The sequence below is a fragment of the Rhinopithecus roxellana genome, chromosome 6 (assembly GCF_007565055.1).
Source record: "Rhinopithecus roxellana isolate Shanxi Qingling chromosome 6, ASM756505v1, whole genome shotgun sequence".
In the NCBI taxonomy this organism is placed as follows: domain Eukaryota; kingdom Metazoa; phylum Chordata; class Mammalia; order Primates; family Cercopithecidae; genus Rhinopithecus; species Rhinopithecus roxellana.
The window spans coordinates 69,927,564-70,071,742 of NC_044554.1; the positions used below are offsets into that span (position 1 = coordinate 69,927,564).

At 37.3% G+C, this 144,179-nt stretch overlaps 2 protein-coding genes and 1 non-coding gene across 3 annotated transcripts; all 3 read left to right on the forward strand.

Moving 5' to 3' along the window:
• The first annotated feature begins 9,610 nt into the window (after window positions 1–9,610).
• Window positions 9,611–27,343, forward strand: NDUFA5 (NADH:ubiquinone oxidoreductase subunit A5). Its single transcript, XM_010367981.2, has 5 exons — window positions 9,611–9,688; window positions 10,015–10,059; window positions 16,700–16,816; window positions 22,717–22,782; window positions 26,158–27,343. The coding sequence occupies exons 1-5, from the start codon at window positions 9,668–9,670 to the stop codon at window positions 26,257–26,259; spliced, it is 351 nt and encodes a 116-aa protein (XP_010366283.1). The 5' UTR covers window positions 9,611–9,667; the 3' UTR covers window positions 26,260–27,343.
• A 5,917-nt stretch (window positions 27,344–33,260) lies between these two features.
• Window positions 33,261–115,028, forward strand: IQUB (IQ motif and ubiquitin domain containing). The gene is made up of 13 exons (XM_010367980.2): window positions 33,261–33,845; window positions 53,126–53,523; window positions 55,466–55,600; window positions 65,484–65,645; window positions 65,731–65,903; window positions 66,096–66,251; window positions 71,908–72,118; window positions 87,746–87,921; window positions 98,132–98,302; window positions 102,671–102,847; window positions 106,071–106,319; window positions 110,093–110,278; window positions 114,709–115,028. The coding sequence occupies exons 2-13, from the start codon at window positions 53,130–53,132 to the stop codon at window positions 114,889–114,891; spliced, it is 2,373 nt and encodes a 790-aa protein (XP_010366282.1). The 5' UTR covers window positions 33,261–33,845; window positions 53,126–53,129; the 3' UTR covers window positions 114,892–115,028.
• Window positions 109,572–109,676, forward strand: LOC115898404. The gene has a single exon (XR_004058143.1). It is a non-coding gene; the product is annotated as a U6 spliceosomal RNA (small nuclear RNA).
• Window positions 115,029–144,179: the final 29,151 nt, after the last annotated feature.

The following is a 144,179-nucleotide window of genomic DNA, read 5'->3' on the forward strand; positions in this document are numbered from 1 at the left end:
TCCCGTCTCTATCCATCTCCTCTAGCCTTCCTATTCCCTGAGGTACAACAATGTTGAAATTAGGCCAATTAATAATGCTGCAATGGCCTTTAAGTGTTCATGTGAAAGGAGGAGTCACAAATCTTTCACTTTAAAACAAAAGTTAGAAACAATTAAGTTTAGTGAGGAAGGCATGTTGAAAGCTAAGATGGGCCAAAAACTAGGCCTCTTGCACCGGTTAGCCAAGCTGTGAATACAAATAAAAAGTTCTTGAAGAAAATTGAAAGTGCTGCTTCTGTCAACACACGAATGATAAGAAAGCAAAACAGGCCAGGCGCGGTGGCTCACATCTGTAATCTCAGCACTTTCAGAGGCTGAGGTGGGTGGATCACCTGAGGTCAGGAGTTCTAGACCAGCCTGACCAACATGGTGAAACCCTGTCTCTACCAAAAATACAAAAAAATTAGCTGGGAGTGGTGGTGCCTGCCTGTAATCCCAGTTACTCAGGAGGCTGAGGCAGGAGAAATGCTTGAACACGGTATGTAAAGGTGGCAGTGAGGCGAGATTGTGCTGCTACACTCCAGCCTGGGTAAAGGAGAGAAAACTCTGTCTCCAAAACAAAAAATAAATAAATAGATAAATAAATAAATTAATTAATTAATTTTAAAAAAAAGAAAGAAAGAAAAGAAAAAGAAAAACAGTCTTAGTGCTGATATGGAGAAAGTTTTAGTGACCTGGATAGACTAGGCCATCCACAACATTCCCTTAAGCCAAAACCTAATCCAGAGCAAGGCCCTGACTCTCTTCAGCAGTATGAAGGCTAAGAGAGGTAAGAAAGCTGCAGAAGAAAAGTCTGAAACTGTTAGAGGTTGGTTCATGAGGTTTAAGAAAAGAAGCCATCTCCCTAACATAAAAGTGCAAGGTGAAGTGAAGCAGCAAGTGCTGATGTAGAAGCTGTAGCAAGATCCAAAAGATCTAGGTAAGATCACTAATGGAAATAACAACAGGAAACAACAGATTTTTTAAAATGTAGGTGAAACAGCCTTGTATGGGAAAAAGATGCTATCTAAGACTTTCATAGCTAGAGAGGACAAGTCAACACCTGGCTTCAAAGCTTCAAAAGACAGGCTAACTCCCTTGTTAAGGGCTTATGCAGCTATTGAAGCCAATGCTCACTTACCATCCTGAAAATCCTAGGACGATGAAGAATGATGCTAAATCTAGTCTACCTGTGTTCTATAAACGGAACGACAAAGTCTAGGCTAAGAAAAAAAAAGATTTCTTTCAAAATATTACTGCTCATTGGAAATGTGCCTGGTCACTCAAGATCTCTCTGAGGATGAAGATGTACAAAGAGATTAACATTATTTTCACACACAACATACTGCAGTCATCATTCTGCAGTCCATGAGTCAAGGAGTAATGTCCACTTTCAAGTCTTATTTAAAAAAAAAACACATTTTATAAGGCTATAGTTACCATAACTAGTGATTCCTCTGACAGATCTGGGTAACATAAATTGAAAATCTTCTTGAGAGAACTGACCACACTAGATGCTATTAAAAAGATCTGGTGAAAAAAAAAAAAAAAAAAAAAAAAAAAAAAAAAAAAAAAAAAAAAAAGATCTGGTGATTCATGGGCCAGGTGCTGTGTCTCACGCCCATAATCCCAGCACTTTGGGAGGCTGAGGTGGGTGGATCATGAGGTCAGGAGTTCAAGACCAGCCTGGCCAAGATGGTGAAACCCCCTCTCTACTAAAAATACAAAAGTCAGCCGGGTACAGTGGCAGGCGCCCTAATCCCAGCTACTTGGGAGGCTGAGACAGGAGAATTGCTTGAACCGGGGCGGAAGAAGTTGCAGTGAGCTGAGATCGCACCACTGCACTCCAGCTTGGGCAACAGACTGAGACTCTGTCTCAAAAAAAAAAAAAAAAAAAAAAAGGAAAAAAGAAAAAAGAAAAAAAAGGTGATTCATGCAAGGAGATCAAAATATCAACATTAACAGGAGTTTCGAGGAAGCTGATTCCAGCTCATATGGATGACTTTGAGGGGTTAAAGACCAGTGGAAAAAGCCATTGCAAATGTGAGGAAAACAGCAAGAGAACTAGAATTAGAAGTAGAGCTTGAGTTAGGGAGGATTCCCTCTTTTTCTATTGATTGGAATAGTTTCAGAAGGAATGGTACCAGCTCCTCCTTGTACCTCTGGTAGAATTCAGCTGTGAATCCATCTGGTCCTGGACCTTTTTTGGTTGGTAGGCTATTAATTGTTGCCTCAATTTCAGAGCCTGCTATTGGTCTATTCAGGGATTCAACTTCTTCCTGGTTTAGTCTTGGGAGAGTGTAAGTGTCCAGGAAATTATCCATTTCTTCTAGATTTTCTAGTTGATTTGCATAGAGGTGTTTATAGTATTCTCTGATGGTAGTTTGTATTTCATCATCCTGATACCAAAGCCTGGCAGAGACACAACAAAAAAGAGAATTTTAGACCAATATCCCTGATGAACATCGATGCAAAAATCCTCAATAAAATACTGGCAAACCGGATTCAGCAGCACATCAAAAAGCTTATCCACCATGATCAAGTGGGCTTCATCCCTGGGATGCAAGGCTGGTTCAACATTCGCAAATCAATAAACGTAATCCAGCATATAAACAGAACCAAAGACAAGAACCACATGATTATCTCAATAGATGCAGAAAAGGCCTTTGACAAAATTCAGCAGCCCTTCATGTTAAAAACGCTCAATAAATTTGGTATTGATGGAACGTACCTCAAAATAATAAGAGCTATTTATGACAAACCCACAGCTAATATCATACTGAATGGGCAAAAACTGGAAAAATTCCCTTTGAAAACTGGCACAAGACAGGGATGCCCTCTCTCACCACTCCTATTCAACATAGTGGTGGAAGTTCTGGCTAGGGCAATCAGGCAAGAGAAAGAAATCAAGGGTATTCAGTTAGGAAAAGAAGAAGTCAAATTGTCCCTGTTTGCAGATGACATGATTGTATATTTAGAAAACCCCATTGTCTCAGCCCAAAATCTCCTTAAGCTGATAAGCAACTTCAGCAAAGTCTCAGGATACAAAATTAATGTGCAAAAATCACAAGCATTCTTATACACCAGTAACAGACAAACAGAGAGCCAAATCATGAATGAACTTCCATTCACAATTGCTTCAAAGAGAATAAAATACCTAGGAATCCAACTTACAAGGGATGTAAAGTACCACTTCAAGGAGAACTACAAACCACTGCTCAGTGAAATAAAAGAGGACACAAACAAATGGAAGAACATACCATGCTCATGGATAGGAAGAATCAATATCATGAAAATGGCCATACTGCCCAAGGTTATTTATAGATTCAATGCCATCCCCATCCAGCTACCAATGAGTTTCTTCACAGAATTGGAAAAAACTGCTTTAAAGTTCATATGGAACCAAAAAAGAGCCCGCATTGCCAAGACAATCCTAAGTCAAAAGGACAAAGCTGGAGGCGTCACGCTACCTGACTTCAAACTGTACTACAAGGCTACAGTAACCAAAACAGCATGGCACTGGTACCAAAACAGAGCTATAGACCAATGGAACAGAACAGAGTCCTCAGAAATAATACCACACATCTACAGCCATCTGATCTTTGACAAACCTGAGAGAAACAAGAAATGGGGAAAGGATTCTCTAATAAATGGTGCTGGGAAAACTGGCTAGCCATAAGTAGAAAGCTGAAACTGGATCCTTTCCTTACTCCTTATACGAAGATTAATTCAAGATGGATTAGAGACTTAAATGTTAGACCTAATACCATAAAAACCCTAGAAGAAAACCTAGGTAGTACCATTCAGGACATAGGCATGGGCAAGGACTTCATGTCTAAAACACCAAAAGCAACGGCAGCAAAAGCCAAAATTGACAAATGGGATCTAATTAAACTAAAGAGCTTCTGCACAGCAAAAGAAACTACCATCAGAGTGAACAGGCAACCTACAGAATGGGAGAAAATTTTTGCAATCTACTCATCTGACAAAGGGCTAATATCCAGAATCTACAGAGAACTCAAACAAATATACAAGAAAAAAAAAAAACAACCCCATCAAAAATTGGGCAAAGGATATGAACAGACATTTCTCAAAAGAAGACATTCATACAGCCAACAGACACATGAAAAAATGCTCGTCATCACTGGCCATCAGAGAAATGCAAATCAAAACCACAATGAGATACCATCTCACACCAGTTAGAATGGCAATCATTAAAAAGTCAGGAAACAACAGGTGTTGGAGAGGATGTGGAGAAATAGGAACACTTTTACACTGTTGGTGGGACTGTAAACTAGTTCAACCATTATGGAAAACAGTATGGCAATTCCTCAAGGATCTAGAACTAGATGTACCATATGACCCAACCATCCCACTACTGGGTATATACCCAAAGGATTATAAATCATGCTGCTATAAAGACACATGCACACATATGTTTATTGTGGCACTATTCACAATAGCAAAGACTTGGAATCAACCCAAATGTCCATCTGTGACAGACTGGATTAAGAAAATGTGGCACATATACACCATGGAATACTATGCAGCCATAAAAAAGGATGAGTTTGCATCCTTTGTAGGGACATGGATGCAGCTGGAAACCATCATTCTTAGCAAACTATCACAAGAACAGAAAACCAAACACCGCATGTTCTCACTCATAGGTGGGAACTGAACAATGAGATCACTTGGACTCGGGAAGGGAAACATCACACATCGGGGCCTATCATGGGGAGGGGGGACGGGGGAGGGATTGCATTGGGAGTTATACCTGATATAAATGATGAATTGATGGGTGCTGACGAGTTGATGGGTGCAGCACACCAACATGGCACAAGTATACATATGTAACAAACCTGCACGTTATGCACATGTACCCTAGAACTTAAAGCATAATAAAAAAAAATGAAACAAAATATACCCCCCCCCCCCAAAAAAAGAAGTAGAGCTTTAAGGTGTGACTGAATTGCTGCAATCTCATGATAAAACTTGATCAGATGATGAGTTGCTGCTTGAATGAGAAAAGAAAGTGGTTTCTTCAGATGGAATCTACTCCTGGTGAAGATGCTGTGAACATTGTTTAAATGACAACAGAGGCTTTATAATGTTTTATAAATTTGGTTGACAAAGCAGCAGCAGAATTGAGAGGACTGATTCCGGTTTTGAGAGTTCTTCTGTGAGACAAATTCTATCAAACAGTGTCTTCTGCTACTGAGAAATCACTTGTGAAAGAAAGAGTCAATTAATGTGGCAAACTTTATGGTTATCTTATTTTAAGAAATTGCCACAACCACCCGAACATCTAGCAACTGTCACCCTGATCAGCCGTCAACATCAAAGCAAGACAAAGATTACAACTTTCTGAAGGCTCAGATAATTGTTAGCATTTTAGGAGTATTTTTAAATTATTTACATCATTTAGACAGATTGCACACTGAACAGATGATAGTATAGTGTAAACATAACTTTTATAGGCACTGGGTAACCAAAAAATTTGTTTGACTCACTTTATGGTGACACACATTTTATTGAACTGATCTGGAACTAAACCTGCAATCTCTTTGAGGTATGCCTGCATGCACAGATAAATTTTACATACCATTTTAACAGCTGGCTTATTTATGGAGGCCAAGGATTAAAGGCTCCAGGTTAATCATCCTGTTGAATTTTCAGCTTATCACTCTGGGCTCCTCTTCTGGCACTTTTCCTACTCCCAAAGCACAAAACTCCAGGAATATTGAACTATCTTACAAAACATACACCACTGTTTATACCACAGGGTCTAAACTCATTATTGATGTAACTTTAACTCAATCTTGATGAAGTCTAATTTATCTATTTCTTTTTCTTTTGTTGCTTATGTCTTTAGTATTATGTCTAAGAAACCACAGCCTAGCCCAAGATCATAAAGATTACTCTTCAGTAAATCTTTCCTAGAACTTTTATTCTAAGAGTTTTACTGTTTTAGCTCTTACATTTAGACTTGTGCTGCATTTTGAGTTACATTTCTTATGGTGTGAGGTAGTGGGCCCAGGTTCATTTTTTGCATATGGCTATCCAGTTGTCCCGGAACTAACTGTTGAAAAGACTGCTTCCCACTGAATTATCTTCACACTTTATTGAAAATCAATTGACCATAAATGTTGAGGTTTATTTTGAGACTGTAAATTTTATTGTATTAAGCTGAATGTCTATCACTATTGCCACATTATGTTGATAAACATAGCTTTGTGGTATGTTTTGAGATAGGGAAGTATGAGTCTTTCAACTTTGTTCTTTTTCGAGTTCGTTTTGGCAATTTTGGATCCTGCACATTTCCATATGAATTTTAAGACCAACTTATAAATTTCTGCAAAAAGGAAGCTGGGATTTTGATAGGAATTGTGATGAAATGCTACATCAACTTGAGTATTGCCATCTGAGCAATATTGACTTCAAATCAATAAATAAGAAATGTCTATTTATTTAGATCTTTAATATTTCCAACAATATTTAATACTTTTCAGTGTACAAGTGTTACATTTATTTTGTTAGTTTATTTCTTTTTGATGCCATGGTAAATAGAATTGTTTTCTCTATTTTCAGATTATTCATTGCTATAATAGACTAGAATATATTTTTGTATATTGATTGCTATGGACTATGTCCTCCAAATTTCATATATTACAGCTCCAACCCTCAATAAAATGGTATTTGGAGATGGAGTCTTTGGGAGATAATTAGGTTTAGATGAAGTCATGATGGTAACAGTGGCCTTATAAAAAGGGACACCAGAGATCTCCACCCTGACCCAACCCCAAGCACACACAAAAAGAGGTAAATATGAGCATACCGTGAGAGGGTAACCAGCATAAGACAAGAGAAAAGGCCTCAGAATGAAATCTGTCTTGTTGGCTTTGATCTTAAACTTATCAGTCTTTAGAACTGTGAGAAATAAATTTCCGTTGTTTAAGCCACCTCATCCATAGTACTTTGTTATGGCAGCCTGAGCTGACCCTGATGGATTATGTATAATGTAACCTTGTTGAAGTTGTTTTAATTGTATGTATGTGTGTATTCCTTAATAATCCTATATAAAAGATTAGCAACTGTGAAGAGAGATAGTTTTACTTTTTCCTATCTATTCTGGATGACTTTTATTCACTTTATTTTCTTGCCTAATTCCCTTGGCTAACATTTCCAATATATTGTTGAATAGAAGTGGTGAGAGTGGAAAAATCTTTGTCTTGTGAATGATCTTAGAAGAAAAGAATTGTCTTTCACTCTTAAGTATGATGTTAGCTGTGGGCTTTTTCTAAGCATCTTTATCAGGTTGAATAATTTCTCTTCTTTTCACAGCTTGTTTATCATGAAAGCATGTTGAAATTTGTCAAATGCTTTTTCTGCATCTATTAAAATTATCATATAATTTTTGTCCTGTATTCAATGGTACATTAGATTAATTGATTTGGGGATGTTAAACCAACTTTGTATTCTTGAAATAAATATCATTTATTCATGGTGTATAATTTTTTTTCATATGCTACTGAATTTGTTTTGCTAGTACTTTTCTGAGTATTTTGTGTTTATTAACAAGGGATATTGGCCTGAAGTTTTCTTTTATTTTTTCTTTTTTTTTTTTGTGAGACAGAGTCTTGCTCTGTCACCCAGGCTGGAGTGCAATGGCCCAATCTCGGCTCACTGCCACCTCTGCCTCCTGAGTTTGAGTGATTCTCCTGTCTCAGCCTCCTGAGTAGCTGGGATTACAGGCATGCACCACCAGGCCTGGTTAATTTTTGTACTTTTACTAGAGACAGGGTTTCACCATGTTGGCCTGGCTGGTCTCAAACCCTTGACCTCAGGAGATCCTCTCACCTCAGCTTCTCAAAGTGCTGGGATTACAGGCATGAGCCACCGTGCCTGGCCGAAGTTTTCTTTTCTTGCTAATTTCTTTGGTTGGAATCAGAGTAATACTTGCCTTATATAATTATTTGTAAATTGTTTCCTCCTTTTCTATATTTTGGAATAGTTTCTGAAGGCTTATTCTTTAATTGTTCAGTGGAATTTACCAGCGAAGCCATCAGGACCTGTGCTTTTCCTTCTGGATAGGAAGGAATTTTCTTGCTAATTCAATTTCTTTAATTGTGTTAGATCTAGTCAGAATTTTTTTTTTTTTATGTCTTCTTGAGTTGATTTAGTTAGTGTTTTTCTAGGAATCTGGCCATTTTATCCACTTTATCTTTTTTAGCATAATTGTTCATAGTATTCCTTCTTATTCCTGTTTATTTCAGTAAGGCTGTTAGTGATGGTTCTTTTATTCTTGCTTGTATTGAATCTTCTCTCTTTTTTTTTTCTTAGTTTCACTAAAGGTTTGCCAATTTTGTTGATCTTTTTAGAGAACCAAGTCCTGGTTTCATTGATTTTCTTTATTGATATTCTGTCTCTTTCTTTTCTAATCTTTATCATTTCCTTTCTTCAGTTTGCTTTTGTTTTAGCTTTCTTTTTTTCTAGTCTCATGCCTCTAATGAAAGGCCTCATCTCTTCCAACTCATTCTCTTCAACTGTTGCCAAAATTGTTCGTGTATTGGAAACACAAATTTGATGGTGTCACTTAGAAGCTTAAGTCTTCTCATTGTTCCCATTCCTTACAAAGTAAAATTCAAATTTATAGAATGGCAAACAACACCTTTCATGATCTTAACCAGTTTACCTTAACAATCAAACCCACCTTTCCAATCACATAAAATCACCTGGAATTTAAAGATGCATTGTTTAACCTCTTTTCCTTTGTGCCTGTGTTTTCTCAATTTGTTCTTTTCTCCTGCTGACTTTTCAGAAAATGCCTTCAACTCCAGTCACCCACACTTTTTATTTATTTCCTTTTCCCTGGTACCATTGCACTTTGCACCAACTTTTTTTAGAACAGTTACCAAATTATTTATTAATACACGCCTCCATTATTCTTTGAATTCCAGGATGTGAAATCCCATTTTAGAAATTATGTCCCAGTAACTGACACATAGTGAGTGGTCAGTGTTTGTGGAAGTAGGAAAAAGTGGTATGGTCTGATATCATTTCAACTGAAAAAAAATGAGAAAAAGGATGATGTATGTCAGCCAGTGAAATCGAAAAGAGCGATGGAAAATGACCACACACTCAATACGGCTTTGCTTCGTAAGACACAGAGAATACTGATATCCTTGTGCGAAGAACTAACTTGCTGCTGAGAGATCAATTCAGAGGATGCTCAAGCTCCATTATCACCTTCATTTTACTAAACTGAGAGAGGAAGGTTGAGGAATGCATCAACGGTTACGCAGAGTGCAGGTTCCTACAGCGACTGGAGTTTTTTGGTAGTTGGGAATGTTTCCCTCAATCTTTGGGCAAGCCGTCAGCAGTGGCAGGGACAGGAGCAGACACACCTGAGAAACCCTTTCTTTCCCCAATCATAGTATTCTACCTTAGCTTAAGGCTTGTATGCCCATCACGCATGCGTCAATTTTTCGCTTTTAGGATGGGCGGGGCAGAGTCTTTGCTCCTTTGGCGATCCTGAGGGGGTGGAGCTAAGCTGTTTCCAGGGTGACAGAGTGGCGACCTCGGTGGTCGATTGAGCAGGTCTGAGAATTGTTCCCAAAGGGCTGTGCGTCATCGACTCGTCGGCGCTGTCATGGCGGGTGTGCTGAAGAAGGTGAGACGAATGGAGGTCACTGATGGAATTTAGACTGTCGGGGTAGACTCAGTCCGATAGCCCTAATTCCCGCGGGTGTTTACCCTAACTGTCGCGGGTTCGGCGGTGCTTTTCGGGGACTCGTTCTGCATGCCCTACCTGGTAGGGCAGGTTAGTGGTTCCGCTCGGAGAGTCAGAAAAAAATCTCCAAACAAGAGGGACTTAGAGACCAGTAGCTGGCTTTAGACCAGTTTTAGCCCGGGGATTCGTGGTTTTGTATTTCCTTAGCGTGCTGGACGTATGGAAACCGTAGTAAACAGCATGAATCGTGTTTTGTTTTTGAACAGACCACTGGCCTTGTGGGATTGGCTGTGTGCAGTACTCCACACGAGGTATGTACCTTTGTTCTTTCTTAATTCCTGAATTCCCAAGGAAGATTAAATTCCTGTCACTTTGCTTATTGCAGGATTAACGGGATACAGATATTTCAAGCCCTTAATTACAACCCGCGTGAGCTCTTGAGATACGCGGTTATTATTAAGCCAGTTTTCTTGTTGACTTTTTCCTTGACATTTTCGTGGCTTCACTTGTGCGTGCTTCTTTGAGCGCCATCTCAAATTTGTATCTCCATTTTCCATCTTTTCTCCCCGCCTCACCGTTTATGCTTAGGTGGGTTGGATTACATATATTTAAGCTTACTGAAGGTACTGCCTGCTTTTCCTTCTATTAGGTCTTTTCCATTTGTATTCACGAATGTTTTCATCAAAAAAACCCACAAAATGTTTTTATCCTTCTCCCTTCTATAATCGCACCATTTCTCTGCTTCTCTTTACAGATAACTTAAAAGAGTTATCTCTATTTTCTCCAATTTCTTTTTTATTCACCTTGAATGCACTCAGTCACCCTTGGCGTTTTTCAAGTTCCTCAGTTATCTCCGTGCTGCCAAATCCAATGGTCAGCTCATCTTTCTCACCTTCATTGACCTAACAGCAGCGTTTTTTGACACATTTGACACTTTCTCCATCATGCGCTTTCTTTACTGGGCTTCAGGACTCCCCCAGTCTCCTGATGTTTCCCCCCCACTCTTTGGCTTTCTCTTTTTCTGGTTATTTCTCTTATGCCCACTTTTAAAATTTGACTTACTCAGAATTTAGTTCTTGGACTTTTTCTTTTCGACCTGTACTCAGTCACCAAGAGAGAGCAAATCCAAATAGAGAACGGTTTTAAATACCACCTATACACTGATAACAGATTTCCATATAAAGCACTGACCTCTTCCTTTATGAAAGTCTTGAATATTTAATTGCTTAGCGGGCATCTCCGCTTGTATATGTCAGACAGGCAACCCAAACTTAACATGTCCGAAATGGGGTTCCTGATATTCTGCCTGAAACCTGCTCTTCTCTCAGGCTTGCTCATCTCAATTAATGGCAGTTCAATTATTTTGACTCAGGTCAGAAACTTGAAATCATCTTTGATTCCTTCCTTTCTCTTACACTCCACATTTGTTATTTCAGTAAATCCTCTAGGTTCCACCTTCAAAATGTATATTGATTTTGACAACATCTCACTACCTCCTCTGCTGCTACCGTCTTCCTCAGTCACCATCATCACTGATGTGGATAATTGCATTCACTTCCTAACTGCCTCTCAATGCTTGTCACAGCCTCCATTTGGTCTTTTTTTCCAGCCAGGCTACTAGAGTTAGTCTGTTAAAATATAAGGTAGGTCAGATCTCTCCTTTCCTTAAAACTAGTGGCTTTCCATTTCACTCTAAATAAATAAAGACAAGGTTCTTATTGTGACCCTCTGGTTCACTATTCTACTGTTTTATTTTGTTATCTCTCTACTAGAATGTAGGTTTAATGAAGGCAGGGATTTTTAATTGTTTCACTGCTAGAACTCTGTCACATAGTATGTACTCAGTAAATAGTGTTAGTTGAATGAGTGTCTTGCACTTACTATGATTTCATAATAACTTTATTGTCATTGTTGTAAAGAACTGAACTCATGGTTTTTCCCTTCTAAATATATTTCTTCCTCTGTGGGCTGTATTTTTCTTGATAGTTTCATATCTTTCTGCTCCCTAGGCTGGGAATTTGGACATCATAGTTGTTATTTCTCTTGTACTCTTGTATTCATTTCAATGATGATTTTTATTTTATTTATTTATTTTTTTGCTGATCCTTTTCTATAACAGTTCTCCAGTCTGACTCCTGTTTACTATTTCTGTTGTTAGTACCATAGTTCAGGTCCTTGTTCTTGTTTAGAGAATTGCAACAACATCCTTACTGGCCTTTCTGCCTTGTTTCTCCTTCAGTCCTTTTAACTCACTACAACGAAGCTAATTTTCGTAATCTAATCATATGACTTTCCTAAATCTTTTAATTGTCCACAGAATAAAGCCCGAATGCTTTAACTTGCAATGCAGATCCGCTTATAATCTGACATTTTCTCCAACTTTATCTCCTATGCATTTCCTTATGTGTCCTGTACAGCAATACATTCCAAAATCCCCAGTGGATGTCTGAAAACCACATATACCAAACTCTATGTATGCTATGTTTTTTTCATACCTACCCATAATAAAATTTAATTTATAAATCAGGCACAATAAGAGATAAGCAGGCTGGACGTGCTGGCTCACATCTGTAATCCCAACACTTGGGGAGGCTGAGCTGGGTGGATTGCTTGAGCCCAGGAGTTTAAGACTACCCTGGGCAAGATGGCAAAACCCCGTCTCTACAAAAAAATGTGGAAATTAGTCAGGTGTGGTGGTGTGCACCTATAGTCCCAGCTACTCGGGAGGTAGAGGCAGGAGGATTGCTTGAGCCCCAGAGGTTGAGGCTGCAGTGAGCTGTGATGATGCCACTGCACTCCAGCCTGGGTGATGGAGTGAGACCCTGTATAAAAAAAAAAAAGGAAAGAAAGATAGAGATAACAACTAATAAAATAGAACAATTATAACAATATACCGTAATAAAAGTTATGTGAATGTGGTCTCTTTCTCTCAAAATATCTTATTGTAATGTACTATCCTCTTGTGCTGAAGCAAGGACAGAGTGGGATATGTGAGATTTCATCACACTACTTTAAATGGCACGTAGTTTAAAACTTATAAATTGTTTATTTCTGGAATTTTTCATTTCATATTTTCTGACTGAGGTTAACTATTAGTAACTGAAACCTTGGAAAATGAAACCACGGATGGATAAAGGGGAGTTACTGTATTCTAACCAAGTGCTGTCCAATAAAAATATAATGCGAGCCTTAAATGTAAGCCATGTTTGTATGTAATTTATAATTTTCTAGGACTAATTTTTAATGAAGAAAAAGGTAAAATTTAATTATTTTATTTACCGTAACACATGTAAAATATTGCCATTTCAGCATATAATAAAAAAATTAACAATATTTTATAGTGGTTTTTTTAAATACTAAATTTTCAAAATTCGTTATGTATTTATACTTATACCACATCTCAGTTTGGACTAGCCACATATCAAGTGCTCAGTAGCCATATTTAGCTAGCATCTACTCTTTTGGACAGCACAGTTCAAGACAATAGAACTGTATACCACTTCCTTATGTTCGCTGTATTTTCTGCCATTCAGTTCTATGTATTCCCTATGTAATTGCCTTTTCCAATATCTTCAAGTTTCTATGATCTACCATCCCTCTGGGTCTATCTTAGATGCTACCTTTTCGAAATATGAACCCTTCTCTGGTCTCGGCTGAAGTGAATTCTTCTGCTATAGAAAAATAATGCTAATACTTAGTGAAACTTAATGTGTACCAGGTACTGTTCTAAGTTATATATACCCTATGAGGCAGTATTGTTCCCATCTTACAGATGAGGAAAGAAGGCACAGAGATGGAAATAACTTGTTCAGAGCACCTAAGGAGTGGAGCCAGTGTAAACTCAAGCAGTTAGGTTCTGGTTAGCACACCCTTAACCACTGCTGAGTATTATAATATCTATTTGATCTATGTATTTCCCCATCCCTGCCAAACACACACTTATTTTTTCTTTTTATCATTATTATTATTCCTCTTCTATATCTTACCCTGTGATATGGTTTAGCTCTGTCCCCACCCAAATTTGGATTTGTCCAAATCCAAATCTCAGCTTGAGTTGTAGCTCCCACAATCCCCATGTGTTGTGGGAGAGGGACCTGGTGGGAGGTAATTGAATCATGGGGTGGGTTTTTCCCATGCTGTTCTTTTGATAGTGAAGAAGTCTCATGAGATCTGGTGGTTTTATAAAGGGCAGTTCCCCTGCACATGCTGTCTTGCTTCCTGCCATGTAAGACGTGCCTTTGACCCTCTTTCACCTTTTGCCATGATTGTGAGGCTTCTCCAGCCATGTGGAGCTGTGAGTTCATTAAACTTCTTTTCCTTTATAAATCACCCAGTCTCGGGAATGTCTCTATTAGCAGCATGAGAACAGATAAGTACACTCTATAGTACCTTAAACATTGGAGTGTGATCCGTGTCCAGTCTATCTTTATACGCAAACAGTGTGTTATTGTACATGGGAGTACTGAGTATATTTTGCCACGGGTAGCGACTGTCTGGGGCTGGTGTTGTGTGGTGGTAAAAATAATTTACCAAGACATTTGAGGTAAAGAAAGGCAGATTTATTAGAGAAGGTGTGAAAATACATTGCAAGAAAGCTATTGACAAGTGAGCAAAAGAGGAGCTGACTGCAAGTAGCAAAGGCTTGCTGGGGATCTTAAAGGATGGTGCTTGTGCTGTGTGCTGAAGAGAGCTTTGTGCAGTACTGATAACACCTAGGTTGCAGTGAGCTATCAGGCGAGGGTCTGGTGATAGCTGGGCTCAGGAAGATTGTGAGTTATTTGTGCAGGAGGACTATGTGTCCTGGACCATGAAGAAAGGCAGACTTATAGCTTACCTGCTTTTTATTTTTGCTTTACCCTATTCCCGCACACAATTTTTTTTTTTTTTTTTTTTTAGTTATACTTTAAGTTCTGGGATACACGTGCAGAATGTGCAGGTTTGTTACCTAGGTATACACATGCCTTGGTGGTTTGCTGCACCCATCAACCCGTCATCTACATTAGGTATTTCTCCTAATGCTATCTCTCCCCTAGCCCCCCACCCACTGACAGGCATTGGTGTGTCATGTTCCCCTCCCTGTGTCCATGTGTTCTCATTGTTCAACTCTCACTTAGGAGTAAGAACATGTGGTGTTTGGTTTTCTGTTCTTGTGTTAGTTTGCTAAGAATGATGGTTTCCAGCTTCATCCATTTCCCTGCAAATGACATGAACTCACCCTTTTTTATGGCTGCATAGTATTCCATGGTGTATATGTGCCATATTTTCTTTACCCAGTCTATCATTGGGCATTTGGGTTGGTTCCAAGTCTTTGCTATTGTGAATAGTGAGGACTGCACACACTTTTTTTTTTTTTTTTTTTTTTAAGTTGCTCTTTAGGAGAAGGGTTTATATACTTGTAATTATTGAGACTTGCTCCTGGAGTGATCATGTCTTGTTTGTTTCACCTAATCTGGTTTATACCTGTGGTTTGGCATAATGATTAATAGGTATCTTTTCACTGTCAGAAGTGTCCAAGTTTGGATGATAAACTAAATTTCCACCTTATTCATAACATTTTTTCTTTTATTCTGTATTAATCATCCCGTTTTCATCTGTATTTCTCTAGAAACTGATATATTTTGTCATGAAAGATGAAAATTTTAAACCTGAATTTTAGATCAGATTAAAACTTAATTAAAATGCTATATTAAAAACTAATATATGCATTATATATTTAAATTGGAGAGGATCAACTTCTTACTAAGTGATTTCTATACTGAAGTTTAAGTTCAGTATGCTTCTATACGTGCTATGCATTGACTCAATTCTCTTGCTACTTTTTCTGTTGAGCCTTTTATGCAGACTTTATGTCATAACTCATTCATAATCAGAAGTGAGAACACTGAAGTATTATGACTGTATTTAGTTAAATTTGATCATACAGATGTAATGCTTATATGTGTTTATTTCTACAGAAATTCAAATAAGAAAAATTGAAAAAAAAGAAAAAAGAATTTGCAGTGCTTAGGACCTCACTTTGAAAAATACTGATTCAGGCTAGGTGGGCTCATGCCTGTAATCCCCGCACTTTGGGAGGCCGAGGTGGGCACATCACCTGAGGTCAGGAGTTTGAGACCATCCTGGCCAACATGGCAAAACCCTGTCTCTCCTAAAAATACAAAAAGTAGCCAGGCGTGGTGGCGGGCACCTGTAATCCAGCTACTTGGGAGGCAGAGGCAGGAGAATCACTGGACCCCAGGAGGTGGAGGTTGTAGTGAGCCGAGATCACACCATTGTACTCCAGCCTGGTCTATAAGAGTGACACTCCATCTCAGAGAAAAAAAAAAAAAGGAAAGAAAGAAAACTACTGATTTAGTAAATGACTTGATTTCCAAAAAGGTCATTAGCAATAAGTTAGTTTTGTTTCTGACTGGCCTGGTAAACATGGCAAAACCCCAATTCTACTAAAAATACAAAAATTAGCCAAGCGTGGTGGCGGCCACCTGTAATCCCAGCTACTTTGGAGGCAGAGGCAGGAGAATTGCTTGAACCCAGGAAATGGAGGTTGCAATGAGCCGACATCATGCCATTGTACAACAAGTGAAACTTCATCTCAAAAAAAAAAAAAAAGGAAGGAAGAAAGAAAAATACAGATTTGGTAAATGATTTGATTTCCAAAAAGGTCATTAGTTAGTTTTGTTTCTACTTGTTATCATACCTTTGACTAATCTAGAACTTGTTATACATAGAAAATACAGAATGTTCCCACATTTATATACAGGTTTTTCCTAGGTTGTAAAGGGTGTAGATAGGGCACAGACATAAAGAAGTCACGGCAAAGAAGAGTTAAAAAAAAAAAAAAAAAAACAGATGTGAGTTTTGTTTGTTTTGTCTATGAGACTTTTTAAATTGTTCCATTAAGTCTTTGGTAATATTTTAACCTATGGAAATTTGTATGGTTTGTCTTTTCAGAGGCTAAGAATATTGTACACAAAGATTCTTGATGTTCTTGAGGAAATCCCTAAAAATGCAGCATATAGAAAGTATACAGAACAGATTACAAATGAGAAGCTGGCTATGGTTAAAGCGGTAAGTAGCTAAATCAGTTTTGTTTTCTTGGATTTGTGGTATCATTTAACCAAAAAGTTTAGTTCCTTATTTTTTATATATCCTACACACTTTTCTTCCATTCTCCTTCCTTCAGTGCTGTTTTCCCATCATTCCTCCCTTTTATTCGGTAAACTCTTGTTTATTGAGTGTTTTCTATATGCAGGGCTCTGTTATATACTGGAGTTTGAGAGTAGGATCAGATCCTTCCTTGAAGTAACATTGTAGCTGTTCCTTTTACCTCTCTTCCCTATTTAGTCCTTTATTGATCTTTTGCTTTTTGTCTATGGATATATCAGTCTTGATCTCGTTTTTCTAATCTTAGAGAACAATAAAAGAAAAACAAAAGAAGGGCTTTTTTTTTTTTTCAAAGAAACCCGTCAAAAAGACTAGACTGCTATTAGCAGTTAAAGTATACAAGAGGATGTGAACAGGTTATATGCAAATACTATGCCATTTTATATAAGGGACTTGAGCATCCTTATATTTTGGTATCCATGGGAATCCTGGAACCAATCTTTCATGGATACTTATTAACTGCTATTAAATAGCAGTTATTAAATGGACTTTATATGATTATCTAAAATAGTGCTTAAAAACTCTGAAGGAAATTTATATACATGCATAAGTGATCCTAGGCACACATATTTCTTCTTATTAGATTACCAGACTATATAGTTCAAAGAAAATTCCTATCTTTCATTAGGAATGCAACAAAACATGTGGTTTGTTTTATATTGTTTTTTGTATTGTATTATATGATGGGTCTCACTCTGTTACCCAGTCTAGAGTGCAGTGGCACGACCACAGCTCACTATAGCCTTGACCTGCCAGTCTCAAGCAATCCTCCTGCCTCAGCCTCCCAAGTAGCTGGGACCACAGACACTCACCATCATGCCCAGCTAATTTTTAAAATTTTTTGTAGAGGTGGAGTTTCACCGTGTTGCCCTAGCTGATTTCAAACTCCTGGCTTCAAGTGACCTTCCTGCCTTAACCTTCCAAAGTGCTGGGATCATAGGTATGAGCCACCTGCACCCGGTGCCTCTCCCATTTTATCATCTCGTCTTTCAAATAGCCTCAAATATTTTTAGCTTGTTCCTTTCTTAAAATAAAAAAAACCTATATGCTTATATTTTCCTTTACTTATTGCCCTATTTTTCTGTTTTCTCCCATAGCCAGTTTCAACCAAAGAAGAGTTTACTCTCATACTTCTTTACTTAGTGGTTCTAAAATCCTTTTCTCTGCTATTTAAACTGCTTTATAACTAATTGATCTGTTTGTACTTCCATTATACTTCATTACATGCTCTACCATATAGCCAATAATAGAGTGATTTTTTTTTTCAATATGTAAATCTTGTGATGGTACAATTGTCCCTTGGTATCCATGAACGATTGGTTCCAGGATTCCCACGGATGCCAAAATACAAGGATGCTCAAGTCCCTTATATAAAATGGCATAGTATTTGCATATAACTTGTGCACATCCTCTTGTATACTTTAAATCATCTCTAGGTTACTTATAATACCTACTACAATGTAATGCTATGTAAATAGTTATACTGTATCTTAAAAATTGCTGTATTGTTATTTTTATTGTGTTTTTTAAAATGTTTTCCATCTGTGGTTGGTTGAATCCATTCTCAGTTGAATCCACAGATGTGGATCCTGAGGGCCAACTGTACTGTCTTGCTTAAAATCTTACTGTGGTTTTCTGTTCAGTGTTTCTCAAAGGCTGAGTTTAAGGATTTATGTTGAACTGGTTGTATGAAACTTACTTAGCTACCTTTATCTGCATGATTTTGATGTATGGCCATGTTTGGGAACCATTGGCCTAACAGGGTAAAGTCCTTAACATGGTATAGAAGACCTTCTAAGTTCTTGCTCTTGGTTATTTTCTCAATCATATGCTGTTGCTTCTTGTTTTATACTCTATTCTTAAGCAGTACCAAACTGCTGGCAGTTCTGTAGAATCCTTGCATTTTTATTTTTGTGTTCATTTATATTTTCTCATTTCCTGGAATGCCTTTACCTTGTCTCATAGTTCTTACTTTTTCTTTATAAATCATCACTTCTTCTGTGAAACCTTTTCTTACTTTCTTTTTTTTTTTTTTTTTTTTTTTTTGAGACGGAGTCTCGCTCTGTCGCCCAGGCTGGAGTGCAGTGGCCGGATCTCAGCTCACTGCAATCTCCGCCTCCCGGGTTTACGCCATTCTCCTGCCTCAGCCTCCCGAGTAGCTGGGACTACAGGCGCCCGCCACCACGCCCGGCTAGTTTTTTGTATTTTTTTTTTTTTAGTAGAGACGGGGTTTCACTGTGTTAGCCAGGATGGTCTCGATCCCCTGACCTCGTGATCCGCCCGTCTGGGCCTCCCAAAGTGCTGGGATTACAGGCTTGAGCCACCGCGCCCGGCCTGTTTTTGTTTTTTTTTTGAGACGGAGTCTCGCTCTGTCGCCCAGGCTGGAGTGCAGTGGCCGGATCTCAGCTCGCTGCAAGCTCCGCCTCCCGGGTTTATGCCATTCTCCTGCCTCAGCCTCCGGAGTAGCTGGGACTACAGGCGCCCGCCACCTCGCCGGGCTAGATTTTTGTAGTTTTTTAGTAGAGACGGGGTTTCACCGTGTTAGCCAGGATGGTCTCGATCTCCTGACCTCGTGATCCGCCCGTCTCGGCCTCCCAAAGTGCTGGGATTACAGGCTTTAGCCACCGCGCCCGGCTCTTACTTTCTTAAGTAGAGTTTGACAACTTCGTTACCTCCTTTCCATTTTACTGGTCATAACTGTATTATGTCTCCATCAGCCGTAAGATATTGGATTCAACTTTGTATCCTTAGACTCTAGCATAGTACCTGAAACACAAGGTTCCTTAGAAATGTTTCTTTATCCAAAAGGCTAGATATAACCCCAAACACTTAACAGTTGTATCTCTGGTTCCTGTTTTTGGTAAAATTGTCACAGATTTTTAACCCTGCCTAGAGCCACACACAAAATCTTCAGTGAATATTGCCATGATTATACAATATCTATTTACTAAGCCTAAAGTAGAAATAAAAGTAACTTTTTTCTTTTTTCAGATTATTACTAGGGAGGTAGTAATATTTTGGTGAAAAGCATTGGTTTGTGTCCCTGTCCACGATTTTCATCTTAGTTCTAATACTTGTGGAGTGACTTGGCATATTGCTAATTTTCTCTGTCTCAATTTCATCATTTATAACTTGGGTATAATAATACCCACCTTGAACACTTTTTGTTAGAACTGAATGAGGTAATGTATGTAAAAGCTTAACATAGTCCCAAGTATATAGTGAGCATTCAGTACATGGTACCTTATCAAGTTTAATGGCATTATGCCATTGGTGACTAAAAATCACATTATTCACTATCAGTAAGACAAATTTTGAATTGTTCACCTAACACTGGCTTTTTCTGAATTGAAAGTGTTGTTGAACATTCCTTGCCTTCTTTACCTTCACTCTCCTGAGTCTCTTAAAACAGTGACCTGCTTCCCTGTTTTGTTTTTGATTTTTGGTCTCATATATGAGTTAATTCCCTGTTAAATAATCTGTCTTAAACATGCTCATTACTTTTTCCCCTTTTTCCACCCTTTTCCACTGTTGTTTATGTATTCACTTCTTTCACCAAGAAACATTTATTGAATGACTGCTACATGCCATGTGTGGTTCTAGCATGGAAACTTGTGCTTAGTTGGCACAAAACAGATTAAAAATCCTTGCCTTCTTGGAGATTACATGTTAGTGATGGGAGACCAAAGGATAAAAAAAAGTAAAAAGTGAGTAAAGAAGTACATAGTGTGTTAGAAAATAGTGCAGTGAAGGAAAATGAAACAAGGAAAATGTGTACCATTATGGGGATGGGGGATGTTATGCTGTTTATTACTTTCCTACGGCTGCTGTAATATTCCCACAAACTTTGTGGCTTAAAACAATATAAGTTTATTTTATTAGATTTCTGGAGGCCAGAAGTTGGAAATCAACATCAGGGACCCAAATCAAGGTGGTGGTGTCAGGGCTGTGCTTGCTTTGGAGGATATGGGGTAGAATCTGTTCTTTCCTCTTTCAGCTTCTGGTGGCTTTTGGCATTCATTGGCGTGTGGTCTCATCACTGCAGTTTCTGCCTTTGTGGTTACATTACCTTTTCCTATTCTGTGGGTAATATCCCTCCCTCTCTCTTACAAGGACACTTATAATTGCAGTTAGGGACTATATGGATAATTCAGGAAAATCTCCGTATGTCAACATCCTTAACTTGATCATATATGTGAAGTCTTTGCTGTATAAAGTAACAGTCACACTTTCTAGAAATTAATACATGTATATCTTTTGTGGTGTTATTCAGCCTGTCACAATGTAAATTATCAGTAGTTATCAATAAGAAGGTGCTATTTGAGCAAAGATTTGAAAGGTGGTGAAGGAACAAGCGATGCAGATACCCTGGGCCATCCAGCAGATACTCTGAGGCAGTAACACATCAAGTCTTGTGTTGAAAAACAAAATGTCTTATTTTGTCCCTCTTTATTCCATTTATTGGCCAGAAAAACACCCTGAAATGACAAAGCCTTATTTACATATGTGGGTATATTTACAGATTTCTGGCTCAAAAAGCTCAGTTTACTAGAAAATAACTATATGTTGTTGAATGTTCTAGGTGCTATATTTATTAACATTTTGTTTTTAAAAACTTTTATTCAAGAATTATATACATTACAAATGTGTAGAAAAAAAGGACTTTTCCAGAACAACCAAACCCTTGCCTGTTCCCCTTCAATTTAATACTTGTAAAGCTAATCTCTATTTGGACTTCTTTTTGCCTGTTTTTGAATTTTATATAAATGAAATCATTAGTATGTTCTGTCTTGTACATACTGTACTCTGACTTTTGCTTAATACTGTGGTTAAGAGAATCATCTAAATTATTGCATACAGTTTTCATTTTCATTGCTGTGAAGTATTATACCCAAATATTATAATTAATTGATCCATTCTATTACAGATGGTCATTTGGGTTATTTCTAGTTTGGGGCTGTAATTTGTGCTGCTATGAATATTCTCAAACATGTTTTTTAAAAAATATATTATGCGGCCAGGCAGGGTGGCTCACGCCTATAATCCCAGCACTTTGGGAGGCCAAGGCGGGTGGATCACAAGGTCAGGAGATCAAGACCATCCTGGCTAACACAGTGAAACCCCGTCTCTACTAAAAATGGGACGGGCGCCTGTAGTCCCAGCTACTTGGGAGGCTGAGGCAGGAGAATGGCGTGAATCCGGGAGGCGGAGCTTGCAGTGAGCAGAGATTGTGCCACTGCACTCCAGCCTGGGGGACAGAGCGAGACTCATCTCAAAAAAAAAATAATAATAATTAAATTAAAAAAATAAAAAAATAAAACATATACACACACATATATATACACATGTATATACGTGTATATACACACACATACATATACACATATACATGTATATGTGTGTATATATATTACGCATTTCTGTTTGGCGTTATGCCTAGGAGTGTAATTTCTGGGTCATAGAGTAGCATTTATTTTTAATTCTAACGCTCTTAGAGGAAATACAGGAAATACTAAGAAAGCAAAGTCATATTTTAAAATCTGTTTTAGAAAGACGGAATTTGACATTGTATTTCTGTCCCTTGATCAGCTTGCCAATAAACATTTAGCACTTTTCAATATTAAGACAGAAAAGCAATAAAATAGCAGAGATGAAATGAATTTTAACCAAATATTTAGTAAAAAGAGTATGATGAATGAAAAGTTGTATTTTTAAGTGTTTTTATATAGGAATTTTAAAATACAGGATATTGAAACTTTCAGAGAGTATGCTTCTTTAATTTTTTTTTCTCCCTGAAATTATAGGAACCAGATGTTAAAAAATTAGAAGACCAACTTCAAGGTGGTCAATTAGAAGAGGTGATTCTTCAGGTAAAGAAAAAGTTGACTATTTAGGTGTTTGGTTTCATAGAGATACACAACTGACATTGCAGAATGAAAGGAAAACTAAATTTCCTTATTTATATCAACTCATCAAATATGTAAGACTAATCACATATAGAAAATGTGGTGCTTCTCATGTATATGTTGATTATAGTATTTATTGTTGATTATAGCATGAATTTGTGAGACTTCTGTTAGAAGCCTGGAGTTTGACACTCTTTTAATTTAATCAGCATGTTCTCCTTGGCCTAATCTTAGTTTAAATTGGTAACGCAATATTACTGATGTTTTAATAGTTGTATCTTATTTTAAGAGTGTGGCATATTTTTAGTAGGGAAAAATACAGACATTTTGAATTATAAAATTAAAATATACTTTTATTTTTATTTTTGGTTCTTGAGCATTTGAGCAAGTTAAAAAACAATTGCATAGTATATTTGAGAGCTTAATTCTGCGTTACTTCCCAAATACTAACCCTGACATATAATACTGAGTAGTAAAATGTAAGCATGATTAGGAAGAGATTGAGATTTGAAAAGTTATTAACATTATTAATTACATTTAGACTATTTTAAATCTTATTCTATTGGGAAATTTTCTTCTCCTCTCATTACACCTGCTACTTAGACAAGAGAACAAACACTACAGTTTTGTTTTGTTTAATCTGAATTTTAATTCTTTTCCTTTGGTCATAGGTAGGTTATAGAAATAGGTAGGTTACTGATGTAAATAGGCTGGAAATATACTATTTTGGGTATTCCATAGTTGGTTTTTTAAAGCATCTATGGGAAAGGAATGAATGATGCCTTTTTTTTTTTTTTTTTTTAAGTTTTGCATCTTTTTTCTCCAATTGCTAGTAAGGTTAAACTTTAAAAATATGTTCTTATATTTTATAAATTGTATCATTAATATTTTTACTCTGTCATTTAGTCTTTGTGTTATTTATTCATATGAGTGTCTTTTTATAATAAAAGATATTAACCTTAAACTTTTGTGACATTGTCTGCACATACTTTTTTTAGCCTGCTTATGCCTCTCAAATGGGGTTTTCCCCCCACATATAGGTTTTCAATTTTTTGTTTGTTTGTTTGAGATGGAGTTTTGCTCTTGTTGCCCGGTCTGAAGTGCAGTGGCACGATCTCGGCTCACCGCAACCTCCGCCTCCTGGGTTCAAGCAATTCTCCTGCCTCAGCCTCCTGAGTAGCTGGGATTACAGGCATGCGCCACCATGCCCAGCTAATTTTGTATTTTTAGTAGAGACGGGGATTCTCCATGTTGGTCAGGCTGGTCTCGAACTCCCGACCTCTGGTGATCTGCCCGCCTTGGCCTCCCAAAGTGCTGGGATTACAGGCATGAGCCACCTTTCTCAGCTCAGATTTTTTTTACTTGGTGAAATTTTGTTGTTCCACACCCCTACAACTCCCATATTATAGGTTTAGAATGTCTTCGCCTTATAAGCGTCTGATAAATACTCAATTCTGTTTTAATTTTTATTTTCTTGTATCTTTTTTCAAATGTAACCCTTTCTAATGTTTTGTTACTGTTGATTGAAGGACAGATAAAAGGAAATATTGGGTAATACTGGAGATTAGGGAGGTAGATCACCAACAGACATGATATACCAAATCAAAAGAATTGTTAGATGGCTCTGGAAAAAGAGGAATATAGCATTCGGACAGCTTTCTGTGAATGTAGACTTTCAGTTATTCAAAGGCCTGTTTTCCTGGCCTTTATGTTCATTTGTCAGGTTGGCTATGGTACTAGATATAGTGTTACAGGAACTTGCCACAAACCTTATACTGTTGTCCTATACCTATTTCTCTTTTCTGTACCACCTGATTTCACTTTGATCATGACTTTAATTAATATATTAATTTTTCATGGAATTGAGTTTAAGGCATATTAAGTATTTTTAAGTCAGCGGTGCAGTTCCCCATGTTTCCATGGTCAGTATTAAGGGTAAATTAATTTTAGTAATTTTTTTAACTCAGTATATGTAGTATATTATTTAAACATATAATCATAAAAATATTGATATATTTTACATTCTTTTTTATATTAAGTCATCAAAATCTGGTATGTATTTTACACTTTGCAGCACATCTGAATTTGGCTTAGCTGCATTTCAAATCCCCAGTAGCCATGTATGGGTAGTGGCTAACATATTAGTCCCATTTCTAGTTGGGTGGTATGACAGTGTGTCAGAAGCCAGAGAAGAAGGAGGAAATAGGCATCAGGGGCCAGGTGCAGCTGGATTCAGGTTCCTGAGATAGGGCTGATTCTCAATGATGAATGAGGGCTAGGTGCCCTCCTTATGCCCTACAATGCCTGGGGGAGATCGAGAAAGCTTTGAATGTTCAAGAGACCCAGGGCAACCTTAGGAAATATTTTATCAGTATTTAAATTATTTTCTCCTTTTGGCATTAGTAATACCTCTACCCCTGATTTCCATTCATCTGCTCTTTAACTCATTGTTTTTTGTAGTTGCTTGTAAACATAGATTGACTTTTGGGACCGCTGGCGCAAATGGGGTATTATCTTTTAACTGTATAATAATAATTACCTTTAATATAATCCGAGCACTTATTCTGTGTTTGAATTTCTTTTGTAACATCCTGACAGGTGTTTAATAATATTCATCTTACAGGTTGGCTGGAGTTGTCATAAATATTTTTTTGTTGTAGAAAAATATGAAATTAAAAGCTACCTAAAATGTGTTTGTTAAATATAAATTGTGTTTGAAAGGAAAAATTAAATGAAGCATAACTTGATTAAGGAATTTATTCAGTTAGTAAATATTTTTTATACATTTATTGTGTTCTACATTCCACAGATCACTGTTTTATAAACTCTGGGTCTCAAGTGACTATGGGTGATGGAATCAGTTAGATAGTGATTAGCATTAAAAAAAACAATAGAAAAAAGAACATATCACTGCTAGTAAAGATAATGATTTAAAAATTTTAGTTATATGTTCATATTGTGGAACCTATAATAAAACATATTTTCTTACTGTGGACCATGGTAAAATAAAGTTTGAAAGTCACATAGATGAAAAGACATACTTCTGATTCTCAAAAAACTTGTGAAATATTAAGATAAAAAAACCTCACCAACTAAACTTTTAAACACTGTAGCCAATTTCAATCAAATACAAGACATCAAAAGATACCCTTTCTTCTGATTGTGTAGCTGTGAGAATTAAGGTAATTTAATTACTTAACATTCAACATTTGATGGTAGAATAGATTATGAGATATTAAATGAAAGTAGTATCCAGTAGTTAAATATCAGTTGTTAGTTCTGATGAATATCTGTTGAAGAATAAAATCCAATGATCTTTTAAAAAATTTGTATTCACAGGCTGAACATGAACTAATTCTGGCAAGAAAAATGAGGGACTGGAAACCATGGGAGCCATTAGTGGAAGAGCCTCCTGCCGATCAGTGGAAATGGCCAATATAATTATTAAGTGACTTCAATGTGTTGATGGAAAACTGATGTAATTAAATGTACTATTGTATTAAGAGTGTTTTCATATTACTGACATTTTATAATCAAGTAAAGCGATATAGAAAATATCTAGGAGACTGTTAAAATTGGTGATTATGGTAATACAGTCATGTGAATCCATTTTTGATTTATAAAGTATTCACACAAATTATTTCAAAGATGATATTTCTATGAACAGAGAGGTCATGGGAAGATTTGAAAATTATTAAAGAAAAATTCCTACAGATCTTCAATGCAGAGACCATAATTAAAAAGTAAAGTTTCTTCAGTAGTATGTTCAATACGTCATTTAATTTTTTTAAGTTATCCTGAAGAAGAAAAGGTCCTTAATATACAAATAAATTTATAGATCACTGTGTGAATTAAATAATATGAGTGAATGTTTTCAAATGTGATAAAATGGCACAAGTGACTGGTGATAAAATTTGAAATTATGGTTAACCTCCTTAGCTGTGATCTTATTTATGTAAAATAAAAAAATATATAATTATATGTTGGATTACAAAATCCATAAGTCATTTTATTTTAGTCATTATTTTTTGAATTATACCATTTACTCTGTTTTCTTATAGTCTTAATTTTATTACATTTTGTTGTTACTGTATTATATTTGAAAACCATCAAATTAGAATACATTATACAGTTGAAGAAATTGACTTGGTACTTAAAAGAAAGATTTCCCATTTAGTAGAGGTTATTGGAGAAACTTTTCCTTTTGTTGCATTTGTGGAAGTTAGTTTTCTGGCCCGTGGCCTTTAATTTTCTTAATCAACCTAATTACATCAGGATAGAGGTAGAGTTTCTGTAAAAGAAGAGACATTAAGAGTTCCTGAAATTTGTATCTGGCATACGGATAGGCTTATATTCAAAACATCTTAGTCATGTGACTAAATTCAAAGTGGAATCACTAAATAGTTTGCAGTACGTTTCTAATATAAGTGTAGGTGGTTATCAAAACAAGACAAATGCTGTTCAGGGAAAGAAGTTGGCAAGCTTAAGGTTAAAAATAAAATTACGTGTTTGCCTTTTCTTCCTAGCTCCCTGTCATTTCTAAATACTTGGTTAAATTTAACTTGGTATCTCTCCTTCATAGATAATATTATACTCTTGTGGGGTTTTGTGTATACGTGTGTGTGTGCGCGCGCTCGTGCACATTTGCTTAGAGTGAGAAAAAAATGGTGTTTTTCCTTCTTTCCAGTATATTTCTCCCCTCATAGAGCTGTAACATGAATACTAAATAAATATTAAATAAGATAGATTCTTAGAGGTTAGAGTGCAAGAAGGCTCCTTCTGGTGGGGAAGTGTTAGGGGGGAGTTAGAAGGTTTCTCATTCTCACGGTTCTAGTATTGTTCATGACTACATTGAGGCAAGTTTGGCCTGTTTCTCAGAATGGCCTATTTCTAATGCTGTAAAAGAAGTAGAATATGATTTATAACAACATTTTCAGTTCTAAACATTTCTTGAATATATAATATATTTGTTAAAACATGATCCTAAAAATGTGTTTGCCTGGGTACTTTCAAGGTAATTTTCTAGCCAAGCTTTTTTTTTTCAGGTCCTTTGGAACAAAGATGGCTTGTTGTGTTTTTGTCATACTTTCAGTCTCATTTCTGCCATGATTCTTGGGCATCTTTTATGTTTCACCAACAGTGTTACTGAACTTTTTTGCTAAAAGGGGACCTTCCTGGTGTTTGCATTAGAAATGCTAATTGTAGAATAATAGTCATTGTAAAAATATTATAACAATAATAACTAATGTTTGTTGAGACTTTAATATGAATGTCAGGCACTATCATAAGTAGCTGACTGATTTCACTCATTAAACCTGCACTGCAACCCTAAGAGTGATACTGCAAATTATCTTCATTTTCCAGATAAGAAACCAGAACCCTACATGAGTAGTTTTCCCCTGCAAGTATGCAACTTGGGACCCTGGGGACACTGAAACCAAGAGATGATCAATAACAAATCCAAGGTCACATAGCTAGTAAGATGGGAAGCTGAAGTTTGAACCCAGGCAGTCTGGTTCTAGAACTGATGCTCCTGTTGTATTATTATTTATGAATATGCTTGGGATGTTGTGACTCCTTCCTGTGCTGTATGGGCTGTACCAAGCGAACCTAGATCCTGCTGTATTGACTTTTTCTGTCAAAATATCTGTAAAGAACAAATATGAGCAGAAGTAGTAAACTGGATTTCATTTTCTGCAAAGAGCTGCATATTGGTTATAGGCAGATTATGTTAATGGGATAGGTATCTAAAAGGTATTGCAATTTGGTTCTTAATTCTTTCTCCTGTCTCAGTTGCTCACACAGCTTTACACCTGATGATTTTTACTCCTTCAGTCTTTTCCCAGTTGCTTCCTGTGAACATCCAGGTTAAGTCTCCTGCTCACTTTGCAAATGATTCTTTTATTCAAAGATCTTCAGTGTTTTGAGTGGCTACTAAACTAATTTGAATAATTTTCAGAATGGCCTATTTCAGTTCTCCTATGGGTTTCATTCTAGTTAATCACCATACTCCAGATACTGCAAAAGAAAGAGAAACTAATCAATCTGAGCTTTGTTAAGAAAGAAGAAATGGCAACAAAGTTGATGCCCCCTTTTTCCCACACTGGGACTTAGTGCAGACAATTCCAGTTTCTTGGCATTCTTTCCTTTGGGATGAAAATGGCTTATATTTAGGATAACTATAGGATAGTCTTACTATTCCACCTGGAATGATTTTGAGTGAAAATAACTACATAAGGATAACAGCTGTACACCATGACTGTCCTGGGCAAACAGGATATAGGGGGCACACTCTACTGGAGTAAGGCTCGGGTCTCAAAGTTGCCATCTTTCCCACACCAGTAGGATCAAGTAGTCTATCATTGGAATAGAGTGGATTGATGCCAGCAGTAGCAGTCATCGTGTGCAATCAGGCCCCAGGTTTTATTGTCCTTTCACTCTCTCTCATTCTCCCCTCCCCATCCCTTTCCCTCAGACTTGGGGGATGGAAAAAAAGGGAGCTTATATTTTATTGTCAATTTTCCAATCCCAGTCAGAGGAGTGAAGTTAATTAAGCCAGGAACAATGTTTATGAATGTATCTTTTTTAAAAGGAAGATAACAATATATAGGAAAATTCCCACATATAGGCTAATAGCAGCTTTTTCTTTTTCCTCCCATCCTCTTATGATTGTGTAAACAAACAGAAGTTAATACCCTACGCAAGTGTGTTGTGGGGTATAGGATTAAGTACCAAATTGCTGAACATATCACAAGTATTTTGGATTTGCTGAGTGCTGCCTTCCCATTAAAACTAAGTGCGGAGGCTGAGGCAGGAGAATGGCGTTAACCCAGGAGGCGGAGCTTGCAGTGAGCCAAGATCCGGCCACTGCACTCCAGCCTGGGCGACAGAGCGAGACTCCGTCTCAAAAAAAAAAAAAAAAAAAACTAAGTGTTCAGCGGGGAGGCGAGGTGGCTCAAGCCTGTAATCCCAGCACTTTGGGAGGCCGAGGTGGGCGGATCACTTGAGGTCAAAAGTTTGAGACCAGCCTAGCCAATATGGCAAAACCCCATCTCTACTAAAAACAAAAACAAAAAAACAAAAACTAAGTGTTCAGTGAGATTGTAGCCTATGCAACAATAATAGTAATGCCAATTATTTTAGAGAAAAGTAAATGAGAGGCTACCAGTTGGGTTTAGAGGAGGTTGACGTTTTATTTTAGACAAAATTCACAGGAAATCACAGTGGGAATGTGATAAGGGGTTTGAATGATTGATGGGGACAGGAGTAATTCATTTGAGAGACTATAGTTGAGCCAGTATTCTAGATAGTGAAGTAAAATAGTAATGTAGTGATTTAGCATGGGTTATCCTTAAATCCCAGTGTCTTAACATAAGTGTATTTTTTATTCATACTGCATGTCTATGGAGGGTTGGCAAGGAGTGCTCATAGATATACAAGGAATCCAGGCTGAGCGTGGCACCATCAACACATATTTCCATGAACATGGTTTTGGGGAATTGCGACATGGCAAATTACACATAGGAACAACAACAACAAAAAACAACCAAGGTTAAATTTTCTTTTGACTGTGCCACAAAATGTATGAATTGAACTTGCCATGTATCACTAATAATTTTCAAATTGACCTTTAGGTTTATATTAGCAGCTAATTTTTTTGTGGTACACTTAAATGTAATTTATGATTGACTTCTGTATATAATTAAATGAAAAGCATTGCAAATATTTTTATTTTGGTATTTCTCATGATCCTCAAGTTTTTTTTTAGATGAATCTATTAGCTTTTCTAAAGATAACTATTACTATTATTATTATTTTTTCCAAAATATTAGCATTTAAATCTCTCTATAACTGGAGGGTGAATTCTTTTTCAAAAGAGTAAAACAGATCCACAATCCCTTATCTAAATTCCTAATTTCAAAAATCTCTGAAAACAAAGTTTTTTCATAACTCAATTTGGCAACAAACTCCACCTGAATTATATGAGGCTATTTGTGGTATTTAACCCACTTTAATGTGAATGTGAATATATTTTGCCACAGATATATCAATATATTTGATTATAAACTGCTTCCTCAGACCCTCTGAATGTTTTACATAATATAAAGTGTATGCCCATATTTCCTTTCAAAAATCTGAGAAATTCTGAATATCAAACATATCTGTCCCAAAAGGTTTCAGAAAAGGGACTATGGACCTATATTTCCATTCTCTTAACGAGTTCAGAAAGTGATATTATGATCCAAATTTAATCTACATAATTTCCAAAACAAAAATTTTCAGGTCCTTAGTTTTCTAAATTATTTTAATATTTAAAATATTCATTATTCATTTTAACCTTGAGTAACAATGGGAAATACTTTGAAATGCTTGATTTCATCATACCACTAGGTGGCATCTTTGTAAAAGTAAAAGCACATCAAAAGAAATGTTTATTACATAAATAAATGCTGAGATAATAAAGGTAGAAATACGAAGTCATTTGGTGGAATAAATCCTGAGAAAATGCATAGATTTATCATGAAAAGGAAAATGGAAAATGGTATTGTAAAATTACTCTTTCACTTTGGGAATTGAGAAGCTTTTTTCTATTGGTGGTTTTCATTCAGTTTGCATATACATTTATTATGTAACCAAACTACATTTGTGTGTATGTGTGTGTTTGTGTGCGTGGACAGGATTTTGACATGCTAATAACCTTTCCATGCTCCACAGACTACCCAAGGAAGCCTAACTATTAAGTTAGGTTCCTATTTAAGATTAAATTGTATAAAGTCATCCTCACAGCAAATTACAAAAAAATATGAATAGTGGATATCAAGTCACATTTAACACTGCGAGACCCTTAAGTTCTCTCCTGCCAGCTTTTCTTCCCCCATCGCCTGACTCTATTCCTAAACCTACTGTTTGCATACTGTCTCTAACATTGAGAACAGTGAATGATAAATTTTAAAGAGGAGACCCAGAAAAGTGAATGTTTAAAGCCAGTGGAATTTTTATTAGTAGCAGAATGTAAGATAAATTATGATTTTGGAGATGGGAGTGTATGAGTGTTTGTAAAATCTTATCTGCGCACCTCCACACCTGGTCTACCCATCCAAGAAAGCCTAATTCTAGTGGTTACCTCTATGCCCATTTTTCCCCTTTACTTTTCATGAATGTGTGGAAATGATTAAAATGCATTTCCTTTTACTGATCATTATTAAAGCCAATTTTATCTGAGAATATATATTTCACTATTCTAGTAAAAATATATTTTAAAATGAGATGACTAAAAAACGGCATTGGACATTACAAAGTTATTGGGGAGATGAGAGTGCAATTTCAGCAGAACAGTATAAAGAAATAAATGAAGACAATGAACATTTATGAATGAATAAGGGAATGAACCTGTACTAATTTTATTAATCCTTTTAAAATATCAAATCAAATTAAACAGTACCATAATAGTGATTAAAAATCTGGGACCTGGAGTTAGATTGCTTGGGTTTAATCCTAGTTCCTTCATTAAACTTTGTGTGCCTTAGTTTTCTCATTTACAAAATGGATCTAATAGTTTCTCCCTAATAAAATCGTTGTAAGGATTAAATTAGAAATCTATGTACGATGCCTCATGACAATTAATACTTCATAAATGTTAGCTGCTATTACGAGATAGTAATATATAGTTTGTTACTAAATTTCCAAGAAGAACATACTTGACCTGACCTCCAATACCATCCTGTGCTTCTTTAAAAGTTTTCTTATTTATTGATAGGCCGGGCACGGTGGCTCACATTGCTTGAGGCTAGGAGTTCCAGATCAGCCAGGCCAACATGGTGAAACCCCATCTCTACTAAAAATACCAAAATTAGCCAGGCTTGGTGGCGGGCGCCTGTAATCTCAGCTACTCAGGAGGCTGAGGCAGGAGAATCGCGGGAGCCCGGGAGGCGGAGGTTGCAGTGAGCCGAGATCGAACCACTGCACTTCAGCCTGGGCGACAGAGCAACACTCTGTATACACTTAAAAAAAGGGGAAGAAAAAGAATTCATTGATAGACAAAATTTAGTTTATTAACTAATTTAGTGATTAACAAAAGTTCTGCTTCTCTTATAAGGAGAATTATTTGATACCTACTGTCTCCCATTTCTCTTTGGCTGCCAGGAAGCTGAGAGGCAAGTTGTTAATTTAACAAAACCAAGTAGGCATCTGACAGTTTCCCGCCTCTGACTTCAAACTGATGATTTCTCTGACTCTGATTTTTTATATCTGTAAGATTAAATTGCTGTTAGTGTTTGGTTCAGAGAGCTGTGCCCTTTCACAAGTGTAAAAGATCTTGGAGAGAGGTTACTGTCCTGATTCACTTTTGGATCTAGGTAACCACTTGGTAACAGCCTCCGCCTCTGGCTCCTCCCCTTCTCCCTGCCGTGTCCCTCCTTCCCTCCCCACACCCCCTCGCCTCTGGCCCCGCCCCTTCTCCCTGCCGCTTCCCTCCTCCCAGCCCCCTTGCCTCTGGCTCCTCCCCCTTTTCCCTGTCACGTACCTCCTGTGCAGCCCCCCACCCTCTCCTCTGGCTCCTCCTCTTCTTCCCTACCGCGATCCTCCTTCCGGACCCCGGACCCCAGCCCACCTCTGGCTCCTTCCCGTCTTTCCTGCCGCACTCCACCTTCCCGACACCGCCCCTCCGCCTCTAGCTCCTCCCGTTCTCTCCTGCTGCACTTCTCCTTCACGACCCCGCCTCCCGGTCTCTGGCTCCTCCCCTTCTCTTCTGCGGCGCTCCTCCTTTCCGACCCCTCCCCCGCCTTTGGCTCCGCCCCCACTCCTGCCGCCCTCCTCCTTCCCGGCCCCGCCCCCCTGACCGCCTCTGGCTCCTACCCCCTCCCGCCTCTTGCTCCTCCCCTTCCCCCCTGTCGGGCCCTGGCAGGAAGAGGTGGTGCCAGGGCTGTTGCTAGGATACGACCAGTAACTGAGAATGCGGCGAGTATTGAAGCTGCTTCTTAGGAGCCTCGGGAAGCACTTCGACGAGAATAATTGCTTTTCGTACACAGGTAGGAGGACAGGTTTTGACGCTTAGACCCAGCCTAGAGCCGGTAACAGCCGCGCTGGACTCTGAGTTCTGTGTGTGGGGCAGTGATTCCCGCCTGAGCTCCTGGGGCTGCCTGGTCGGTAGGGAATGTTCCGCCTTTACTTAAAAAACCGTGCGAAGCATTCCATCTTTCTCGGCTCCTTTTCTGGCTCCTCCCCTCTGGTATGGGACTTGAAGCAGCAGCATCAAGCTGGGAGGTACACCTCACCTCACACCCCGAGTGCTTATCGCGGTAATTGCATAGAAGAAGTGTGTATAATCCAAACCTGGCACTAGAAACTCTTAGCCTTCCGTGGCAATCATTCTCATATTAAGTCGAGGGATTTTAGACTTTCCTCACCTGGCACTCTCACTCCTTCCTCTCCACCCGTGGTCTTTGCCTCTTAACAAGCTTAAAAATTCAACAGACCTGTTTGGTAGAAAGTAATATTGGATCCCTGCCTTACTAATTATACTACATTCTAAATGTATTAAGCTTTAAATGATAGGGAATGAAATGTAGGTGAAAAGGGAGACGTTTTTGTATGCAAACATGATAGAGGTTGCTCTTTTAAACAATAAGATTAAAACATTTACATTTGAATAGATAATACATAAAAAAAAGTACGAATAGTAAAAAGAATGAAGAGTGAAAATCCACCATCTACCCATTTCTCCCCATCTCCAGGCCACCTTCCAGAGGTGCTTTAGACATATGCAAATAGGTAGGTACACCTGTAACATTGTGCATACTATTCTGTGATTGGCTTTTACACTTAAGACTGTGTGTCCAGTTGTTTTCTATCAGTATTTACACATCTGTCTCATGTATTTATGGATGAATTTATGTATTTATGTTTCATTGTGAGAAGGTGTTTTGAAGCGTATCAGGAAATTTGGAAACTCTCATAAGCAAAAAGATTGATAAATGTCACTACCTAACAATCTAAAACTTCCGTATAGTAAGAGAAAACAAACAACATCAAACATACAATGGGAAATATAAGTGCAACACACAACAAAGGGATATTTAATTATTAGGACTCATAAAACAATATAAGGATGTAAGGAAACAGTCAAGGGGAACTTCTCGGGGCTGTAAAAGAAAACAGTGATGGAATTTAACAAAATTAAGATCTGTATGCCCTTCGACTTGTCCCTTCTAATTCTAGGAACTCATTTTCAGTATACTTACACATATATGCAGAGATAGATGTGTAAGATGTTTGTTGCAGCGCAATTTTTAATAGTAAAAAACTAGAGACAGCTTAAATGTGCATCAGTGAGCAACAGTTGACTACAACGTGGCTTAGCCTTGCAAAGAAATTACTGTGAAGTTGTTGAAAAGAATGCGGCAGAATCATATTTTACGTAAAAATAAATGTTAAGCACATATAAGTCATAAAACAGTGTTAAAGTTTAAAAATAAACAGAAATATAGTTTATAAAAGACATCGATATGATCATAAACAAATTTAAATGTATATATATTATATAATTGTAGCTTTATAGACAATTCCTGGAAAGATAAACTGCCTAACAATGAGAAATAAAATTAGCATGTCTGGAATACTTTTACTTCTTATTTTATCCCCTTCTGTTCTGTTAGATTTTTTTTCTAGTAAGCACATATTACTCTCTTAAAAACAGCCAAATGAACAATAACAATAATGAAAAAACAATTTTGAAAAGTCTTTTCCAACTGTAGCTTTCCAAACTGGGTTGAAATTTCACATTTTACATTTCACACTTTAATATGTGTGTTTTGTTATTCACGTTTAATATTTGCTGCAGTGAGAGTTTACACATATTTATGTATGTAAGTAGAGCATATTAATATATGCATATGGGGGGTATTAGGAACCAATAAAATTAGCTCCTTGTTCTAGATGGGTGAAAAAAAGTCTGCTGAATATTTTCTACTCTATTTTAAATAATAGTCATGTTTCTTACTTAAGAATAAAAGACATTCTCCGATAATGTATCTGATGGCAAAATCGTTAGTTAAATTCTGGATCTGACCACCACTAACCTACCATGAGGCATTCCTGGGCCTTAGCTTTTTCATCTGCAGGGAGATCAAGTTCTAGACTTTTTCTTAATCACCAGGACCCCTTTTCTGTTCTCTCCCCAAACCCCCGTGGACGCCTACCCTGATATACAGCACAGTTTAGTGGTTAAAGACATGGGTTCTGGATCCAGACTGCCTGGATTTGGATCCCAGATATACCGCTTACTAGCTCTGTGTTCTTGAAGATATTACTTAACCTCTCTGTGCTAATTTCTTTATCTGTAAAATGGGCATAATAATATCATCTGTGAGAAATAATTTAGTGTAAGTACTTGCTAATATGCTTTATTTTTAAAGTATTTTTTCTCCTACTTTATAAAATGAGTAATTATGTAATACCTAGGAGACATTATTAATGTATAATTATCGCTAGCCATTTGGAAATTTTAGGAATAGTTCATTACTAATTAGCCAACATTTATTATGTGCTTATTGTGTGCCAGGCACTGTTTGCTAAGTACTGTATATACACAATTTTATTTAATTATTGGAAGAACCTTTGATGTTGAAACTACTAATATCCCATTTCACAAGTGAGGAAAACAAGACTTAGGTTAAAACACATCTGTATCTCAAAGTCATATAGCTAGTAAGTATCAGGAACTGTGAGGGGTCTGGTGTTTTACCCTACATACAAACTAATAAGTTAGTCACTGTTTCTTGGATGCTGGGTCAAAGGGCACATAGCAAAAGAAGTAGCCAGTGCTTCAAGTTTGTGCCAATTTCCCAAGCCCCCCAAGTCCAACAGGGGAAACACAGTGAGTCTACATGGACGCCTGCACATGGGGAATTTACTGCTTTTATAGTAAACCAAAGAAAGCCTGCTCTTTGTTTCAAGGGGAAGAGTTTATCTCAACCTTTGCAGTTTCTCAGTGCAAACACAACCCTGAGAAATGGTCTGGGTAAACAGTGGTCATGGCATTGCGTTTTTGTCACACCCCACAAGAACGTGTAGGGACACTCAAGACCCATGGCTGATTGCTTCTTTCGACAGGAAGTTGTTAAGTCTGGATTCAAACTCAGGTGGGCTGGCTTCACAGTCAGCCCTCCTGAAATTCCACTTCAGGAAATCAAAGCTGAGAATCACTGTACTGCATGGTAATGAAGTCATGACTTAGAAACCTTGACACTTCTTGTTTTTAGGTTGAGTAAATGCTTATCACTGCTAACCATCATAAACACAGTTGCTAATCACCTTCTTTATCAACAACTAACATCTTGAAAACATGTAATTATTTGGGTCATTTATTCATATCATTAATTAAGGACCTTCTGTGAACCTTAGGCACTACTATACATACAATCTACAGGTAACAGAACTATGATCTGTGTGTGTGTGTGTGTGTGTGTGTGTGTGTGTGTGTGTGTGTGTGTGTTTGTGTGTGTTTATTTAGACAGAGTCTTACTCCATGTCTCTGGCTGGAGGGCAGTGGTGACATCTTGGCTCACTACAATCTCCACCTCCCTGGCTGAAGCGATCCTCCCACCTCAGCCTCCCGAGTAATTAGAATTACAGGTGCATGCCACAATACAATGCCCAGTTAAGTTTTGTATTTTTTGTAGAGACAGGGTCTCACTGTGTTGCCTAGGCTGGTATTGAATTTCTAGGCTCAAGGGATCTGACCATCTCGGCCTCCCAAAGTGCTGGGATTACAGGTGTGAGTTACTGTGCCCAGCCCTCATCTCGTTTATAAGGAGATAGATTGCTTGGAGGGGAACAATCTAGGACACCTAATGTACTAAAATTAGGGTGAAATGAATATAAGCATTAGGAACCATAGCAACTAGGAAATGGAGACAGACACATTGAGGAGGAAGGTGGAGGGGTATGAATTTATCCAGTACCTGTCAAAGGAACTTTATGGTATGTGGCTTCTGTTTCTAACTGCATTGATTTCACATGTCTCATGGCTTTAAATACCATAGACTTCTGACTCTCCAATTTCCAGGCCAGCATCTTCTCAGAACTTCAAACTGCTAACCCAGTGTCCAATGGGCATCTCAAACTCACATGGCCCAAATCAGAAACTGATCTAACTTCCATGCATACTCAGGTCTCCTTTATTTGAAGTTTTCCTTATTTCTGTAAATGTAGCTTTATCCTTCTGGTTACTCGGGCTAAAAATGTTAGCAGTATCCTTGATTCCTCTCTTTATCTCGTGGCTCACATCTAATTCATCGCTAAATCCTTTCAGCTCTATTTTAACGCCTGTAATCCCAGCACTTTGGGAGACCGAGACGGGCGGATCACAAGGTCAGGAGATCGAGACCATCCTGGCTAACACGGTGAAACCTCGTCTCTACTAAAAAAATACAAAAAACTAGCCGGGCGAGGTGGCGGGCGCCTGTAGTCTCAGCTACTCGGGAGGCTGAGGTAGGAGAATGGCCTGAACTCGGGAGGCGGAGCTTGCAGTGAGCTGAGATCCGGCCACTGCACTCCAGCCCAGGTGACAGAGTGAGACTCCGTCTCAAAAAAAAATGATATATATATATATAACCAGAATCCAGTCAGCACTTCTCACCATCTCCTCTACTGTCACCCAGGTCCATTTCACCTCATGTCAAGGTTACTACAATAGATTCCAGTAGACTCCTGATGTCCTACCAGCTTCCCACTCCCCTACCTTCCACAATCTAATGCCCTCTCCCCACAGCCTCCTCTCTGGCTTTATTTTCTATTGCTCTTTTCTTAACTCACTGCTGTCTAGCCACATAAGTTGATTAGCTAGTTATTCCTCAGATATGTGATGCTTCTCATTTCTTCATTTGTCCTCATGCCTTGCTTATTTTCTCAGTTCAGCCTCCTGTTCAGATGTCATTTTAACCAGGGAGGCATTCCTTCCCCACCACATATATTTAGCAAAACTTGCCCCTCTACTCTGCCATACTCTTTCCTGATAGTCTCATACTTCCTAGCCACCTTCTTTGCTTAATATTTTGCTACCTCTTATCTTTATCTGATCCATGTGTATTTTACTAATTTAGTTATTACTTGTCCATTTTCCTCACTAGAAAATCAGCTTTTTTTTTTACTGCAGATCAAAATCTCTGCAGTAAAAACTGCAAACTACCAACCAGATCAAAATCCCTGCAGTAAAAAAAATTTATATTCTAGTGAGGAAAATGGGCAAGTAACAACTAAATTAGTAAAATATATACTGGGTCAGATAAAGATATGTACCAAATATCACACGTGTCCAATAAATATGTACAATAATTATGTATCAACAAAAATTTAAACGTTTTTGAAAAGCCTTGTCCATGGCTGTGTGTAGAAACATAGAAGTGTCTCTACACACAGCTAAAAGGGGGACTGGTTATGAGTAGGTACCCAATAAAAATTAGTTGAAAGCATGAATGAATTCAGCCATGGCCAATGCTTTTCAAAACTTAAAACATTTTTGTTTATACATAATTGTTGTACATATTTATTGGGCAACTATAATATTTGATACATGCATACAATTTGTAATAATCAAGGTAATTAGGATATCCATTACCTTATCATTTCTTTGTTCTGGGAATATTCCAAAACTTTTCTTCTAGCTGTTTTGAAATATAAAATATTGTTAACTATAGTCACCCTACAGTGCTATCACACATAGAACTTACTCCTTCTATCTAAATGTATTTTTAAACCCCTTAACCAACCTTACTTCATCCCTGCTCCCCCTGCCCTTCTCAGCTTCTGGTAACCATCATTCTGCTCTCTACTTTTGTGAAATCAACTTTTTAAGCTCCTCCTTATGAATGAGAACATGTGATATTTGTCTTTCTGTGCCTTGCTTATTTTACTTAACATAATGTCCCCTAGTTTCACCCACGTTGTTGCAAATGACAGAATTTCATTGTTTTTTATGGCTTGATAGTATTTCATTGTGTGTATATATGCCACATTTTCTTTCTTTATTCGGTGGTAGACACTTAGGTTGATTGGCCATTGTGGATAGTACTGCAGTAAACATGAGAGTGCAGATATCTCTTCAATATGCTGATTTCCTTTCTTTTGGATATATACCCAGCAGTGGAATTGCTGGATTATGTGGTAGAACTATTTTTAGTTTTTTGAGGAACCTTCCTGCTGTTTTCTACAATGGCTGTAGTAATTTACATTTCCCACTAACAGTGTACTACCATTCCCCTTTCTTTGCATCCTTGCCAGCATCTGTTATTTTCTTTTTGATGATAGTCATTTTAACTGGGGTGAGATGATGTCTTATTGTGGTTTTGATTTGCATTTCTCTGATTATTACTGATGTTGAGTATTTTTTCATATACCTGTTGGCTGTTTTTATGTCTTCTTTTGAGAAATGTACAGTGATTATATTGATGAAAAACAATTTAGTGGGTAGTTGAGGTATGATTAGGGAGGCCTCCCTGGAAACTGAGACATGGAAGATGAGGAATTAGTCGTAAAGATTTGTAGTAACAGGCCAGGTGCAGTGGCTCATGCCTATAATCCCAGCACTTTGGGAGACTGAGGTGGGCAGATCACGAGGTCAGGAGTTTGAGAGGTCGGGAGTATGAGACCAGCCTGGCCAACATAGTGAAACCGTGTCTCTACTAAAAATACAAAAATTAGCCAAGCGTGGTGGTGGGTGCCTATAATCCCAGCTATTTGGGAGGCTGAGGCAGGAGAATTGCTTGAACTGGGAGGCGAAGGTTGCAGTGAGCTGAGATCGCACCACTGTACTGTAGCCTGGGTGACAGAGCCAGACTCTATCTCAAAAAAAGTTTGTAGTAACACATTTTTGACAGAGGAAACTTAAAATGCAAAATCCCCAAGAGGGAGATCAGCCCTAGACACGATAAAAGGTGGGATTGGTTAGAAGATGAGGTCAGAGAGGCAGGGGCTAGATCATTTACGACCTTGAAGGCCATGGTCAGTAGTTTGGATTTTATTCTGGAAAGCATTTTATTTTAGAGGTGTTTTAGTAAGTATGAGAGGGGCATGGTATGATTTTCTTTAAAAAATATTTTTCTGGCTGCTGTGAGAATAATGGAATTTTTTGGCAGGGGTTGGTGGGGTGGGAGTTTCAAGAATGAAATTAAGGTAACCAGCTGAGACTGTTGCAGTAGTACTTTCAAAATATGACAGGATGATAGACAAAAGTAGACTGAGACTAAATTTTCAGGTCAGTATTGACAGTGCTTTTTGAGTGGCTGGATAATAGGTGAGCAAAAGAAAAAAAATAAAGGATTACTCTAAAAGTAGACCTTCCTTGGTTGTGTTATATTATTGTTTTATTGTACTGTTAGATATAATTTACTCCTGTTACAGTTATGAAATTTATTATCTTAGGCCTATTGGATCAACTTTCATATGGGCATTCAAGCTGGTTTAATCCTTTTCCACCTTATTAGATAGATGTAGGCATGGTTTGCCCTTTAGGTGTTATACCTTGGGAGTACTTTTAAATGTTGTGTCTATTAAATGGGGCCTTATTCACACTGGGTAGTGTCAGATGGAACCTAACCAAGTTTCAGAGTTTAGGTGAGCAAGCATTGTTCTTGCTGGCTGTAGGAAAGACAATATAATTGCTGTTGTGAGATGATCATTCTTACTAGACAGCTGTAAGAATAATCACTAGATGCTGACTCTCAGAGGGTTTTTTGGTGTTGGTCCATGGATGCTTCTTATTCCTCATGGAAGACAGTTCCCCATGGTTCTCTAGAATTTCTGCTTAAGAGACACTGACAGCTTTGTTTTGAATTTTCTTTTCAAGGGTATTTGTATAGTGAACAGTCTTAAAAGATATAGAGTCTGTTTCTAAAGCAGAGGTCAGATTTATCTGTCTAGTATAATAACAATGGTATCTTCCTCCAAGGCAGAGGTTGGGCATATTTGCTTGCAGTCCATTATAAAGGATTGGAGTTTCTAAGCTTGGGGTTTCTTAGCTGTGATGCAAACCCACTGTGTCTATGGCATCTAATTGGGCATTCCACATTGTTCCTCTGGGATTTGGGGGAGCAGGGATCCTGTGTGAATATAAAGCTCATGCTATCTGCTGTACCATGAGTAATAAAGTCCTTTGTTTCCTACCCAGGAGTCTTATGTATTCTGAAAGCATTCATGAAACTATGGCAGGCTAAATTGTTAGGTTGTAGGTAGGATAAAATCTCAGACCTGTCACAATTCTTAGTTCCTATTCCTAAAGAGGCTTTAGCACACTTGATTGCATACTCTCCTAGCCACCTTGTGTTTTCCCTACTCTACTAAACCTATGATGTCTTATCTAATATTTTAAACAGGTAATACATTTACATTGTTTAAAAATAAAAATATTAAAAGTAATACATTGAGAATTCTGGAGCCCACCCTTGTTCTGGCCACTTCCTACTCACCTTGACCCCATCAGATAACTAGTTTTCTCAGTTTCTTTCATACTTTTCTGAGTGTTTCTTTGTCCAGGTAGAAACAAACACAAATATATATTCTTATTTCACCTTCTTTCTTTTTCTCACTTGGTATATCTTGGAGTGTGACTTTTGTCAACATATAGAGTACTTCATCCTCTTCCTCTTTCTTCTTTTTTATTTAGCTTCTTTATTAAGTATAGCACAAAATCAAAAAGCCATATAAAACACGTATACATATTAATGAATTATGATAAGGTAAATGCCCTTTTTATCATTTTCACCCCCACAACAGATATGCCATATGATTGTTTTGTATTTCTATGTGTGTATGACTTTATGATATTATTATTTTTTTATTATACTTTAATTTCTAGGGTACATGTGCAGAAAGTGCAGGTTTGTTACATATGTATACATGTGCCATGTTGGTGTGCTGCACCCATTAACTCGTCATTTACATTAGGTAGATCTCCTAATGCTATCCCTCCCGCCCCCGCTCCCCACAATAGCATCCAGTGTGTAATGATCCCCTTCCAGTGTCCAAGTGATCTCATAGTTCAATTCCCACCTATGAGTAAGAACATGCAGTGTTTGGTTTTCTGTTCTTGTGATAGTTTGCTGGGAATGATAGTTTCCAGCTGCATCCATGTCCCTACAAAGGACATGAACTCATCCTTTTTTATGGCTGCATAGTATTCCATGGTGCATATGTGCCACATTTTCTTAACCTGGTCTGTCACTGATGGACATTTGGGTTGATTCCAAGTCTTTGCTATTGTGAATAGTGCCGCAGTAAACATATGTGTGTGTGCATGTGTCTTTATAGCAGCATGGCTTATAATCCTTTGGGTATATCCCCAGTAATGGGATGGCTGGGTCATATGGTATTTCTAGTTCTAGATCCTTGAGGAATCGCCACACTGTTTTCCACAATCGGTGAACTAGTTTACAATCCCACCAACAGTGTAAAAGTGTTCCTATATCTCCACATCCCCTCCAGCACCTGTTGTTTCCTGAATTTTTAATGATTGTCATTCTAACTGGTGTGAGATGGGATCTCATTGTGGTTTTGATTTGCATTTCTCTGATGGTGAGTGATGATGAGCATTTTTTCATGTGTCTGTTGGCTGTATGAATGTCTTCTTTTGAGAAGTATCTGTTCATATCCTTTGCCCACTTTTTGATGGGGTTGTTTGTTTTTTTTCTTGTAAATTTGATTGAGTTCTTTATAGGTTCTGGATATTAGCCCTTTGTCAGATGAGTAGATTGCAAAAATTTTCTCCCATTCTGTAGGTTGCCTGTTCACTCTGATGGTAGTTTCTTTTGCTGTGCAGAAGCTCTTTAGTTTAATTAGATCCCATTTGTCAATTTTGACTTTTGTTGCCGTTGCTTTCGGTATTTTAGACATGAAGTCCTTGCCCATGCCTATGTCCTGAATGGTATTACCTAGGTTTTCTTCTAGGGATTTTATGGTTTTAGGTCTAACATTTAAGTCTGTAATCCATCTTGAATTAATTTTCGTGTAAGGAGTAAGGAAAGGATCCAGTTTCAGCCTTCTACTTATGGCTAGCCAATTTTCCCAGCACCATTTATTAAATAGGGAATCCTTTCCCCATTTCTTGTTTTTGTCAGGTTTGTCAAAGATCAGATGGCTGTAGATGTGTGATATTATTTCTGAGTGCTCTGTTCTGTTCCATTGGTCAGTATCTCTGTTTTGGTACCAGTACCGTGCTGTTTTGGTTACTGTAGCCTTGTAGTATAGTTTGAAGTCAGGTAGCGTGATGCCTCCAGCTTTGTTCTTTTGGCTTAGGATTGTCTTGGCAATGCGGGGTCTTTTTTGGTTCCATATGAATTTTAAAGCAGTTTTTTCCAATTCTGTGAAGAAACTCATTGGTAGCTTAATGGGGATGGCATTGAATCTATAAATTACCTTGGGCAGTATGGCCATTTTCACAATATTGATTCTTCCTATCCATGATTTTGGTGTGTTCTTCCATTTGTTTGTGTCCTCTTTTATTTCACTGAGCAGTGGTTTGTAGTTCTCCTTGAAGAGGTCCTTTACATCCCTTGTAAGTTGGATTCCTAGGTATTTTATTCTCTTTGAAGCTATTGTGAATGGAAGTTCATTCATGATTTGGCTTTCTGTTTGTCTGTTACTGGTGTATAAGAATGCTTGTGATTTTTGCACATTGATTTTGTATGCTGAGACTTTGCTGAAGTTGCTTATCAGCTTAAGGAGATTTTGGGCCGGGCGCGGTGGCTCAAGCCTGTAATCCCAGCACTTTGGGAGGCCGAGACGGGTGGATCACGAGGTCTGGAGATCGAGACCATCCTGGCTAACACTGTGAAACCCTGTCTCTACTAAAAAATACAAAAAACTAGCCGGGCGAGGTGGCGGGCGCCTGTAGTCCCAGCTACTTGGGAGGCTGAGACAGGAGAATGGCGTAAACCCGGGAGGCAGAGCTTGCAGTGAGCTGAGATCCGGCCACTGCACTCCAGCCCGGGCAACAGAGCGAGACTCCGTCTCAAAAAAAAAAAAGGAGATTTTGGGCTGAGACAATGGGGTTTTCTAAATATGCAATCATGTCATCTGCAAACAGGGACAATTTGACTTCTTCTTTTCCTAACTGAATGCCCTTTATCTCTTTCTCTTGCCTGATTGCCCTAGCCAGTACTTCCACCACTATATTGAATAGGAGTGGTGAGAGAGGGCATCCCTGTCTTGTGCCAGTTTTCAAAGGGAATGCTTCCAGTTTTTGCCCATTCAGTATGATATTGTCTGTGGGTTTGTTATAAATAGCTCTTATTATTTTGAGATACGTTCCATCAATACCGAATTTATTGAGAGATTTTAGCATGAAAGGCTGTTGAATTTTGTCAAAGGCCTTTTCTGCATCTATTGAGATGATCATGTGGTTTTTGTCTTTAGTTCTGTTTATATGCTGGATTACTTTTATTGATTTGCGAATGTTGAACCAGGCTTGCATCCCAGGGATGAAGCCCACTTGATCATGGTGGATGAGCTTTTTGATGTGCTGCTGGAATCGGTTTGCCAGTATTTTATTGAGGATTTTTGCATCGATGTTCATCAGGGATATTGGTCTAAAATTCTCTTTTTTTGTTGTGTCTCTGTCAGGCTTTGGTATCAGGATGATGTTGGCCTTGTAGAATGAGTTAGGTAGGATTCCCTCTTTTTCTATTGATTGGAATAGTTTCAGAAGGAATGGTACCAGCTCTTCCTTGTACCTCTGATAGAATTTGGCTGTGAATCCGTCTGGTCCTGGACTTTTTTTGGTTGGTAGGCTATTAATTATTGCCTCAATTTCAGAGCCTGCTATTGGTCTATTGAGGGATTCAACTTCTTCCTGGTTTAGCCTTGGAAGAGTGTAAGTGTCCAGGAAATTACCCATTTCTTCTAGGTTTTCTAGTTGATTTGCGTAGAGATGTTTATAGTATTCTCTGATGGTAGTTTGTATTTCTGTGGGGTCAGTGGTGATATCCCCTTTATCACTTTTTATTGCGTCTATTTGATTCTTCTCTCTTTTCTTCTTCATTAGTCTTGCTAGTGGTTTATCAATTTTGTTGATATTTTCAAATAACCTGCTCCTGGATTCATTGATTTTGTTGGAGGGTTTTTTGTGTCTCTATCTCCTTCAGTTTTGCTCTGATCTTAGTTATTTCTTGCCTTCTGCTAGCTTTTGAATGTGTTTTCTCTTGCTTTTCTAGTTCTTTTAATTGTGATGTTAGGGTGTCAATTTTATATCTTTCCTGCTTTCTCTTGTGGACATTTAGTGCTATAAATTTCCCTCTACACACTGCTTTAAATGTGTCCTAGAGATTTTGGTATGTTGTATCTTTGTTCTCATTGGTTTCAAAGAACATCTTTATTTCTGCCTTCATATCGTTATGTACCCAGTAGTTATTCAGGAGCAGGGTGTTCAGTTTCCATGTAGTTGAGCGGTTTTGATTGAATTTCTTAGTCCTGAGTTCTAGTTTGATTGCACTGTGGTCTGAGAGACAGTTTGTTATAAGTTCTGTTCTTTTACATTTGCTGAGGAATGCTTTACTTGCAATTATGTGGTCAATTTTGGAATAAGTGCGATGTGGTGCTGAGAAGAATGTATATTCTGTTGCTTTGGGGTAGGGAATTCTGTAGATGTCTATTAGGTCTGCTAGGTGCAGAGTTGAGTTCAAGTCCTGGATATCCTTGTTAGCCTTCTGACTCTTTGATCTGTCTAATGTTAACAGTGGGGTGTTAAAGTCTCCCATTATTATTGTATGGGAGTCTAAGTCTCTTTGTAAGTCTCTAAGGACTTGCTTTATGAATCTGGATGCTCCTGTATTGTGTGCATATATATTTAGGATAGTTAGCTCTTCCTGATGAATTGATCCCCTTACGATTATGTAATGGCCTTCTTTATCTCATTTGATCTTTGATGGTTTAAAGTCTGTTTTATCAGAGACTAGGATTACAGCCCCTGCTTTTTTTTGTTTTCCATTTGCTTGGTAGATCTTCCTTCATCCCTTTATTTTGAGCCTATATGTGTCTCTGCGTGTGAGATGCGTCTCCTGAATACAGCAAACTGATGGGTCTTGTCTCTTTATCCGGTTTGCCAATCTGTGTCTTTTAGTTGGACCATTTAGTCCATTTACATTTAAGGTTAATATTGTTATGTGTGAACTTGATCCTGTCATTATGATATTAGCTGGTTATTTTGCTCGCTAGTTGACGCAGTTTCTTCCTAGCATCGATGGACTTTACATTTTGGCATGTTTTTGCAATGGCTGATACCTGTTGTTCCTTTCCAACTTTAGTGCCTCCTTCAGGATCTCTTGTAGGGCAGGCCTGGTGGTGACAAAATCTCTAAGCATTTGCTTGTCTGTAAAGGATTTTATTTCCCCTTCACTTGTGAAACTTAGTTTGGCTGGATATGAAATTCTGGGTTGAAAATTCTTTTCTTTAAGAATGTTGAATATTGGCCTCCACTCTCTTCTGGCTTGGAGAGTTTCTGCTGAGAGATCTGCTGTTAGTCTGGTGGGCTTTTCTTTGTGTGTAACCCAACCTTTCTCTCTGGCTACCCTTAACATTTTTTCCTTCATTTCAACTTTGGTGAATCTGACAATTATGTGTCTTGGAGTTGCTCTTCTCGAGGAGTTTCTTTGTGGCATTCTCTGTATTTCCTGAATTTGAATGTTAGCCTGCCTTACTAGGTTGGGGAAGTTCTTCTGGATGATATCCTGCAGAGTGTTTTCCAACTTGGTTCCATTTTCCCCCTCACTTTCAGGCACCCCAATCAGACGTAGATTTGGTCTTTTCACATAATCCCATATTTCTTGAAGGCTTTGTTCATTTCTTTTTACTCTTTTTTTCTCTACACTTCTCTTCTCACTTCATTTCATTCATTTGATCTTCAATCACTGATACTCTTTCTTCCAGTTGATCGAGTCGGTTACTGAAGCGTGTGCATTTGTCACGTAGTTCTCGTGTTATGGTTTTCATCTCTATCAGTTCTTTTAAGGTCTTCTCTACATTGGTTATTCTAGTTAGCCATTCATCCATTCTTTTTTCAAGGTTTTTAGTTTCTTTGTGCTGGTTACATAGTTCCTCCTTTAGCTCTGAGAAGTTTGATTGACTGAAGCCTTCTTCTCTCAACTCGTCAAAGTCATTCTCCATCCAGCTTTGTTCTGTTGCTGGCGATGAGTTGCGTTGCTTTACAGGGGGAGATGCGCTCTGATTTTTTTGAATTTCCAGCTTTTCTGCCCTGCTTTTTCCCTATCTTTGTGGTTTTATCTGCCTTTGGTCTTTGATGATGGTGACGTACTGATGGGGTTTTGGTGTAGGTGTCCTTTCTTTTTGTTAGTTTTCCAACAGTCAGGACCCTCAGCTGCAGGTCTTTTGGAGTTTGCTTGAGGTCCACTTCAGACCCTGTTTGCCTGGGTATCAACAGCAGAGGCTGCAGAAGATAGAATATTGCTGAACAGCAAGTGTTGCTGTCTGATTCTTGCTCTAGAAGCTTCGTCTCAGGGGTGTACCCGCTGTGTGAGGTGTGAGGTGTCAGTCTGCACCTAGTAGGGGATGTCTCCCAGTTAGGCTACTCAGTGGTCAGGGACCCACTTGAGCAGGCAATCTGTCCATTCTCAGATCTCAGACTCCTTGCTGGGAGATCCACTGCTCTCTTCAAAGCTGTCAGATGGGGGCATTTACCTCTGCTGAGGTTTCTACTGCTTTTGTTTAGCTATGCCCTGTCCCCAGAGGAGCAGTCTACTGAGGCAGGCAGGCCTCCTTGAGCTGTGGTGTGCTCCACCGAATTCGAGCTTCCCAGTGGCTTTGTTTACCTACTTAAGCCTCAGCAATGGTGGGCACCCCTCCCCCAGCCTTGCTGCTGCCTTGCAGTTAGATCTCAGACTGCTGTGCTATCAATGAGGGAAGCTCCATGGGCGTGGGACCCTCCGGGCCAGGTGTGGGATATAATCTCCTGGTGTGCCATTTGCTAAGACCCTTGGTAAAGTGCAGTATTAGGGTGGGAGTTACCCGATTTTCCAGGTGTTGTGTGTCTCACTTTCCTTTGACTAGGGAAAGGAATTTCCTTCCCCCTTGCACTTCACAGGTGAGGTGATGCCTCGGCCTGCTTCAGCTCTCGCTGGTTGGGCTGCACCTGGGGACCAGCGCCAACTGTCTGACACGCCCCAGTGAGATGAACCCGGTACCTCAGTTGAAAATGCAGAAATCACCTGTCTTCTGTGTCGCTCATGCTGGGAGCTGGAGGCTGGAGTTGTTCCTATTCGGCCATCTTGGGCGCGCCCCAACATTATTTTTATACAGCCAAAGTGCATTTATATTTTCCCATATATTTTCACTTTCTTTGCTATTTATCATTTCCTATACCACTGACCTTACATCTGGAATCAGTTGTTTTTCCCTGCCTCGTCGATTTTCAAAAATTCTTATTGTTACTGAAATTCCTTTTGTCCTAGTCTTAATAGCACACTTTTTTTTTTTTCTTCCTACTGAAAGGAGCATTCATTGCTTTTACTTTTTGTTATATCTTTCTAGTAAGGGATAATCTAGACACAATAAAATTTACCCTCTAGTCTGGAGTGCTGTACATTTTAATAAACACATATAGTTTGCATAACCACTACCACAATTGAGATTTTGAGTGTTTCCATCACATAAAAAATCCCCACATCCTTCTGTGATCAACTCTTATCTTTACCCTTAGGCTTTGGTATATTTTCTAACTCTAGGATTTGTCATATAAATTGAGTCAATACTACACAGCCTTAGTAGAGCTGGCTTCTTCACTGAGCATAGTTTATTTGAGTTTCATCCATGTTATTGTGTGTACCAGTTGTCTTTATATGCACTCACTAGCACTTGCTATTAGAGAGCTTTAAAAATATTATTTTAATTATTCTAATAGGTATGTATTGCTATCTCATTGTGATTTGAAGTTTCATTTTTACAATGAGTAATGATATTGAGCTTTTTTTTATGTGTTTGTTCTCAGGGTTGAGACTGGGATGATCCAAATGATGCACCTAGGCCCAACATTTTAGGAGTCATTCATTTTCAGACACGAGTACAAGTGTAGAGTAGTGCAGGTACTTCACTTGCCTCAACCTAGGCCTGCCCCTGCTTAATTGCCTTCTATATGTATTCTGTGGTGAAGTGTCTGTTGAAATCGTTTACCCTTTTTAAATATTATTTTTTCATATTATTCTCTATATAGTCTGGATATAAGTCCTTTATCAGATATGCATTTTGTGAAAATTATCTTCCAGTCTATGATTTGTCTTTTTATTCTCCCAGTTGTGTTTTCTGAAGAGCAGAAGTTGTTGATTTTGTTGCTATTGCTGTTTTTAAAAGATACCATCTTGGCCAGTTTAGAGTGAGGATGACCCCTTAGATAGAAGCAAAAGCATTACCTCAGACTCTTCAAAGAGGGCAGATGAATATGTTGCTAGGAGTTAGGGCTTTGTTATGATATCCTCTTTCTAATTGGGCCATTAAGCTGTGTTACAGGAGAAAATAATCAAAATGGTGTTTTGTGTGTGTGTGTGTGTGTGTGTGTGTGTGTGTGTGTGTTTATTTTTTGTTTTTTTTTTTGTGGGTGAGAGACTGAAGAGGTTTCTTGACCTTTTTTAAAATTGAGCTTTGTTCAGGCTTTTCTCATTCCACTTCTTTCCCTCTTGATTGTTTTGAAATTTAAAAACTAATTTTCCGGTTTTTATTGCTTGTAGTAAGATTTAACTATGCATATTTAAGTAACGAAGTCTAGGGTTAAGAATATGTCCCCCTTGGAATGGGAGACCATAATTTTAAGTGAAATAACTCAGAAACAAAAAGTCAAATACTGTGTATTCTCACTTGTAAGTGAGAGTGAAATAACATCTGCACATGAACACAGAGAGTGGAATAATAGACATTGGAGACTTGAAAGAAAGGGAGCATGGGAAGGGTGTGAGGGATGAGAACTTACTCAGTGGGTACTATGTATACTATTTGGGTGATGGTCACAGTAAAAGCCCAGACTTCAAACTGCACTGTACTTATGCTCCCTAAATCTATACAAATAAAAAAAATTATAAACAGTATAAGGATTTGAGAGTTTGGTCTGGTTTTCCCTTCCCAATTTTGTATTATTGTCTAATATTTCAATTTACTATTATTTTGTATTAACAGTATTTGTTTCAATTTATCCATATGTTTATGATTTTTCACATTTACCTTTCCAAGTTGCACTTCAGACATCCCTTGAAATCATTTTCCTCCTTTGCATATATTCCTTAGAAGTTCCTTTAGAGCAAATATCTTGGTTGTAACTTAGTAACTAACTTGTAAATGCTTCTGTTTTCTTTCTTGTGAGGTAATTTTGCCGGGTGCACAATTCTAGGTTGATAGTTATCTTCTGTCAGTTAGCCTATTGTTGCATTGGCTACTATTTTTCTGATAAGTCTGCAGTGATTTTACTTTTCTTTGTATTAATGTCAGCAAATTAATATGATTCAAAACAGTAGCTGTTATGTTCTTTATCATTGTACTTTCAGGACCTTCTGTTTGTCCTTGATATTCTGTAATTTCATTACAATGTATATGGCTATTCATTATTTTTATTTAACCTGTTTGGTATATATTTATGTTATGCTTCCTGGATCTGAGGATCCATATTCTTTTATCAGTTTTGAAAAGTTCTCAGCTATTACCTTTTGAAATATTTTTCCTGGCCGGGCATCATGGCTCATGCCTGTAATCCCAGAACTTTGGGAGGCCGAAGCAGATGTATCACTTGAGGCCAGGAGTTTTAGACCAGCCTGGCCAACATGGCAAAACCCTGTCTACTGAAAATACAAAAATAGGCTGGGTGTAGTAGCACATGCCTGTAGTTCCAGTTACTCAGGAGGCTAAGGCAGGAGAATCACTTGAAACTGGGAGGCGGAGGTTGCAGTGAGCTGGAATTGGACCACTGTACTCTAGCCTGGGTGACAGAGCAAGTTTTTATCTCAAAAAGAATAAATAATACATACAAATATTTTTTCTCTTCTATCTTTCTATTTTTCCTACTGGGACTCCATTTTGACATATGTTAGTTCAGAAGCTGGCAAACATTTTATGAAAAGGACTTCACAGGTCTTTTTCAGACTGCAGAGACTACATGTAGTCTCCAATGCATCTTCTTTGTTGTTTTTTGGTTTCACAATACAAAATCATTCTTAGCTCCCAACAAAATATATGCTTAGCAAAAACGTGCTAGACTTTCTTTTCCATTGCTTTTAGTCTCATAGTTTTTGTATCTCATCTTTTTGCATCATTCTATATAAAATCATTTTAATCTTCCAGTTTACTAATTCTCTTTTCAACTGTCTCTAATCTTGTATAGCTTATTCACTGAGATCAACAATTATATATTTTTATTGCAGATGTTTCCATTTTTTAAAATTTATAATCCAGTATCCAGAGAATTCCACTGGCTGTGGGTGAATTTATTTTCTCCATAAAGATTTGTACTCAAAGCAGAAGCCCCAGAGAGAGCTTTTCCACCTCACTACTGTTCCAGGGTTTCATATTACCCTTGTCTTTGCCATAGAAATCTGGTCTTGGGGCTATGTTCCCTATTTTCCCTTTCTGACTTCCATAGGTGAGCTCCCTGCTATATTGGACATTCGTTTCTCCGATTTAGCTCCTGCATCTGCAGCCTGGCTCTGGGATGCCCTGGACTATCCCGGTCCAATCTTTCAGATGCTGTCGTCTTGTCTTCCAAACCCAAGCTCTTGGCTGCTATAGCTGTGGGTCTAGTCAGCTCCAAGCTCAACCCATATTTGTTGTTAATAGGTTTATTTGGGGGAGCAGAGGTCATTGCAGACCTCTGCTACAATTTGTAAGAGCAGAGCTACTACAAAAAGTGTATTCTGTTCAGGGTACACTTGCTATAGAGCTGGCTGGTTCCGTGGAGCTTCTAATCATTTGTCATGCTAGAAACATCCATATATCAGTTTTGTATTCAGAAAAAAGAAATTCAGAAAGTCTTTTCATGAGGCATTCTTCATTAAATAAGGAAGTCTCAAAAATACGAGACTAAAGTAAGGAATAAATAAGGAAGAAATGACAAGATATTTAAAAATATTTTTCCATATATTTGCAGAGTATTGTCAAATTTATTGTTTTGAGGTTCTTTTTTTTTTTTTAACTTGTTGCCATTAGTAAGATAAACATTTTTTTAAATGAGCAGCACTTTAGTTGAATATTATGAATGTTACTCTGTACTAGCAATGAATTTGTTTTTTGGTGTAGGAACTTTATGTAGTAAATGTATTTATTTTTCTTAATTCAGGAAAATGTCTAATCAGCCCAAGAAGTATGAAGCTCAGAATATAGCCAATTCAACAGAAGAAAGTGATGCTTTTGACGTTGTCACTATTCCAGTTCCCTCAGAAGAGCCTCAAGAGTCAGATCAAACTGAAGAGCATGAATCTGGGATAGAACAATTCAGTGAGAGTCATGCAATACATGTTGAGGAGCAGAGTGACCAAATCTTTTCAAGCCTGGAACCAGACAATGAACAACTCATGAAAGAGGTTATATCACCAAGACAAGTTTCATATACTCCACAACATCATGAAAAGCAGTATGCAATGCAGAGTCCAAATGTTGATAGTTTGGCATTTCTGGATAAAATAAAGGCTATAAAGGAGTCTTTGCAAGAATCAATGGAAGATTCTCTAGCAACAGGTGCTACCTAAGGAAGATAGGCTATTTCATTTTCTCATTTTGAAGAATGATTGTGTTTCCTTGTTGGCTTATTTTCGCTTAAAGATTTGTTTTATATTTGATGTTCCTTTCCCTTTCCCTTATCCACCAAACTTCCAGAGTTACTTTGCTTGAATCTCTTAACTATTTGTGAAAGCTTCTCTATTCTGCAATATCTATTTTTCATCAATGAATGATCTTCATTAAATTTAAAAATTGATATTTATATATTTTTTCAAAGAAAGTAGGTTTTACAAATGTTTATGACCTTGAAAAATGATGGAGAAATTGTTGACTAAAATGGGAATTATTTTACATGCCAATTTGGAATTAATTGTTGTATCTAAATAGCAAGAGGTGGATAGGTGGATGGGAACTTGACAATAGATTTTCTAGTTTCATATCCAGTGCTCACTTATTCTACATATTATGTTGCTTTTCCGTATTTCTGTAGTCTGTTTAGTGTTAGCTTATATTTTCCTTCAGAAAAATCGTTGTTTTTCTTTGTAGGTTAATTTTAAAGACATAAAATAATGTTGATAGCATATAGTAGTTATTATTACATTCTTAATAACAGCAGAGTGGCAGCAGCAATAAGGTGGTTACACAGAGAACCATTCTACTTGCATGGTTAATTGACTGCTCCTTTTCCATCTTGTGAATGAGTTGTGAGAGAGTTTCTGCCTACAGAGAGGAGAACATGAGCCATGATTTAACAACAACAATAATAGCAGCTTAGTTTGGCTGGTAAAATGTAGCTTTTGAATCTAGTGGGATAGTTTACCCTTGTGTGATGTGTCCATATAAATAAAGAATGAAAAGAAGGAAAGGAAACTACCGAAGCCTGATTATACCTGACTGACGCAGGTATCTCTCAATTTTAGTATTTAATGTAAATTTGGGTTTCATTTTTGGGTATTTCTGTCATTCCCTGATATTATAACTTACAGCAAACACATGGTGATTTTTTAAAAAAAATGTTGTCTTGATCCTGTACCTCGTGAGCTTCACAAATCCCTTGACACATTTCCCCTTCCCAAAGCTTAAGAAGTCACTATTGTGAAAGCTTTAAAATTGATTATAGTTTTTTGCACTGAGAAGACAATTAAAATAACCTTCTCATGGTTTGCCATCTGAGAAAGTATTCTCTTTGTTGATAGAGAACTGTGAAAACAAGTTTTAGCAAGCTCAAAGAACCTTAGCATTACCAGTGCCTACTTAAATTTTGTCACGTTATTGATAAATGTCTTATTTTTAGCTTTATGAAAACTGCAATTTTAGAAAAGGAATGTACAAAACTTTTTTGACCCACAGTCTTTATTCTATACTCCATCTTTTGACATCTTCTCCATTAAAATTTGAAGTCTATAGATGTAAAACAGTTTACCCATATTAATTACTTTTTACATACCGTATTTCCTTCCTGTATTTGTGAACAGATAATCATTTTATAATAATATTTAAACATTTTTTAATATGTAAGAATCTTGATTCTCTCTTTTCTAGAGGGGATTGAGCCATATAATGTCCCTCTTTGTGAAAAGTAGTTATAGTGCATTTCTAACTTCTGGGACATTGTCTGTCTCAGGTCTCTCTTTCCTAAATTCACTATGCCAAAATGCCCAATTTCCTGGGATGTTTCCTATGCTTATATCTGAACAATACATACCAGTTATTGAACATTAGAGCTAATTATTGAGATTATGGATTGATTTTCAAAGCAACTAAATGTTGGCCACTTCTCCTTATAGAAAATTAAAAGTAACTGTTATCATTGGGGCGCAGCAGGGAAACACTAGCAAGAACAACTTGCATTTTATATAATTAAAAATTAACACATAATTCTGTATCTGTTTGTGGACTGTAGTTTGCTGACCTTTGCTGTATTTGACTATAATTCTTTGTTTTCTCTTTTAATTTACAGTAAAAGTTGTACTTATTCCAGTGGGCCAGGAAATTGTAATATCTTTTAAGGTTGATACCATTCTTAAATATCTCAAGGACCATTTTTCACACTTATTAGGTATCCCACTTTCTGTACTGCAGATAAGATACTCAGGTAAGTTTGGAGGCTAATAAAACATACCAGGACTTTTCTAGTTTTAAGATGTAAACAATCAAGATCTTTGATTTTAAAAAGTAAATACCTTGATACTAATTGAACATTGTGGGTTATGCATTCACTCTTTTTTTTTTTTTTTAGCTTAGAAATATTTCAGTTTTATTAAGGCATTTGAGGCATATTTGAATTATTAAACTCAATTATTCGTTCTCTTATTATTCCATCCTCACCATTACAATGTCCCCATGACTGGTGGAGTAGACCTTTTCATCCTGTAACTTGGGCTTAACCATATGACTTACTTCGGTCAGTGAATGCCAAGGGCCTTGTAAGCACAGGTTTGAAATGAGCATTGGGGTCTGCCCTATTCCTCTTCTGCCTTTTGCCATGAAAATAATATGCTGCTGGTCCAAGGAAGAGAAGAAATCTGTGGGGCAGCCTGGTGTGGTGGCACATGCCTATAGTGTCAGCTACTGGAGAGGCTGAGGCAGGAGGATTGCTTGAGTCTAGCTGTAGTTCACGATGATGGTGCCTGTGAATAGGTACTGTGCTTTAGCATGGGCAACACGCAAGACTCTGTCTGGAAAGAGAAAGGAGGGAAGGGAGAAAGAAAGAGAGAAGAGAGAGAGAGAGAGAAAGAGGGGAAGGAAGGAAGGAAGGGAGGAAGGGAGGGGGGGAAGGAAGGAAGGGAGGGAGGGAGGAAGGGAGGCAGGGAAGGAGGGAAGAGAAGAAAGAAAGAAAGAGAAAGAAAGAAAGAAAGAGAAAGAAAGAAAGAAAGAAAGAGAGAAAGGAGAAAGAGAAAGGAGAAAGGGAAGGAAGGGAAGGGAAGGAAAGGGTGAAGGAAGCAGAGAGAGGGAAAGGAAGAGAGGGAGGAAGGAAGGAAGGAAGGAAGGAAGGAAGGAAGGAAGGAAGGAAGGAAGGAAGGAAGGAAGGAAGGAAAGAAGAGAAAGAAGAGAAAGAAAAAGAAATTCATGGGTTAAACTTGGACCCAACCTACAGCTTGGAGCCTAGCCCAGCTGGGTCCAACCTAGGTCAGCTTGAACCACAACAGATCCAAAGATCGGTGAGCAAGAAACAAATGCTAATTGTTGTAAGTCACTGAATTTTGCAGTGGTTTGTACGGAACATTATTATTGTAATAGCTGACTAATACGGTATCGAAGTCTATAAAACAATTCATCTATATAAACATTTTTCCATTTCAAACAGTTTTCATCATATCTTTACAGACTTCTTAGAAACAAGACTTTGGTTACGAAATTTTGAGGAATGCTATGAATTAGGTTATTTTAAATGTTTCCGTTTTAGACAGTAGAAATAGGTACACAGATTTCCTTTTATACACAGAGGAAATTGGTACCTGGTTGAACATTCACTGTTGATTTGAGTACCAGGTTGTCTGATTATTTTTCTAACCATAGTTTCTTATGCAATAAATAAAATAAGCATGTGAGCCCCATAACTGTATTCTGTTTAAGGATTAGATGAGTTGGAGGGAGGGCATTTCCTTAGTTTACCACTTACATAGCATCCAAAGGAAAAAAGATTTCTGAATTGTTTTTACTTTTAAATAAAAATATCTACTACTATAACAAGATGTGCCTTCTATGACAATGAAACAATTCAAAGAACAACCAGCTATGTGTTTGAGAGTGTGAAATATTGAACTAGCTTTTACAGAGCACTTTCCATATGCCAGGCTCTGAGCTAGATAAGGAAAATAAATCTCAGAAAAGACCAAACAGTCACCATGTGGAGAAAAAAGTCAAGATGCAAATCCAGGTCTTTCTGCTTCTGAAGCAAAGATTCCAGAAAAAGGTTTGCACCCTGTATTTAACACCATGATTAACCCACTCAGACAAATTTGTTATGGTCTGTACAATGTTTTTGTTTTTTGTTTTTTGTTTTTGATAATGTGAATAGTATTTAAAAACCAGCTGACTACATAAAGAAATCCAGATTTCTGACTTCTCTTAATAGATTGACAAAGGTGGCAACACTGGGCTTGGCCTGACAACTGTCACTCAAGCTAAGTCACTGAGAGTCCTTTAAGCAGGACCCAAGCGTTTTTAGTTGGAGGTTTTCTTGCTTGTATTACCTAATGGTGCTCACAGGCTGGCTTCATGCATGTGGGTCATAGACAGTCCTTCTGGCCTGCATGCTTAGAAGAGACTTGTGCTTGGCTTAAAGTTCTGCTATCACTATCTTGAAATTCATTAAAATCCTTGATCAAGGAGTCACGAATTTTTATGTTGCACTAGGTCCTGCCAATAGGCATTTGCATTTGCAAGCTCTGCCTTAAAATTCTTGCCTTTTCTTTTTTTTTTTTTTCTATAGCAGCATGATTGATTGATTGATTGATTGATTGATTTTTATTATACTTCAAGTTCTAGGGTACATGTGCATAACGTGCAGGTTTGTTACATATGTATACTTGTGCCATGTTGGTGTGCTGCACCCATCAACTCGTCAGCACCCATCAATTCATCATTTATATCATGTATAACTCCCCAATGCAATCCCTCCCCCCTCCCCCCACCCCATGATAGGCCCCAGTGTGTGATGTTCCCCTTCCCGAGTCCAAGTGATCTCATTGTTCAGTTCCCACCTATGAGTGAGAACATGCGGTGTTTGGTTTTCTGTTCTTGTGATAGTTTGCTAAGAATGATGGTTTCCAGCTGCATCCATGTCCCTACAAAGGATGCAAACTCATCCTTTTTTATGGCTGCATAGTATTCCATGGTGTATATGTGCCACATTTTCTTAATCCAGTTTGTCACAGATGGACATTTGGGTTGATTCCAAGTCTTTGCTATTGTGAATAGTGCCGCAATAAACATACGTGTGCATGTGTCTTTGTAGTAGAATAATTTATAATCCTTTGGGTATATACCCAGTAGTGGGATGGCTGGGTCATATGGTACATCTAGTTCTAGATCCTTGAGGAATTGCCATACTGTTTTCCATAATGGTTGAACTAGTTTACATTCCCACCAACAGTGTAAAAGTGTTCCTATTTCTCCACATCCTCTCCAACACCTGTTGTTTCCTGATTTTTTAATGATTGCCATTCTAACTGGTGTGAGATGGTATCTCATTGTGGTTTTGATTTGCATTTCTCTGATGGCGAGTGATGATGAGCATTTTTTCATGTGTCTGTTGGCTGTATGAATGTCTTCTTTTGAGAAATGTCTGTTCATATCATTTGCCCACTTTTTGATGGGGTTGTTTGTTTTTTTCTTGTATATTTGTTTGAGTTCTTTGTAGATTCTGGATATTAGCTCTTTGTCAGATGAGTAGATTGCAAAAATGTTCTCCCATTCTGTAGGTTGCCTGTTCACTCTGATGGTAGTTTCTTTTGCTGTGCAGAAGCTCTTTAGTTTAATTAGATCCCATTTGTCAATTTTGTCTTTTGCTGCCGTTGCTTTTGGTTGCATTCGCTCTTTCAACACATATTTAGTAAGGACATACTTTGTTCTAGATACTTTGCTAAGAAATGAAGATACAGAGAAATGCGAAATAAGATTCCTATTCTAAAATTGTTTACAGACTAGTAAGGAAGAAGATGCATGCAGTAGCTACCACATAATGTGTAAACGCTTTCATGGAAATAGGCACAAAAAGCTGTGGGAACAGGGCAAGGAACTTGGTAGATTCTAGAAAGTTTTGTTTAATAAAAGTGATAATAATTGTGCCAAGTCACAAAGAGGTGAGAAAATGTGGAAGTTTCGGGAAGTGTTAAGAAGTGTTCAGTGGCTGGAAGTAGATTATATATGGGCAGCGGGAGGAGATGAGATGGAAAAAATGGATGATAAAAGAGAATGTGTAGAACAGGAAGAGGACTGAAAATGATTTACTAGTGTTTTGTACATTAAGGTCAATTCACATTTCCATGATGATAGGTATATTTATATTTTGTGGATGATATTGAACAGCCCACGGAAGTTATATTAATCTTGTGTCATGAGAGGACGTAGTGTTTATTAATTGTTACAGTTTATCAGACTAGCCTACCTAAATATATGTTTTTATAGAATATGTCTGAACAGATCCTAATATTTTAAAGTTTTTATATTGACTTATAATGATGCCATAAAAAGGTTCCAGAGAAAAACTATTTAATTTCCAAATTATTTAAAAAAACCTATTATAGTAAATGTACTCCAAAAGTAAGATGTTCATGTGTTCAGATAAGTGATTGTTAAAACTTGATTTGGTATACAAAAGCTAAAATTTAAATAGTTATTAGTAATAATGATTATGACCATATTGTTGGTGTTGGTGACTAATTTATTGACCATATACTGTATGCTAGCACTTCCAAAATATGTTTTGCCTACCTTATAATTTAATCAACACAGCAGCCTTTTGATGTAGGAATTACTAGTAACTCTTTTTTCGGGAGAAGGAAACTGAAACTCAAGAAACTTATGCAAAGTCACAAAACTTGTAAGTGGCAGAGTCTGAACTTAAATGTAGATATGACTTCAGAGGGAATTTGAAACTACTGTGCATTAATTTTAAGGTGAAGTTCAAAATTGGATGAGAGAGCACTTTGAGATTGTAGTAGCCAGCTAGTGGTACTTAAGGATTTCTCTGTTCTTTGTACTTCATGACCTTTCTTCTTTAAGTACCAGGCATCACCACTGGGTAACAGGCTTATGCCAGCAGCAATTACAAAAGAGCTTGAGTCTATGCCAGCCATCCTCTAAAGTGCTTTCTGCTAGTACTAGAACTTGAGCTCCAGTTTGGTGGGATTAAACCCATTACAGAAATAAGCAGGGAAATAAAGGGGGCTCTGGGGACCCTGTATTAGTTTCCTATGGCTGTTCTAACAGTCACAAATTTAGTGGCTTAAAGCAGCACATATATTTCGCTTATAGTTCTAGAGGCAAAAAATCCAAAATTAATTTCATTGAGATAAAGTCAAGGTGTCTACAGGGCTGCTGTCCCTCTGGAGGCTCCAGAAGAGAATCTAATTCCTTGCCCTTCCAGCTTCTAGAGTTGCATTCCTTGTATTTCTTGGCTTATTAGCCCCTTCCTCCTTTTTAAAAGCCAGAACTGTAGCATCTTCAAATCTCTGTCTGCTTCTGTCATATGGCCTTCTCCTCTGTCATCAGATCTTCCTCTTCCTCTGATAAGGGGACTTGTGATTACATTTATGGCCCAACCAGATAATCTAGGAAAATCTTTCCAACTCAAAATTCTCAATCAAATCTGCAAAGCCACCTTTGCCATATAAGGTAATATTCATAGTCTGGGAGATTAGAATGTAGACATACTTGGGGCAGTTAGTCAACCTATCATAAAGTCCATATGACATTCATGTTAATTTTATTTTTTTTGAGATGGAGTCTCACTCTGTTGTCTAGGCTGGAGTCAGTAGCATGATCTTGCTCACTGCAACCTCCACCTCCTTGGGTTCAAGTGATTCTCTTGCCTCAGCCTCCCAAGTAGCTGGGACCACAGGCATGCGTCACCATACCGGCTAATTTTTACATTTTTAGTAGAGACGGGTTTCACCATATTGGCCAGGCTGGTCTTGAACTCCTGACCTCATGATCTACCCGCCTCGCAAAGTGCTAGGATTACAGGTGTGAGCCACCACACCCAGCCCTTATGTTAATTTTTTAACTGAAGAATTTAGGGTGTGAAGTAGAAACTCAAAGATCTTAGAATGTGCTTTCTTGAACATAGCCAAAATAGACTACAGATGCTCATCAACTTATGATTGGGTTATGTCCCAGTAAACCTATCATAAATTGAAAACATCATATGTCAAAAATGCATTTAGTTAGCCTACCCTACCAAATCTCAGCTTAGCCTAGCCTTCCTTAAATGTGCTCAGAATAGTTATATTAGCCTACAGGTGGGCAAAATCATTTAATACAAGGACTCTTTTATAAGTGTTGAATATCTCATGTAATTTATTGCATACTGCACTGAAAGTGAAAAACAGTGATTGTGTGGGTGGTCGAAGTATGGTTTCTACTAAATGTGTGTGGCTTTTGCATCATCATAAAGTCAGAAAATTGTAAGTTGAACCATTATCATTGTAAGTTGGATTATGTAGTGGTGTCTGATGGATTTCTAAGCATAAGTAAACCTTTTGCAGTGTTCACATTTCTAACTGCAATTTAGAAGGGCCATAAATTTTGAAGATTAATATAGATTCCATCAATAAAGTTTCCATGACACAAAACAGCAGCCAGTCACATAATTACACTTTTGTATGCCTTAAAATAGAGAAAGAAAATTAGTCAATTTACTGAATACACCAGTGGCTGGTTAGATGCGGGAGGAGTGAGTAGAAATTAAAACAATAGCATCATAAAAATTAAGCAATGTATACTTTTTCTAGCACAAAACTGAGGCTTAACTCTACCATGGCATGAATTAATTTATATGAGTTTCTGATTATGAAAAGAGAGAAAGTAAGTGATTCTGCATCTATGCTTCTCTGTACTGGGGGTTTGGATTTGTGTCCCCACCCAAATCTTATGTTGAATTGTATTCCCCAGTGTTGGAGGAGGGACCTTGTGGGAGGTGATTGGATCATGGGAGGCAGATTTCCCCCTTGTTGTTCTTGTGATAGTGAGTTATTATGAGATCTGGTTGTTTAAAAGTGTTCAGCACCTCTCCCTTTTCTCTCTTACCCCCACTCCAGCCATGTAAAACGTGCCTCCTCCTTCTTCACCTTTTGCCATGATTGTAAATTTCCTGAGGCCTCCCCAACCATGCTTCCTATACAGCCCATGGAACTGTGAGCCAGTTAAACCTCTTTTCTTTATAAAGTACCCAATCTTAAGTAGTTCTTTACAGCAATGTGAGAAAGAACTAATACAGAAAGTTCGTACCAAGAAGTTGGGCATTGCTGTAAAGATATCTGAAAATATGGAAGCAACTTTGGAACTGGGTAATGGGCAGAGGTTGGAACAGTTTAGAGGCCTTTGAAGAAGACAGGAAGATGAGGGAAAGTTTGGAACTTCCTAGAGAGTTGTTAAATTGTTGTGACTAAAATGCTGATAGTGATATGGACAATGGAGACCAGGCTGAGGTAGTCTCAGATGGAAATGAGGAACTCATTGGGAACTGGAGTAAAGGTCACACGTGCTGTGTTTTAGCAAAGACACTGGCAGCATTGTGTCCTTGCTCTAGGGATCTGTGGAACTTTGAACTTGAAAGTGATGATTTAGGGTATCTGGTAGAAGAAGTTTCTAAGCAGCAAAGCATTCAAGATGTGGCCTGGTTCTAACAGTATATGGTCATATGTGTGAGGAAGGAGATGATCTGAAACTGGAGCTTACATTTAAAAAGGAAGCAGAGCATAAAAGTTTAGAAAATTTGTAGCCTGACCATTTGGTAGAAAAGAAAAACCCTATTTCAAGGGAGGAATTAAAGCAGGCTGGAAAATTTGTATAATAAAAAGGAGCCAAATGTTAATGGCCAAGACAATGGGGAAAATGCCTCAAAGTCATTTCAGAGACCTTCACGGCAGCTCCTCTTGTCACAGGCCTGGAGGCCTAGGAGGGAAAAATGGTTTTGTGGGCTAGGTGCAGGGCCATTCAGGACACTTCTGCCTGTGTCCCAGCCACTCCAGCTCCTGCTTTGGCTAAAAGAGCTCCGGATATGTCTCAGGCCATTGCTCCAGAGGGTGGAAACCATAAGCCTTAGTGGCTTTCATGTGGTATTAAGCCTATGGGTGCACAGAGGGCAAGAATTGAGGCTCGGGAGCCTCTGCCTAGATTTCAGAGGATGTATGGAAATGTTTGGATGTCCAGGCAGAAGTTGGTTGCAGGAGCAGAGCCCTCATGGAGAACCTCTACTAGGGTGGTACAGAGGGGAAATATGTGATTGGAGACCCCACACAGAGTCCCCACTGTGGCACTGCCTAGTGGAGCCGTGAGAAGAGGGCCACCATCTTCCAGACTCCAGAATGGTAGATCCATTAGCAACTTGTACTGTACACCTGGCAAAGCCACAGGCACTTAGTGCCAGCTCTTGAGAGCAGCCATGTGATCTGAGCCCTGCAGAGCCACAGGGGCAGAGCTTCCCAAAGCCTTGGGAGCCCATCCCTTGTATCGGTGTGGCCTGTATGTGAAACATGGAATCAAAGGAGATTATTTGAAATTTTAAGATTCAATAACTGCCCTGCTGGGTTTTGAACTTGCATGGGACCTGTAGCCCCTTTGTTTTGGCTGATTTCTCCATTTTGGAATGTGTATATTTACCCGATGCCTATATCTCCATTGTATCTTGGAAGTAACTAACTTGTTTTTGATTTCATAGGCTCGTGGGTGGAAGGGACTTGCCTTGTCTCAGATGAGACTTTGATCTGTGGACTTTTGAGTTAATGCTGAAATGAGTTAAGACTTGGGGGACTGTTGAGAAGGGATGATTGTATTTTGCAATTTGAAGACATGAGATTTGAGGATTTGAGAGGGCCCAAAGGCAGAATGATATGGTTTGGATTTTTGTCCTCCCACAAATCTCTTGTCAAATTGTAATCCTCAGTGTTGGAAGAGGGGTCTGGTGGGAGGCGAATGGATCATGGGGGCGGATTTCCACCTTGCTGTCTTCTTGATAGTGAGTGAGTTCTCATGAGATCTGATTGTTTAAAAGTGTGTAGCACCTCCTCCTTCACTCTGTTTCTCCTCCTCCGGCCACGTAAGATATGCCTCCTTCCTCTTTACCTTCTGCCATATTTTCCTGAGGCCTCCCCAGCCATGATCCCGTACAGCCTGTGGAATGTTGAGCCAGTTAAACCTATTTTATTATTTTTTTCAATGCAGTTTTGCTGTCTTGCTCAAGCTTGAGTTCAGTGGCGTGATCTTGGCTCACTGCAACCTCTTCCTCCCAGGTTTAAGTAATTTTCTTGCCTCAGCCTCCTGAGTAACTGGGATTACAGGAGTGTGCTACCACGGCCTGGCTCAGTTTTGTATTTTTAGTAGAGACTGGGTTTTCCCATGTTGGACAGGCTGGTCATGAACTCCTGGCCATAGTGATCTACCCACCTCAGCCTCCCAAAGTGCTGGTGTTATAGGCGTGAACTACCAAGTGCGGCCTAAATGTCTTTTATTTATAAATTATGCAATCTTGGGTAGTTTTTTATAGCAATGTGAGAAATAATTAATATGAGGGGTAGGATGGGTATTAAAATAATTATCCTTCCTCTTGATATGGATATGTCCTGTACTTACGTTTAACGCATTGCGTTTTTTTTTTTTTTTTTTAGTAGAATGAACGTTTAGTATATTATTTTGCTCATACCATAGAATGTCTTTATTTTTTAAATGTTTATGGAGTTTCATGGTTATTGTATATTTATATTCCTGATAAACTGAGAGTAATATAGTGTTATTTATAATGCCAAATTCCTGCTCAAAAATGCCACTAAAACTTACTATTATGAAGTTTTCTGTACTAACATCAGAGCAAGAGGTAGAAACTATTAATAGAAACTATTAATACTATATTTAATAATTAAATATGTGTTCCTATGAGTAAATATATTAATACTATATTTAATAATTAAATGTGTTCAAAGTTTCAAAGTTCACCTTTGATATTTTCCATCACCTTAAAATGAGAATGTGCAATTAGCCATTTCTAGAAATGGTGACTATAGTTAATAATAATATATTACATATTTGAAAATTTCTGAGAGAATAGATATTAAATGTTCGTACCACAAAATGATAAGTATATGAGGTAATGGACATGTTAATAGCTGTATTAAGCTACTTCACAATGTATACATAGTTCAAAACATGTACACAATATATACAATTTTTAATTTGTCAATTAAAAACAAAAAATAAAATCAATGAATAGCCATTTCTTTGTCATAAAACTTTAAAAATTTTATTTCAATTTTTAGGAAAAATTCTTAAAAATGATGAGACTCTAGTACAACATGGAGTTAAGCCACAGGAAATTATACAAGTGGAAGTCTTTTCTACAAATCCAGATCTGTATCCAGTCAAAAGAATAGATGGATTAACTGATGTCTCTCAAATCATAACTGTCACTGTCCAAACAGGTTTGTTATTTGATGTCTTTTAGAGAAAGTATTTTTGAGTCCCTTCTTGGTTGAACTTTCATTGAATCTTGGTTTTATCTCTCAGGCCTTGATCGATACCAGCAGGTAGCTGTTGAGATTGTCAAATCTGACTTTCACAAACCATTTCTTGGTGGATTCAGACATAAAATAACTGGAGTAGAGTATCACCATGCTGGAACACAAACTGTACCTAAAAAGATTCCCGAAAGACTCAGTGTATTTTGTAGGGATACACAGGTAATGTTTTCATTTTTCCCTTTAGATTTTTGAAGGTATAGACTCAATAATTATACTGTATGACTCTCTCAAATTTCTCTTAAGTAATTATATGGCAATTAATAAAAGAAAATTAACTTACATATGTAGAAAAACTCACTTATGTGTGTATATAGGGGATACTTATTTAAATTTTTAATGTTTTTCTTTTAGACAGTTTTTCAGAAAAAAAATCTCCAACAAACTACAAATACAACATCCACACAGATGACTAACATTGGTGTATATGTATCAAATATGACTGATAAACTGGTAACACCAGGAAAGTATTTTTCAGCAGCAGAATACCATGCTCAAAGACTAAAGGCGGTGAGGTAACTTTTATTGTGGATGAATACTAAAAATTGGATACATAAGCCAGTTGTTCTGAGTGTGTCTGTTTCTCCAAGCCACATTTGCTTGAGAAAGAATACTCATGAGTATGGGTCATGTTTCACGGCCAACAAAGCAGTCTTTATCTCCATGTAAAGAACCAGAATCCTAAATGCTCCTAATCCTTCCTTTCCTCTTAGGGAAACCCAGCTTCTTTGTGTATTGCCTTTGGCCATTATTAGCTTTCTTAACACTGCTGTCCCTTGGCCTGAACGCTTGTCACAGTAGAATCACCAAGGGAACTTTCCAGACTAATTGAAACCAAATAGGACAGTAGTCAATTTTCTCTGATATTAACGTAGTCACTCCAACTCTGTTTTATTTTTTTGCATGGTCTATCATTTTTCATTCTTTCACTTTCAACCTATTTGATCTACCTCCTACCATCAATTTATTGTGAGTAAAAATGACCGGAAAGCAGTGACTTTAAGAGATTTTGATTTTCAAATGACAAGAAATCTAGAGCTAGGCTATTCAGCCCGATATCTTTAGAGACAGACTTGTAGTGAAAAAAAGTTAAATCTGTTGACTTAATTGCCCTGAAGGAAACAGTGTACCAGGGGAACCATGGGGCTAACTTTACAGCAGGCTTTGTCAGTGCCAGTTATTCCAGCCTGATAATTTTTTGCTTTTTCAGTCCAAACTAATTTTCACCAAATAAAGGAATATGTGGAGTTATTATATCATTTGGGGAAGAGTGAAGTTTGAGTGGGATTTAAGGGAAGCAGTATCCTGATAGTCTCAATGCAAAACAAGGGTGTGTATAAATGGGCCAACATTAGGTCTGGACTGTGAAGTAGACCAAGGTCACCTTCCTTTGGAAACAAAGTTAAAGGAGATGGGAAATGTTTCTTTGAAGTTCTCTGAAGTTCAGCACCTTGGTTGCAAATTGAGGCTGCTTCTCTCTGTCAAAGTGATGTACAACCTCTAGGCAAGAGTGGAATGTTTCTTACTGGTCTAATTTCAAACAGGAAAGTTTCTGATAGTTTATGAATTTAGAGAACAAAGTTTCTCAGTGAGTAAGAAAATAGCAGTCACTCAAAGAAGGGGATTGTTAAAATATTTTATAGTTGTAGAGTGTCCTTGGGAGAAATACTGTTTTTGTTAATTTTGTAGCTGACCTTATTAGTGCCTGTTATTCCAGCCTAACAATTTTTTACTTTCTCAGTCCAAATTAATTTTTACTTTCTTACTGTACTGGGCATGGGTGGTGACTGTGATGTCATCAGAATCATAAACTCCTTTCATCTTTCTACTCCATTAAGCTCATCATGAGCTTGTTACTGTATGAAGATAAATGGTTGACTAATTTTCATCATGCCTGCATTCCATATGAGAAGAAGGGAAAAGTCAAGGCAGCATGTTCCGTGAATGCCACCTTCAAGGATTTCCCCGGAAAGCCCCACCCAGTGACTTCTAGTTGCATCCCACTGACTTGAATTATGTCATGTGACTATCCCTACTGCAAAAGTGTGTGATAAATGAATTTTTAAAGTAGCATATCATTGCTCCTCAATGAGATTGAGATCTTCTCAGTAGGAGAAAGTAGAGGAGAATGGATATTAGGTAAGGAAATGGAAATTACTGTCATTTTCCAAACTCCAAAAAATGATATTGAAAGAATAAAAGTATAAATATACAAGGACAAAGAATACATAAGAAGAGTAAATGTCAGTTGTGGTTTTTTTTTTTAAGTTTTAAAGCAGATGGGAAAATGTTAACTTGACTTACTAGAACAGAGGGAGTGAAAATCTAAATGCCTGCCAATGAGGATGGCATCAAGAACCAAATAGATTTGCCCCATAGAGTCTTGCAAGGTGAATTGGAGGTTCTGTGGGAGGTGGAAGTGAGGTGTGACCTGTAAACAGAGGGATTTGTTAAAAGCTGATATAGGGAGTACATTTCCATTAAATAAGTTCTTTTAACTTTGATTCCTTTCTACTTGGGTCATGTTTTTTTTTAATAGGTTTTGAGTTCACTATTTACTATTTTAAATCTTTCTTGTTTCAAGAAAGATGTTATGTGTGACTACTGATATTTTTGGGCTCATTCTTGCTATTTCATTTTGTTTCATTTACTAATTATTCTTATTTGTTTATGCTTTTTTAGCCTTTTCTTTTTGTTGGTTTGATTAAATGTTTCTTTTTTTGTTCTTTCGTAGTTCAGAAATAAGTATTTTATTTTTTCTAGTGGTTATGTTACAAAAAAGGGGTCCCGATCCAGATCCCAAGATAGGGTTCTTGGATCTCCCACAAGAACTAATTCAGGGCAAGTCTGTAGAATAAAGTAAAAGCAAGTTTATTAAGAAAGTAAGGGAACAAAAGAATGGCTACTCCACAGACAGAGCAGACCTGAGGGTTGCCCGGTGCCGGTTGCCCATTTTTATGGTTATTTCTTCATGATATGCTAAACGAGGAGTGGATTATTCATGCCTCCCATTTTTAGACCATGTAGGGTAACTTCCTGATGTTGCCATGGCATTTGTAAACCATCTTGGCGCTGGTGGGAGTGTAGTGGTGAGGATGACCGGAGGTCACTCTCGTCGCCATGTTGATTTTGGTGGGATTTAGCCAGCTTCTTTACTGCAACCTGTTTTATTAGCAAGGTCTTTATGACCTGTATCTTCTACTGACCTCTTATCTCATCCTGTGGCTTACAATGCCTAGCAGCCTGGAACGCAGCCCAGTAAGTTTCAGCCTCATTTTACCCAGCTCCTATTCAAGATGGAGTTGCTCTGGTTCACACGCCTCTGACAGTTATTCATACATATTTTTTTAACATAACTAAATTTTTTATACCAAGTGCATATCTAATCAGGCTATGTATCGTTTCCATGAATAAGTCAAGAACCTTATTAGGCTTTCCTTCATTTCCTGCCCCATCATTTCTTAGTTTCCTCTTTCTAGAAGCTGTCAGGATTTTCACTTTATCCTTGGTATTTGGCAAACTTACTGTAATATGCTTGAGACTTCATGATGGACCCTTTCTGAGAGTCCATGTCTTGCTGTGGGACATATTCCTCTATTATGTTTTTATGAATTTCTGTAATCAGCTTTCCTCATTTTGTCTGGAACTTATCTCAGAAATATTTTTGAATGAGGCCAGATGCCGAGACTCAGGCTTGTAATCCCAGTACTTTGGGATGCTGAGGTAGGCAGATCACTTGAGGCCAGAAGTTGGAGACCAAGCTCGGCAACATGGTGAAACCCTGTCTCTACTAAAAATACAAGAATTAGCCAGGCATAGTGGCATGTGCCTGTGGTCCCAACTGCTCAGGAGGGGAAGCATGAGAATCACTTGAACCCAGGAGGCGGAGGCTGCGGTGAGCTGAGATCACGCTACTGTACTCTAGCCTGGGTGAGAGTGAGACTTTGCCTAAAAAGAAAAAAAAAAAAAAATTAAAAAAAAAGAAACATTTTGGAATGTTTTAAAATTCCAAAAGAAACATTTAAAATTTTTATGAGCCTTTGTCCTGAATGCTAAAAGATTTTCTTACCTAATTTTCTTGCCTACTTATTACTTCTTATGTTCTGCACATTCTGCAGATCAGCTTACAAGAAACTACTAGTTCTCTGTCAATACCCGTTTTTCCCTTCTCCTATTGTTGTAGAGCTTTATCTGAGCATGTGTCTGCTCCACTGATGACCACGTTTCATCACCTCCCTTGTGTATCAGTGAGGCCGTATAACTAAGACCTGGACAGCGAGATGTGAGGGACAATGTGAGCCACTTACAGTTATCATTCTTAAAATGCTCTTTGTTCCTTTTCCCTCTGTTTACTGGTTGGAAGCTGGTAAGTGGACCAGCCATCTGGGACATATAAGTAGGAAACCATTTGTTAAATATGACAGCGCTTTCCTACCAGCCCTAAACTGCTGTGCTGATCCCTGGATTGTCACGTGAAAGGGAAAAAAACTTCTGTGTTTAAACAAACGTGTTTTGGTGTTTTAGATAAGTTTAACAAGTTTAGTAGCACTCAGGCTAATCCGTATTCTATTAATTTTTTAAATTTCAAAAATAAAAATTTTGCCAGTCTTTTTTCTTGGCTCATTATATTATTTTATACTGATAGCCTTTCCTTTCTCTGTGAAAATATTAACTATATTTAGTCTGCTCTTGTATTTTGTTTTGTTTTGATTTACTCTACTAGTTCTAAAACTTTATTATAAGCATCATCTGGAGGGCTCGTGAATATATAGAATCCTGTGCTGCCCCAGGAGTTTCTGATCAATAGCTCTGGGGTGGGGCCTGAAAATTTGCATTTCTAATAATTTTCTAGATGCTGCTGATGTGTTTGAGATTCTTAATGTCCAATATGCCAATAGCATATTGGTTCACCCAGTCTGACCCCATGATTTTAGGGGACATGTAAAGCTTGATTATGGGAGAAAGCTAGTTTTCCAGATGGGGGCTTTTTTTTTTTTTTTTTTTTCATCCTGGGTATCACCTTCTGGGACACTCACCACTCTTGCCTAGGGACGAATATCTCTGTTGCTCCTTGCCTAACTATTTTACAGGAACCTCTCCTTTTTGCATTTTTTAAACAATCACCTGGTTAGTGGCCATTCTGCTCAGACCATCCATCAGTGTTGGGCTTAGAGCAGTCCGAGAGCCCCTTCTGTATTTTCTGACTTGCTTCTCCAGTGCATGATTAGGTTACAGACTTTCTTCAGTTCATTCTACCAGCCTCTTTTGTTGAAGGGATTCTTCAGAGTTTCTCTTCTTTTGGGGGACCCCTTCAGTTTGATCCAGTATCTTTGTTGATATCTGCTTTACATAGTTTTTCTATAATTATTAGGCATTAGGATGAGAGTAAGGGATGCATCAGCATAAGCTCTATCATCAGTCTTCATCTGACCTCTTCACATTTTATTTTTATTTATGAGTTTAATAAAATTATAAACTCTCAGAAAAAAATGATAAACTCTCTCAGCTATATCATAGACTTTTTGAGGGTTTAGTACTATGGTGTACTTCCAAACATATTCATGTTTGATACAATTTAATAAATATTTATTTGCTTCAGTCTCCATTTTATCTAACCTGCCTTTGATGGTTTCAACACATACCTACCTGATGTGCATTTAGGAAATACAGTTTTGTTATAAACATGAGCCTAAGCTAGTGGCATTTAAGATAAGATGGAGATAATTAATATTTATAACAATAATAGTATTGAGGACTCATGATGTATCAGGCTTGGGTTAAGCACTTTATATGTATACTCTTATTATCACTGTTTTACACATGAGGGTACTAAAGCATAGAGATGGCAAGTAACTTATCCAAAATCAAACAACTAGTGAGTAGCAGAAGGAAGATTCAAACTAAGTTTTACTCCAGAGTCTATTCTGTTAAGGATTGTACAAACATCCTTCTGTGAAAGTGTGTTTGCGAGAATTCAAAGTCAAATACCAGTGACATGCATTATACATGTTTTTTATGTTAGTGTTTGTGAAAATATCTATTTAGTCTAGGGCTAAAACTAGACTCAGTATTTTCTTATGGAATTGTAATTGAAATAATCATCCTTGCCTTTAATGTCTGATCAAAAAGTTGATGATAGACACTTTCTATTTCCTTTTAACTATAGGTGATAGTGATACAGACTTACTACAGGCAATGGCATGCTAAAATCTTCGTAGAGAATTTAAGAAGACAGAAAAGCTTAAGGTTGGAATGGGAAACACAGCAAGAACTAAGGAAGATAAGAGAAAAAGAAGAATGGATAAAATTGGACTATCACCGGAGGCATAATCCTAAAACAAATGAAGATTTTGAATTTCTTTATAATGCGTTAGAATGTAAGTTTGACAAGGCTTTGCAAAAAAATTTTTAAATTTTTCATTAATAGGAAAAATAGATTTACTGCAGACGAAAGGAAGGTTATTATTTTAGGGAGATGTCTTGGAGATTTGCACTAGAGAATTTTGAAAGATGAATACCACTTTATATTTGGAATAAGAATTAAGGCTGAAATGAAATTAGAAATGCTTTTATATTAACAATTAAAATGTACATACTGCTTTGTGAATTATGCAGTTTTAGTATATTATTTCATTTGGTCCTCATTCATGTGAGATAAAGAGAGAAAGTACTGTGTAATCTGGTTTTCTTGTGGTTTGGGAATTTGTGAACTCAAAGTTGAGTTGTTCTTTAATCCCTCAATCCAGTATCCTGTCTGATTTTGCTCTTTAGAGAAGGGGCTTGGCAATATTTTTTAAATTCCCCCTTATTAATAATACATATAAATGTATATTCTCTGCACCTTGACTTTTATACCTTATTTCTTCTACAGTGTATGTGCTAGTCATGGATAAATTAAAAGTTTCAGTTATTTGAACAAGCCAGGCACTCTTTACTCAGGCATTAGATACACCATTCCCCTTCTTGGAGGTGTTTCTCCATTGCCCACCTTTGAATCTCAGGTTAAATGTCACCTCCTTAAAGGTTTTTGTGAATGACAACATAAGTTGGATATTGTTTTGTCGTTTTATGGTCTTCATTGCACCTGAAACTTTTCATTTATATCACCACAGTTGGTAATACTACGTCTTTTTTTCAGTCTCAGTTATTTCTTTAGTAATAATACATCTTTTGTTTAACATTTATTTATGCCATGAGGGAATAATTCATTTATTTTTTGATGAGCTGTCTTTTGCTGTTCTTAGCTTGTATGCCCAACAAGTGTTTGTAAAATGAATGAATGAATGAATGAATAAAAGGAAGAAACCCAGGGTTGTACTAATGCAACTATCTCTAGCTTCTGCTTTGCCAGCAGTACCTGGTAAGGTGGAAATAACTGAAGCAGAAGAGTTATGTAATACACCAGATATCTGAGAGTGGAGAAATTAGACCCTTATGAAGACATAGAAAAATTTAAAACCTAGAAGTAGCCTCAATTGACTTTTGTAGTTGAATGGGATATTTTAGTCCAAGGAAATAACTTTTTGACTTCTCTCTGATTATTTATAACACTAAGCAAATTTTCTTCCATTCGTTTGTTTCATTACATACTATTTTTTTTTGTAGATGTTATATGTTCTGTTCCTCAAGTTGCAGTTTCCTTTCTAATTGGATACATTTTTAAGCATCAGATATTGAGTCTGTTTTTATAGCTATAATATTCTATTTACCAAAAATAATATAATTAAACATTAGGGCTAATAAACAATATTAATAAATTCATTTTCCTGGTAACATAAAAATTGAGTGGCTTTAGGAATATTTACAGCCTATGGTAAACATTTACAACTACTATGGTAGTTTTTGAGGTAACTGTTAAGCCTGCTCCCTAGAATTGTGTGTCTGTTTTCCCTTTTATCCTAATCATCATCCTCTGAAAATACTGCTTATTTTACTTCAAACTTCACTTCTACTTCCATTTTTTCTATCAGAAGATAACAAAGATTAATAAGTGTCAGTAGTTCAATAGAGAACATCATTAGCCAGGTATCTATGAAAGGTCTTATTGACAAGTTTAACACTAACATTCTATTAGAGCAGAACTCTATTAAAATAATATTCTAAATTCATATGTGACTAAAGAATACCATTGTTATTTTTGTGTGGTTAACAACTGTGCAAAATAATAGAAAATATGTTGAATGAGCTTCTGCCTTTTCTACTTATTAGTGGTGTTAGTTAGGACAAGCTACTCACTTCTCCCAAACCTCAATTTCTTCATCTATAAAAGGAAATTAATAATTTTTGGCATGTCTACTTCAGAGGGCTTAATAGAGTAAAAAGGATAAAATATTACATTTATGAAAATATTTTAAAAAGTTCAAGGACCTATACATATGTGAGCTATTGTTGTATGGCAAATGATTTTATACAGAATTTTCATACTAAAGTAAAACAGATATATTTTATATAAGTCCACATATGATTTATATATGGAAGAAAATGAAATACATGAAATGAAAATGAAATACATTCTTATATAAAACAGTCGTCTTTTGGGTTTTTCTAGTCCTAAAATTCTAAATTAAAAGCCTTGGAATAATAATTTTTAAGTTCTGTTAAAAAATCTGTGGTTCACAAACTCAATAATTTATATTGCTCTTCTGTAATTTCATTTCATATTCATAACTCCATTCCTTGGAACTGCTGCCCTCTTGTGGCTTATAATGATAATTGTATACTTTGAACTGTAATTCATAATATGAAACTTAACTTTTTCTCAAGGTAACCTGTTTTTCAGTAATGAAAGCAAAATGATATCAATTTAAGAAAATAAACTTAGCTGTATAAGGTAATATGTCAAATATGAGGCTATCTCCAGGCAATAATATTTGATTTTTATGTCTTTTTATAGCAATATGTTGAGGGTGATCTCTTTTATCGTTCTGAATTGTCACTAGGGCCATTACTTGGAAAAAAAGGTGCTAAGTATCCCATATTCTAAATAGAATAATTGGGGTTGTTTTGTCTATTTAAAAATGTTATATAGGTACAGTTATGCAGAATAGAATTTTTTGTGTTTGTTTTTCAAAATTCAGTATTATGTCATAAGACCAATCCTTTTATTGTGAGTAGTTGCCCTTTGTTTATTCTCGTTTCTGGATAGTGTGCCATTGCGTGGATGAGCCATAAATTATGTATCCATTTTACTGTGGATTTGGTCCTTCCCACCCCATCCCCCACAACTAGTTTTTGGCAAATATAAGTAGTAAACTTTGGTGAATATATATATATATTATATATATATATATATATGTTTGTAGTAGTACTACTTGTGTGTATGTACACACATACACACACACACACACACACACATTTCTCTCAGGGTGTAAACCTAGCAGTGGAATTGCTGGTTCATAGGATATACATAATTCAGCTTTAGCGAATCCCACCAGATAGTTTTTTAGAAGTTGTATCATTTTAAACTCCTATGGAAGAGTATGAGAGTTTTAATTGCTCTGTCGTCCACTCCAACATTGGACGCTTCTGTCTTTTTCATTGTAGCCTTTCTGGAGGGTGCTATCAAGCTGCCTTATTTTTGACTGAGGCTCCAATAGGTGAGATATCAAGATACCAGAGTCAATGAGAGTCAATCTCTTTCTCCCTCATAAATAATTTACAAAGGAAGTAAAATAGGACCTATTTATTGATTCATGGGTCACTTAACAAAATAAAAGGTGTAAGAAGGGCTAGGAGAAATTTAAAGAGGTTAGTAAGGTAGGTTTTTTTTGGAGAGAGACATTGCTCTCCATTTGGGGAGAGCCATTGCTAGTGAGAGGAGCTTCAAGGGAGTACTCTTGGTGAGCTTTGAAATATTCCCTGTGTTTGGGGAACAACGAGGATTGTTGCCTGAACCTTGACCAGGATGGTAGACTGGGGTCTGACTCCAAACAAGGAAACCCAGAGAACTAGAGGAGGGCTTTCAGACTTCTTTGATATTGGAGAGTGCTGCTGCATTATTTATAGCACTCCCAGGATTTTTAAAACATAGATGTATCTTTGTTTTCTATCAAAAGGCGACTATACAGTAGAGAAAACGAGAGAGTGAGCATGCAACAGGGTAATTTGAGGTGCTCTTGGTCCTGTTTAATAGGGCCAGCTATAGAAATGAAAGGATCTTGTCAGAAAGAAGCTTGAAGTGAACAGCTAGATTATCCCTAAGTGGCTACTTGGAGTGCAAATACATCTGTCTTGGGCCAGGGGAGTTGCGGTTCAGCTCAAGAGCCTCAGGGTGGTGAATTTGAATCATCTGACAGGCCTGGAGAGTAGGGGTTTATCCAGCCAAGTAGGAACTGCCCCTTCCCATTCACTCATCTTCCAAAGGAGTACAGGGGAGAAACAGCAGCTAGTGGTGAGGAAAGGAAGTGAGAGGCATGGGTGTGTTCAGAGGATCTACTCTTTTCCCACAGTCTTCAGGCAGGTTTCCATTCTTTCAGGCTTTGGCATGTTCTTTCATTCTTTTAGCAGTGTCTTTCTTAGAGCAAAAGGTTTTAATTTCAATAAGTCCTATTAGTTTCTTCTCATGTGAATCATGCTTTTGGTGTTATATCTAAAAACTCATCACCAAACTTAAGGTCACACAGCTTTTCTCCTATGTGTTCTGGAAGTTTTATATTATATTTTGAATTTAGGTATATTATCCAGTTTGAAACAAACTTTGTATGAGATATGAGATATGTGTTGAGATGAATTTTTAAACTTTTTGCTTTTGAACATCCAGTTTTCCTTTAGCATTTTTTGAAAACACTGTCGTTTCTCCATTGTATTGCCTTTGCATCTTTGTTAAGATCGTAGTCTATTCGGACTACTATAACAAAATGCCATAGACATAAATAACAGAAATTTATTCTTTAGAGTTCTCAAGTTCAGAAACTCCAAGGTCAGGGCACCAGCTGACTCCGTGTCTGGGGATGGTTTGTTACCTGGTTTGTAGATGGTGCCTTCTCACTGTGATCTCACATAGCCGAAGGGATGAAGAGCTTTCTTGGGTCTATCTAATAAGGGCAATAATCCCATTCATGAGGGTACCACTGTCATTATCTGATCACATCCCCAAAGGCCCCACATCCTGTTATTGCCTTATCTTTATATACTGTCAAACTTGATTTGCCAAAATTTTGTTTTAGAATTTTTGCATCTACATTCCTAAGGGATATTGGTCTGTGACTTTTTTTCCTTGTTATGTTACTCTGTGGTTTTAGTATTTGGATAATGCAAATCTCCTCTGTGCTCTTCAATTTTCTAAAACAGTTTGTGTAAAATTAGTAGGATTTCTTCATAAAATGTTAGGAGTTCAACAGTGACACCAACTAGGTCTGGAGTTTTCTTTGTGGGAAGGTTTAAACTGTAAATTCAATTTCTTTAATAAATATAGGGGTATTCATGTGACTTATTTATCATTGAGTAAGCTTTGATAGTTACTGTCTTTAAAGGAATTGGTAATTTTATCTGAGTTGTTGAATGTATTGGCATAAAAATGTTAATAATGTTCCATGTTATCCTTTTAATACCTATCGGATCTATAGTGATGTTACCTCAATACCTGGTAATTTTGTGTCTCCTCCTTTTTTTCCTGATCAGTCTGCCTAGGAATTTATCAGTTTTATTACTCTTCCCCTGATTTTTCCCAGTTCTTTTTCTCTGTTCCATTTTGTTAATTTCTATTGTTATTTATTTCCTTCATTATGCTTACCTTTGGTTCAGTTTACTCCTCTTCCAGTCCTGTGGTGGAAGCTGAGGTCATTTGATTTGAGAACTTTCTTCTTTCCTAATTATAGGTGTTTGGTGCTGTAAATTTTCCCTTAAGTACTGCTTCAGCTGCATCCTCACATTTTGATACGTTGAGTTGACATTTTCTTTCAGTTCAAAATACTTTCTGATTATCCTTTTGATTATTTCTTGACCCATGGAATATTTAGAAGTAGGTTATTTAATTGCTACATACTTGGGGATTTTTCAGGTATCTTTCTGTTACTGATTTCTAATTTTATTATAATGAGAGAATGTAATTTTGTATAATTTGAGTTTTGTTTTTTGTTTTTTTTTTCCTTCTGAGACCGTGTTTTGCCTTTGTTGCCCAGGCTGGAGTGCAATGGCATGATCTTGGCTCACCACAACCTCTGACTCCCAAGTTCAGTGATTCTCCTGCCTCAGTCCCCTGAGTAGCTGGGATTACAAGCACACGCCACCACACTGGGCTAATATTGTATTTTCAGTAGAGATGGGGTTTCTCCATGTTGGTAAGGCTGGTCGTAAACTCCCGATCTCAGGTGATCTGCCCACTTCTGCCTTCCAAAGTGGCACGCCTGGGATTACAGGCGTGAGCCACCGTGCCCCACCAATTTGAGTTCTTTTAAATTTATTGAGACTTATTTTAACAACTAGAATACAAATGACATTGGAGAATATTCTGTGTGCATGTAGGAAGAATTTACTTTCTATTGTGTTTGGGTGTAGTAATCAATAAATGGCAATTAGATCAAGTTGGTTGATAATGTTGTTTAGATTTTCTATGTTTTTACAAATTTCCCATTTATTTATTGAAGCTAAAACTATGTAAACCTCTATAGATGGAAGAGAAGCCTACTGTCTATGGGGAGGAATCCACAAGCATCCTGCTGGTGGAAGTGCAAGGACAGAATTTATACTGCAAATTCAAAACCAGGGTTGCTGCATGTGAGAGGCGCAGTAAACAAGGAGAACTATAAATGTGGCACATAAGTATTTTTAGGAATAGTTCAGAAAATCCAAAAAAATGTGGAATGAACTGAAACTTATGATACATGCCAATGACTAAAGTGACTTTGGGAATATTTGTTCAGAATAATGAGCAGTGGGCTGCAGTTTCAACCTGTTTTGCTTTCATGTCTATGCAGAGCATAGCACAAACATGGCTTAAGTGAGTTTGGGTTCCCAGTCCAGATGTATATTCCAAGGTAGCAGAGTAATGATCAAAACTGTTCTCAGTAAACTTTAGTCATGAAGAATGGGCGAAGTGCCCAGAAGACATGATCTGTCAGAGAAGACTTATGGTTGATTATTACAAACATTACAGCTTTTTATAAATCCCTCCTCCTCTTGACAGGTATGACTGACATTTGAGGATTATTTATACCAAATTTCCCCAAGTTTACCTTGCTGAAATGTTTGTTGCATCCTATGCATTTTGACATGTACGTTTTTTAATTAATATTGTTATGCTTTTTACTTTTCTTTGATTAAATTGTTATTTTTGATGATATTTCTTCAAGTAACAAGCAATTGGAATATTTCTATTTAAACTTTTGTTATTCTAGTTTAATTGTTCTGTGGCAAAAATGTAGTTTGTAACATTTCTGATTTCTACTACACTATGATATATCTGTATAAATGGTTTATTGAACTTGGAAAATGAGGTTACATTTTCAGCTTTTGGTGTTCAGAGCTTGATGTATGACAATTTAATTTTTAAAAATCATTGTTCAAATATCTTATGCTTTTAATTTTTTTACTTGGCTCTGTCATAGATTAATGCATTTGTATTTTATCTATTTTTTAATTATATAAAATATACTCCCCAACATTGTGTTGATAATTGATAGAATTTTTTAAAAACATACTTGGTGGTATATGATTTCCTGTATAAACATTCATGACAGTCAGATGTTTTATCATAAAATCACCTTCTACCTAAAAGACCTGAATTTTGAGGTTCTCCCCCCAGTTTTATGTTTTAATATTGCTACTTCTGCTTTCTTTTTTGTTCATATCTGCTAACTTTTCTTTCTTTTTTTCATACTTTAAGTTCTAGGGTACATGTGCACAACGTGCAGGTTTGTTACATATGTGTACATGTGCCATGTTGGTGTGCTGCACCCATTAACTAGTCATTTACATTACGTATATCTCCTAATGCTATCCCTCCCTCCTCCCCCCTCCCCACAATAGGACCCGGTGTGTGATATTCCCCTTCCTGTGTCCAAGTGTTCTCATTGTTCAATTCCCACCTATGAGTGAGAACATGTGGTATTTGGTTTTCTGTTCTTGCGATAGTTTGCTGAGAATGATGGTTTCTCAGCTGCATCCATGTCCCTACAAAGGACACGAACTCATCCTTTTTTATGGCTGCATAGTATTCCATGGTGTATATGTGCCACATTTTCTTAATCCAGTCTGTCACTGATGGACGTTTGGGTTGATTCCAAATCTTTGCTATTGTGAATAGTCCCACAATAAACATACGTGTGCGTGTGTCTTTATAGCAGCATGACTTATAATCCTTTGGGTATATACCCAGTAATGGGATGGCTGGGTCAAATGGGTCAAACTACTTCTAGTTCTAGATCCTTCAGGAATCACCACACTGTCTTCCACAATGGTTGAACTAGTTTACAGTCCCACCAACAGTGTAAAAGTGTTCCTATTTCTCCATATTCTCTCCAGCACCTGTTGTTTCCTGATTTTTTAATGATTGCCATTCTAACTGGTGTGAGATGGTATCTCATTGTGGTTTTGATTTGCATTTCTCTGATGGTGAGTGATGATGAGCATTTTTTCATGTGTCTGTTGGCTATATGAATGTCTTCTTTTGAGAAGTATCTGTTCCTGTCCGTTGCCCACTTTTTGATGGGGTTGTTTGTTTTTTTCTTGTAAATTTGATTGAGTTCTTTGTAAGTTCTGGATATTAGCCCTTTGTCAGATGAGTAGATTGCAAAAATGTTCTCCCATTCTGTAGGTTGCCTGTTCACTCTGATGGTAGTTTCTTTTGCTGTGCAGCAGCTCTTTAGTTTAATTAGATCCCATTTGTCAATTTTGGCTTTTGTTGCCATTGCTTTTGGTGTTTTAGACGTGAAGTCCTTGCCCATGCCCATGTCCTGAATGGTATTACCTAGGTTTTCTTCTAAGGATTTTATGGTTTTAGGTCTAACATTTAAGTCTCTAATCCATCTTGAATTAATTTTCATATAAGGAGTAAGGAAAGGATCCAGTTTCAGCTTTCTACTTACGGCTAGCCAATTTTCCCAGCACCATTTATTAAATAGGGAATCCTTTCCCCATTTCTTGTTTTTGTCAGGTTTGTCAAAGATCAGATGGCTGTAGATGTGTTATTATTTCTGAGTGCTCTGTTCTGTTCCATTGGCCTATATCTCTGTTTTGGTACCAGTACCGTGCTGTTTTGGTTACTGTAGCCTTGTAGTATAGTTTGAAGTCAGGTAGTGTGATGCCTCCAGCTTTGTTCTTTTGGCTTAGGATTGTCTTGGCAATGCGGGGTCTTTTTTGGTTCCATATGAACTTTAAAGCAGTTTTTTCCAATACTGTGAAGAAAGTCATTGGTAGCTTAATGGGGATGGCATTGGATCTCTAAATTACCTTGGGCAGTATGGCCATTTTCACAATATTGATTCTTCCTATCCATGAGCATGGTATGTTCTTCCATTTGTTTGTGTCCTCTTTTATTTCAGTGAGCAGTGGTTTGTAGTTCTCCTTGAAGAGGTCCTTTACATCCCTTGTAAGTTGGATTCCTAGGTATTTTATTCTCTTTGAAGCTATAGTGAATGGGAGTTCATGCATGATTTGGCTCTCTGTTTGTCTGTTACTGGTATATAAGAATGCTTGTGATTTTTGCACATTGATTTTGTATGCTGAGACTTTGCTGAAGTTGCTTATCAGCTTAAGGAGATTTTGGGCTGAGATGATGGGGTTTTCTAAATATACAATCCTGTCATCTGCAAACAGGGACAATTTGACTTCTTCTTTTCCTAACTGAATACCCTTGATTTCTTTCTCTTGCCTGATTGCCCTAGCCAGAACTTCCACCACTATGTTGAATAGGAGTGGTGAGAGAGGGCATCCCTGTCTTGTGCCAGTTTTCAAAGGGAATTTTTCCAGTTTTTGCCCATTCAGTATAATATTGACTGTGGATTTGTCATAAATAGCTCTTATTATTTTGAGATACTTTCCATCAATACCGAATTTATTGAGCGTTTTTAGCATGAAGGGCTGTTGAATTTTGTCAAAGGCCTTTTCTGCATCTATTGAGATGATCACGTGGTTTTTGTCTTTAGTTCTGTTTATATGCTGGATTACATTTATTGATTTGCATATGTTGAACCAGCCTTGCATCCCAGGGATGAAGCCCACTTGATCATGGTGGATAAGCTTTTTGATGTGCTGCTGGATTCGATTTGCCAGTATTTTATTGAGAATTTTTGCATCGATGTTCATCAGTGATATTGGTCTAAAATTCTCTTTTTTCATTGTGTCTCTGCCAGGCTTTGGTATCAGGATGATGTTGGCCTCATAAAATGAGTTAGGGAGGATTCCCTCTTTTTCTATTGATTGGAATAGTTTCAGAAGGAATGGTACCAACTTCTCCTTGTACCTCTGGTAGAATTCAGCTGCGAATCCGTCTGGTCCTGGACTATTTTTGGTTGGTAGGCTATTAATTATGGCCTCAATTTCAGAGCCTGCTGTTGGTCTATTCAGGGATTCAACTTCTTCCTGGTTTAGTCCTGGGAGAGTGTAAGTGTCCAGGAAATTATCCATTTCTCCTAGGTTTTCTAGTTTGTTTGCATACAGGTGTTTATAGTATTCTCTGATGGTAGTTTATATATCTGTGGGGTCGATGGTGATATCTCCTTTATCATTTTTTATTGCATCTATTTGATTCTTCTCTCTTTTCTTCTTTATTAGTCTTGCTAGTGGTCTATCAATTTTGTTGATCTTTTCAAAAACCAGCCCCTGGATTCACTGATTTTTTGGAGGGTTTTTTGTGTCTCTATTTCCTTCAGTTCCGCTTTGATCTTAGTTATTTCTTGCTTTCTGCTAGCTTTTGAATGTGTTTGCTCTTGCTTCTCTAGTTCTTTTAATTGTGATGTTAGGGTGTCAGTTTTAGATCTTTCCTACTTTCTCTTGTGGGCATTTAGTGCTATAAATTTCCCTCTACACACTGCTTTAAATGTGTCCCAGAGATTTTGGTATGTTGTATCTTTGTTCTCACTGGTTTCAAAGAACATCTTTATTTCTGCCTTCATATCGTTATGTACCCAGTAGTCATTCAGGAGCAGGTTGTTCAGTTTCCATGTAGTTGAGCGGTTTTGATTGAGTTTCTTAGTCCTGAGTTCTAGTTTGACTGCACTGTGGTCTGAGAGACAGTTTGTTATAATTTCTGTTCTTTTACATTTGCTGAGGAGTGCTTTACTTCTAACTATGTGGTCAATTTTGGAATAAGTGCGATGTGGTGCTGAGAAGAATGTATATTCTGTTGATTTGGGGTGGAGAGTTCTGTAGATGTCTATTAGATTCACTTGGTGCAGAGTTGAGTTCAATTCCTGGATATCCTTGTTCACTTTCTGTCTCATTGATCTCTCTAATGTTGACAGTGGGGTGTTAAAGTCTCCCATTGTTATTGTATGGGAGTCTAAGTCTCTTTGTAAGTCTCTAAGGACTTGCTTTATGAATCTGGATGCTCCTGTATTGGGTGCATATATATATTTAGGATAGTTAGCTCTTCCTGTTGAATTGATCCCTTTACCATTATGTAATGGCCTTCTTTGTCTCGTTTGATCTTTGATGGTTTAAAGTCTGTTTTATCAGAGACTAGGATTGCAACCTCTGCTTTTTTTTGTTTTCCATTTGCCTGGTAGATCTTCCTCCATCCCTTTATTTTGAGCCTATATGTGTCTCTTCATGTGAGATGGGTCTCCTGAATACAGCAAACTGATGGGTCTTGACTCTTTATCCAATTTGCCAGTCTGTGTCTTTTAATTGAACCATTTAGTCCATTTACATTTAAGGTTTATATTGTTATGTGTGAACTTGATACTGTCATTATGATATTAGCTGGTTATTTTGCTTGTTAGTTGATGCAGTTTCTTCCTAGCATCAATGATCTTTACATTTTGGCATGTTTTTGCAATGGCTGGTACCTGTTGTTCCTTTCCATGTTTTTGGCTTCCTTCAGGATCTCTTGTAGGGCAGGCCTGGTGGTGACAAAATCTCTAAGCATTTGCTTGTCTGTAAAGGGTTTTATTTCTCCTTCACTTGTGAAACTTAGTTTGGCTGGATATGAAATTCTGGGTTGAAAATTCTTTTCTTTAAGAATGTTGAATATTGGCCCCCACTCTCTTCTGGCTTGGAGAGTTTCTGCTGAGAGATCTGCTGTTCGTCTCGTGGGCTTTTCTTTGTGTGTAACCCAACCTTTCTCTCTGGCTGCCCTTAACATTTTTTCCTTCATTTCAACTTTGGTGAATCTGACCATTGTGTGTCTTGGAGTTGCTCTTCTGGAGGAGTATCTTTGTGGCGTTCTCTGTATTTCCTGAATTTGAATGTTGGCCTGCCTTCCTAGATTGGGGAAGTTCTCCTGGATGATATCCTGTAGAGTGTTTTCCAACTTGGTTCCATTTTCCCCCTCACTTTCAGGCACACCAATCAGACGTAGATTTGGTCTTTTCACATAATCCAATATTTCTTGGATGCTTTGTTCATTTCTTTTTATTCTTTTTTCTCTGCACTTCTCTTCTTGCTTCATTTCATTCATTTGATCTTCAATCGCTGATACTCTTTCTTCCAGTTGATCGAGTTGGTTACTGAAGCGTGTGCATTTGTCACGTAGTTCTCGTGTTATGGTTTTCATCTCTATCAGTTCTTTTAAGGACTTCTCTACATTGGTTATTCTAGTTAGCCATTTGTCAAATCTTTTTTCAAGGTTTTTAGTTTCCTTGCACTGGTTACATAGTTCCTCCTTTAGCTCTGAGAAGTTTGATCAACTGAAGCCTTCTTCTCTCAACTCGTCAAAGTCATTCTCCATCCAGCTTGTTCCGTTGCTGGCGATGAGTTGCGTTGCTTTAGAGGGGGAGATGCGCTCTGATTTTTTGAATTTCCAACTTTTCTGCTCTGCTTTTTCCCCATCTTTGTGGTTTTATCTGCCTTTTCTCTTTGATGATGGTGACGTACTGATGGGGTTTTGGTGTGGGTGTCCTTTCTGTTTGTTAGTTTTCCTTCTAGCAGTCAGGACCCTCAGCTGCAGGTGTGTTGGAGTTTGTTTGAGGTCCACTCCAGACCCTGTTTGCTTGGGTATCAGCAGCAGAGGCTGCAGAAGATAGAATATTGCTGAACAGCAAGTGTTGCTGTCTGATTCTTGCTCTGGAAGCTTCGTCTCAGGGGTGTACCTAGCTGTGTGAGGTGTGAGGTATTAGTCTGCACCTAGTGGGGGATGTCTCCCAGTTAGGCCACTCAGGGGTCAGGGACCCACTTGAGCAGGCAGTCTGTCCGTTCTCAGATCTCAACCTCCGTGCTGGGGGATCCACTGGTCTTTTCAAAGCTGTCAGACAGGGACATTTACCTCTTCTGAGGTTTCTGCTGCTTTTTGTTTAGCTATGCCCTGTCCCCAGAGGTGGAGTCTACAGAGGCAGGCAGGCCTCCTTGAGCTGTGGTGGGCTCCCCCAAATTTGAACTTCCCAGCAGCTTGGTTTACCTGCTTAAGCCTCAGCCATGGCAGGCGCCCCTCCCCCAGCCTTGTTGCCACCTTGCAGTTAGATCTCAGACTGCTGTGCTAGCAATGAGGGAGGCTCCGTGGGCGTGGGACCCTCCAGGCCAGGTGTGGGATATAATCTGGTGTGCTGTTTGCTAAGACCCTTGGTAAAGCACAGTATTAGGGTGGGAGTTACCCGATTTTCCAGATGTTGTGTGTCTCACTTTCCTTTGGCTAGGAAAAGGAATTCCCTTCGCCCTTGCGCTCTCCAGGTAAGGCGATGCTTTGCCCTGCTTCAGCTCTCGCTGGTCGGGCTGCACCCAGGGACCAGCGCCAACTGTCTGAGACGCCCCGGTGAGATGAACCCGGTACCTCAGTTGAAAATGCAGAAATCACCTGTCTTCTGTGTTGCTCACACTGGGAGCTGGAGGCTGGAGCTGTTCGTGTTCGGCCATCTTGGGCATGCCCCCTCTGCTAACCTTTTAAATTTCACCTTTGGTGTCAGTTTTTTTCAAGTGTCCCCTCTGAAAACATCATGTCCCTAGAATTTTGCAAAATTATCTCATTTTCAACAGGAAAATATCTGTATAATCATTTCATATTTTAAACATAACTATTATGCTTTTTTTTCTTGTTTTCTGTACTATTTAAAATATTTTTTCTTTTTTTTGCATAAGCTCATAGTTGTTATTATCTTCTTCAGTGACTTGAAATGTTAGGCATTCTTCTGAAAGTTTCTCAAAGACTTTCTTAAAGCATGGTAAACTGTCAAATAGCTTGATAAGCTGCTCTTTTCTCTAGTTCCGAGTTGCTTAAGTTGGGGTTTCCCATCTTCTGCTACGATGTTCACTTTCTGAAATGAGAAAGCAGAAGTTTGGATAACAACATTATGTGCTTTTTTGACAGTCTTTCATTTATTTGGTAGTATCTGCACTATATCTTTTCGAAATTCCCCAGGGTTTCTTACATAGGGATAAATTCCTTTCAGATTTTTAGTACTGATTCAGGTCTCTCTCATTTCTCCCGTCTTTCATATTTCTTTTATCATTTTAGCAGTGACATAGGAGAGGGGAGGTAGAAGTTTGCGTAGAAGCTTCTATCTTGTCAGAAATTTGGTATGCCATATTTTAAGAGGTACTATGATAAATCAGAGGAGCTTGACTTACATGGACAGAAAATGAGTCAAATGATGCACAATTGAAGAAATAGAAATATTTATGTCTAGAGAAGATAAAACATAAATGAGGGGTAATTGCTCCCTTCACATACCTAAAGGAGTACCATGTGGCCCAAGAAACAACCTGACGCAGTGTTGCCTCACAAGCTAGTATTAGAACCAGGGTGGGCCAATTAAACCTGTTCAAGCTGTTCAGAGAAGAATCCTTTCTTAAATGTGGGGTTGAACAATTTAATTTCTCAAGTTCTTTTCAACCCTATTCTTTTGTTAATGTAAATAAAGTTGACATTTTTGAATTGTGGGATACAAAAGAGTTTTCTTCTGCAAATTTAGTATGTGTAAAAATTAAACGAAAACTTGGTAAAATACATGCATCTGAGCTCAGAAATTTTGATTTATTTAAATTTGGGCAGCACATTTTTTATTGATAGTAACCAGGGCTTTAAAATATCATAAATATTGTGATAACATAATGCATTAGTTTGAGTAAACAGTAAATGCAATTACTTTATAACGTCTGTGACTATAATTTAGAGTTTTTTAAATAAATGGAAAATGGCACCTAAGTGAATGAAGGAAATGACTGATATCAACAATTCTACATAAAACTATATCAACTTGGGTTCTTGGGGAAGCAGACACCAGGATGTAATTGGAAGTGAAAGATAAAGAGGAAAGGGAGCAGAGGAAGGAAAAGGAAATCTTCAGTTTGAGATGAGATTTGACACCTCATCAATTGAGAGAGGGAAGGAAAGAAGATGGGGTATGGAGAGTCTTAGCTCTAAGGAAGGCTAAGCCAGCCCAACAATTGGCTCTAGTATGATTGACCACAGAAAAGTCCATTGTTGGGCAGATACAGCCTGGTTCTGACTCCCACATGGTGCTTGGTCATTGATGACAACTTTGTAGGCAGAATGTGACCTCAGCTTCAACAAGGCAGCAGATCTGAAATGCTGTAGTTGGAACTGTCAATTACCTTTACCCTTTGTGACAGGTACTCTCTTGAAGGGAGATGTGAACAGTGCACACTCATGGCTGCCACAAAGTCCAAGTCATATTTTTGTCAATGCTAGGCAGTATGAATGCTCACTTGGAGACATAATTTGACATCATCTGTACTGTTTCCCTTTGGCTTCTGTTTGTTTGACTCTACTTTTATTAAGTCTCTCAGCTTCCATTTTGTCACTTTTTCTCGCACATCAGGTATATAATATAAATGATTCTATCCGTGTATACTTTTGTTTAAATTGATGTAAAAATAAAATACTCCTCGTCAGGATGTGATCATAAAAAAGTGGGACTTTAAAAACTCAAGAGTCTATTGTGTTATTCCTCTAGTCTGGCGGCAAGAAGAACTTACACGTATTAACCAATCTTTCACTGGAGCTGAAAGGAAAGCTGCTCTGTGTGAACTTCTGGAAAAAGAGACTCAGATAATTGCTTCTATTGGGAGACATAGATACACTGCTTATATGGCGAATCAGGAAGCAGCAATACAGGCTTTTTTGGATAAGGTTAGTGAAGTAACTACTGTTTAAATATGAATGTATTCTGAATTTAAAAATGTAGAATAATGTACCAGACAAAAGACTTAGATTACAAGAATTTACATGAATTTTGTTTGGGATTTTGATGACATATTTCTTAAAATGTGATAAATATTTTTTTCTGGTATAGCTTTAGATTTTAATAGCAGCCTAGGGTAAAAATTGATAGGTAATATGAAATCCATACATTCTTAATTAAGGAGATTGGCCATGAAGCAAAAGATGGAGACACATTTCTTGTGACTGTGTTCATTTAGATTTAGATTGGCTATATAAATTAGATAAGTTGTATACCGTGATAAAATGCAGAGTATTAAAGTCACAAAACATCTAGGTCTGGGGTGCTCTGATGGTAAGCAACATGGGAGAAATAGCTATAGACTAGGATTTTTGCTTTGGTTCACATCATTAACTGACTTCTCATTTCTGACAAAAAGAATATATGATTATTGAAAACCACAAAAACATATAATTAAGGAAAAAACTAAAGTAATTACCACTTTTGTGGTCAAACTACCTGTTTGATATTGAATAGCCTGTTTCCATAGTGACCAATTTTCTTTTATAAACCTGGTCTTTCCAAACAATTTAAAGCCAATTCAGCTACAGAAGAAAAGGGGTGTATTTCTCTAAGATGTTAGCCTGTAGTGCTTCTATTTCTATGGTTCTTATTATTTGAGGACATTTGTTCTTAAAAATCATAGTTTTGATATTCTAAATGCCCTCTTCTCATCTTATTCACTTCTTTATTTGATCTCAGTTTATCTATGCCTTTACTGCCTGCATCCCAGAACTCCCTATAGGTCCATGCCAGATCTCTTTAAGGAGCTTCTATATCATATATCCAATGGCCTACTGTCACTGCTCTTTGGATATCCCAAGATTACACTTCAAGGAGACGTGATGAACCCTAAGTCATATCACCTTACTATCCCTTGCCCCCTCGCCTGTAAACTGATCTTGTTCTGCATCATATAACCTATCTGTATGAAATTTCATCATCTACTCAGTTGCTCCAGACAGAAACCTGGGTATTATTTTTGACTTCTCCATCTAGCCACCAACCTGTTTATTCTATTGTTTAATACCTCCTTAATTCTTTTTTTAATCCTTGGTCAATTATTTAATAGTGATTTTGAGCACTTACTAAGTACTCTGCTTTAGCATACATTGTTCCTTTTTTTTTTTTATTATACTTTAAGTTCTAGGGTACATGTGCACAACATGCAGGTTTGTTACCTAGGTATACATGTGCCAGGTTGGTTTGCTGCACCCATTAACTCATCATTTACATTAGGTATTTCTCCTAATGCTATCCCTCCCCCTGCTTCCCACTTCATGGCAGGCCCCTGTGTGTGATATTCCCCACCCTCTGTCCAAGTGTTCTCATTGTTCAGTTCCCACCTGTAAGTGAGAACTTGCAGTGTTTGGTTTTCTGTCCTTTTGATAGTTTGCTCAGAATGATGGTTTCCAGCTTCATCCCTGCAAAGGACATGAACTCATCCTTTTTTTATGGCTGCATAGCATTCCATGGTGTATATATGCCACATTTTCTTAATCCAGTCTATCATTGATGGACATAATGGGTTAGTTCCAAGTTTTTGCTGTTGTGAAGAGTGCCACAATAAACATACGTGTGCATGTGTCTTTATAGTAGCATGATTTATAATCCTTTGGGTATATACCCAGTAATGGGATCACTAAGTCAAATGGTATTTCTAGTTCTAGATCCTTGAGGAATCGCCACACTGTCTTCCATGATGGTTGAACTTGTTTACAGTCCCACCAACAGTGTAAAAGTGTTCCTATTTCTCCACATCCTCTCCAGCATCTGTTGTTTCCTGACTTTTTAATGATTGCCATTCTAACTGGTGTGAGATGGTATCTCATTGTGGTTTTGATTTGCATTTCTCTGATCACCAGTGATGATGAGCATTGTTTCATGTGTCTGTTGACTGCATAAATGTCTTCTTTTGAGAAGTGTCTGTTCACATCCTTCACCCACTTTTTGATGGGGTTTTTTTCTTGTAAATTTGTTTAAGTTCTTTGTAGATTCTGGATATTAACCCTTTGTCAAACAGGTACATTGCAAAAATTTTCTTCCATTCTGTAGGTTGCCTGTTTACTCTGATGGTAGTTTCTTTTGCTGTACAGAAGCTCTTTAGTTTAATTGGATCCCATTTGCCTATTTTGACTTTTATTGCCATTGCTTTTGGTGTTTTAGTCATGAAGTCCTTGCCCATGCCTATGTCCTGAATGGTATTGCCTAGGTTTTCTTTTAGGGTTTTTATGGTTTTAGGTCTAACATTTAAGTCTTTAATCCATCTTGAATTAATTTTTCTATAAAGTGTGTAAGGAAGGGATTCAGATTCAGCTTTCTACATATGGCTAGCCAGTTTTCCCAGCACCACTCATTAAATAGGGAATCCTTTCCCCATTTCTTGTTTTTGTCAGGTTTGTCAAAGATCAGATGGTTTTAGATGTATGGTGTTATTTCGGAGGGCTCTGTTCTGTTCCATTGGTCTATATCTCTGTTTTGGTACCAGTAGCATGCTGTTTTGGTTACTGTAGCCTTGTAGTATAATTTGAAGTTAGGTAGCATGATGTTTCCAGCTTTGTTCTCTTTGCTTAGGATTGTCTTGGTAGTGCAGGCTATTTTTTGGTTCCATATGAACTTTAAAGTAGTTTTTTCCAATTCTGTGAAGAAAGTTATTGGTAACTTGATGGGGATGGCATTGAATCTGTAAATTACCTTGGGTAGTATGGCCATTTTCACGATATTGATTCTTCCTATCCATGAGCATGGCATGTTCTTCCATTTGTTTGTGTCCTCTTTTATTTCATTGAGCAGTGGTTTGTAGTTCTCCTTGAAGAGGTCCTTCACATTCCCTTGTAAGTTGGATTCCTAATACCTCTTTAATTCTTTACTTCTTCCTTTCCAAACCCACTACCATTGCCTGTAGGGAAAAGGCTCTGCCCTGGTGTCCTGATGAGCCTGCATATATCAAATAGGCCTTCCTATCTCCCCTGGGAGAATGTCATGAGACAGGTCTTGCCTTATCTTGTGTGCAGGAGCTTGACCCTGACTTAATTGAATCTGGATTTTCTTCTCATCTGGATTCCTTTATGTTTCCAAATTGAGCTGCTGCCTCCAGTTTCATTTCTCAGTTCTCTCCTCCATTATCTACATCACTGCCAACGTGGCCTCACTAAACACAACTCTGACCCTGTCCTTCCTCACTGCCCTTAGGGAACAAAGATTTTTGTGTTTGCAAACCTCACTTATCTCACTGTTGCATCACCGCCATTTCTCCCTGCATACTGTACCCATACTGCTTCAGCCATGCTCAATTACTTGCATATCCCCAGAAAGACCAGGTACTCTCGATCCTTTTGCACTGGGTGCCTTTACATGGAATATCCTTTCCTTCCTTCCTTAGTAGCTAGCTATTGACCCTGTAAAACAAGCTCAGATGCCTCTTCTTTCAGAAAGCAAATACTGGTCTACCTACTTTAGCCTGTAGTATATGGTCTCATGAGACTGTCTCATCTCTGTCTTTATACATAGTGTGCAGTCTTTATTGTATCTACATGCCTGAATCCTTTCTAGATTTTGAACCTTTAAAGGAAAGAGTTGTCATTTATCTCTTTATCCTCATATCTTAGCACAGTTCTTACTACAGTGTCAATAAATGTTTGTGGAAGAAGGTAGGGAGGAAGAATAAGGGACACAAATAGTGGTTGTATAATTTTGTATTCCAACTATCATCAAGAAATTATGTAATGTAGATACTGTCATTTAAAATGCTTAAATATCTTAATTCTAGGAAAGATGAATTTATTTTAGGAAAGCTATAATATTCATACTTCTCCAGAGTCATCTTTCGAAATAAACTTATTTATTTAGCAAGTTGCTTTATCTGCATCCTGCTTTATCACTGGGATAATTGTTAACCTCACCAGAGAAGAGAGTATGGGCCCAGGGCAACATGAATGTTCGAAGGAGATGGAAGCCTCTGAGTGTCCGTGGACAAGGAAGATGGGTGTCACCTTTCTTTACTTGATGCTGAGCCTTCTGCAGAATTTTCCCACTAGTGCCATCATACTGTTTTTTATTTCCTGCAAACTATTTAAAATTCTATTGTTGTATATACTTACCGAATGTCTATTCTTCTTCATGCCCAGAACATTCCCTACCCCAGGCCCCATGTCTAGCATTGTCTATAAACATTTAACTAAGCTTTTTGAAATTATGGAGTATCCATAAATGGATCAAGACCCAACATAGGAAAGTGATTCCAGAGTCAGTTGATGACCACTACCCTTTCTCATGAGGTGTGGCACTCTAAGAAGGTTTTCATGTAAACCTCACCAAAAAGAAAAAAATAAAGTGAAATGGAGAAATTTAAAAATTCTGTTTACCAGAATTCCTAGGAGGAAGGAAGATCTATTTTTTGTTTTTGTTTTTTTGTAAATACTTTGATAAGCTATTGGGGTGGACTTTGAGACCCTGAAGGATCCTGAGTCCAGGAAGAATTGTTCTATTCCAGGAAACTGGAGGTTTTCAAGCATTGTCCTAGAGGGAAATAGATAAGGTAAAGTGAGGAGGCAGTTGGAAGGCAGTGGGTGTACAGTGTGACTTTTTGTGACTTCTTTAGTTATATGACTAAATAAAGGAAATATTAAATGCAACATAATTTTATTTTTGGAAAGGGAGAGCAAACCAGATAAATAAGCTGGGCTCCCTGTCTAGATGGATACAGGGTAACACACAAAGGTGAAAGGCAGAGAATTGAGGGAAGGATGAAGTTAGCCACAAGAATTCGTAGAAATCAAGGCAAAGGCATTTTGTAGGTGACGTGGTTTAGAATTGGAGTTCTAAACCCACAGTTACCCCAGCTGATAAACCAGTTAATCTCATCAATCTCCAGGCTAAATTTGAAGGAAGTTAACATTTTAGTTGATACAATGGGATTTTCTTTCAGTTTTGACTAAAGACTTGTATTAGGACAGGAAGAACACACCACAATATGGATCAGTTACACTTGATGACAACTCCCAGTCAGTTCACATAGCCTAATTAGTCCAGTGTTTAAAAATATTGACTAACAGTGACTTCTGGCCTGCTTTTAGCCTGCTATAGTAAATTAAAAACTCACTGCTACTCTCATTCAGAATCATTTAAATCACCCTTTTGTATATGATGCTATACTAAGAAGACAAGATAAATTTTATTCTTCTGATGTGAATACTTATAAAATGTCTGTTTTTCTCTATGCTTGTCAATCTCCCCCACTCCAAGCCTAGTATTATCTCTAATATTCAGGAGGAGTCAGTGTAGATTTCATAAAACTTGAATGAAGTAACTTATTATTCTGAAGTTTTTAATTTTTAAGAAAAGATAGCTTATAATTAATCCCTGACAGTAGACAAGGTCAGAGTTTTTTCGCATGTCGAAATTAACAAACAACCAGTGCCATATGTGAATTTGAAGATCTACATTTAACACCACAATATACAGATACATCCAGAGAAACATTTACTTTCCTTTAATTTGGAAATAACTTTGGAGAATACAATTTTATATTTTAGTTCCAGTTTCACTTTTTTGAGTCCAAATACTGTGTGATTTATTGAACCAATATTTTATTTTTAATTCTTTTGTCCTGAACATAGAATGTCTCTGAATAATGAGTGATACAGTCTTAAATTTGTCCAGTCAAAGCATTGAACTAATAGATTATAATAGGCTGTATACTAAGTCCTCATTCATAATAAAAGGCTAACTCTAAAGATTTTTAAAAGCATTATATAATTAGTAATTTTAACCCACCAAGCATTGACTTCCACAGGGTATCAAATATTAAAAACTTGGCTGGGCATGGTGGCTCACGCCTGTAATCCGAGAACTTTGGGAGGCCGAGGCAGGTGGATCACAAGGTCAGGAGTTTGAGACCAGCCCAACTAACATGGTGAAACCACGTCTCTATTAAAAATACAAAAAAAAAAAAAAAAAAAAAAAAAGATTACCCAGGTGTTGTGGTGGGTGCCTGTAATCCTAGCTATTTGGGAGGCTGAGGCAGGAGAATCACTTGAACCTGGGAGGTGGAAGCTGCAGTGAGCCTAGATTGCACCATTGCACTCCAGCCTGGGCAACAGAGTGAGACTCCGTCAGAAAAGCAAAAAACGAAAAAACAAGAAAACTCAGAGAGCTTGACAGAGGTGAAGAAATTCAGGTTAAAAAGTTTGAATCAAAAATCATCAGCTGGTTTCTAATATATCTTTGAGTGTTATTTACCCAAACTGTGTAAAGAGACCATTTGAATTTCTGTAAGATATTTTTCCTTGAGTCAAGGCCATTTATTTATTTGATGCCCGTTGATTTGTACACTATTCACAATCACAGGCTTAAAAAACTGCAATCCACATTAGCTGTGTCTTTTCATTGCTGTTGCTCCATACCCAGGTAGCTAACAGTTAGTGGGGCAGGAAAATGCCACTGCCTCTTTCTGAACACTGCATGAAGTAAAGGCGCTGCTATAGCTGAGCAAAACCCCTGTGCTGTGTAAAAGAAAAGTTGATCACTATACAGCAGCTTCTGTGGGGAGTTAGGGCTATTCTTAATTTGTGTCCTTAGGGGCTTGAGAATCAATTTAGGAGGAAGAAAATATCTACTCTCCTAGTGCAGTCATTTCTTCTTTTTTGTGGAAGCCTGCTGCTCTCAAGGTTCTTGTTATTTCTCCACCTTCCTTTCCCTGAAATGTGTCTTCCTGCTGTTCTTCTGTTTCCCTCTTCCAGGGTCTGTGCTGTCTCATTTGTTGGCAGCTAAATGGAATTTATTATGCTCCTATTTTCTGAAGCAATTTAAGCACATGATTGTTGTATATCTCTTATCACAGCCAAAGCTTTCAAAGAAAAAAGGAAATAGGGAAGAGAAATAAGCAAAGTTGACATTTTTCCTGTGTCAGAGTAGAAAACACCTTAAACCCTGAAATCAAAAAAGCCTAGGCTTGAAGATCAAGTTATCTGTGTTGGCAGAAATACATCTAAGTATAAAAACAGCTTTGCTGAACAGATTTTTTAATATCTTTTCAGTGCCAACTCTAGGGAACTTGAACTTCAAATCTAGGATTCTTTGATTGTATCACTCAGTTCCCCTTAATCTGGCTAACTCCTAGTTATTCTTCAGATTCCATCTTAGATACTTTCTTTTTACCAGTTAAGTGCTTCATAGTAACTCACAGTTACCTATTTATCTACAGTCATCAAGCGTATTCATCTTTTTTTCTAATTACTTATTTTCTTATCCTTCCCTCCCATGCGATTTGAGAGTTCTTGAAACCAGGATAGTATTTTATCTACTCAGTGCCTAATACATTGATTAATGTATAGTAAACACAGTAAATATTTGTTGAATGAATGAAAGAGTACTGTAGACACTGAGATATATAGAACTACATGAGAAATTTCTTTCCTCCCTCCCTCCCTCTCTCCTTCCTTCCTTCCTTCTTTCTTTCCTTCCTTTCTTCTTTCCTTTCCTTGCCTTTGCCTTTGCCCTTGCCCTTGCCCTTGCTTTTGCCTTTGCCCTTGCCCTTGCCCTTTCCTTTCCTTCATTCTTTCTGGGTCTTGCACTGTTGCCCAGGCTGGAGTGCAGTGGCGCAATCTTGGCTCACTCCAACTTCCACCTTTTGGGTTGAAGCAATTCTCCTGCCTCAGCCTCACAAGTAGCTGGGATTACAGGTGAGTGCCACCACACTCTGCTAAATTTTGTGTTTTTAGTAGAGATGGGTTATCACCATGTTGGCCAGGCTGGTCCTGAACTCCTGACCTCAAATGATCTCCCGCTTTGGCCTCCCAAAGTGCTGAAATTACAGGTGTGAGCCACTGTGCCCGGCTGAGAAATTTATTTCTCATACTCTTTTGGGAGAAATGGAATTAGCAAACATAAAACAATTATAAAGCAATTTGGATCCAAATTTCACTGCCTCTAGTCACTGAAATAGAGACACTGTGTATTTCTGTTTGTGTGTTTTTACAAGTACAATAGGATTTCATGTACAAGTGATATAATTGTTTCAAACCATAGAAGTTAGAGCAATCTTTACGGAAGAGGTAGGGTTTAAGTGCCAAATTGAAAAGTAGAAAGGACTTAGATGAAGAATATATTTGGAAACCAAGATCTGACCACATTATGCTATATTTGTTAGGGCTACAAACCTGGGGGGAAGATAGAGTTAAATCCGTCTATCAACTGAAAAATACAATGTGATAGGTAAAGTAGGTGTTTCATAGAAAGTTCATTATATTTGAATTATTACAAATGAAATAATTTACCACCCTGCAGATCAAAAGGTGTTGTTCAAATTACTGGAAGAAAAGGAATTGCATTTAGTAGAGCAAACCTGAGGAAAATTGTATGCAAAGATTAAGATATTGGTTAGACTTTCGAATATTACAACATGAAACTTAGACCTAGCCTTTAAAAACTTTTTTAAAAGAGCTTTAAATAAGCATCAAACTTCAATAACACTCTGATGCCTACCCAAAATAAGGCTAAATGCATTTAAAAATTATTTTATTTCTAAGTGATAATAACTGAATGATAAAATATTTTATTATTGAGCTATTTTCCTTATAAGCTTTTAATCAATCTTAATTATATCAGTCTGATAATAATACATTATTTAATATTAAATTTATGCTGTAACAATAGAAATTAATTATAGGGCTGCAACTTCTCATTTACTGGATTAAAACTAGAGCTGAGAATCTAAAGTTTCTAACTGAAGATTCCTACCTCTGAATAACATTCATTTTGGCTTTGATCTGAATATGATGCCATTGCTTTGAGAATATATCAAATATAGTTGTTTTTACCAGGTAGCTTTGCAGTTCTCAATGTGATTTAGCTAATGTGAATATAAAAAATTAGATGTAAATTGATGTTACAACTAAAATTTCCTCCTGATGCTGTCATTTTAATACAGTTTTATATAATGTCTCTATTTGGTTAGTCCACATTCCTGATGATCTGTTCCAATACATACAGCTTCCATTTAAACCTTATGTCAGATCACATCTAAGATTTAAATGGTTGCAAGTACAGCATAAATTGGGCTACAAGGACACCAGAGCAACTACAGTTAACCTACAAAAACATCCAACATTTGAAGAGTTGTCATGATCAACATAGTCTTGTTTCTGAAAAATTATCATTAGGGAAAGAAACTGAGCAGCTTTGTACCCTAAAGTAGAGGAGCTAATAGAGAGTAAGTTTTCACTGTGAAATTTCTGGGTGAATGCATCTCCTCTGAATGTCCCTGTCAGAGGGAACAGAAGCAGTGGCAAACATAGAGGTACCATCATTAAAGATTATCCTGTGTTTCCTGAGTCAATAGAGGACTAATTTCACCTCCTGGCTCTAATCTCTGAATTCTTAGCCTGGGAGTCCTCAGATGAGCTTCAGGGCAACTGAACTTCATTTTTGGCCCTTCATTTAGGAGGTGGGCTAGGTTGGGAGGCACCAAGCCAGATTTGGAAATAGGAAGTGAGAATCTTAGCCAGCATCAGGGAGGCAGGAACCACAGCCCAGCACTGCTAAGATAGCAATATAGCTCTTTCACTATGGACATCTGTTTTGAGAAGAATTTTGAACTTGTTATAGAAGTATTTTTATAGGACATTAAACCATAACTCACCGAGTCCCTTTTTGGTATATCTTTAGGTCTAAATATATTGAGGATTGTCATAATTACTCCACAAAAGTTATCTTCAATTGGCAAGGCAGGATCAAGACATATTTATATACACTCAATATAATTGAACCAAGCAGATAATTGTCCTCAGGGGGTTAAGGAGTAATTCCATACATCTCTCAAACAATTCAACATAAAGACTAGTAGCAAATCCTGAATATTGTAGAAGTGTATGGACTTCTACACACTGAATAACTCTCTTTCATATTTGTTTTTTTTCTAAAATATTTTATTTTTGCCTGATCTACAAACTCTTAAATTTAGCGATACTTTATTTTTGCCTGATCTACAAACTCTTAAGCTTTAGCGATACTTTAGTTATAAAGCACATGATATTAAGGTAAACTTTTAGTAGAAGGAGCAAAATTGTTATTTGTAGTTTCTAATTAACTGATAGTTATAAACATAATATTATTTTTAAGTGTTCAGCTCCTAAGATATGGAGAACCCCTAATGGCAAAACAATTGAGATGGATACGCAGTTCACCATCAGAGCCAGAGAGCTGCAAAATATCTATAAGTGCATTATGCTGAAAAATATCTCTCAAGATGAGAGGCTGGATGTGCTCTTAACTCTTAAACACACTGTAAAGGTATGTTAACTTTCTCTTAGTTTGGGGGTAGAGTTCACTATCAATAAAAAAAATTAATAAAATACTAAAGTGTTTTACATTAAGAATTGTTTTGGTATAATTTGGGAAGGATGTGGTTTATTCATTAATATTTACCTAAAAGTTCTCAAAATATGTTATAATACATAATAAATGTAAATATAGTATAATGAATGTAAATATATCTTTATGCAATGAATGAAAATATATGCAGTATAGCATGAGATTAATCATTACATAAACAGCAATTATTTACATATTTTGACATTTTTCAGTGAAAAATTGGTTTTTAGCAGTTTTAAAGCAGCTCCATTGTATTTTTATCTTTTTTCTCGTCAGTTATTGATTTTCTGTGTTCTTAATCCTACTTTTAATTAAAACAAGGTTAGTGGATGTCACAGATCAAATTTTCCCAAGAAACAAGAAACAAACTCAGAGATGGGTTTTATATTCAGGAAGTTTGTTGGAGAGTGCTATCAGGATAATTCCTGTGAGGCAGTAGAGAAATCAGAATTGGCAGGATAGAGAAGTTAAATTGTGGTGGATTCTCAACAATGACTTCAGCCAGTGTCACGGGGAATTCTGAAACTGGAAAGGCCATCCAGAGTTGTCCTGAATTGAGGCAGGACAGTTTACTCCCACTTTGACCATTTATTGGATGGGCTGCCGCCAGAAGGGCATGACTTTGGATGAGATAACTTTCTCTTTTAGAGAGCAGTTCTCAGAAAGAGCCTCACTTGAGAGTTGTCAGCCAACAGTCTACCAGGATGGGGAGAATACACATACTGTTGCCTAGATCCACTTCACGTAGGTTTTAGGATTAGCTCCTCCGGATTTAGATAGGCCCCAAAGCAAGGTTAATAAGAAAAACTGCAGCCCATAGTGTAGTCATTGGCTTTAAGGCCACAGGAGATACTCACTGTTTCCTTCCTCTACTATCTATTTTAGATTTCCTTTTCCCTGAACTAGCACCTTGACTGGTCCAGTTGGTCTACTTTTTGGAGTGACTTGCAGCTTGAGAGGTCTGAACCACAGGTCACTATGCTTTTCTCAGGCTGAGGCTACCAGACTTCCATTTACTGTCAAAATCAGGAAAAAGATATACCAAGAAATGCCCACTACCTGGGTGCCAAACATATTCTTCTCTGTCCCTATTGGATAATAACTGCACCATTGCTTTTGAAGATCAGAGTCAGTTACCTCTATAACTAAGGAAACACTTGCCTTGCCCACAGGTCTCTTGGCCTGCAGAGTTTAGGCATTAGTTGTAGCTCGGAGTTTAATAGAACTTGCACTATGTGTTACATTAGAAGAATTTTTCCTCCAGAAATTAGGACCTGTAAACTTAAAGAGTCCAGAGTTATGGCAGGAAGCAAAAATTTCCCAAGTAGTAAGTGGGGCCATTTTTACTTTCACCTCCTCTGTTCCCAGGCTAGGGCAGTTTCAGGGGCTTCCACTTGGTTTTCCTCATCATGATAGCTCTTACTCCACAGGTCAAGAAATCAAGGGTAGTGAGGCTGTGCCAACTATCAAGTATTCTATTCCAGTTATATATTCATGGACTAGGGAAATGAATACTGGGTGGCCCTTTGAACCCAGTAGGGCCAAGACTCCATTTAGTTTTTGTTTTCACATACCCCAGACTCTCACAGGATCCTGGGTCTTTAGACTGCCACAGCAATTAGTCATTTGATTCAGGATGTCCCTGAGAAGAAACATGACCTTAGATGAGGCAGTTTGTTTTCAGCTGATGGTAACTGTCTATCTTTAGGCAAGATGGCTCTCTTCAGCACAGGGAATGCTCAGAGAGAGGCTCAGTGGAGGGCTGTCAGCTACAACTTGCCGCTGAGAGTCTCCTTCAGTGCTGAAGTAGGGCTGATCTGGGCAACACACTCGAACTTTCATTACAATGAATATGTTTTCTATATTTCTAATTAAAGGGGGAAACCCTACTGTTATTAGGACCATTGGTATAGCTCTTGCGTTTTATAGCCCAAATTAAATAATTTACATTATTTTATTTAATTTATCCTGACCATAATGTAAGCTCAATATTTAATGTAAGCTTATAATAATAAGTGGGCAATACAGGTAAAAAGTATTTGGGTTCTGAATTGTGCTTTTGAGTTCTCAAGTTAATAAAACACTTGGCAGATGCTTGTTCAGTATAGCACAGAAATATAGGTTGTTTCTGAGTGATCATCTGTATTAACTAAAGTTTATACGTAAGCAATGGATTAGATAACTGCATGGTCAGTCTGTTTTGGTAATCAATATGGCCCAGATTGCCAGAACATACAGGCATAGATATTGTAGTGAAAATCAGTGGTTCACTATATATAACAACTGAAAACTGCCGGCCATATTTAGGTCTATCTAAGTGAGCTACATGATTACAAACCTGAGAATTTCATAAGCATAACATTTTGATATCCTGTGTAGGTTTCTTTACTCCTAACTGTAAAGAACACTCTTTCTGTTAATGAGTTTGTGTGTCTGTCCTCCAAGGCACACAAAACTCTTAAAACACATTAAATAATTGGGTAAAAGGTTCTTCCTGGGAGATCTCCATAGATATCTTGCATTTCTTACCAGCAGAGACATTGACTGCCTTTTTTCTGGACTACCTTTTCAAAGATGTTTGCATAGTGACCAACCTTGAAAGATAGAGATAGGTAGGGAGGGAGAAGCAGTAGGTCCGGAGGTAGGAAATAAACATGATACTTACAGAGGGCAGTGAAAAGACCAGATTGGCAAAAAGAGAGTGCGTAGGGAATACAATATAAATCCTGACATAATTAGGACCAGTAATTATAAAGGCCAAAGGATGGACTCATAAAGGGCAAATCATGCATATCTTACTATGTTTAGTATGAAATATTCATGTATACATGTACTTGAAAATATTTTGATGGAGGGTTAAAGTCTTTAAGCACAACTCAAATTCTGACTCTTCATTTATGGCTGCACAACCTTAAAATAAGTTAATATTATGAAAATCAGTTTTGTCATTTGTAAAATTAGTTACTTTGAGAATATGTATGTGTGTATCTACATGTATGTAGATATATATACACACACATATATAAACATAAAAACTTAATATAGTGCCTTACAAAGAGGGGGGCCTCAATAAATAATAGGTGTTATTTTGATGGTAGTTACTAATACAGACCAGTGAATTTTAAACCTCAGTACATATTAGAATCACCTGGAGAGCCTGCAAGAGGGACAGCATGAATGAATATGAGCATAAATGAGTATAAACCTAGGCCCCACTTCAGAGCAGTTAAATTAGCTCCTCAGGTATGAGGACAATATTAAAATTTTTAAAAATCTCCATGAGGTCCTTCTAAAGTGCCTCCAGGGTAAAGGACCACTGATGCAGACTCTCATATTAGCCTTACCAACCATGTAGTACAAAGTACAGAAGAGCATTATTTTACAATTAATGACTTTATCTTCTGACTCCTTCATTCGAGCTGTGTATCTTCCAGTTTTCCCTTGGGCAATTGGAGGACCTAATAAATACTTCTACATTAATCACTTTATTACTTGTGAATTTTTCATCCAACCACACTCATTTATATTACTTTATAAAAAATATTGTGACCTATAATAAATAGGCAGAAAAGTGAATAAAATATATACGTACAGTTTAACAAATATTAAACAGGATGTTGCCAACATTTCTGGTGTCCTCTTTTCCCTTCGAATTACAATTCCTCCTGTCATCTCCTAGAAGTAACTTATCATACGGACTTTCATGGTAGTCATTTTCTTGATTTTTCTTCATAGTTTTACCACCTCTGTATAAATATTTAAATAATATGATTTAGTGTTGCTTATTCTTGAATTTTATTTGACAGAATTGTACTATATCTTTTATTTTGTATCTTCAGTATTTTGCTTAAAATTAATTTGTAAGATTGAAGTTTTTGTTGTATATAGCTATATATACAACAAAAAATGAACTATAGCTATAGTTCATTTATTTTCATATATTAGATAATTTATTGTATAAATAAGCCATAATTTATTAATGTAATCAATTTATATATGGACAATTGGCTGTTTCTAATTTTCAGTTAATATGAACAGTAGAGCTCTACATGCACATTTCTTTAAAGCACTAAGAGTAGAATTCCTGGGTCATAGATTATGCATATATTTAACTCTAGTGTGTTGGATATACCGATTTTTTTCCAAATTAGTTTTGCCAATTTATACTCCTATTGGCAATGCTTCATTTCTTTTGGAATGTAGATTTTGGTTTATTTCGGTGGCAATTTGAAAATGAACTTAGTGATTTGTAAAATTTTATACCATATATTTTTGTGTTTTGTGTAGGAACATGAATGTAAACTAACTCAGGAAATTCTAGAATTGATTGACAGAGAGGTTGACCTTATGATGAGAGGAGTCAAACATCATAACCTTGAAGGACTCAGAAAAAGAATTGCGACACTCTTTTTTCATTATATCAAAACACCTCTGTTTAATCCTGAAGTTGCAAAATACCTTAAGGTATTCTACTTCTTTCTCTATATTCCTTTTTCATAATCCTAAGATGTGGTATAGTAAATTGAAGTATATTCAAGTTTTGCTTTAACACTTTCCTTGGAGTCCACGTGGAATACCATCTTATTGGTGGTATCTCCTTTGAATGATTATTTTGTATGTTGGTAAACTACACTTACTCACTTGACTTCTGTGTATTTCCAACTTTCAATTATTTCCTAATATCTTCACCAACTTTCCAACTGAATATTGCATTATGTTGAATATATTATGATTTTTCACACCTCCATGGCTTTGTACATACTGTTGGTTTCCCCTGGAATGCTATTCACTATTTACCCCGCCAATTCCTCTTCATTTTCTAAGACTCAACTCTGATCTCTTCTCCTTCATGAAGCGTCACAGGGAGTTAAATTGTTTTTTTCTGAGATTCTATGTTATACCTTGTCTGTGTTCCTTAAAACACTTATCACATAGTTATAGTTATTACTGAACAGATCCATATGGATCTTCTGAGAGAACTTCAAATGTAATGTATTTGAATTACACTATCTTCTCCAACTCCAATGTCGTTAGGCTTCTGTGGGAATTTTCATTGCCTTCTTACTGTGCAGAGCTATTTAAAACACTATTAGTAAAACTCTTGGAGTGGAGAATGCTATCAGAGAATTATAGTTTTATTTCAATGATTATATTCAGTTAAAATTTACTTAAAAAGCTGACTAAACATCTTTAGTTTTTTTGAAAAAACAAAATCTCATATTTAGTCAAGACTTCTAGAAGAATAAATACTGTTTAATTTTTATATTTTTCAAATTGATTTTTTAAAACCTGATTGTATTGCAAAAAGAATATTAAAATATAACAAAAGCCCAAGAGAAAAAGTTCCCATTATATTATTTCTTATTCAAACCAGTGTTTCATTTGTCTGAGCCACCTTCTTTCTCTGTACACTTATTCAGTTTATATTTGGAGTAATACAATTGATAGAGTTTCTACAACTTTACCTGATGTTATCTCATTTTATTTATTTTTAAATTTTACCTTTGTTAACATGTACTCTTTTTGGTAAGGAAAAATGTATAGAGTCATATAACCAGTAGCACAGTCAAAATAAGAAATGGTCCTATCATCCCCCAGAATTCTCTCATGCTGCCACTTTGTAGTCAGACCTTTCCCTAACTTCCCGATCCTTGGCAAACACTGATATGTATTTTATTTTTATAGTTTTATCTATTTCAGAAGGTCATATAAATGGAATCATACTATATGTGGTCTTTTGAGACTGACTTCTTTCACTTAGCGTGTTGCATTTGAGATTCACCCATGTTTTTGAGTGTGTCAGTGGTTTGTTTTTATAGTCGAAAAATATTCCAATATCTGGATATACAAGAGGTCTTTAAAAATCCATTCACAGTTGTAGGACATTTGGATTGTTTAGAGTTTTGGTCTTTTATGAATAAAGTCATTATAAGTACTAGATATGAGTTTTTGGGTAAATTGATTGTTTTGGGGTAAATTCCTAGAAAGTGGCATGTTGAATCACATGGTAAATGCATGTTTACTTTAAAAAGAGACTACTAAACCTTTTTCTTCCAAACTGACTGCACCATGTTGCATTTCTGCCTGCAGTATGTGATAAATATATTAATTAAGATACAGGGTTTAAAGTTTGTTCTTGAATCTAGGACATACCTATGGATTATCCTCTACTTCTCTTTTGGGGGGAATATACTCTTTAATATCTTAAACTACTGGCTGGATTTAAAAGTTACTGGCTTTAAAAAGGAATGGCTCATTTGCACATTTTTAGTTTGCATAGTGGGAGAAGAATTTGAAGGAACACCACTACCCCCACAACCACTTTTTGGGAGTAGGCCAGCATGAAGTACCCAGTGTACTCTGGAGAATGCATAGAGTTAAATTCTGCAGCAAATGGAGCCCTCTGTCATCATAATCATAATGAGTTTTTTTTTTCTTGCACAATTTCAGATGGGTAGAGAATATTTTTCCATGGCATTATAATAAATGCTCCATCTATAATGGAGGGGTGTGCTAACGTGTTTTCATGAGGTTGACTGATATATTTGCTAATTTAATGCATAGGAGGCATGAAGAGAAAATAATCATTTAAGATAAACAAAATGTGTAAATCTCAGAATAAGAAAATAAACCAGATAAGTTGTCTTCTGGATCTTTGATCACGTACCCCAGATCACTCTTCTTTTCTCTCGAAGAATTGACTACCTTTTAAATTTACATATTGTCTTATCTCCCAAAATTACAAGACAAGGGACAATGAAGTTTTTAAACAATATTACCCTTCGGGAAGATGGAGCGTTTAGGAAAAGTAAGGCAGAGTAGAAGGGAAGGTGCAGAAAGGTAACAGATGTTCAGAACAAAGTAAAACATTGGAAGGGATTATAATGGTAAATATTTTAAATCCACATTGAGTAAGAGAAAAAATTTATACAACATTGATGTCTATTTCCTTCTTTATAAAAATATTTTTTGAAAGTCTTATATATCACATGCAAACTCTGTTGCTGCTTGATCTTTACTTTCATGGAAGCCAGAGGTACTGATGTACCATAAATTAGGAAAGACTGGCTTATATACATCTTGATTCAGTTTGTGTTGAGATGTTCACAATTCACTCATTCATTCATGCCCATAGTGAATAGTGAATTTTTAGCCCATAGTGAATGATTGGATTGATTATTTTATTGGTAGAATTACTCTCTATTGCTTTAGACATAGAATTTCAAACTTTGAAAATTAATCATTTGAACTAATCCAAATTTATTTTGAAGATAAATTAAACGAGAAGAACAATTGGTTTAGTGGGTTTTTACTTATATGTGAATCTAGCTATTGCCTATAGGAATAACTAATGTAGAACTGAAAAAAATCTAAACTTTTCTTAACAATAAAAAGCCTCTTCCTACTATTTTTTCAGTCAATTAATTTTCTAAGTAGTTTTACAACAAATGTCTAAGAATTGATGAACAACAGATTTTCAATATTTTGGCTGGATGAATAAATACTGCTTGAAATTTAGATTTTCTATAGAATAAGAAGTTAAGGGAAAATATAATTTTGGAAATTAGCCAACTTTTTTTTTTTTTAATCTCATTCTAAGATAAGTTAGCCCTTGATGCTTCTATTGGTTGGGATCATATTTGGCCTGGCCTGGCTTATTTCTTTCTTTCTTTATTTTACTATTTAGGTCCCTCAAGACCCATTGAAATTTTATAAAAAGATTTACTTTTGCCACAGTTGCCAGCTTTATTTGCCTTCTACAGAGTTTTCTGTATCATCCACCTCACGCCGCATATACCGGTGTCGTAACTGCATTAGCCTTGAGAATGAGGCTCAAAAACGAGAATCATTTTTGAAGTACAAATGTTTACTTCAACAGCTCTACTTTACAGAAGCTGATTATGAAGATGATTCTAAAATTGCTTTCTTGATGCAGGTATGGTCAATAAGGGGTGCCAGTTATAGCTGAAGCCTGTCAAGGAGGCTGTCTTGCAATCTTATGCATGTTTGTGTGTGTGTGTGTGATTGTTTAATGACTCTCTATTCCACTAGACTGTAAGCTCTGTAAAGGCAGGAGTATGCTTTTTATTCCTCCTGCTCACCATTATACCTCTATAACCTAATACAGTACCAAGTTTTTATTTAAGGCCCTCAATATTTGTTGAATGAATGAATGACTTTTACAGAAACTGATGTTACATATACACATACTAGTGTTTATGAATAACAGTACTAATTAGTGTAAACCGAATGTGACCATAATGGTAAATAACACCAAAAGTGAAAGCTAAGGCTTATAGAAAAAAAAAAAAAAACCTTAGGGAAAGACTTTGATACTTGTCTATGTAAAGTGTTGGTATGATACCACACAACTGGAAAGTTTCTGGCCAGAGTTCTTTTGGATGAATCACTGTATTGGATCATTGACCCTATCAGCAATCTGCTTCTCATAAGAACTTCTAGCTCTGTGAGAGGGTGGAGCCTGTGAGATCAAGAACTCTGACCTGAATTCCTAACTTAACCACTACTTTGGTCTCTTTGGTTATTCCATGACTTCTATTGGGTTGTTTAGGCCAGAGGATAGTCTGTGTCTCTACAAAATAAAAACAAATTCCTGACACTGTTTGGATTTATGTAAGGGAGTGAGAAAAGAGAAGGACTTACTTGTTGATATGACTACCTAACATGAGCCACTTATTAATAAAAGTATGTTATAGCTCACTATTCACCTCATTAATGATATTTGTGTTCACAGACTGTCAAATAAGGGCAAATTTTCTGTAAATTAAAGTTATTAATTAAAATGAACTAAACTGTGTTTAATAACAAATAGGAAAATAGGCACTACTATGAATAGAAAACTTTATAGAGATTAAAAAACAGGTACCAAATGTGATGTGCTTTGTTAAAAAATTATTCTAAATCAGTAGCTTTCAAACTCTTAAATCTCAATCTACAGTAAAAATGTATTTTTATGACAACCTGATATAGGCATGCATGATAATTCTCAATACTCAGTACCTATATGGCTGTACATACATTATTGAGTTAATCAGCACAAAAGTCCCATCAAAATAGGCCTATTTCTATTCTGCAGATGAGGAAAGTGAAGTACTGAGTGGTTAACAAACTTGTCCAAGTTTATGCTACTAAGTACCAGCACCAGGATTGAAAACTAGGCAGTTTGAGTCCCAGTGTCCATACATGTAAACACATGCTGTTCTGCCTCAGAAATAAGAGTTTCCAAAATAATGTTTATCTTTACCCCTATGGATGCACTCTGATGTTTTCTATTCAATCTCAGTCTACTTATTCTAATTTCCATTTGGAAAACTTTAGTATCACCCAAGAGGTAGCAACCCACAGTTTGAAAAACACAAATTAAAATGATTACATATTTTGTCCAATAGAATGAATATTTTATTAATAAATTTGATGTTTATATCAGCTTAAATTCTTATTTGCTACTTTTATTCAGGAATTGTTGACATGACAGATGTATATTTCCTTGTAGAGAATCTTATATGTACTAGGGCTTTAATATAAGTCACCAACAAGTGCTGCCTCAATATTCCATGTTGTATTAGTCAGATTTCTCCTGAGAAACAGAACCAATAGGAAATTTTATACATATATGCTATATATATACTTATAAGGAGATTTGTTACAAGGAATTTGCTCACATAATTATGGAGGCTGGTAAGTCTAAAACCTAAACAGCTGATGGCCCAGTTGAAGTCTGACGACCATCAGGCTGCTATAGAACCAGGAGGAGCCAATGTCTCAATTCAATGGCCATTAGGCGAGAACAGTCTTCCTTACTTGGGGGCAGGGTCAACTTTTTGTTCTATTCAGGCCTTCAACTGATTGGATAAAGCCCACTCACATTATGGAGGACAATCTGCTTTACTCAGTTTATTGACTTAAATGTTAATCTCATCCAAAACTACCCTCATATAAACACCAGAATACCATATGACCAAATATCTGGGTATCCTGTGGCCTCGTCAAGTTGATGTAAAAATCAACCATTACACATATTGAATGAAAAAATTCTAGGGGAGCATTGTAAACTTTCAGATAAGGATAATCTCCATTAGATGTGATTTAATTTCAATACTGTATCTGTGTAGGATTTTGGTCTATTACTTTTCCAATGTCTAGGATTAGCAGACAAATATGAGTGTCCAGTAACTTCCCCCCTTGTAATTGGTGTAATTTTGATTAATATTTATTTCAGTAATAGTATTTGAGGCATAATTTGAATGTTTGAACATTCTCATAAACAGTAAATCTTGTGAACAACAGCAAAGATTAGCATATATTAAATGTGAACATGATGTCATGTAAAATGAAAAGGTGAAAGCTAATATATACAAAAAGTAAACATTCTGCTTAGACAAGAGATTTGAGTGTTGTACTAGTCACCTCGTTTATCTGTAATGCATACAAATACTGCCTAATAGGCAATAGTATTGCTCTATTACTGCAAAAATTTCAAGTACAATGACTACTTGAAAGGTAGAAAGCTCTTACAGACTGCCAACCACACTTATCATGTGCATATTTGACATTTACATGCAAATAAACACGTTATTCTGTATGATACAATTTCAAAATTATTAGTACAGTTGAGCAAGTAAATTAAAAACAAAAATGTAAACAAGATGCATTTTGAATGTAAGTGAAATATATAAAACATTGAATTTTAAAAGTCTATAAATTTATTTTTCATAGCAGTTGTGTACAGAGTATTGTCTTTTTTAGCATTAAGTAAAAGCTAGAATGCATTAGTTGAGCTTAATATATTGAATTATCAATTTATGAAATACTGTCGTAGCTGATGATGACAGGTTCTTTTTGTTTTTTGCTTTGGCAAATTGTTAGGTTTTGTCTACTCATTTTACAGAAAATATTTCCGCTCTCATACTTTTCCACAGAAGCTTTTTAAAAAAATGTTCTTTTTACATGCTTATACTTTGTTGAGTTTGTCCCTCTCTGGCAATTCTTAATTTATAATGCAGACCCCATGATAAAAAGTCATTCCAAGAGTTTTAGCTAATAAAGTTTACATTTTTAAAAAAGTTTTAAACAACTATTTCATTACCCCTCTTTTTTATTGAAATAACCAAGTCTTTTAATTAACACTAAGTGAATTACTTATCTTTATTAAATCTCAACTTCCTGTGTTCGCTTCAGCAGTCCATATACTGAAACTGGAACCATACAGAGAAGATTAGCATGGCCCTTGGACAAGGATGACATGCAAACTTGTGAAGTGTTCCATATAAAAAAAACTCAGCTTCCTCATTTGTAAAACGGCAGTAAAAGGTTTTAAAAGGTCCCGACAATGGTCCTGAAATTAAGATGGTACTTACTAATGAATTTTTTAAAATCATTCAATACCATATGTTTATTATGGTAACATTACAGTATTATTAAGATTATATTAAGATAAAATTAGCATACTGAAATAAATTTATACTGCTTACTCTGGTTTAGAGATGGGGACGCAACTGTGAGACTGATAATGTAGTTTAGGCAAAATGAACAGAAGTTTAGTGAAAAATAAGGGGCTATGTGTCATTGAAACCTAGTGAATAATATTTCACTTAAATATACTCTATAACTTAATTATTTGCTCAAGTAATATAATAATCTTAAACGAATTTAAACTACATTGTTTTTAAAACTTGCTTTGACGTGCAGCTACAAGACATTCAGTACCTGACAGAGAACATCTGGGCATCCCAGTCTGTCCTCAGTGCCTGGGACGATCTCAGTGATCTGGTCATGGTCAGATGGAATAAATCCCTGGAGTGGTCCCCCTGGAACTGTATTCTTCTTACCAAAGATGAAGCAGCTGCTCATCTCAACCTAACAAGTATTGAAGAGGTAAGAAAGGTGAATTTTATTTGTGAAGTTGATTTAATCATTGGAATTATTAGAGCTAACTGGACTGCCTTCTAATATATTCCATGCTTAAATACTGCCATCAGATTAAGAAACAGAACTTGTGGATTAACAGCAAAAAAATAATATGAATGGCATATATGGCACAGATTAAATAAAAGGTTTATATAAGAGATTTGAACATATTACAAGTCCTAAACATCATACCAGTCTCTCCTAATAGCAAGTTTAAGCATATTCCACAGTAAATTCCATGAAGGCAGCGATTTTGTTCAGCTTATTTACATCTATTTCTCTGATACCTACAATACTGACTGTTGCAGAGTGGAGTTTCTGAGTATTTGTTGAATGAATAAATGTGCATTACCACCAGATAGGTATTATGGAACCCAGAATTTGTCCTTCTTTGATTAATTATCATGAGTCTGCTTAAAAACACCCAACTTTCAAATTTTTTTCATAATTTTGTGCTCTAAATGGCAATCATACTGATGGAGTGTAGTTCTGATGCTCCATTTTTCATTTGCTTCCAGCTTGCCGGGAGTGGAGCAAGCACTGTAAACATGAAATGCCATTTACTGTAATTTTAGTAACTTACATGATGCAATCTGTAAAACATTTTGATGGGTAAATTGAGGGGGCTCCTGAAGAGTTCCTAGAGAGTTCCAGTTACACTAAATTCAGGATCCCAATAATTAATACTGATTCTCTGCATTCTTTAACTCTATGCAAGTTATCAGCTAAGTAAAGTAAAGAAATTACAAAATACAATAGTCATTTAAAATAGTGTGAGTCCCTGTTTGGTTTTTTCATGGAACAAGGGGTGATTAATATAAAGATAAGAAACTAGGTAAGGTTTTAGTTTTTAAATATTTTTTTAGTTTTAGGAAGCAAGGCTAAGGAAAATTTCACTCTAGGGATTGAAAGAAAAGGTAGCAATAAGTTGAAGCTGTGTTAAATGTTATATTTAGTAAACTAAGCTGCCTCATAAATATTTAACCACAGGAAGCATAGTAAATACTAGCAATATCATTTCATCTAGGACCCATGATGAGATTGAGGTTCATTCCCAAAGCTGATATTCCAGTGCTTCTTCAATTAATCCACACAACTCCCTTTGTGCATTTAATCAAATTACTGCAGTATCAAATTAAATGTTCTATTCACATGCATTTCTAATTTCAGAATGCCAGTCTTATCAAATTTCTATAAAGGGCACCAAGATTTGCAACCAGACAAACTGGAAGAACATTTGCCTTTTTTATGGTTTTGGGCTGATACAGTCTTTTAACTATTAACTTTCAGCCCAGTTAAAGAGTAGTTTGTGTCTTGCAGAAAGATGGGACGTTTTCAGAATTTTCTTAATGTTCAGAGATATTTGCTTTCTTAAGAAGTTAAAAAAATGCTTTAAAGTTAATCTGAAACAGGTATAGGAAACGTGGAAAAACACTTTTCGTTAATGTGAACTTGAAGTGGAGCAGATTGATCTCTCCTTGTGTGCACATTGGCCAAAGTAGGAACAATCATGGACTTAAAATCAGTAATCCTGACCCAGTTACTCAAATCTCTGTCACTGACAACTTTACATTAAAACCTGCCCTCTTTGCTTCATAAATTTTTAGAAAGATTAGCTAAATAAGTGGAATCAGTAAAGAGGATAAAAGCAGCCCTGGCTCTGAATTCTAGCTTTACCATTCATGAGTTGGGAGAAATTGGACAAATTTGTGAATGTCTCAATTACCCAGTTTCTTGTCTATAAAAAAGAGATAATGGTATCTCATCATAGGGAAGCTTTGAGTAGACCATTATTTAAAGCTTTCCACATAGTTTTTTTTTGGCATGAATAAACTTACATAGTAACTATGAAAGCACTTTAAATTTTTTTGATGTATTTTTAATTTTCATAAAAGCAATATATTATTGGCTTAGAATCTGAACATAGTAAAAAATGTAATGTAGAAAGTAAAAGTCTCAGAGGTTGAGGGAATAGGAAGAGATTTGTTAAGGATAACACAAATTATAGCTAGATAGGAGGAGTGAGTTATAGTACTGTTCTGTGGCACTGTAGGTTTTCTATAGTTAATTACAATATATAGTTCCAAATAGCTAGAAGAAGCATATCAAAAGTTCCCAGCACAAAGAAATAATAAATGTTTGAGATGAATATGCTAATTACTCTGATCATGATATATGTATCATCCCGTCACGATGTACCCCATAAATATGTATAATTATTATCAATTTAAAAATTTTAAAAATGATTGAATGAATAAAGGAAGGCAAATAAACAAATCTCCCATATAGAATTCTAAATAATTTATGTATATACTCTCCACTCTTAAGGAGTTGGAGAATAACTCTCCACCCTTTAAGTATGGGCTGTGCATAACTCCTTTCCAAAGAGTATATTATGGATGGAAGGGGAGGAACTTCACAGTAGAGAAACCTGACAAGCACTACCTCAGCCAGGTAATCAAGATTAACAGCAGGAGTGGTGTCATGTTGATGGTATGTACCGTTGATTGATGTGAGGAGAAGACCACTTCACCCCTGTGGTCTTCCTCCCCAAACCCATCCCTTCAGTCTAATAATGAAGAAAACATAGGACAAACCCAGATTGAGAAACATTCAGGAAAATGTGGGTGTGGGGTATATGGGACCTTTCTGTAATATTCTTAGAACTATTTGTGCACCCAAAGAATTTGTGGACATAGTTTAAAACCATCACATGGCTATTTCAAGAGAGTGGACCTTATTTCAATGGGAAAAAAGGTCTCTTGATGTCCACCCATCCCTATCTCCATGTTGCAATGATAACTACTATTTCTTATGTATATAATAATCTATTGAAATCCTTCTGGAAGTTTCCTATGTGTATGTAAGTATATACACTTTACTGTAGCAGGAATTTCATATTAAATGACTCTGAGACTTAGTTTCTTTGCTTTACTTAACAATATAAATAATATAATATGGAAATATATTCAGTTATTTAAGAGTTACTTATTAGTGCCTTGAACACATATATCATAATTTATCTCATCGTTACTAATTTATAGTTCTGTAAAGGCACTTTGAAAACCTATAAAGTTCTGTACATGTGTAAGTTAATGTAGCATTAAAAAAGTGTGTTTTTCTTGAATGAAATATGGGCTATGAAGTGGTAGAAACAGTTAGATTAGCTCAAAAGATGAATATTTTAACCTAGTAAATTTTTCTGTTAAGAAGAAATTTTAATAAGCCCAGGATACCCTTATATAATGCTTTCTTCTCCTTCGGTCCTTTCACCCAGGACTTTCTTTTATCTTTGATTTGACCTTTTTTATGAAGGGAATGTCTTATTCTCAGAAAATAAATTTTAGGAAGAAGTGTAGGTAGTATTTGTGATTTGACTGAAAAGAGGGCCAATTAAGATTAATAGGTAATAGATTATATTTATTAATTTAACCAGAATTTACTTTTGAATGTGCCAAATACTGTACTAAGTAATTACAGAGAAACAAGAAAATTTAATGAATATAACTTTTTGTTGTCTCAGCTGCATTTGGGTTCAGCTACAAGAACAGAAAAATCAATTTATGATTTAATCAAATGTGAGTTTACTTTTCTTATGTAACAAGAAAGTTCAAATGTTGGCAGTTTGGGGCTATTATGGTGGATCACCTGTTCTCAGAAATTCAAGCCATCTCACTTTTTCCTCAGCCATATTTAATCTTCAGCTTTCTCTCTCATGCTTGATGGACTCTTAGTGATAGGAGAGCTAGTTCATCTACTTCATTACATGTACCTCTCAGTAATGGCAAAAGGCTAGATGTGCTTAATAGGCGAGTCTTCCCACTCTTAAAAGTCCTGTTAAAAGTCTTTATTCAATTATATATAAATAATTATATAAGATTATATATATTGTGTATAATTAAATAATCTTGGAAGACATTTAGTCATCATGTCTCCTTAGATGCTTCTTGGTGGTGACAGTTTCTCAGACTTTCCTTGGTTTTTTTTTTTTTGTTTTTTTTTTGTTTTTTCTGACCTCAATATCTATAACATTAATAATATAATTTTATATATATATATATATTCTAACTAGACACTCCCAGTTAGAATAAAGACTAAGAAAGCTAGACACATCACACCCTGTACAAAATCAGGCCTCCGGCTCAAATGGAAGAGAGAATGAATACTGAGTTGGTAACTAGCAGCGGTTTAAACTTAGAGAAGTCAGAGTGTTGGGGAAAACTTCCAGGTTAAAGTATCATAGGAACTGAGTCGTGAATGATGATAGACAATGTGAGATAAATAAATGTAATCTGGGATGAAAGAATTGACAAGCAAAGGCACCGAGGCATGACAGTATTTTTATCTGGCAAAATATATCTGTGATATTTACTAGAATTTGATTTTTTTCTTTGCAGGGATATGAATGCTCATTTATTCACAAGATCAAACACAAACATATCCTGGCTAAGAACTATTTTTCTCAGATTCCAGTGCTGGCCTCATTTATACTTGATGATGGTGAAATTGATGAGATCAGATGGAAACATCACTCAGACACAACACCTAAGATTATAGAATCACAGAGACCTCCTCCTTAGGTGATCCAGGAGTATTTGTTTGATGATCGGCATTTTGTTCACTGCTTATAGGATAATACAGAGGTCACAGAGTATGGAAATGGAATTTAATCTGTTTATTGATTTTGTTTTGTGTTTTTCATAAGTATTTTGAGTTATATAAAGAGAAAACATTTCTATATAAGTATACTGTTGTTAGGAATTTAGTGCTAAATTGAAATGCAATTTTGTTACTGAAATTAATATTTTGGAGTAAAGAAAACATTTTAAAATGTGTTTTCACATTAAATTATTTTTAAAATTTCAAGTATATTAGAGTTAAAATCTAACAACCAAATAAAAACTAGACAACTTTCAAGTTATTTATTTTAGATAAAATGTAGTTATAGGAAGCTAATCAGTATGTGGAGGGGAGGAAACATTATAAAATGCTGTTTCTTGAAAATTTCTATAAGTAGGATAAAAAAATTTATATTTTAGTATAGGCATTTGAATCTTTGCAGTTTATTGTCTGCTTTCACCTTCCATCCTTCTCATAATCCCAATAAAACAATTGAAACTATAAATAAATAAAAAACCTTAATTCTGGGTAAACAATGGAGCTATTAGCATACGCAAGGAAAACTCCCTGTGGACCATGGTGAAACTGTAAGAAGAATAAACTTGTTAAATAAACCATAACAACCCCCTTCTCCAATAAACCAAAGAAGAAGTGACCTTGACCACATACACATTAGGGACCTGCGGTGATGAGCAATGGTTTGCCAGTCAGTCTTAACAGGAAATGGATGGCACACTCGAAATAGCTTAAGCCAAGGAGAGTTTATTTACAAAGGGCCTTATTGTAAGGTGTGGGTAGTGGATAGGGAAACTAAAAGAATAGTAAAGGGACACAGAGCCAGTATTAGACAGACTATCTCTCCCTCTAGTCTCAAATGAACTTGGGGAGAAAGTCTGAGAACCCAGGAAGAGTGTAAAGAAGATAACAGAGGATCAAGTTATCTTGATCATGATAACATGACCAGCTGTGAAGGGAACAGCCAGGCATAAGGGAATCTCATGAACTAGAGAAATATACAATTTCATACTTCTTCCTTCCTCCAGTCTCCTGCTTGGGTTTCCCACTGGCCAAACCCAAAAGGAAAGCAGAAGGGGTAGGAGTCAGTTTATAATTTTTAGGGCTTCAAGGCAAAGAGCAGAGTATGTAAGGGGAAGAGTAGATCTGAAGGGCTACATAGAAAGTATCCAAATGGAGAAAGAATTAAAAGTGAAAATCTATAATCAAATAGCAATATTTTACTCACTATCACACACAACATAGTTATATATACATAAGACATATGATTTTTCTCCTAATTCCAGTCAGCAATTAATGAGACTTTTCTCTCAAGTTTAATGATCAAGAAGTTAAATATTTGTTCTATGTAAATATTTGACAACATTTCAGCCACACATTTTGTAGGATATCTAAAATTTTTCACAGCACATGGCAGTTGTTAAGAAAGTATATCAAGGAGGAAATTGCCATAATGTAGTCATTTTCAAGGTCTCATAGACAATTCAGGGAACTCTCTAAACAATAAATTACAGATGGGACTAGATTGGGGACCATTCTGATTACTGATAAACTGGCAGCAATTTAATACAGACAAATGCAGGTTTACACTGGAATATAAATGGTTAGATGTTTTGTAAGACACTTTAGGAGAATCCCATAGCTCAGAGAAGAAAGGGTTGGGGAGGTAGCAGGGAGGGTTGGGGAGGCAGGCAGTGAGAAGAAAATAGCCAGAGAGGAGGAAATAAAGGACTTTAGAATTCCCCTGTTGACCCAGGGGTGAAACAACTGGAATGGAAGACTTACGGAGAAAAATGGAGAGAGGAGGACAGGAAATTTGAAGTCTGAAAGAAAGAGGTGAGGGTATGTATTCCCTTGGTTTCTCCTATCTGCTTTTTTGGTCTGTTGTCAGTGGCTGCAATTCTCTACATCAAACCACAGCTCTGGTTGGGTGGTAATCCCTCTTGCACCATGACTCTTTCTGAATTTTGAAAGTCATCTTTCCTTTTCCTCTTTTAGCTTAAGCATGAAAATGTCTTCCTTTTGTGTAGCTAGGTTAAGATGCTTTATTTTTCGTATTGATTTTGTTAGGGTCCTCTCCATTGTAAAAAATTATTTTATTAAATACTTCTTAAATTAAACAGTTTGAGTGAGCCAACAGATTTCTGCTGGACCTTGACCCAAGCAGTAATTGGTACCAGAAATGATCTCAGGAAACTGAGCTTAAAATGGAATCCTAGCTGGGTGCGGTGGCTCACGCCTGTAATCCCAACACTTTGGGAGGCCGAGACGAGCGGATCACGAGGTCAGGAGATCGAGACCATCCTGGCTAACATGGTGAAACCCCGTCTCTACTAAAAATACAAAAAATTAGCCGAGCTTGGTGGCGGGCGCCTGTAGTCCCAGCTGCTCGGGAGGCTGAGGCAGGAGAATGGCGTGAACCGTGAGGCGGAGCTTGCAATGAGCCGAGATCACGCCACTGCTCTCCAGCCTAGGCGACAGAGCGAGACTCCGTCTAAAGAAAAAAAGAAAAAAGGAATCCTAGGGTTGGGTTACTCCCACATTTGAACAGCATATGGATAACCTTGGCAGGTGAATAGAATAATGGCAATCTGCAGTAAGTGGTAGCATCATGATTACTCACATTATCACCAATGGTGACATAGAATAGAATGGGGTGCAGATGGCGGGTAAAGCATATGGAGATCCAGTGGCTGAGGCAATTTATCCCTTTGATGACAAAAATTGTGGGATAGGATGGTTGTATTTTACACTAGAGAGGGTCCATAGAGAAAGGGATAAATTGAAAGTCTCGAATGTCCAACTCAAGGCCCAGATAGATATTCAGAAAGTCTTTATGACAAAATTACTTATCTCCTGTATATGCTGTACAATATTGTGCCTATAGTTAACAATGCTGTATTTTACACTTAAAAATGTGTTTAAAGGGCACATGTGAGTGAGGATTAAGTCTGGAACCTAATTAAACTTTGCAGAGCTGTACTGTCAATTAAATGTCAACTCTTATCAGATCTTTTGCTAAGGTAAGGATATTAGTGAGGAAGAAAAAAGTGTGTTCTGGTATGAGTTAGCTTGAACAATGGAAGACCTGCAGGATCTTGCATTATTTTGTAAAGAGCCAGGGGAGCATGCGTAAGAGCATAGTGTAAGGGTATTAGGTGATCTAAAAGGATAAAGATTATATCAACCCAAATTTGAGTTTCTGCCTAGAATTCAGGATTTAATGTGTTGCTTTAAAGTGTTGAGAATTGCTAGATGTGTTAACTGATGCCTGGATTCAAAAGTGGCCTATACCAATCAGTTTGAAATGCCAACACTTCCCTGGAAAACATTACACAGGACGATGGGTTGTTGGAATAGATCTACTTATTATATACCACCTTCTCAGACACCTCCTATAAATACCTACACCCCATAGGAGAGAAAAATCCCTAGAAGCCCTAGGGACAAAATAACAAATCACGACAAACAATGGTGGGATTGTGGAGAAATTGGAACACTTGAACACTGTTGGTGAAAATGCAAAATGGTGCAGCTACTGTAGAAAACAGTTGTATGGCCAGGTGTGGTGGCTCATGCCTGTGATCCCAGCACTTTGGGAGGCCAAGGCGGGTGGATCACCAGGTCAAGAGATCGAGACCATCCTGGCCAACATGATGAAACCCTGTCTCTACTAAAAAAAAAAAAAAAAAAAAAAAATCCTGGGTGTGCTGGCACACATCTGTAGTCCCAGCAACTTGGGAGGCTGAGGCAGGAGGATCGCTTGACTCGGGGAGGTGGAGGTTGCAGTGAGCCGAGATCGCACTGCTGCACTCCAGCCTGGTGACAGAACGAGACTCCATCTCAAAAAAAGAAAAAAAAAAAATTGTATGGAGGTTCTTCAAAAATTACAAGTAGAATTACCATGTGATCCAGCAATTCTATTTCTGGGTATTTATCCAAAAGAATTGAAATAAAGATCACAAAGAGGTACCAGCACTGCCATGCTTATTGCAGCACTATTCACAATTGCCAAAATGTGGGAAAAAAACCTGAATGTTCACCAGCGGATGGATAAAACAAATGATATATGCAATATACATGCAATGGAGTACTTGCAGTGGAATATTATTCAGCCTTAAGCAAAAAGGAAATCCTGTAATATTTGACAATATACATGAACCTGAAAGATGTTATACGAAGTGATATCAGCCTGTCAGAAAGAACAAATACTGTGTGATTCCATTCATATAAAGTATCTAAAATAAACTAATGGAAGCAAAGAATGAAATTGTGATTGTCCAGGGCTGGGAGCAGGGTAGGGCGAAATAGGAGTTGCTATTATCAATGGATGTAATATTTCAGTTATGCATGATGAATACATTCTAGAGCTCTACTGTGCAATATTGTGCCTATGGATAACAATGTTGTATTTTACACTTAAAAATATGTTAAAAGGGTAGATCTCAATCTAAATTCTCTTACCACAATAACATTTTAAAAGAAACAAGTCACTATGGATAGAGTGGTCTGACCCTGCAGGGATTTATAGCAGCTATTAATTGATCATTATATCCACAGGAATGAAATGGGCAGTTGTAGTAGCTTAGTAGGACCGTCATAAAATTGCCACGAACTGGGTGTCTTAAAACAACAGAAATGTGGCTGGGCACAGTGGCTTATGCCTGTAATCCCAGCACTCTGGGAGCCCGAGGCAGGTGTGCCACTTGAGGTCAGGAGTTCGAGACCAGCCTGGCCAACATGGTGAAAACCCATCTCTACCAAAAATACAAAAATTGGCCAGGCGTGGTGGCAGGTGCCTGTCACCCCAGCTACTTGGGAGACTGAGGCATGAGAATTGCATGAACTCGGGAGGCAGAGGTTGCAGTGAGCTGAGATGGCACCACTGCACTCTAGCCTGAGGGAAAGAGCAAGACTCTCTCTCAAAAAAAAAAAAAAAAAAAAAGTCCCAGAAATGTATTGTCTTACAGTATTGGAGGCAAGAAGTCTGAAATCAAGGTGTCAGCAGAGCTGCGCTTTCTCTGGAATCTTTATGGGAAAATCCTTCTTTGTCTCTTTCAGCTTCTGGTGGCTTCCAGCATTTATTGGCTTCCTGGACCATATCACTCGAATATCTGCTTCTGTGGTCACATTGCTGCCTTCTTGTCATGTGTCTGTGTCTTCTGTCTCTCATAAGAACACTTGGCATTGGACTTAGGGCCACTGGCTAATAATACAGGATGATTTAAGACCCTCAACTTCTTTATAACTGCAAATACCCTTTGTCCAAATAAGGTTACATTCACAGGTGCCAGGTATTGGGACATGGACATATCTAAAATGAGGCCATCATTCAACCTACTACAGCAGCCTACTATGGTTCTGTATGACCTATATGAGCAGAGAAATTTCAACTCTGGAGGACAGAAAAAATTTTACTCAAGGTGCTGTAATGGGGAATATTTTATAGAGTGTGTGTGTGTGTGTGTGTTTTATAGAGTTCTCAGACTCGAGCCATTTCACAGACCTAGAGCCTCTTGATGGAAGAAGTGGCTGGCTGCCTTTAAGGAATGACCCCCCTCTGCACGCTTACAAATGGTTACCATGAATATTTCTCTAAGCCATCTATAGTGGGACCTGGGCCATTTATCAGGGGACAGTAGCCTGGGGAGAAGCAAACACCCAGACCTTCCAAGGGTTCTTAGATACTGGCTCTCTAATGACTCAGGTCGAGAGATTCAAAACATCACTGGAGCCCACTGATCAAAGTGGGAGTCTTTGATGACTAGGTATTTGATTCCTGACCTAAATTTATCCAGTAATGAGTGCATTGCAAACCATAGAGTCATTATGTTCATTTGTCCAATCCCAGTATATAAAGAGGGATATCTATATACTTAGTAACTGGCAGTATTCCTACATAGGTTTTCTGATCTATGCAGTGAGGATTATTATAGTAGGAAAGGTCAAATGAAAGCCCCTGAAACTGTACTCCAATCCTTTCCTTCCCCAGAAAGAATAACAACAATACTGTATCCATAAGAGAACTGATGCCATCAAATACTGGAAAGATAATGGTTCTTACCACGTTTCCATTTAATTACCCTTTAGGCTGGTGCAAATTTTATTCAAGTTGTAAAGCTGCTGTGGATTATCATAAAGTTAATCAGAGGATGATAGCAATTGTAGCTGTGGTTACAGATGTCTTGTCTTTATTGGAGAAAGTCTGTGTATCTCCACCTCTTTGCATATACCTATTGACCTATTCAATGTTTTCAACTCCCACTAGGAAAATAGATAATATGTATTTAATCTTAATGAGTCAGGGACAGCAGTAAGTCTTCACTATCTTACTTCAAGTCTCTGTCAACATTTCTGGTCTCCCTCATAATGCAGCAGGGTCTTGACTATCTTGATAGTCCACAGAATATTATGCTTCTCCATTACATGGTTGATATTTCCAAATTGGACCTGGCAAGCCTGAAGTAGCAAGCATCCTTTGTGCCTTAGTAACACCTCTGCATGCCAGAGGGTGGGAGACGAATCCTGTGAAAGTTTAGGAATCTGCCACTACTAGCTGGTGTGATTAATCCCAATTACTAAGGAGAAATCATGGTGATGCTATACAATGGGGGCCAAGGAGAACTATGTTTGGAATCCAAAGGATTCTCTGGGGGTCTTTTAATACTTGTTTTCTTAATAGAAAAGGTCAATGGAGAACTACAGCAACCAAATAATACATGACTGTGAACTCAGACACTTCAGTGATAAAGATTCTGTTTTCATCTCCATAAAGAATCCTGATCAGCTGATGTTGTCTGAGGGCACAGGTAATATAGAATAGGCAGTGGAAAAAGGAAATCATAGATAGCAACTAAGGCCTTGTGACCAGTTATAGAAATGGGGGCTGCAATAGCTTTGTGTGTTGTCTCTTTATTTATTATATGTAGGTTTCTATCTGCATATGCCAATCAGTTTCCTTTTTCCCATTACAATTTTATATATAAGTTATTTCAGGTTACATTTAAAATTATCCTTTAGATGACAGAATTCAGTCAAATTGTAACTGAATTTTAGAAAGAAATCACAAAACTAGTGATAGAATAACTATTGGGACCGAGTCTCCTATTTTGGAAGAAAGGGTAAAGTCATCTTTTCTTTGAAGGATAGCTTATCTTGATAGGTGGAGGCATAGGAAGTTCAAATGGGGGTAGAAGGTTGTATATAGGAGCCAAGAAGCTAGAGGAGTTAGCTGTGCCAATTCTTATTTGTATTGCCTGTCAGCTCCAGTGATGTACTTCTTTGCCCTGCTTGCGATACTGAAGCTGAATCCTGTAAATGTTTCTCCTTTGCCAGTTGGACCTTGTTAAGTATTGCTTCTGGAGGGAAATGTAAGGATAATTTAGTGAGGGGCTTATTTTCTTGGTTCTCATGTGCTTTTTTGAATCCTTATTCCATGTGGTGGGAAGCAGTGGGCAGAACACCCAGTGGCACCCACCCTCCAGTGAATTGTGCCAGCACTTCTGCATGTGGCTGAAATACCCAGTGGTGGTGTTCACTCTCCCATGAGTTTTGTCAACACCCCAGTGATTAGTTCCCCAGTGAATCTTGCCAGCAATCTGATGAGCAGTTTCCTGCTTGTCAACCCTGGCTTGTGGCATTACAACACACTTCTCTGCCACATCTACACCTTCTCCATCAAGGTCTGATTCTCAGCTTTGGGTAGGGCGTGCTTGCAAACTTGTTTCTTCTTTAGGTGATCTGCCTCTACCTTAAAGGTGGACAGATCCCTGCATCTGCTGTTCCTGTATTCTTAAGAGGTCTCTCAGTAGTAGTTAATCACTTGTTACTAGTCAATAATTCTTTATATTAAAATTTCCCAGTTCAAATTACAGTGTTGCTTTTAATCTCCTGACTAGCCCTTGACAGATACAGGAGAAAATGTTCAGATTTCCTCTCTAAAGTAAGAAACCATTTGCTGTACTTTGTATTACCCACTGTTAAAAAGAGGCATAATACTTAGTAGGCTTCTTAGATTCTGGGGGCAACATAAGCCACATTTGGATATGGGACTTTAAACTATTTATTGAATAAACCTTAAAACAGCAGTTTTACGTGAAATAAAGGCACTTCTTCTGCTTGGGCCATGTGACTTAGCAAACCCTATACCTATAGTATAGGAAATATGCTCTTTTCTGCCAAGTATTCTGATCTTCTTTTGGGTCATAGTGGAAACTGAATTACCCAGTCATGATTCACTAAATGACTGTATTACTCAAAATGCCCATAATAAACTGGGAGTTACCAGATCCACACAATAATAGAGTTGACCATGCACAGCATCATTCCTGTAAAGTAGAGATTATATGAGAATATATTTTAAGGTCTGGAAGTTACAAGTAAACTTCATGAGGTAGATAGTTCAAACTCCCATGATATGTTCTCCTTCTGCTTTTCTATTTACCCCTCAACTAACAACTGTGGATTCTGGCTGGGTATGGTGGCTCATGCCTGTAATCCCAGCACTTTGGGAGGCCGAGGCGGGTGCATCACTTGAGGTCAGGAGTTCGAGACCAGCCTGGCCAACATGATGAAACCCTGTCTCTACTAAAAATACAAAAATTAGCAGGGCGTGATGGTGGGTGCCTGTCGTCCCAGCTACTTGAGTGGCTGAGGCAGGAGAATCGCTTGAACCCTGGAGGCAGAGGTTGCAGTGAATGGAGATCACACCACTGCACTCCAGCCTGGGCGACAGAGACAGACTCTGTCTCAAAACAATAACAACAACAAAACCAACTATGGATTCATGAAGAGTTCCCTATTACCACTTAAATGAAAGAAAAAATGAACCAGTTTATAGAAGGATCCATACTCTATGGTGTCAGAACGTGATCTGGTTGAGAGACAGGCGTGCCCTCATGCTGGACACTGTATTACAACTCCACTTGAGATGGTCTTGGGAGACAGTGATACAGATAATTCGATCAGAAGGAAAAATTTCAGGTGGTACATGTTTGTGGGATGAGAAATGGCTGCTAGTATAGATCTACAAAGATCCATAGGAAGCAACCAAAAAGAGACTTGGGAAGAACATAAAAGAGACTTGGGAAGAATAATAACTAGAAAATTGGTGATAAGGAATTCTGGGGGAACTGCATGTGGATAGGCATGCCCTAGGTAAGTGTGTTCCAGGCGGCATTCACTGCAGAGGAAGCTGTCAGTATCCAAATGGGTAAGATGATTCCTCCTGTGGATGTCAGTCAGCTGCTTTTGTTATCCTTTCTGGTGCTTACTCAATGGGTCCATGTACAAAGTGACTGTGACAGTATAGATGGAGCTTATTCATGGGCTTAACCACAGAGATTTTTTTCCCCCCCCACAAAGGCTGCTTGGCTACCATCACTGCTGGGTGTCCAACCTACCAACAGCGTAGGCCAATAAAAAGTCACAAAACAATGTTATTCCCCAGGAAATCTTATCTGGCCATCTGGTGACTGGTTGATTATGTTGGATCCTTTCTGTTACGGAGTGGGCAGACTTGTTTTTTTCTCATGAATATAGATATTTACTAGGCATATGGATTTTCTTTTCTTTTTTTTTTGAGACGGAGTCACTCTGTCACCCAGGCTGGAGTGCAGTGGCGCCATCTAGGCTCACTGCAAGCTCCGCCTCCCGGGTTCACACCGTTCTCCTGCCTCAGCCTCCCAAGTAGCTGGGACTACAGGCGCCCACCACACCCGGCTAATTTTTTGTATTTTTAGTAGAGACAGGGTTTCACTGTGCTAGCCAGGATGGTTTCAATCTCCTGACCTCGTGATCTGCCTGCCTTGGCCTCCCAAAGTGCTGGAATTACAGGTGTGAGCCCCCGCGTCCGGCCAACATATGGATTCTTTTCTATGTTTACAATATTTCTGTCCACAAAATCATTTATGTATGTACAGAAAGCCTTACTCATCACTATGGTATCACATATTACGTTGCCTTTAATGAAAGAACTCATTTTACAGAGAAGGAAGTGAGACAATGGATTCATGCTCGCAGAATTCACTGGTTTTACCATGTCTTTGTCATGTACGTATATATGCCTTAATAAAGTGAAATGAAATAGCCTACTAAATGGTGAGTTATGGCACTGTCTGGGTGACAACACCCTATGAGGTTAGAGTGTTTTCTGACAGGATGCAATGTATGCCTAAAATAATTGGCTATATGCGGTGCTGTCTCCTTCACAGCCAGAATTCACAGGTTGGGAAATCATGGGTAGAGCTGGCTAATAAATACTGCTGTCTCTCCTATTTTCAGAATGCATGGAACTGGAGACAAAAGCATAAAGCAGAGAGTGACCTCTTTCACTATTGTACCATATAACCTACATAAAGAATTATTGGCCGGGCGCGGTGGCTCAAGCCTGTAATCCCAGCACTTTGGGAGGATGAGACGGGCGGATCACGAGGTCAGGAGATCAAGACCATCCTGGCTAACACAGTGAAACCCCGTCTCTACTAAAAAAAATACACAAATCTAGCCGGGTGAGGTGGCGGGCGCCTGTAGTCCCAGCTTCTTGGGAGGCTGAGGCAGGAGAATGGCGTGAACCTGGGAGGCAGAGCTTGCAGTGAGCTGAGATCCGGCCACTGCACTCCAGCCCGGGCGACAGAGCGAGACTGTCTCAAAAAAAAAAAAAAAAAAAAATTATCATTTCCTATCCCTCAGTCTTGGACTCAATAAACTTGGAGGTCTTAATGTACAAGGGAGGAATTTCTCCTGGGAACACAGTAATATTTCCATCAAATCAGAATTGGAGACTCACAAAGCAATTCTTCAGAGATTCCAAATAGTGTGTCTTCCTAAATGAACGGGCTAGAATTTCTACTTTCCATAGGTTGAAAGCTACAATGTCAACCAACAGCTGGTTGAAAACAGCATTTTCATATTTTTTTGTTATAAGATTATTTTATTCTCATCAGTTTTCTAAGTTATAGTCCCTGGCAACTCCAAGTGATAGTCCAGGAATGTACCATGGTGCCCTATTAGATGTGATACACCATATTGCTTTACTGGATCCAAGAGCTGCCTATGGGAATAATAATATATCATTACATAATGAGCATCATAAAACATCATTTTGGATTCCAAAAACTAACACACACTATATTTTGTAGAAAAGTAATATATATTTCAAAGTGAGACTGTTTCAGAGGGAGATGTAAAAAATAACTGAATCAAGAAAATAGTATGTTAGAGGCTCTTGGCTGGGAGAGAGTTCTGATAATCCTTTTACCAAATTAAATTTAATGCATGGCAGATAAAAAAAACCCCAATTCTTATATTGCATACCTCTAATACACATAGAAGACAGATCAAAAAATTATTAATGAATTTAAATTTTAAAACATACCTATACTAAATTTTTGCTCTTGATAATTCAGAAGGAAATATTCTTACTAATATTATGCATTTGTATAATCAGGAAAGGAAAATACATACTAAACTATGAACCTTTCAAACATGAATAATTTGCAATAATGACAGAATTGATGTCTGCTTTTCATAGCAACTTGTCAACAGTGGTTATGCTTGTGAAACATAAACAGAATTTTAATTTCTTCACTTGGACATACAATGCAGAATAAATTCCAACATATGCATGCTGTAAGTGATTGTTCTCAGATTCTAGAGAGCTGACATTTTTATATCATGTCAAAACAAATTAAGAACATATCAAAACTGAATTCAGAAATGTCTAATTATTGCTGACTCAAGTCACTTAGTGTGAAGATGACTATGAGGGATGCGGAAACAAATAGATCTTGAACAGAGTATAAAAGTTTTTGCACCAGTCAAAAGTTTATATTTTTCTGACTGACAAAGTAATTTACTGGAGTTGAGTTTTTCATGTCAGTATTGGATTTGTTAATTGAGTTAGGTGCAGGCACAAGAAGGAGATTGGATTATTTCTTCCTAATAACTTTTCAAATGATTGTTATCATCTATACTTATAAGCTTCTCTCTTTGGTAATATGCATTTCCACGTGCTGGGTTCCCCTCCCACCCCACTCCCGTGGCATTTTTTTCTACTTTCATTTGCCTGCTTCTGCTTTTTCCAATCTTATGCATTTTTCAAGATCAGCCCAATTGTACCTCATTCATTCATTTACTTATTTCTTCCAAAACATATTTATTGAGTTTAATATGGGTTGGTTGTTACGCCTTGGAGCTACAATGTCAAGTAAGATATTATCCATACCCTTAAGGAACCCATGTAGACAGGCTGACAGTTTCTGTTCCTCTGTCTATAAAGTGAGGTTGGCAATACTTCAGCAACAGGCTTGTTAAGAATTAGAGTGTATTTCTGAAAACATACGGGACACAGGGAATGTGTAATGTCTCTTAAATGAATAACATTTGCTCATTTACATTGTTTTGTAAGACAACTTTTTTTTGTTTCTTTTATTTTATATGCAGTATATATATGTGGGATGAAAACAGGCAGAATTAGGTTTGCCTTCTAATGATTGGTCATTTCTCTTAGTGGCATATGTAGTTATAAACCCTAGAACAGTGACATGACACTGTGGAAATTTGCCCAACAGCCCTTGCAGCCTAATTCCAGTGTAGTGTCATCCCTTATCCTTACTGTTTCCTTTTGATATATATGAAAACTATTGAAAAGAGACAGACCTCTGCTTTATAAAGGTGAAGGTTCCAGTGTATAAAGTGGGAACAGCTACTGCTGATACTCTGCGGCTATCAATTGCAAGAGTTTATTACAAACTTTCTGTGGCATTTCCTCAGAAAAACTTCCCCACCTTCACAAGAGCTTTATCTGTAAATGGATTGTGCAGTTTCTCTCCTCCCACTCAGCTTGGCTTGTGTTTGGCAGCTTCCAGTGGTCTTCCTAACCTGCATTTATCTTTCCCAAATTAGAGGCAGCTGGGTAATTTTAGGGAGCCAACAATTCAGTAATTCTCTCTTTTCTAATTTGTAAAGCCAGTAATTCTCTCAAACTTCAGGAGACTGATTGGCTTGGAAACAACCGTAATGTGATCTTAAACTTTTCAGGCTTAATTGTTTTACAAATATTCTATAACAATGTGAAAGTTAAAAAAAAAAACCAGTTATTATAATAAATAAACATTACGTACTGTGATAGGTCTATTCTCTTTACCTGTTTTTAACCTGATACGAATAGAATCAACTGGAGTTGATTTCCCATTGTAAGTAAGAAACTAGTATTTAATTTCTATTATGCACAGCAAGTAGCCAGGAATGGGACTCTTGAGTTGAACAAGTACATTTTAAAAAGTTGCTTTAGAATAAAGAATAAGAAATTATCACCTGCTAAACGAAACTCCAGTTGTTTTGTATTTATATTACAAAGTACATTTTTATAATTGTTTTCTTTTTGGAAAAAATTCCAGAGATTATTTTTTAGAACAAATTTGATGTCTGCTGTTTTTCCTCTTTTAAATTACATTATTATTTGACTACCACATCTTGAGCTGCCTTTTAAACCATCTTTTCCACACTCCTTTGGAATAATTCTTAGAAGTAGACTTCATTCTGTAAACAAAAATGTCACATATTGGTTAGGCTTTCTCCATGAAGTATGGAGTGTAAAGGAAAGCAGCCTTGTGTGTTTGGTAAGTCATTGCAATACTTTGTTTTAACAACATTAATGCACTAATATAAATGCTATGCAAAAATAAAATAGCAAAGTGTTACTGTTTTATTGAAGACATAAATTTGACAACCTATGACAAGACACTCATAAAGAGGATCCCAAATTCTCTGTTAGAATGTTTTATTTTCAAGTCTTTTGCCCATTCTTTATTTGGGTTGTTTGTCTTATTATTGAGGTATAAACGACCTTTATATATGCTGGTTACAGGTATTTCATCAGGTACATGTATTATAGATACTGTCTCTTGCAATCTATGGCTTTCTGTTTAACTTTATTAGTCATGTTTTTCAGGAGTCGCAGTTTTCAATTTGTTAAACCCCAGTTGATAAATTGTTTCTTTCATAGTCAATGCATCTTATATCCTCTTTAGGAAAATTTTGCCTTCTCCAGGGTTAAGCAGATATTGTGTATATACAGAATTTCTACTGATACAACCTCCTTTATTTCTGATATTGGTAATTTGTGTTTTTTCCTCTTTTGTTGAGCAAGGAGTGTATCTTGCTGGGGGTTTATCTATTATTATTATTATTTTACTTCACAAAAAACAAGCTTCTGATTTGAGTTTTTTCTGTTTTTTGTTGTCTATCTCATAGATTTATTCTCTTATTTTTAATAATTCCTTGATTCTACTTTCTTTGGTTAATTTGCTTATCTTTTTCTAGTTTCTTCAAGTCAAAACTTACATAATTGATTTGAAATATTTTTCTTTTCTCATAGAAACATTTCATGCTATAAATTTTCTTATAAGCAGTGATTTAGCTATATTCAACAAACCTATATATTGTATATTCAATATAATTTTATTTTGTAAAAAATGCAAAGTAGTCAAGTGCTATTATTTTAGCGAAAGCAATATTTTCCAATAAAAATACTTAGTCACATATTTTTTATTTATTTGATGCTATATATTATGTTCCCAGATTCACATATAAACTGAAGGCACATTTTTTGAGAATGAAAGTTTGAGGCAGGTTTTTATTTATATGTAATTATGTATGTAAGGCAAATTTAACTTTGGGCATAAAAATGACTTTCTCTAAAATAATTTATAAAGGCATCACATCAGATGAATGTATTAGATTTTAAAAACCATTCAGTCTAAGAAATGAGAGTGTTTACTCAAGGCAAATTTATTTTATTAATAATAGTTTGCTCATCTATAAAATCCAGATGATAAATGCTTTTAAATTTTAATATTAAAACACTCTAAGATTGGTGTCTTCTCCCCACTACCCTCACCATTCCCTGAATTGTTCTGATGCTGCATTGTGGGAGAGGCTAAATATGTCTCAGAAAAATCTAAACCTGTTGGAAAAGATCAGCTCTCCCTGGGAAGGTAGTTCCAACCAGGAAACAAAATAACACCCTCTGTGCAATGATCTGTATTTTCACTTTCCAGCATTACTCAGAAAGGCAAATGCAGTCACACTTTAACTGGAAGGAATGCCAATTAGCATTTCTGACTTTAACATACATTACCCACTATATGTTCGTCTCATATACAAATACATTGTCTAGAGTAATGTGGCGAACCTCACAGGTGGCACAGGAAATCAAACAAGATTTTATAGTGTTCTCGTACATGTTTAGGCAGGAATATATATGCACACCATAAGCTAAAAATCAGAAGGTGTTACTGAAAAATACTGAGGTACATTTGAGGAGGCTTCAGTTTTAATCCTCACGTTGTGATTTTGGATAAGTAACCTAATGTCTTCATGCGTACAATGAACCATTTGGCCCAGATAATCTCCATGGTGCTTTGCATCACTAGAACTTTAGGTCTACAATAACCATGAACCACATAGGAATTTCAATAGGTTCAGGAGGATACCATCAGAAACATTTTGTCAGTGCTCTTCAATTTGATTCAATTTAGTAAACCACAGTTGATCACAGATCATGCGCCTAGCACTGCTTGTACCAATTGGGCTCTAGGAGCAGAATATTTTTGATTTACATATATCTTTAAAATGATATTGAGTAACTTAATTTTTTATTGGTTTCTTTTCACCTTCTGCTCTCAAGTTTTCCAGAATTATATAAATACCATTAATTTTATAGTGTCAATGAATTGCGTTTTAATATTTTTGTTGGTATTCATACCAAAAGTAAAATGTCATAGGCTGTCAGTGCATGATTTTTTCTTCTTGAGCAAAGGAAAGTCTTTCTTTTACTAAACTTTGCCTTGGACATGACAGTTTCTATGATTGCCAGTCTCTCAGCTATCATTTACCTTTTTAAAAGCTGTAAGAAATTGACTTTGGTCTCTCAGCCTTTGGCAACTGTAATCCCTGTTCCTCCATCATTGTTGGCCATGACCCTGTTCTGGGGCTTTACATAGTAAAATTTGTCAGTTAAAAATCTGTATTTAGATACCAGATTAAAAGTAATAATAATTATTCAACAGATCAGTTTTCTCTTCTAATTTTAAGAAGTGTTTCAGATTAAAATTATTTTGTATATTTAATTCCAAGTATAATCATAGACCTAGGTAATAATGAAATAACAAAGCCATCTATAAATGAATTCAGGTATGTATCTTACAGTACATATTTCTCTTTATCCTGGAAAAAATTAAAGTTCTTGAGTCTTTCCTGAGAGAGCTATGCATGGCCATTGGTTTGCTGTACGCTGGAAGCTACACACCCACAACAAAAATAATTTGTGTCCCCTGATTTACAAATAGTGAGCACTTGAATTGGATCCTCCTGATGGATTTTGTTCTATATATTTCTAAAATCATAAGAATTCTGAAAATAAAATGAATATTATAGTATAGCTAGTTTACCCAGCACCATCAATTTACGGAGATTGAAAACAAAAGGTTAAATGGCATCTTGGTGACGTGAGGTATTGGTTGTGACCTGTAATTCAGATTTTCTGTCTCCTGCTCCAGTGCTTTTTATTTTTTTTTTCATAGGCAAATGTTTATGGAGAACTTATATGCTAGGCATTGATAAACATTGATACACCCTGGGCAATACAATAATTAGTAAAACAAGTTCTCTGCTTTCCTGGAGATTGCATTCTAGGGGAAGTGATAATGCAGCCAGAAAAATGGCAATGCTGGGATTAGAATCTAGGAAGGCAAATTCTATACTGCCTCTCAGCTAATCTGGATTCCTTGAGTTTATTTTTAACTTTTTTTTTTTTTTTTTTTTTTTGAGACGGAGTCTCGCTCCGTCGCCGGGGCTGGAGTGCAGTGGCCGGATCTCAGCTCACTGCAAGCTCCGCCTCCCGGGTTTACGCCATTCTCCTGCCTCAGCCTCCCGTAGCTGGGACTACAGGCGCCCGCCACCTCGCCCGGCTAGTTTTTTGTATTTTTTAGTAGAGACGAGGTTTCACAGTGTTAGCCAGGATGGTCTCGATCTCCTGACCTCGTGATCCGCCCGTCTCGGCCTCCCAAAGTGCTGGGATTACAGGCTTGAGCCACCGCGCCCGGCAGCTTTTTTTTTTCAAGTTAATTTCAGACTTGCAAAAGAGTTGTAAAGATCTACACCAAGTTTGCATGTGCCCTTCCTCCAGCTTGTCCAGTGTTAACATCTTAAATAACCATGATACACTCATCCAAACTAAGAAATTAACGTGATTACATATAATAGTATTAACTAAACTACAGACTTCATTTCGATTTCGTTATTTTTTCCATTGTCTTTTTTTCTGCTCCAAGAGCCAGTCCAGACTTCCGCATTACTTTTAGTGGTCATGTTTCCATAGCCTCCTCCAATCTTAAATAATTTCTCAGACTTTCCTTGTCTTTCATGACTGTTTACACTTTTGCAGAGTATTGCTCATACACTATTTATTAGAAGCGAGATACAAAGTCCACACCACACATGGAGAGGAGAATTAAGCTCCGCCTTCTGGGGAAGTATCAGATAATTTATGGAATATGTTAAAACTACCACAATAATTAATAAGTTTGAGTGGAGAGGAGATACTTGGAAGCTATACAAATACTCTGTTTCTTCTTAAACTTTGACCCGCTAATGTTAGCATTCATTGGTGGATCTTGCCAGTAGCAATTATTATTGATATTCTAATGATGATTTTCTATTTCTTCTTTCCTTCTACATTTTTTGATCAAAATTCTTCTGGAGGAGAGAGTTTTGTTCTTCTCCCCCATTTGCTTGTTTATTCGGTCATTTATTTATATGAGTATGAACTCATAAATATATTTTATTGTTATTTGTTGGCTCAGATTATTTTTGGCTCAGATTATTCTAGCTTACCTAGTGGGAGCCCCTTTTGACATGCATATGATCTCTTCTCTCTCTCCCTGTCATTACATTCTTACTTTTTGACACTTTAAAAATCTCCGGACTCATATTTTCTGTACCTCAGCTTCAGAATCAGCCAATTCTCTAAGAAGCTCTGATTCCTTTTGCGAATAAGGGTATTTATAAACCAAGATCTGAGTGCTAGGAATGCTTGTTGATGTTTGTCACTGCCTCTAGGCCGTCACATACAACAGAGCTGGAAAATATATGTATGTATGAATCCACGTACACACTTCTAAATTTCTAAATATATCATCCTATATATTAAAGCTGACTTTACACTGATATTTTAGATTTCAGTCCAATATCACAGTGTTCCTTTTACCATTCTTTATTTGCTTATTTGTAACTTCTTTTTCTGATGCATGTCTGTCTTTCATTGTCTATAACATATTTACAGTGATCATTGCTTAACCATGGGGATTTCATCATTGTACAAGCATCGTAGAGTATACTTTCACAAATGTAGATGGCACAGCCTACTACATACCTGGGCTATACAATATAGTGTATTGTTCCTAGACTACAAACCTGTACAGTATGTTACTGTACTGAGTACTGTAGGCAATTATAACACAATGGTAAGTATTTGTGTATCTAAACATACCTAAAAATATGAAAGGTACAGTAAAAATATGGTATAAAAGATTTTTTAAAGGCACACCAGTCTAGGGCACTTCCCATGAATGGAGCTTGCAGGACTGGAAGTTGCTCTGGGTTACTCGATGAGTGAGTGGTGAGTGAATGAGAAGGTGTAAGGTATCACTATATATACACTGCTGTAGACCTTATAGACACTGTACACTTAGGCTAAACTAAATTTATGTAAAATTTATTTCTTCAGTAATGAATTAACCTTAGCTTGCTGTAACTTTTTTATTTTATAAACTTATTTTTTTAAAACTTTTGGACTCATAATAACCTTTAGCTTAAAACACAAACACATTGTACAGCTGTACAAAAATATTTTCTTTATGTCTTTGTCTTATAAGTTTTTTTCTATTTTAAATATTTTTATTTTTTAATAAAAATTTTTTTTAGTTAAAAACTGAGAAATAAACACACATTAGCCTAGGCCTACACAGGGTTGAGAATTTCAGTATCAGTCTTCCACTTCCACATCTCATCTGACAATCTATCTATCTATCTATCTATCTATCTATCTATCTATCTATCTATCTATCTCAATCAATCAATCATCATCATCTATCATCTATCTCTATCTCTAGGTACCTATCTATGCACACACACACACACAGACTAATACAATTTCTGGTACCAGGAGTAGGGTGTTATTTCTCACCTATATCTAATTTAGGTAAGACTTAGACTTTAGAGTTGATGCTGGGATGAGTTAAGACCTTTGGGAGTGTTGTAATGGAATGAATGTTCTTTGCATGTAATAAATATATGAATTTTGAGGGACCAGGGGTGGAATGCTGCAGACTGATTTGTACCCATACCTACTAATTTGTTATGTGAATCCCTAACCCCTAAAGTGACTATATTTGGAGGTAAGGCCTATAAGGAGGTAGTTAAGGTTAAATGAGGTCATAAGCCTGGAGCCCTAATGTAATAGTGCTGATGCCCTTATAAGAAGAGGAAGAGAGACAAGAGCTTTTTCTCTTCACCATGTAAAAACACAGGGAGAAAGTGGCTGTCTGAAAACTGGGAAGGTAACCCTTACCAGGAATTGAATTAGCTGGCATCTTGATCTTAAACTTCTCAGTCTCTAGAACTGTGAGCTGGTGAAAATTAATTTCTGTTATTTGAGCCACCTAATCTATGATTTTTACAGTAGCCCTATCACTATATATGTGTGTGTGTGTGTGTGTGTATGTGTGTGTGTATGTCTGTATATATGTGTATACATACATACACATATGAATGCTTATATATGTATGCATAATATACTATAACATTATATTACATATATATATCAAATACTTAACTGAGAGTGTATGTGTATATACACACACACTTAAGTATTTTTTGTTTTAAAATTCTGTATTTTCTGAGATTCTTGGATTTGTGGTTTGATATCTGTCATTCTTTTTGGAAAATTCTTGCCATTATTTTTGTTCATTTTTTATTCTTCTTGGTCTTTGTTGGATTGGTTTAATTTGAAAGCCTTGTATTAGAGCTCTGAAGTTCTTTCTTCTACTTGTTTGATTTTATCACTGAGACCTTCCAGTGCATTTTTGCATTGCTCTGTGTCCTTCATTTCCAGGAGTTGTTGAATGCCTTTTATTTATGCTGTCTAGTTCACCAAAGACTTTTCCATTTATATCCTGTATCTTTTTTTTTTTTTTTTTGAGGCGGAGTCTCGCTCTGTCGCCCGGACTGGAGTGCAGTGGCCAGATCTCAGCTCACTGCAAGCTCCGCCTCCCGGGTTTACGCCATTCTCCTGCCTCAGCCTCCCGAGTGGCTGGGACTACAGGCGCCCGCCACCTTGCCCGGCTAGTTTTTGTATTTTTAGTAGAGACGGGGTTTCACTGTGTTAGCCAGGATGGTCTCATCTCCTGACCTCGTGATCCGCCCGTCTTGGCCTCCCAAAGTGCTGGGATTACAGGCTTGAGCCACTGTGCCTGGTCTCCTGTATCATTTTTTTAAAAATTTATTTGAGTTGGATTTCACCTTTCTCTGGTGTCTCCTTGATTAGCTTAATAATCAATCTTCTGAATTGTTTTTCTGGCAATTCGGAGATTTTGTCTTGGTTTGGATCCATTGCTGGTGGGCTAGTGTGATCTTTTGGGGGCGTTAAAGAACCTTGTTTTGTCATATTATCAGAATTGTTTTTCTGCTTCCTTCTCATTTGGGTAGACTATGACAGAAGGAAGATCTGGGATTTGAGGGCTGCCGTTCAGATTCTTTTGTCCCATAGGGTGCTCCCTTGATGTGGTATCCTCCACCTTTCCCTAGGGATGGGGGTTCCTAAAAGCCAAACTGCAGTGATTGTTATTTCTCTTCTGGATCTAGCCACCCAGCTGAGCTACTGGTCTCTGAGCTGCTACTGGGGAGTGTCTGCCAAGAGTCCTGTGATGTGAACCGTCTTCAGGTCTCTCAACTGTGGATACCAGCACCTGATCTGGTGAAAGTAACAGGGGAGTGAAATGGAATCTGTGAGGGTCCTTGGTTGTATTTTTGGTTAGTGTGCTGGTTTTGTGTTGGTTGGCCTCCAGCCAGGAGGTGTCACCTTCAAGAACACATTAGCCATGGTTGTATAGGAAGGATACAAGCTTGCCCTAGGGTTGCCTTTGGATAAGTATTCAGGTTTCTCAGGCAGTGGGAAGGGCCAGAGAGCTCCCAGGAGATTATGTCCTTTGTCTTCGACTACCAGGATGGGTAGAGAAAGGACACCAGGTTAGGGGAGGGATAGGCTGTCTGAGCTCAGAATTAGCCATGTTGCCTAGGCTGGTCTCACACTCTTGAGCTCAAGCAATCCATCTGCCTCAGCCACTCAAAGTGTTGGGATTATAGGTGTGAGCCACCATGCCTGGTTGAAGACATTCTTTATCTCTGTTACTGTGTTTTTGATTTCTAGCATTTCCATTTGATTATTTCTTAAAGTTTTGATTTCCCTTCTGAAATTATATATCTGATCTTGCATATTGTCTACTTTTTAATTGGTGCCTTTAATATATGACTCATAGCTATTTTAAATTCCTTGTCTGATAGTTCCAACATCTGTGTCTTATTCTGATTACAATTATTTATTTATGTATTTATTATTTTTCTGAGACGGAGTCTCGCTCTGTCGCCCAGGCTGGAGTGCAGTGGTGCGATCTCAGCTCACTGCAAGCTCCGCCTCCCGGGTTCCCGCCATTCTCCTGTCTCAGCCTCCCGGTAGCTGGGACTACAGGCGCCCGCCACCTCGCCCGGCTAGTTTTTTGTAGTTTTTAGTAGAGACGGGGTTTCACTGTGTTAGCCAGGATGGTCTTGATCTCCTGACCTCGTGATCCGCCCGTCTTGGCCTCCCAAAGTGCTGGGATTACAGGCTTGAGCCACCGCGCCCGGTCCTGATGACAATTCTTACCCCTTCTTTTGAGGGTGTGTTTTGTTTGGCTTTTCATTTGCCTCATAATATTTTGTTTGAAGCTGGACATCTTGTTTAGGATAAATACTGAGGTAAATATTATCACACTTAGAAATAAGGGTGTCTTGGCTGGGTACGGTCACTCACACCTGTAATCCCAGCACTTTGGGAGGCTGAGGTGGGAGGATCACAAGGTCAGGAGATCGAGACCATCCTGGCTGACACCCCGTCTCTACTAAAAATACAAAAAAATTACCTGGGCGTGGTGGCAGGTGCCTGTAGTACCAGCTACTCAGGAGGCTGAGGCAGGAGAATGGCGTGAACCCAGGAGGCGGAGCTTGCAGTGAGCCGAAATCGTGCCACTGCACTCCAGCCTGGGTGACAGAGAGAGACTCCATCCCAAAATAAATAAATAAATAAATAAATAAATAATAATAATAATAATAACCCAGAAATAAGGGTGTCTTTCGTTCTGCTAGACCTTTGTTTGGTGAGTTTTGTTAATGTAATCAGGAATTGGGCTGTGTTTGGGGTCTGTTGCTATGGCTACCTTTAGTGTACCATATGCTTCAAGTTCCTCTAGTGGTTAATAGCTTCGAGGACATTTTCTCAATATCTGCTCCTCTTAGGCTTTGGATCTTCCCTTTTCTTTGCACCTGTGATACAGTATATCTCTTACAGCTATCCTAGCTATATGCAACTGTAACAAGAAAAATCTTAAAAAAAAAAAAAATAATAAGGTCAAATGAGCAAGTTTCCTTTAAGCAATCATAAAACTGAGGGCAGGTTAACACTTGTTAACCTGGTGGTGGGAAATGAGAAGGCTGTGTTCTGATTAAGCAACAATTTCTGATAGTGACTGTGGCTTTTCTTTTCAGGAATGTGGCTTTCCAAAGTATTCCTGCCCCTCCTCCAGCAGTCTGGCTGGGTCTATCAGGTATTCCTGTGTGTACCAAAAAGGTGGAACTATCTGCTCCATGTTCCATTCCTTCAGCTACAATGGGTTTTCCTACACGTTCTAAGGTGACATTTTTGTTTTTATTGTTGCTTTTCTTTTCCCTATAGATTATGGGGACACCGGGGAGATAGGTCTGGGTGGCATTTCAGCAGTGGCCAAACAGCAACCCAAACAGCACCCCTAGGGAGATTTTTCTGAATTTGTGTCAATCATTTCTGTATCTCTTGGGTTTATGGAGAAAAGGCTGCAAGAGATTAGGAAGCCTCATATATCCATGGCCCTCAGGAACTTCACGTTGTTATACTACGCTACGCTCATCCTTTTGTAATTCATTAAAAATTTTTAGCTGACCCTTTTACTGGCCTTGTGGCATTGTTTTTTTCTTTTTTTTTTTTTTTTTTTTTTTTCTTTTTTTTAGATGGAGTCTAGCTCTGTCACCCAGGCTGGAGTGCAGTGGCACAATCTAAGCTCACTGCAAGTTCCACCTCCCGGGTTCACGCCATTTTCCTGCCTCAGCCTCCCGAGTACGTGGGACTAGAGGTGCCCACCACCAGGCCTGGCTAATTCTTTTGTATTTTTAGTAGAGATGGGGTTTCACCATGTTAGCCAGGATGATCTTGATCTCCTGACCTGTGATCCACCCGCCTTGGCCTCCCAAAGTGCTGGAATTACAGGCATGAGCCACCATGCCCGGCCCCTGTGGTATCTTACAGCACCTGTTCTAGATAAGCAAACGCTTCTCCCTTCAGGCACCTGTCTCATTCCAAGATTTTAGGTTAGTTCTTTGCCTTGTGCCCTTGGTTGTCTGACTGGTTAAAGGAAATTTGTTAATTTCACATTTTTGTTTTAGATTTTTCTTTTTGTAAGAGTGAGATAAATGCTCCTTCCAGTTCTCTAAATCTCCAAGTCAAAACTGATATACTAGTGATTTAATATTCTTCATCATCAACTTAACCAAATACCTTTTCAGTAGTATAATGTGTACATGATGTACTTTCTCAATTCTACTTTATTCATAGAATTTTATCCTACTATAGTATACATTTATGCTTGAAAGTCTTTTATTTATCACATATCAAATTTCTCTGCAACAAAACATTCATATAAACTGGAATTTCAAGTTTTTGGCTATGTCACTTAATTCCTTAAATGCTTGAATCGTATCCCAGAATCATATAGTGTTCTAGTTTCCAAAAATTATTTTAATTTAAACATCAGCTGATGACTCAATTAGGTTCTTCTTTCATTTTTTTTTTTTTTAAGGCAAAGAATGGAAAGCCACCTGACTCACAACAGGATTCATTATTCAGTCATTATAATAATTTATTTTCCTAATCCTGATAATAAGACTTGTCAAATGACTGTTAATTGCAACTATTAGTTTTTCACTTGGAGACACCTTTTTAATCCAATGTACCCAGAAAAGTCTGTGAAAATAAAATATTATTCATTTAAGAAGGGCTTTGCCAATACAATATTTTGGTTAAGAATGCTTTTATCTTACCACGTATTTTAAATACATTGTTTTCTTAAAAAAAATAAAACTATAAGATTACAGATTTAACTCATTCAGTTTTCCACAGCTATGGAACATGCCTCTCAGATCTCTTGGTGTTGGAAGCAGACTAGACTGATAGTCCCAGCTAGTACTATTTGGATCCACCACTGGGTTTGCATGGATGCTTTACTTCCCTTGAGTTGCTCCCAACCAGTGATGGGTTTAATAATGCTGGCTCATTCCTGAGGGTATGGGATTCCTCTAAGAGGAAACATTAGCTCAGGTGTTTCCTTTGACCTAGCCAAGACTTTCACAGAATTACACTGCTGCCTGAGACTCTTTCTATCCTATAATTCTTTACCACTCATCTTTCACATGTGTCAGACCTACATTGTGGTCTGCAGGCTGTGCTGACATATCTTGCTCCTTCCCTTTTATTCTCTCTAGGATTTTCCCCCCAAATTAGTCACTTGTGCATCTAACCGTGTCTTGGCACATGCTTCACGGAAGACCTGAACTAATACAAATTTATGCAAAATTCCTACCATATAATGTAATTATCAAAGCCAGTTCTCTCAGTCAACACACTCCAGCAAACTAGACTTCATTTCTATCAGAAACATCTGACTTCCTCTTCCAATTTTCATAAACCTGTTAATGCAACTTTTAAAAATGTAATAAAATGCCTAAGATAAATTATTATATCTCATAAAAGTTTACTGCGAATAGTCAATTCAAGATTAAAATGATGTAGGAACTAACATAATTAATACTAATGTAACTGTAATTTGTGTCTTTGGAAGGTTATAAGAACAATAAATTTATGTTCTTATTCATTACTTAATTTTTAGTAATGTATGAGGCAGAGAGCATGCTAAAAGTCATTGTATTCCTTGAGTAAATAAGTATCCATGCTTATATTAGACTGTGATGCTCTGATTTTGGGAATGATTAAAAAATAATTGTGTATGAAAAGTCAGAACTAACCATGATATGGTTTGACTCTGTGCTGTGACCCAAATCTCACCTTGAATTGTGTTATAATAATCTCCACGTGTTAAGAGCAGGACCAGGTGTAGATAATTGAATCATGGCAGGGACCTTTCCACTGTGCTGTTCTTGTGATAGTGAGTAAGTTCTCACAAGAGCTGATGGTTTTGTAAGGGGCTTCCCCCTTTGCTCGGGACTCATTCTCTGTCCTACTGCCCTATAAAAAAGTTCCTTCTGCCATGGCTGTAAGTTTCGTGAGGCCTCCCCAGTAATGTGGAACTGTCCGTCAATTAAACCTCTTTCCTTTATAAATTACCCAGTCTCAGGTATTTCTTTATTAGCAGCATGAGAACAAACTAATAAGGTAAATTGGTACTGGTAGAGTTGGGTGCTGCTATAAGTATACCCAAAAATTTGGAACTGGGTAACAGGCAGAGGAGGTTGGAACAGTTTGGAGGTCTTAGAAGAAGATAGGAAGACATTAGAAAGTTTGGAACTTCCTAGAGACTTGGAGGGCTCAGAAGACAGGAAGATGTGGGAAAGTTTGCAGCTTCCTAGAGACTTGTTGAATGGCTTCGACCAAAATGCCGATAGTGATATAGACAATGAAATTCAGGCTGAGGTGTTCTCAGATGGAGATGAGGAACTTGTTGGAAACTGGCATAAAGTTCACTTTGTTATGCTTCATCAAAGAGACTGTTGGCATTTTGTCCCTGCCCTAGAGATCTGTGAAACTTTAAACTTGAGAGAGCTGATTTAGGATATCTGACAGAAGAAATGTCTGAGCAGCAAAGCATTCAAGAGTTGACAGAACATAAAAATTAGGAAAATTTGCAGGCTGATGATGCAATAGAAAAGAAAACCCCATTTCCTGGGGAGAAATTCAAACCGGGGGCAGAAATTTGCATAAATAACATGGAGCCAAATGCTAATCACCAAGGCAATGGGGAAAATCTCAGAGACCTTCAGCAGCAGGCCCTCCCATCACAGGCCTGAAAGCCTGGGAGGGAAAAATGGTTTCCAGGGCAGGGTCCAGGGCTCCCCTGCTGTGTGCCCTGTATCCCAGTGCTCTAGCCATGGCTAAAAGGGGCCAAGATACAGCCTAGGTCATTGCTTTAGAGAGTACAAGCCCCAAATTCTGGCAGCATCCACGTGATTTTGGTTCTGTGGGTGCATAGAGGACAAGAATTGAGGTTTGGGAACCTCCACTTGGATATCAAAGGATGTATGGAAATGCTTGGATGTCCAGGCAGAAGTTTACTGCAGGGATGGAGCCCTCATGGAGGCCAACTGCTAAAGCTGTGCTGAAAGGAAATGTGGGGTCAGAGCATTCACACAGAGTCCCTACTGAGGCACTGCCTAATGGAGCTGTGAGAAGAGGGTAATCATCCTCCAGACCCCAGAATGATAGATCCACTGACAGCTTGTACCATAATCCTGGAAAAGTCACTGGCACTCAGTGTCAGCTGTGAAAGCAGCCAGAGTGGGGCTGTACCCTGCAAAGCCACAGAGACAGAGTTTTTCATGGCCTTGGGAGCCCACCTCTTGCATCAGCGTGACCTGGATGTGAGACACAGAGTCAAATGAGATCATTTCAGACTTACAATGGGGTGCAGGCATTGGGTAAATGTACTCATTCCAAATGGGAGAAATTGGTCAAAACAAAGAGCACTTTGGGAGGTTGAGGTGGTCAGACAACCTGAGGTCAGGAGTCCTAGACCAGCCTGACCATCATGGTGAAACCCTGTCTCTATTAAAAATACAAAAAAAATTAGCCAGGCATGGTGGCGGGTGCCTGTAGTCCCAGCTACTCAGGAGGCTGAGGCAGGAGAATGGCATGACCCCAGGAGGCGGAGCTTGCAGTGAGCTGAGATCGTGACACTGTACTCCAGCCTGAGCAACAGAGCAAGACTATATCTCAAAAAAAAATATTAGCTGGGTGTGGTGGCTCATGCCCACAATCCCAGCTACTCAGGAGGCTGAAACAGGAGAATCGCTCGAACCCAGGAGGCAGAGGTTGCAGGGAGCAGAGATCACGTGCCATTGCACTCCAACCTGGGTGACCTGGGTGACAAGAGTGAAACTCCATCTCAAAAAAAAAAAGATGAAATAAGAATGAATATAGTTGGAATAAGCCTTCATTACATATACAACATATAAAATATATATTTCATTATATATTTTGGATAACACATTAATTGTATTACCTTTTGTATACTTTAATTATAGAAAATGTAAATGATTTCACATTAAATTTGCATCTGCAGGTTTTACTTGTTCTAGTTAGAATGTTGTGGTACTTATTGTTCTTTGGTTGTTTGGAGGTGCTTTTCATTCTAGATAATTACTCCTGATGATGAACGCTGAGAAAAATGGAAAACAAGATGCTCACATTTAAGTAAAAAAAATCCATTTCAGTCTTTATATATTTTTTGCATTACTACTTGCCTTGCTTACCCCTTCCTGAGCAATTACTTCTTTGCTAATAGTTTAAGGATTGAGGGTTCAAAATTATAAAGGTAAAATCACCACTTCCTTTGGTCATGGGTCTACAATACATCTGACTTTTGGCCATCCTAAGAAGCTCCAAAATAAACCAAATTCTTCATTCTTACCTCAAATTGATACAAAACTGAAGGCAGGCAAATTAAATGGGGTTAAATTGCTGTTATTACTCAGTAAAAAAGGTTTCCCAATAGCAGTATTTGTAATTTATCCTTAGCTATTTACCTTGAAAGTTGTTACTCCCTGGAGAAATGTACTATAGTGAAATTCCTAATGGCAAAGGTATGACTTTTGTTAGGAGAACGATATTGTGAAAAGGGAGATGGATTGTAGAATCTACTTGATGCTAGAAAAAAAATGCTGAGAGTATGGAAAATTGATTCTTTTAAAACTATTAGTATCCTTGCATTTCTTGAAAGTACTCCCATGCCCACTGTACCCCAGGGCCATGCATTCTTCAGGTTGAAGATTGCTGACTTCGCTGTTTTTCCTTGTACTGTTTCTGGCCTTTAGCTCTTCTTGTATAAAAGTTCTGGAGTCAATATTGGCCTAACTTTTGTAGACACTTCAGTTTGTAAATCCATAATATATTCAGAGAAGGCAGGAGAGAAAAAAAGCAGAAAGGAGATAAAGACAGGGAAAAAAAAGAAAAAGAAAAGTATAAGATCATATTATCAGCAAACAGAGATAGTTTGACTTCCTGTTTTTCAATTTGGATTCCCTTTATTTTTTTCTCCTTCCTGATTGCTGTGGGTAGACTTCCTGTTTTTCATTTTTGATATATATGTTAGGATGAGTTATAACTTCCCTTTGAAATTATCAATTGAACTAGTTGTTCCCAAGTAAGAGTCCATTAGAATCACTAAAAGAACTTTTAAAAATGTAGAGTCAAGCCATTTTTTATGTCTACTGAATTAAAATCTCTGGGTATAAAATCCTGGAATATCTAGAGTTACTTGAACAACCTGTTTGTTTGTGTGCCTTATTGCACCCTTATTAGATACCTTCAAGGTCCAGGAAACGGGAATACAATGTAGAGACAACAGGAGAGGATGACAGAGAAAGGAAGAAATACAAAAATTGTCAGGAGTTTAAAAATGAACAAATAATGATAGAACTTACTTTCTTGAGCATATGTGAGAAAGACAACCAAAAAAAGACCAATATGAAAGTAGACCTCCCATAATTTGTGAATTTTGAGGGATTTAGATGAGACAGACTTAAATAGGTGTGCAAGGGTTCTGGGGGGTTGGGGCCTGGCTGACCAGGGAGCCGTGCACAGCAGCCTGAAATCGTAGCAATC

Coding starts and splice junctions, on each gene's coding strand:
- IQUB (XM_010367980.2), top strand. CDS start 53,130: ATGTCTAATCAGCCCAAGAAGTATGAAGCTCAGAATATAGCCAATTCA. Junction 102,848..106,070: donor AAGTTGCAAAATACCTTAAG/GTATTCTACTTC, acceptor TTTACTATTTAG/GTCCCTCAAGACCCATTGAA. Junction 110,279..114,708: donor ACCTAACAAGTATTGAAGAG/GTAAGAAAGGTG, acceptor TTTTCTTTGCAG/GGATATGAATGCTCATTTAT.
- NDUFA5 (XM_010367981.2), top strand. CDS start 9,668: ATGGCGGGTGTGCTGAAGAAG. Junction 9,689..10,014: donor TGGCGGGTGTGCTGAAGAAG/GTGAGACGAATG, acceptor GTTTTTGAACAG/ACCACTGGCCTTGTGGGATT. Junction 10,060..16,699: donor TGTGCAGTACTCCACACGAG/GTATGTACCTTT, acceptor TTGTCTTTTCAG/AGGCTAAGAATATTGTACAC.